General features: G+C 38.6%; 1 protein-coding gene and 2 long non-coding RNA genes across 3 annotated transcripts; 1 reads left to right on the forward strand and 2 right to left on the reverse strand.

Annotated features, from left to right (window-relative positions):
• Positions 1-37,279: 37,279 nt before the first annotated feature.
• On the reverse strand, positions 37,280-59,520 carry slc35b3 (solute carrier family 35 member B3). The gene is made up of 10 exons (XM_017452843.3): positions 59,012-59,520; positions 58,264-58,491; positions 48,700-48,821; positions 46,238-46,392; positions 45,519-45,626; positions 45,032-45,129; positions 43,830-43,922; positions 39,420-39,531; positions 39,256-39,325; positions 37,280-37,879 (listed from the first exon to the last, which is right to left on the reverse strand). Exons 2-10 carry the CDS (start codon positions 58,474-58,476, stop codon positions 37,729-37,731), a joined length of 1,122 nt encoding a protein of 373 aa, XP_017308332.1. The 5' UTR covers positions 58,477-58,491; positions 59,012-59,520; the 3' UTR covers positions 37,280-37,728.
• A 60-nt stretch (positions 59,521-59,580) lies between these two features.
• On the forward strand, positions 59,581-78,898 carry LOC108256220 (uncharacterized). The gene is made up of 3 exons (XR_001810244.3): positions 59,581-59,755; positions 77,842-78,142; positions 78,256-78,898. It is a non-coding gene; the product is annotated as an uncharacterized LOC108256220 (long non-coding RNA).
• A 10,608-nt stretch (positions 78,899-89,506) lies between these two features.
• Positions 89,507-90,125, reverse strand: LOC128629007 (uncharacterized). Its single transcript, XR_008393325.1, has 2 exons — positions 89,680-90,125; positions 89,507-89,638 (listed from the first exon to the last, which is right to left on the reverse strand). It is a non-coding gene; the product is annotated as an uncharacterized LOC128629007 (long non-coding RNA).
• Between the last annotated feature and the right edge of the window lie 42,375 nt (positions 90,126-132,500).

Below are 132,500 nucleotides of genomic sequence, written 5' to 3' on the forward strand. Positions count from 1 at the left end.
TTTTTTAACGAAAGTCACAGTTGTTTGAAAAACTGATGATTCACTTCCCTTTAATTGCTGCTTTTATGTTTAGGGGTAGGTTTAGTTTTAGAAATATCAGTAACATGATACAGTAATAATTAATCAATGGAAGGTCCTCACAAACGTGTGTGTGTCTTTGCTGTTGGTACAGGCCATAACACCCCTCTTGATTTCCTACAGTGTCTACCAGTATGCATCCAAACTAGTAAACAATTGAAGACTGCTCTAGTTTGCTGCACAATTTCCCTGCAAAGTGTATAAATACTATATAGACTATAAATGCATCGACTACAAACACAGCATAGACTACAAATAGAACATACACTTACAAATGCAACACACTATAATTACAACATGGACTCGTGTAACATGCTTCCCAAGTTCAGGCAGAAATGAGGAAGCTGGAGACAGGCTTGGACCAACTCAAAAGGCACTTTATTTTGCTTTTGCTTTTCAGCATTCTTAAAAACACTCGTGCACATGCATGCACGCGCGTACACACACACACACACACACACACACACACACACACACACACACACACACACACACACCTGGTTGTCCTGTCTCTCTCTAGGCATGTGTCTCTCGCCCTCTTATCCTCGCCTCATCTCACTGCAACACAGAACCTTCATTAAGAAAATTCTCTACAGGTGTAAACTCTTTAACACTGATCTTCCCCAGCCACGCCCTCCATTCACAAACTGGGCCGAGTGGCACTGGACCCACTCTGCCGTCACAACCAGAAGTAGAGTGGCGAACTGCTCCAGTACCAGGAGGTCGATCACATCCTTGGTGCTGCGTCCCTCCTCCAGGTGTCCTATAGCTTCTGGGTGAATGTAAACAGGCAGCCAAGCTTGTGGAAGGTCAGCAAGCAGAAGCGCTGATGGTGCAGTTCTGGGGTGTGGCTGACCTGTTGCAAAATTGCCCATTTCAGGTCCGGTTACTCCAGCATGTTTGTGACCAATAACTGCTGGGCCATGAGTTGGGCTTCACCAGTCAGAAGTGGCAATGCGCAGGCCGCCCATTGAGCCTCGGGCCAGCCCCACCCCACATGGAACACTCGTACAGCTCCAAGAAGGCTTCTGGGTCATCCTGGGGTCCTATCTTAGTGAGTGGGGCATGGTCACAACTGAAATACCGGGCTGGTGTGTGTGTGTGAGAATACAAAATAACAAATGCACCATAGACTGTAAATACAACATATGCTACAAACATATCATGCACAATAGTAGTTATAAATACAGCAGCAATTACAAATGCAACATATGCCATAAATGTAGCATACACTATAAATACATACAGTACAATATACTGTCAGCACAAAATGTGCAAATTCAATGTAGACTACAAATACAGCATACATTATAAATAAATCATGCACTATAAACACTACATAAAATTAAAATACAATATACAGTGGGGGAAAAGTATTGAATATTTGTTTTTTTTTTTTCTCTTTTCCTCCTCTCTGAAACCAATTGAGAGTTTCCTTTGCTGTATGCTTTGGATCGTTGTCCTGCTGGAAAGTTCACCCATGTCTCATCATTATTCTGGTGGCTGGCAACAGATTCTTCTCAAGAATCTTCTGGTAAAGGGCTCCATTCATTGTTCCTTCAATTATATGAAGTCTGCCAGTACCATGTGATGAAAAACAGCTCCACACCATGATGTTTCCACCCCCAAATTTCACTGTTAGTGCTTTTAGGGTGATGTGCAGTGCATTTCTTCTCCAAGCATGGTGTGTAGTATGACAGCCAAATTTAAATTTTGCTCTTGTCTTACCAGACTACACTCTCCCCATACGGCTTGTCCAAATGATTTGTAGCAAACCTTAACTGAGCTTCGACATGCCTTTTCTTTAGTAATGGGTGAGCATGAGCAGTGGCGTGCAGTGTCTATTGATTTCTTTGTGACGATTTACCTACTGCCTCTAAGTGTTTTCTGGAGCTCTTTCCGAGTGGTCTTTGGCTTTTGGGCAACTCCTTCTGACTCCCAGGTCATAAATCTTGTGAGGAGCTCCTGTTCATAGCCAGTTTATGATGGAGTGGTGTTGCTTCCACTTGCATAAATGCCCCAATGGTACATACTGGAGAATTCAGAAGTTTTGAATTATGCCGGTATCCGATTCCATCAGTATGTTTTGCAACATTAAGGCTGTGAAGGTCTTGGGAGTTTTTTGCTTTTACCCATCATGAGCTGTTTCTTGTGTGACACCTTGGTAATGAAAAGCCTTTTTATAGCCCATCAATTTACTAGCCCAGCTAACATAAATTTGCACAGATAGGCAGTATAATTACTTAAGGATTTCAGCTGGTTCCTTGCCTTGGAGAGCTGCTTTTTCTTAGCGTGTTTAATCCTTTTTTTTTTTTTTTTTTTTTTTTTTTTCTTTTTTTCTTTTCTTTTCTCTCCCCCCGTGTCATTCCACTTTACACTATACACACAACTTTATTTATGGGTTTTAATGTTATTTGTGGATTTCTTGAATTAATACTGATGTCTGGTGAAAATTGCATATGAATAGCCTCATTGGAAATATTTTTACTGAAAAAAAAATGTTGACTCATTCAATACTTATTTCCCCCACTGTAAGTTATAAATACACTATATGGCCAAAAGTACCTGACCACTGTCATTTAAGGCAAGTGCAGATGGATAGATATGCAATTAAAAGCTTGATTGAAGAAAAGTGCCTGCAAATCCAAATCAAAGGGCAATATCCAAATTCAAAACAGTTGTGAGTAAGGCGATCAACAAATGGGCAAATCCAGAAATGCGAAACACGAAGGCAAAAGCAGGATCAAAAACAGTCAGGAACAAAGATCAGAATGCTTGGTACTGCTATATACATATACAAACTAATCTGAAGGAGTAACATCAACAGCTGATGACAATGATGACACATAAGGGAAACAACCAATCGCAACACAAGGGTGGAGACCGAGCAAAAACCGAAACACACGTGTGAACATAGTCATTAACAACCCAGAAGTGCGCTGTCGCGCTCCATGCTGCTGAGTGCACTGCTTTCTCTGACTCTCCGCACAAAGGGGAATCTCTGACAATCACTGAACATACCATTTCAAATCATGGTTGTTAATATGGAGTTGGTGCTTTTAAAACAGCCTGCATTCCTTTGGGAAGGCTCCCCACTAGATCTTGGACTGTGGCTGTGGGAAACTGTGCCCACTCACCCACAAAAGGACTAGAGGTTGGACACTGATGTCCAGCAAGACCTGGAATGAAGTTGGTGATCCACTGGGGTTGAGGTCACGGGTTCTGTGCAGGCCACTCGAGTTCTTTCACATCAACCTTGGTAAACCATGTGTTTTTTTTTTTTTGTTTGTTTGTTTGTTTTTTTTTTGTTACATGAAACAAGACACAGAATAGACAAAATGCATGCACAAAAAGAGCAACAAATTATAAATCTAATTTAAGCAAATTGCAGTGCAGTGAAAAAGTATTTGCCCCATCCTGATTTCTTGTTTTTGTGTCGCATACTAAATTGTTTCAGAAATTAAAATAAAATGTAAGATAAAACAAAGGCAACCTGAGTAAACACAAAATACGGTTTTTAAATGATGTTATTCGTTGAAGCAAAAAAGTTATCCAATACCAACTAAGCCTGTGAAAATGTATTTGCCCCCGTTGTAACATTTGCGGGATCACCACAGAGCTTATACAACAAGGGGGTTCCTATCCTCTTTAAACGGGGTATATCTGAGCACTTTGTAAGAAAACTGACACAACAAATGTTTATGAATGTGTTTACTCAGGTTGCCTTTGTTTTATGTTGTATTTTGTTTGATTATCTAAAACTATTTAGTATGAGCTGCACAAAAACAGAAGAAATCAAATACTTCACAGCACTGTAAGTACAAAAAGAATATACCATATATAACCTAAGTCAAAAAACATGAGCAGTGTAAACAAAGCCAAGTATTGTGCTGTGCTAAAATAGTGACAATGAAAGTACAATGCACATGTAACCTGACTCAATGTGTAGGAATGTAAATGTGAAGTCAAGTTAAGACACAATATAATTTGGACAGTGATTTAACACATGCTTTCTGTTTTCCAATTGTGTTGTAATTTTGTCCTAATTCACATATAATATTATTGTGTATATAATATTAAACAAATTTTGGGCTGCACGGTGACTTAGTGGTTAGCACATTTGCCTCACACCTCCAGTGCTGGGGGTTTCAATTCCAGCCATGGCCCTGTGTGTGGAGTTTGCATGTTCTCCCCGTGCTGTGGGGGTACTTTAGCTCCACCCCACCCCCCTCAGTCCAAAGACATGTATAGTAGGTTGATTGGCATGCCCAAAGTGTCCATAGTGTATGAGTGGGTGTGTGAATGTGCATGTATAATGTATGTTTGCAGGGGGTGGGCATTTTGTCTTTACTGTGTACCTCACCTTGTTCCCTGTGACCCTGTACTATAAGTAGTATAGAAGATGGATAGATGGATAATGTGTCTAAATGGTGATTTTAAAAATGGTAAATGTAATATATTTGGGAATAAACTGATTTTGCATTTTGCTGTGGAATGGAAGCACACACAATACACTACACACAATCAGTAGGTGAAAATGAAAAATCACACATCCACACAGGGTGAGTACAACACGCCTACAAAGTTTCCAATTTGCCCTGAGCTTTATGGCCTGTGGGTAGGATAACAATGACGTGGAGAGACAGAGGGCTGAAATAATATTCAACATGCATGACACAAAGCCACACGGCACCAATCTAACCAAACACTCCTCAACTGCCATTAAGTATGCCAACAACCCTTTCCTTAACTGACGCATGGCTGCTCCCTGTTGAATATCATACATGCTGGCAATTCTGTAAAATGTCACCAGTAAAATACAGCAACTGTGTTTGCTATAAGCATTCAGAGCTGTTTACAGCCCTGAGTTCTATACACACATCAAAACACTCGCACTGATAAATTTCTTGTGGTGGTGTTTCAAGGACAGAGCTCTCTTTAGGCCAGTGCAAATAAAACTTTCTCCAAGTCAGTTTTCAATATTGAAAGCACATGTGAACATACCAGCCATGTCACACGAGGTTCACATGCTGCCTCTCATGCATTTTTACAAATGTTTAATTAGGTTATATATATATATATATATATATATATATATATATATATATATATATATATATATATATATTTTTTTTTTTTTAAAAGCACTCCCTTCTGTATCTGTTGTCTTCTTTAGCATCACTCTTCTTTTTTTTTTTTTTTTTTTTTTCCAATAGATCTGCAACATGACCTCTAGTTAATTGAAACCCAAGAGACTTCTTGCATAAAATCAGATTTATCTTTCCTTAAAAGGGTTTTGATAAATAGTGTGAGTGTCATGGCTGAGAAAGCGAAGGCCTGGAGCCACAAAGACGAGGCTTGCTGCCGCCCTTTGCCCTTCCTCTATCAGCGTTCTGAAACAAGTGCTACCATTAACTAGCTGGGGATGCATTAATTAATTGCAGGAAAACAGACAAAATGACTATAGGGAAGAATTTTTTTTTTTTTTTTTTTTTTTTTATAGATAGAGAAAGACGGAAGGAGAGAACGGATAAGAAATGAGCATCCACTGTGCAGTTTCCCCTAGACAATTAAGTGATGAGTGTCATGGATACCCTGTACTAAAACTCTAATTATATTTCTCATTCATGGTTGAGCACACATGACTCATCTGTATCTATTCCATCTACAAATCTGTACATAATGTAGAGTTAACATTTGATTTTTAAGATTTTGTTATGCCAGAGGAATTGTCGTTGCAGCACTTGTTTTGTCTGCCCCTGTGAAGCCACTGCCTATTACTCATGCCATTTGATTTCACGTGTGGGAAGAGACACAAAGACATCAGTAGTGTCTCAAATGGCATACACTACATGTGTATGTGTGTGTATGTGTATATATATATATATATATATATATATATATATATATATATATATATATATATATATATATATATATATATATATATATATATATATATATATATATATATATATATATATATATATATATATATATATATATATATATATATACATACATATACACACACACACACACTATATTCATGCAGGTTATAGGTTAACACTTTCACAATGTCAACAATTGTAAAATCTGAAATGATTTGTTTAACCTTTTTACTTCTAATTTGAGTTTGCTGACCTTTTAGCTTAATTTAAATATTTGGTGTTAACATGGTCAGTATCACATGTTTGCTTAAATTTAAATAGTGACCTAGATACAGTGCCCTCCACTGATATTGGCACCCTTGGTAAATATGAGCAAAGAAAAATTTATTTTTTTTAACCTTGTGATCTTTTGTTTAAAATATTCACAGAAATACTCTGCTTTCATGGATCTCAAACACAACACAGGTGTGTATGTGTAAAATATATATTTTATATATATATATATATATATATATATATATATATATATATATATATATATATATATATATATATATATATATCTCCTTTTGTTGACTATAGGTGTGCAACAATTATTGGCACCCCATGAATTTGAGAAATATATTTTAAGTATATTCACACTGATATTTTACTTTTTGTAGCTCACCTGACTAGGAGCAGGAAATTGTTCAACCATGACTTTGTTTCACAGGGGTATGAATGAGGTAACACACAGGCCTTTAATCATTCATAACAATGGGTAAGACCAAGAAATATAGCTGTAATGTGTGGCAAAAGGGTGTTGAGCTTCACAAAATGGGAATAAATTGCACAAGCACTGAAAATGCCCATTTCCACCATCAGGGCAATAATTAAGAAGTTCCAGTCAACTGGAAATGTTCTGAATCAACCTGGAAGAGGATGTTTTGTGTCTGTTGTCTCAATGCAGTGTGAAGAGGTTGGTTAGAGTGGCCAAAAAATCTCCAGGGATCACAGCTGGAGATCTGCAGAAGTTAGTTGCGTCTTAGACTCGTAGCTGTTTTCTTGGCAATGGGAGGTAGCACAAAAAGTATTGACTAAAATGGTGCCAATACTTGTTGTACACCTATATTTAACAGATTTTTTTCTAAATCTGTGTTGCTTGCAATTGTTTATCCATGAGAGCAGAGTTATTTATTTATTTATTTATTTATTTATTTATTTATTTATTTATTTTTTATTTTTTATTTTTTTAAAGCGAAAGATCAAAAGGTTATCCAATAAACACAAATGTTCACAGCCTTCTTTGCTCATATTTACATTTAATTAGAATACTGTGTGCACTTAATTATTCAAAACCTGTGTGTAACAATTCAAAATGTCTTAGGATTAATATAACATGGCATAAAAAATAAAGCCATGTACTCCAACAGCAGAGTGAAGGAAGTACTTTAATCAGAAATAATAAAATAATCTGGTCATCTTCAGCACACCCAACACAAGGCAATTTAATGCATCAGTGGTGGTTGCATGTTAATTTATGTGGGAATTGAGAGGGGAGCCTGGGAGTGTAGATTTGAGGGACATGATGCTTGTTTTATGTATCACCCCAACTGCAAGCAAACACACACCTAGTCTACTTTTAATTATAGGACTTTTGCTCAACACTGTAAATGGTAGCATCGAAGCAGTATATTATGGTGAGTTTAAAAAAAAAAAAAAAAAAAAAAAAAAAAAAAAGGCTGTGAGATAGGGGCCCATATCTGCATGTCCTTGGGGGTGTAGCATCAATAACAGGCACCCCCAGGCTGTTTATGTGTGGGGTCTGTGTCTGAATGTGAAATATGTGCTTGCAGTAATTTGGGACAAAGATTGTGACCGACCCTCTTTGCTAGAGGTTTTATCTGAGTGCTTGAGCTCAGTTTGTCTGAAAATGGAGACTTGGTCAGTGCATCAACACCGCTTTTGACCCTGGTAATTCTAGGTGTGTGTGTGTGTGTGTGTGTGTGTGTGTGTGTGTGTGTGTGTGTGTGTGTGTGTGTGTGTGTGTTTTTTTTTTTTTTTGTACTTTTAGAGAAAATGTGTTGGCAAAATTACTGAGCTGTAGTATACTATTCATACCTAGATAATGTACTAAAACTGCTGAGAAATGAAATGTTGACTGTTGGACATTACAAAATATTAGAATTTTATATAGTTATTCCCAAAAGTTTGCATACCCCTTGAAGAATCTGCTAAATCTTAATACTGTTCACAAAATTGTGAATAAGTCCCTCAGTTGTCCTCAGTGTGAAAAGCTTGGTTTCAACATCATACAGCCACTGTTGGAAAGGGGTCAAATATGCAGCATATTCTGGAAAAGCAAAGAATGTGCAGGACCTGGAGGATTTTTCTGAAGAACAGTGGGCAGTTTAACTGCTCATGACAAGCTAGGGACTCATGAACATCTGTCACAAAGCAAAAAAAACAGTTGTGGATCATCCAGGTAATGACACACACAGTAACTTTTGAACAGGGTTTATAAATTCAGCTATAATTTTGTCTTGTGGACACTACAGTGCATCCGGAAAGTATTCACAGCGCTTCACTTTTTCCTCATTTTGTTATGTTAGCCTTATTCTAATATGGATTAAATTCATTTTCCTCAAAATTCTACAAACAATACCCCATAATGACAACATGAAATAAGTTTGTTTGAAATCTTTGCAAATTTATTTAAAAAAAAAAAAAAAAAAGTGTACATAAGTATTCACAGCCTTTGCTCAATACTTTTGTTGAAGCACCTCTGGCATCAATTACAGCCTCAAGTGTCTTTTGAGTATGTGGCAGTTTCTCCCATTCTTCTTTGCAGGACCTCCCAAGCTCCATCAGGTTGGATGGAGTGTCGGTGCACAGCCATTTTCAGATTTCTCCAGAGATGTTCAATCAGGTTCAAGTCTGGGCTGTTTGAAATCTTTGCAAATTTATTAAAAATAAAAAACAAAAAAAAGCACATGTACATAAGTATTCACAGCCTTTGCCATGACACTCAAAATTGCGCTCAGGTGCATTCTGTTTTCACTGATCATCCTTGAGATGTTTCTACAACTCCATTGGAGTCCACCTGTGGTAAATTCAGTTGATTGGACATGATTTGGAAAGGCATATACCTGTCTATATAAGGTCCCACAGTTAAAAATGCATGTCAGAGCACAAACCAAGCCATGAAGTCCAAGGAACTGTCTGTAGACCTCCGAGACAGGATTGTATCGAGGCACAGATCTGGGGAAGGGCACAAACATTTCTGCAGCATTGAATGCCCCATGAGCACAGTGGCCTCCATCATCTGTAGATGGAAGAAGTTTGGAACCACCAGGACTCTTCCTAGAGCTGGCCGTCTGGCCAAACTGAGCGATGGGGGGAGAAGGGCCTTAGTCACCGAGGTGACCAAAAACCAAATGGTCACTCTGACAGAGCTCCAGCATGTCTCTGTGGAGAGAGGAGAACGTTCCAGAAGAACAATCATCTCTGCAGCACTTCACCAATTAGGCCTGCATGGTAGAGTGGCCAGAGGGAAGCCACTTCTCAGTAAAAGGCACATGACAACCCGCCTGGAGTTTGCTAAAGGCCACCTGAAGGACTCTCAGACCAAAGACTGAACTCTGGCCTGAATGGCAAGCGTCATGTCTGTAGGAAACCAGGCACCAGTCATCACCTGGCAAATACCATCCCTACAGTGAAGCATGGTGGTGGCAGCATCATGCTGTGCAGATGTTTTTAGCGGCAGGAACTGGGAGACTAGTCGGGATCGAGGGAAAGATGAATGCAGCAATGTACAGAGACTTCCTTGATGAAAACCTGCTCCAGAGCGCACTGGACCTCAGACTGGGGTGAAGGTTTATCTTCCAACAGGGCAACAACCCTAAGCACACAGCCAAGATAACAAAGGAGTGGCTCCAGGATAACTCTGTGAATGTCCTTGAGTGGCCCAGCCAGAGCCCAGACTTGAACCCGATTGAACATCTCTGGAGAGATCTGAAAATGGCTGTGCACCGACGCTCTACATCCAACCTGATGGAGCTTGGGAGGTCCTGCAAAGAAGAATGGGAGAAACTACCCAAAAATAGTTGTGCCAGGCTTGTAGCATCATACTCAGACACTTGAGGCTGTAATTGGTGCCAGAGGTACTTCAACAAAGTATTGAGCAAAGGCTATGAATACTTATGTACATGTGTGTGTGTGTGTGTGTGTGTGTGTGTGTGTGTGTGTGTGTGTGTGTGTGTGTGTTTTTTTTTTTTTTTTTTTTTTTAAATAAATAAATTTGTAAAGATTGCAAACAAACTTTTCATGTTGTCATTATGGGGTATTGTTTGTAGAATTTTGAGGAAAATAATGAATTTAATCCATTTTGGAATAAAGCTGTAACATAACAAAATGTGGAAAAAGTGAAGGTGTGTGTGTGTGTGTCGCTCCTCCTGCGACTGCCGCCGTGGTGCTGAAAAGACAGCTCCACTTCAGCACCACCAATGTTTTTAGACAGTTTGAGTGTGCTTGGCTGCGGGACGGGGCCGCCAACACACATGGCTGGCAGCTGATAAACAGCGTGGCAATTCTCCACTATCCATCAGCTGATGGGAGCATATAAAAGGGCAATCCTCTGCTCGCAAAGGGAGAGAGCCCCTGAAGGCATGCATGATAATCTGTCTTGTCTCTTGCAGAGAATTCGGAGGAAACCAAGGATTTCACCCCCTGGCTCCACCCGCGGTGCTGGCTGACTGCAGAACGGGATCTCAGCCGCTCAGAAAGCCCCCAGCACGGCCCTGGCAGCCCAGTGGACAACACCGGCGCCCGAGCACTTCACCCCACTGCACCTCCCTTGCACCTCACACCCTCACTGCACTTAAATAAACTCTGCATGTTTGCCTCAGAAACGGCCTCCTGTGTGTCTGTGCTCAGCCCACTGCTGTCTAGGATCGTGTGTTTTTTATATTTATATATATATATATATATATATATATATATATATATATATATTTTTTTTTTTATTATTATTTATTATTATAATATAAATTTTAGATTTATATGACTCTTGAGTGCTACCATCGAGTGTGCTCATAGGGGTGTTGCTGTTACTTGTTGCCTGTCAGCACGCTCTGAGTTCTTTCCTCCTCCTAACTTGTCCATGTGTTCTATGAAGTGCTTCCTTTTGAACATGTGTATGTACACATAGTCCCCTGGTTCCACCAGTCTCTCTGGTGTGGTGACATCTTCACTATGGCTCGCCTCGTGAAGCTGCGAATACAAATGCCTGTGGATTTGGGTTAGGTGGAGCGCATATTCATGCATTTCTCCCTCTAGCTGTTTAAGAGGTGGGCCTTTTGTAGGAACCCTGAGTAAATGCCATAGGCATAGGGCAGCCCATCAATATTTTGTGTGGGGTTAGATGAGTAGTACGGTTAGTCTGGGAATGCATTTTCATTAGGACTAGTGGCAATGCTTGTACCCAGTTAAGCCGCAAGCTTTCACAGATTTTTTTTTAACCTTGTTTATTATTCCCTTTGCCATTTCTACCATACCCTGTGACTGCAGATGATACACACACCCCAGTTTATGCCCCATACACAAGTCTTTAGCTACACAATCTATAACCGGATTTACAAAATGCAGAGCAGTGTCTGAGCTGATGAAATCCAGGATTCCAAACCATGGAATAACTTCCTTACACAGAATTTAGCTACTGTTAATGCCTCCTGACTGGCCATTGCAACAGCCTCTACCCAACGGCTGAAGCGGTCTTCTACCACCAATATGTATATTTTATCCTGCTTCCGATTGCCACTGCCCATATCCACAAAATCCATTATGTGTCTGAATGGTCCTCTCGGTTCTGGAAAGTGTCCTATAGGGGCTGTAAAGCTCTTGTGGACATTGTCATATGCATGTCTTGCATTGATTTAGTGACTGGTTAATCATTTTAGGTAAGTAGGGGGACCACCAAACTTCCTTGATTTTCTTCAAGGTTTCTCCTCTTTTAGCATGGTCTACACCATGTGCATCTTCTAAGAGCACCAGTAGGAGACTCAGTGGGGCCGCAGCCTTATACACTCCACCACCACCCCGATCCCCGTTCTTTCTTTTCCCCTCTAGCTACCCATTTAGCCATTTCTGCCTCACTAGCCTCACTTTGTATTTCCACAATTTGTTCCATATTATCCTCTTCCGGCTGCCGGACCTCTTCCTCTCCTGGGTTCAAGGCCATCATTGGAGCTGTTCCTAACACAGCTTTCTTTGCTGACTCGTCTGCTATTGTGTTACCTGTAGTAACAATAGTACCATCAGTCTTGTGAGCCTGATATTTCACAATTGCTAGTTTGGTTGCCAAGGTCATAGCAGACAACAAGAGCTGCTCCATGAGTAATTGTGGACCCATTTGCCCTCTGAAATCCTCTCTGTGCCCATGTATGCAAAAATACAGGACATACACCATATGTATATGCCGAAGTATAAATTGTACCTCTTTTACCAATTCAATGACTTTATTTGTATAGTGCTTTTAACAATGGACATGGTCTCAAACCAGCTTTATAGAAACATATAAACACAGGATACAGATTAAGTGTATGAATTTATCCCTATTGAGCAAGCCAGTGGTGATGGTGGCAAGGAAATAAAAGATATGAGGAAGAAACCTTGAGAGGAACCAGATTCAGAAGGGAACCCATCCTCATCTGGGTAACAACGGATAGTGTGAAAGTAAAAAAGTTCATTATGGTTTTAACATGTAATCTGTTTGTTGTTCTAGTCCACTGTTCACCAAAGGAGACCTGAGTGCAAAACTACATGTGGTAATTGCAGTCCCAAGGCCATAGTAGCAACCCTAGTCCCAGAAACCACAGCAAGAATGTCCATGTAGAATTGAGGTCAAAAACAATTTCCATGGTACTTCAAGCGGTACCATCCTAAGCAATTGCTAGACTATAGCTTCTAGTTGATGAGCACTCCATCCAGGGGTAGGGCATCAGGATGGATCCGGCAGGTCCAGAGAGCAGAAAGGGTCAGGAACACTGGCATCTCCATAAAATTGTGTGGCTCAACAGAAGGAGTGAGGGAGAGATTATTAGGTATGCTTACTATCCCATGATGGATAAGACTGTGTACTTTGCATAAGAAAGCCTATTCATGCTAAGCTTGAGTAAACTAATGTTTTCAGCCTAGACTTAAACACAGACTGTGTCTGAGTCCTGAACACTAATTTGAAGGCTGTTCCATAACTGTGGGGCTTTGTAAGAGAAAGCTCTTACCTTGAATAGTGAAGGCTACATCAGGGTTACCAACAAATAGTCTGCATCTTTTGATCTAAGTAGGCGTGGCAGATCATCGAAGACCAAAAGTTCACTTAGGTACTGTGGCATGAGACTGTTTAGTGCTTTTATAGGTCAATAATAGTATTTTATATTTTATAAATTTTACTGGAAGCCAGTGCAGTGTGGGTAAGATTGGGGTGATGTGGTCATACTTTCTGTTTCTAGTAAGGACTCTTGCAGCTGCATTCTGGACTAACTGGAGTTTGTTTATACTCCTACTGGAACATCCAGACAGTAAGGCATTACAGTAATCTAACCTAGAGGTGACAAAAGCATGAACTAATATTTTTGCATCATGTAGTGACATGACATATTTCTTATCTTGGCAATATTTCTGAGATGAAAGAAGGCTATCCTAGTAATTTTACCACTCCCTAGTTCACATGCAGCAGTCAGAGCCCTGATTTCCACCAATTGTGCTGAGCAGGGTTGGGGTAAAGAGACCTCCATTACTGTGTTAAACTAAAGCAGATCAAATGTAGCCTCTATGACAGCAAATCCAGCTTTATTCCCTGTATCAGCTCGAAACCACGACCCATCTACAAAGAAAACATGTGAATTTGATAAGGGTTGATTTTCTAAGTCAGCAAGTGCTTTTAAGTAACGTCTCTGATTCGGACACGCATTCATGGGGCAACCCATCTTGTGGAGTAATCATTTTGTCCGTGGGATTGACTGTGTTGCACCTTTCTATGGTTAGCTCCAGTGCTGACAGAATGAACTCGTACCTTGTGAGTTGCGAGTTGGTAATGACGAAAGTCTGACTGGTCAATAATGCATGCAATGTGTGTGTTGTGTATAGCATGACTGGATTCCCCATCGTAATTGAGGATGCCTTTTGGTATGCGAATGTGGCAACCGCCAAGGCCCAATAACACTGTGGCATTCCCTTCTCAGCGTTATGCAATGTGGTACTGTAGTAATCTATAGGTTGTTTGCCTACACCTTGTCAATGCAGCAGATGCAGAAAGGCTTTACAGTAATCAGGGTTTGCCAACGTAGGTGCCAATGTCAATGTGGCTTTGAGCGATTCAAATGTGGTTAACGACCCAGGGGTCCAGGTTAGAGGAACATTTTGGCTGAATTTGGTCTGCGGTTTTGATTAACTCACGGAGAGGTTGAACTATTAGCACAAAGTCACAGACCCATGGTCTGCTAAAACCTGCTATTCCTAAGAACGCTAACACTTGTCATATGGTTTGCAATTGGGGCACTTTCCCAATGGCTTCCACATGTTTAGGTGAAAATTTGCGGCTTGCCCCTTCTAGGATACGTCCAAAGTACTGTACTTTAGGTTTACAAAACTGAAGTTTTTCTCTACTCACTTTGTGTCCATTTTTGGCTAGCATAGTTAAGACGTTTATCGAGTCTTCCTGAGACTGTTCTTTAGTCAGGCTACAAAGCAGAAAGTCATCCACATACTGTAACAGGGTGCTATGACAATTCAGAGTAGCATGGTCACGAGCTAAAACCTGCTTAGATGTAGAGGGGCTTTCGCAATATCCCTGGGAAGTCGTGTGTATGTGAATTGTTGTCCAGCGTAAATGAATGCAAATAGATTGTGTGAATCTGGGTGGAGAGGTACACAAAAAACTACAGAGCACAGATCAATTACCATGCAACGCTTTGTTCCCTCAGGTATGTTTGATAACATATGCGGGTCTGGAACAATTAGCATTTCAGGTACCACTATCAGATTTATAGCACTCAAATCATGTACCAACCTCCATTTATCTTAATCGGGCTTCTTGACAGGAAAGATTGGGGTGTTGCAAGGACTCATGGTGGGCATCAGTACACCTACTTTGTTTAGCCCTTGTATGATTGGTCTTATACCTTCCCTGACTTCTGGGGATGATTCAACTAACCCTACTTCTGTTGGATGCTTTCACCATAACTTATCTGGCACCTTTCTCAGCAATTCGTCCTCATCTGCATTTTTTCCTGCCTCTACCATCATCTGCCTTTCCCCTGCAGCTACCTTTGTCCTATCATGAATCACATGTCGCTACCATTGGGTCTACTGCTGTTACAGAGATGCATATGAACTGCCCATGAGGTGACCTGTGTAAATATGGGTTCTCGGTTGGTTTCCATTCCCTCACATCCCTAGACTGCTTATCCATTGGTCCTAAATCTTTAGGTTCAAACTTATTTGTGACCATAAGAGAGACATGGGGGACCGCATCCTTCACATGGCTTAGCAGCCATGGTACAACTGCCAGAAAAACTGAAGAATTGGTACCAGGTGGAGGATGGGCTTGGGGCCTTTCCATATACATGTATTCAACAAGCGCCAGCTGTATAGCGGGTATCTGTACAGGAGTGTATATTGCTTGTGTCGGTGCCGCCACTGGGACGGGGGGGCCACCATTGACTGTTCCTGAGATGCAGTGGCTTGTGGCATCACGATCAGCGCAGCTTGTTTGGCATGCTTTTTCTTCTTTTCCTTCTCTTCCTATTTTCTTCTTACCATTTCTCCCAGCAGTGCCTTTATATAGTTGGGACATCAATTCCTCGGCTGCTTCTTTAGTCTCCTTTTTCTTTTTCCTGTACTAGTACATGTGTTACGTGTGCCATAAACATGTTCCATTACATTCCATTGTGTTCAGTCCCAATACACCGTTGTAATTTTTCTTGCACATCCTTGGGTAGGGCCTTCTTTAGCATAATCCTGCAGTGGCAGAGGACTCATCGCATTTGCCTCCTGTCTCATCTCTACATTTGTCCTGAAATTCTTGCACAAACTTTAATATTTTCTTCCTCTTTCAGCTTTACAGTTTCTGCCCTGGATCTAACTTCATGGGGGTACATTTTCCATATTGCTCCCCATACAACATTCCGGCTCAGGCCAAATGGCATTGGATAACACCTGCGATCATCCATCTCTTCAAGCTGGACAACTCTATTTCTTTGGTTTGACCTTTTGCCCACAGTCTGATACAATACATATGTGACTTTTAAGAATGTGTGTTTTTTCACGCGGTATCACACGACTCGTCACGGCATGTTGAAGACTACTCAAGTTACTAAAATCCTGAATTTCAGACTACATGGAGAACTCTGTGTGTGTGCGTGCAGATATGCTCGCTTCTCCCCACGCTCCAGGATGCTAAAAATGTGAGTGGTTGTCAGACCACTACAGCGTATCGTGAGGCTCGCAACATCATACATAATTTAAGCTAATTATTAAAACCTACATGTATTCATTAATATTTAACAGTAACAGAGGAAAACCACCGAATGTAGTGAAGAAAAAAAGTACATTTCCGTGATTAAAAGTGAACTTCAGTAAGAGTAGAAGTATGGCCAGTTAACTATTAAAAGTCCTTTTTTTTTTTTTTTTTTTTTTTTTTTTTTTTTTTATTTATTTATTTATTTATTTATTTATTTATTCCCAAAAAGTTACAGAAGTAAATGAAACAAAGAAGTAACATGTTACTACTCACCTCTGAGTATCTGTGATAGTCAGGATGTGTAAATCACCTTGTGAATATGTTCTTTCTGTAACACATTTGATAAATGTTGCCATATGTTTAAATTAATACATAATACATTTAATTGTGATTGATTCACACAGTACAGTGCAATAATAACTCAATTCAATCACGTGGAACCGATGTACGAATTTAAATTATGTGCTTTTTTTTTTCCCAGTGTGTTGACTTCTGCGTTCACTTTAAACCAGTTCTTAAATAACTTTTAATCTAAGAAAAGAACAAAGTTTCAATTGGCAATGAAGGAGAAGATGGAATTCGTTCAACATGAAGTTTCTACAGTGGGGGGAAAAAAAACAACTCATTTAAAAAAAAAAAAAAAAAAAAAAAAAAAAAAAAAAAAAAAACATTAAACTTTCCCAGTATGCTTGCACCTCTTCGTCTTCTGTGCTTGTGTTCATGTGGGGCACAAACCGCATCCTTTTATGTTTGTGTGATGTAGACACTGTCTCCTCATGTCCTCTTCATTCAGTGGTCTGCACATCCTGTCAAATGTTCCAAGCAATTTCATCCTAGCAGGTTCCCATCCTTCGGTGTTCTGTATGCCACGTTGTCACTAATGGGTAAATTCCCACTGTGCATGGAGATGATTTGGGGTCCCTGCTGCATCCCGCATGGTGACAATGTCCTTTTCTCCCTATCCTTTTCCAACTTCTCACTCTCCACCTCAATTTGCTTTGGTTTCTCTTTGTGCTCCTTAACTTTCTTCTCTTTAGCATCCTCTTTTTCTTTTTCCTGCTTGTTCCTTGCTTGTTCTTTCCTTTCCCTATCCATACTTCCTCTTTCTTCTCCAGCCTGGCCTTGGCTTTTTCTCCCTTTTTCTTCTCATTCCAGCAAGCTAACCTCTGCTTCATCATTTGGCACATCTGTTCATCAAATGTTCTCTCTGTTAGCCATTGCGACTTTCCAGCTGTCCTGTCATGTCATTTCTTGCAATAATGCCTTATGTACTTTTCATCTTTGTTTCCTTATTATCACTACTGGAGGCTCCATACTCTGTGAATCTTGTCTACTCCTAGGTTGCTTATGTGTTTTATCACCAAAATATCAGTTGGGTACTTTCCTGAGTCTGTACCTCGTGTGACCCAAGCCCTCGTGAGCAACCCCTTGCTAGCCACTCAACTCCTGGCAACACCAGTAATTATGCTACAGAGTTGTCTGGACTGACTTCATGGCAAATCTCCACTAAGCCATCTTCACTGCTTGTGTGACTAGGTATAATCGCAAAACGTGGTGTTTGTGATTTATAAATGTTTATTCCAATTCCTTTTCCCATCTGGGCATTCCTTGCCCTTGGGCAAGACACTGAACCCCAAGTTGCTCCCGATGGCAAGTTAGTGCTTTGCATGGCAGCTCTGCTACCACTGGTGTGTGAGTGAATGGGTGAATGAGACCGTGTAAAGTGCTTTGGATCAAAGTGCTATATAAGTGCACCATTTACTTCTCCCATCGACTGTTCTTCCAGAGGTTTCAATTACTTTACCCAATTATTTATCTTAGAGTTGCTTCTTGGCTCCTGCACAGGGGACGGGCTCCTCTCTCCCCTCCCTGGGGCCTTCCACTCCCAGACAGGAAGTTTAGTACAGCAGAACTTCGAATAAAACAGGTGTCTGTTTACCCATTTCCTATGCGGCCAGTTTCTGCTGTCCACGGAGTCCCATGGGATTGAATCAATTCCCAGTCACTCCCTCCTGGCTGGCTCACCAAAAATGTCAAAAACAACTAGAAGTGCTAATTACCTTTTTCCACAAGTGATCATACTCAAAAGCACAACTTGAAGTAAAAGTCTACAACACGTTGGATGAGAGAAGCAAAAATACAGTTTATTGTTCGAAAAGCAATGAGATCCAATCATTGATATGTCCCAAAGTGATCTGAATCTGTACAGACTCAATGCCCTATTTATGCAGTCTTATCTTTAGTCTATGCCAAGTTATTGTAGTCTACACCCAATTATCTCATTATTTTGAAATCCAAATATGTTTTAATTATGTATTTTTTGATTTCCCCTTAAAATCTACTTTTCCCCTTTTAAAATTCAATTAGAATCAACTTTCCTCACTTTGGAATTCACTTAAAACCCATTTTCAGCCATTGGATATCTTCATGTTTTTCTTTCTGGTATTTAAAATTTTTTCCAAGTCCCTCATTGGCATTCCACTTCCAGCAGCCAAGCAATGCACATCTCACCACACCATTGCTCTGGACATTTTTGGATATTTTACCATACCTTCGTTATTGTTGAGAGACTTTTTTTTTTTTTTTTTTTTTTTTTTTTTTAAATTGCTTACTGTTACACATTTTCTTTAGTCCTAAGCTTATGTTGTTGGTGGTTCTTAAACATTTTGTGAGTGTGTTTTCAACTTTGTGCTCTTTCCATGCAGTGTATTGATACCTGTTTCCTAGACTCTTTGCATATACTTGTATGTGTATGAGTAAGCATTGCCACTACTGTTGGTGTGTGTGTAATATATAATATAATATAATATAATATAATATAATATAATATAATATAATATAATATAATATTGTCCTCTCTTTGTTCTCTGTCCAGCTGGACAACACCCTCAATCAGCTGGGCCTTCTCTCTCAACTGTTCAATTTCTCAGGCCTGGATCAATATCTACATCATCAGCTGGCACATTTGCTGTGGATATTGCTGCTTTGCGGTGGCTCCGCATTTCACCTATACCCCAAGGGTTTACTCATCCTCCCGCTTATCATATCATTCCATCAGTGACCTATGCTCATGCATCTACTCAAACTGAGGCTCATCTGTCAGCCATATCCTGTGTGGAGGGCCTGTTTATTCTTTTCTCTGATGATGACAGTAGCTTTGCTATAAACACCATCATATTATCCACCACCTACTGATCATTCTCTGAGTCCTGTTCACTCCGCAGTGTATGAGGTGTATGATAGTGATTCTCAATAAACTACATACTCTGTGAGCCTCATGTTTTCCTGTGTCCTAAATTTTTTCCCACAGGAACTAAGCAAGAGTTATTCTGTGCATTGGCTGATGTGTAGTGTCATAGACAACTGATCTGATCCCATGTGATGACAGATCCCAAATGAGTCCTTGTGCATGTCGGAAATGTTTTGCTCAATTTCTAGTGAAAAGGAGCAGGCCAAAGCCACAGCATTGTGCGGGTGTGAGTGTGCGCTCGTGGATGTGCGATATCATTAGTATGACCATGCGCACGCTGAGGCGGTTCATGGCAGGATAGCAAGGATTGTGTTTCTTTATTTGGATCACAGCAAGAACAAGTAGGACTATGTCCAAAAAGACGACAGAACCAGAATCTAGGAATGTTCTTGGTTCAGGCTGACATGAAATCAAAAGTTGCCTGAGAATACACACACTACAGAATCCAATACTTACATGTATTAATTACCTTAAAAGACAGTCACCTTTTAAGGCCGCACAATGACAAAGGATCAAAATAACATGGAAATAAGACTCTCCATATGTATGTCTAATACAAAACAAGGCTATATGTGTATGTGTTCAATGAAATGAGAAGAGGCCTCCTAACAGCAGCTTGACTGTGAATGTTCCCCTTTCACATCTGTTGAGGTGAGATGTGATGAGGCCCCCTCAGGGCTACTTGATAGCAGAATTGTCTCTTGTCACTGGAAGCACTTGATGCGGCTGGTGTGAATCCACTGGGGTCACCACACATGTAGGATGACCCAAGGCCGCTGTGTCACCCGAGAGGAAAGAGTGAGTAGGCTGTTCTGTGGGCAGAGGGAGAGAAACAGAAACCTCACTATAAATACTGTTAAATTTTTCAATGAGGGCCTGATGGAAGTTGTCAACAATCATTTCCAGATCACCTGTTAAGCAAACAAATCGGTTACCATTAGTCCATGGAGTGGGAAATGGCCTGCCCATAATGATCTCAAAAGGACACAATTTAGTTTTCTGATTAGCAGTCATGTGAAGTTCGCATAGGGCAGCAGGTAATAGATCGACCCAATTACTTGAGGGGTTCTCCAAAAGCCCCTTATTAAGGCATTCATTAATGGTGCGACTTTTTTCTTTCCCCAATCCCTGAGCTCAGGGGATGATATGGAATATGAAAGTGCTAATCAATGTTTAGATACTTGCACAGTTTCTGTATTGCCGTGGAAACAAAAGGTGTCCCATTGTCACTATCAATAGGTAGGGGGATACCTTACCATGGGATTACTTCTGTTGCAAGAATTTTAATGACGTTATTAGCATTTTCTTTAGAGCATGGAAAGGCTTCTACTCAATTAGAGAATTTATCCACGATAACGAAGATATTTGAGACCTCTGATAGCTGACATGTGTGTGAAGTCAATTTGTAGTGCCTGAAAAGGACCATTAGGTGGTGGTAATACATCATGTTTGGCGGTTCTCCCTTGTACATTTACTATTGTGCATGTTAAACATGCATAGAGGAGTAATTTAAGTTTTGTGAGTGTCTCGAATACAAAACCCTGATGTTATCATAGAGGTCACCTCTCTTCAAGTGACATGAGAAACACCGCGCACAAGGAATGGAAGAGCAAGACGGCCATCAGGGCAGCGTATTAAACCATCATTGGGTAATGGGGAACAACCTTCTGAGGCCCAAAACGTGAGGTCATCTGGAGAGGCCTGTGTCTGTAAAAAAGCAACATCAATGTCACAAGGATGCAGAGAATGCTCCTTCCAGGTCTGTGACAGATCATAGCAGACTGATGAGGAGTCATGTATGTACATCCAACAGTCATATTCCGTCAAGTCTGTGGAGCAAGACTGCAGGGCTGTTAGCAGTGGTTACAGATTTAATGGTTAGGTTGTGAGTGGTGCAAAGGATGGCTTCATATCCTGAGCTACGCTGAGCAATCATGTGTTGTGTCTGAATGTTAATCAGGATAGATAGGACCTGATGAGATGTGTGCAATGTGATTGGGTCTGAAAGAACTACCTTTTCAGCATCGGTGACCATGAGAGCAGATGCAGCAACAGTCGTTAAACAGGCAGGCATACCTTGTACTACAGGTTCTGGAGATTTGGAAAGATATGCTACTGGGTGATAACTACCACCATGTGCCTGTGCCAGGACTCCCGCCACAGTGTTCCCATCCTCAGACACATACAGGTGGAACATTGCCAAGTATTCCAGGATTCCCAGGACCTGGGCTGAGCTTAATGCCTGTTTTATATAGCGTTCAGCGTACAGCGTTCAGCATCTCCTTAGTCCATTCAATGTTTTGCAGAGAGTTCTTGAGACAACAGTGTCTGGGAATTTTGCCATGGTGTGAGCAGTCAAGAATGAACTGACAACAATAGTTTACAAGTCCCAGAAATCCATACCTCTTTGTGTGGCTGGAGTTGTGACCTCGACAATAGTGCTCATTCGGTCTCAGGTTAGGCAGCGCTGTCCCTGAGAGATATTCAAACCTAAATATTGGACCAGTGTCTGACAGAGCAGAAGTTTAGTTAGTGAGGCCTTGAAATCGCACTGAGCCAGGTGGGTCAAGAGTTTTAGACAGCCCTCTGTGCAGAGCTCATGTCCTTCAGCTGATAAAAGAACTTAACAAGGCAGCAGCCCTCCAGTAAAACAAGTGATGAGAGAGCTTAATGCACCACGGACAAGAACACAGCGGGAGAGTCTAGGAAACCCCGTGGAAGACGTGTCCATGTGTATTATTGATTTTTGAAAGTAAAAGCAAATATAGGTTGTGTCTGCTCAGATACAAGGATGCTGAAAAAAGTGCTACATAAATCCACTACCATGAAATGTGTGTGTGTGAGGAATACTGGTGAGAATAGAAGCCACATCAGGTACAAGAGAGCTTTTGGAATTACAATATAATTAATTCGTCCTGAGTAAAACGCCAACCCTTCCCATTTGTTTTTATACAGGGTTAGCAGGTGTGTTGTAGGGAGATACTGTATGAACGACAATGCCCTGCGTGAGTAAAGAATCATTCACTGGCTGTATGCCTAACTCCTTTTGTGCTGATAGCAGATACTGTTAGCCATAAATGGGCCAACTAGTTTTAAGGGACACAGCATAAGAGGTTACCTGAATTAGGCCTAATTCATTAGTAAGCTTTCATTAGTATACCATAAAGTTTTAGGAACCACCTCTAATGCTCCGACATGGTAGACAGAAGAGAAATACAGATTAGATGGAGTTAACAGAGTGAATCTACCATCATGCATAGAAAGAGAATACTTCAATGTAAACATTAAAGCTGCAGTCCTCAAACCAGGGGGCACGTTGGGGCTGCTCTGTCAGGGGAACTCCATTCCAAAAAAAACAAAAAACGGTTTTAGACCTTGTATGTTGTTAGGATCACAATGTAAAACATGTAATTTCCTGTTGGCAGTAGGTGGCACTATGACTATAACTGAAAATTGGCATGTAGATTTCTTCCGGCCAGAATTAGTAAAAAACATATTAAGTTTGGTGCAGAGTGAACAATGTAAATCTGAGTTAGTGTAAAACATGTCAGTTCATGTTGCCAGCAGGTATCACTATGAAAATAACTGAACATTGGCATGTAGATGTCCTCAGGCCAAGATTGGTATCAAACGTGAAGTTTGGAGCAGATTGAACATTGTATGCTTGAGTTATAACAACTTCCTGTTTAATAGCAGAAATAGCACACTTTAGCACTTAGCTAAGTGTAGCTAGCATGTTCTAACATGTTTCTAGCGTGTTGCTAGCATATTTACCACTTGCTGGCATATTTTAATATGTTGATAGGAGTGCATCACAGTGTAAAACATGTCACTTCCTGTTGCTAGCAGGTGGTGGTACAATGGTAAATGAATATTGGTAAGTAGATGTCTTCAGGGCAGGATTCATATGAAATATGTCAAGTTTGGTGCAGATTGAACATTATGTCTGAGTTAGTGTAAAACATGCCAGTCTATGTTGGCAGCAGGTGGCATTATGACTATAACTGAATATTGGCATGCACATAGCCTCAGGCCAGGTTTTGTACAAAACATGTAAAGTTTGGTGCAGATTGAACATTATATGTCTGAGATAATGTAAAACATGTCAGTTCATGTTGCCAGTAGGTGGCGCTATGACTATAACTGAACATCGGCATGTAAATAGCCTCAGGGCCAGATTCATATCAAATATGTGAAGGTTGGTACAGATTGAACATTGTATGTTTGTGTTATTAAAACTTCCAGTTTCGTGGAATTAATAACATGCTTTAGCACTTAGCTAAGTGTTGCAAGCATATCATAACATGTTTCTAGCACTTTGTTAGCATATTAACCACCTGCTGGCATATTTTAATATGTTGGTAGGAGTATATCACAGTGTAAAACATGTCAATTAATTTTACCAGTAGGTGGCGCTATGATTATAACTGAATATTGGCATGTAGATGTCTTCAGGCCGGGACTTTTATCAAACATGTGAAGTTTGGAGCCGGTTGGACATTGTATGTTCGAGTTATAACAACTTCCTTTTTCATGGCAAAACATCAAAATTTGTGAGACCGCCATGCCCAAGCCATGCAGTGAAAACTCAGAAAGCTTCTCAATTTAGCATCGTCAATGCCTTTAGATGAGACTGACCAAATATGATGCCGATCTGATGAAATCTCTAGGAGGAGTTCGTTAAAGTACGAGGCGTGTAAATGGCAAAAAACAGAGCAAAAATTTCAGAGAAAAATCAAAATGGCTAACTTCTTGTTGAGTTTAGGGCATGGGTTCAAGAAACGTTTTTGGACTTACTGGCATGTTACATATGTTGACCAAATTTCATACATGTAGGTGAAATGTGAGGCGCACACCGGTGAAATTTTTTAGGTAGGCAGTTCAAGTTGCCAGCAAGTGGCGCTATGACTACAACTGATTATTGGCATGTAGATGTCTTCAGGCCGGGACTTTTATAAAACTTGTGAGGTTTGGAGCAGATTGGACATTGTACGTTTGAGTTAAGCCAGTTCATTTTGCCACACTCAATTCTGGAACCCCTATCAGATGTAAATTTTCACCGGTTCTGACGCGTCTGCAAAGTTTTGTGAGTTTTCAGATATGTTTAGGCCCTCTAAAGTGTGATTCATTTGAGAACATAATAATAATAATAATAATAATAATAATAATAATAATAATAATAAATGGAGTAGATTCAATAGGGCTTGGCACCAGCGGTGCTCGGGACCTAATAATAATAAACAGAGCAGATCCAATAGGGCTTTGAACCAGCTGTGCTTGGGCCCTAATAATAATAATAATAATAATAATAATAAACGGAGCAGATTCAATAGGGCCTCGCAGCAATGGTGCTTAGGCCCTGATAATAATAAATGGAGCAGATCCAATAGGGCCTCACACCATCGGTGCTCGGGCCCTAATACACGGAGCAGATCCAATAGGGCCACAAACCACCAGTGCTTGGGCCCTCATAAATGGAGCAGATCCAATAGGGCCTCTTACCCTCGGTCCTAATTAAGTCTCTACCTAGTAGGTTGAAAGGAGAAGATGGAATGATAAAGTTGTGATAGAACATGATATCAGCATTGGTTGAGCGCACTCGCAGCGCATATTGTTTAAACGTGTTTAAAATTGTGATTTATAAACTAAAAATAATACACACGAGATGCATATCTGAACTTTACCATCACGTTTTAACTATGAGAACTTCCTGACTACATTTCACAGCATCAACCCACTACTACAGAATCTCTATGTCCCCAAAAACTATAAGCACCATCAACGTGATACATTACAGAAAATAAAATGGAATGTTTCCCAGTTAAAGGCAAACATGAACTGTTTTCCCATTCACTCTGGAAGTAAATTAGAATGTGCTAAGGGATTCATGAGCCTGCAAGTAAAAGTTCCTCAGTGAAGTCTGGACTGAGCGTATCTAGTCTGCTGTTTAAGTGAATCAACAAAATTACCAGGTTCATCTGTCAAAGGCAATGCATCACATATTGCTTTTATTTCCATAATACTAGGAGGTTTCAGTGTAAAGCTTTTTCCTACTGGTATGAATAGCACCGCAATATTGGTACCGGTGCTAGAGCGTGCTTCGGCTCCTTCTGTCTCTGAGCCAGAGCTTGGCTTATCCACTATTTGCTGTTTGCTCAACAACCATGGTAGATTTTGTTTTTTTTGTTTTTTTTTATTTTTTTTACATCCACTGATTTTAGACTGACCATTTCCACCCATAGTTACAGCTTATAATTTAATAATCACAGCTTATAATTTAATAATTACGAGAGAATATCAGACAGTGTTGGTTATAATGTTCAATCAAATAACGGGTATCAGATGCTTTGTTGAATCACGTGGTAACCTGCGCCTGCAGAACCACCGTGGACTAAAACAGTGTAATATTTCAACCTATGTCATTTCTTTTGAAGTAGTAACAGAATTTGTCGAATCACGTATGCACAGTGTTTCTAAGACAGAGTTCGTGAATCAAAATGTGATATTTCAACATAAAGAATTTTGTCGACTCACATGTGCACAGGGTCTCTTAAGACACTGTGTTCCTGGAAACGCCATGAATCAAAATGTGATATTTCAACCAATACGTCAAGATTTATCCAGATATCTACATGGAGGTAGAAAGAATTAAAATCATTCACTTACCTCCGTCCAGATGTCCCACCACTTTTTTTTTTTTTTTCTTTCTTGTACATTTTAATTTATTTATTCATTTTCATATGACACATTTACATGTGATTCATTTTCATGTGATTCATTTACTGATTTGCTTCTCTTTAAATCCAGGTTTAGACTGTGATATTACAAAGGTCTTTCCAGATTATTACTTGTCACACTGTATGAGATAACCCCAGCAAAATTGCCTGAATTCTATAATATAATTTGTTCACCATGTTAGGTTTAAATCCTCTAAAAACAGATTTGTAATTGACTAACATTACTCTGTTCCAGTTCACATCCTTCAAAGCATTGGCATGTTTTGTTTATTCTCACAATCCCCCAAACACACACACACCCAAAGTCTCCATAAAAAAAATGAGACAGCAGTGTTTCCCACAATAACCAAAAATTGTCCACAATGTGAAAACTGGCAGTAACCAACAAAATTACCAGGACAAAAAGTTCCAGTAAGAGAAAAAGCCCCTACTGACTTCAAGTCTGATAAACAGTCTGTGCACAGTAACAAATATAATGTCCTTAACTTTTAAAGACTTGTAACAAATAATATAACAGTGTAGCACGTAAAACTGAGGAAAAAACACTAATAAAATTAAATAAACAGAAACTCTAACCCAGTCAGAGCCTCAAAACAGAGAACCACATTAATACAGAAGTAGATTTAAGAGGAGTGAGTCCACAAAATCTAGGTGAAGTAATGCAATGACGATATCTTCAATAAAAATCCAAATACTGTAGAGCTGGAAGGCCGAGTGTTAAAAATAAAAATAAAAGAAGAACGAAAAAGACGCCACTGAATAGGTGATTCAGTTCACCCTGATATCAAGAGTTTAATATAGTCTCCTGATTCCTCCACTGAAAAAAAGTCCTTCTGGACACCGTTATATGTAATGCGAAGCCGAGCTGGATGAAGTATTCCATAGCGAGCGCCCTCAATACCACAAAGTTGACGCCGAACCTCATTAAATACATCTTGGGCCCGGGCTATCTTGGCTGTGTAGTCAGGGAAAACGGAGATGATCAAATCCCTCACTTTAATCCGCTGGAGCTCTCTCGCACGGCGTAAAATGTCAACACAGTCACTGTGATAGTGAAATCTGCACACAATAGCTCAGGGTCGTTCACCAGGCTTAGGCTTCGGCTGAAGGGTCCGGTGGGACCGGTCCAAAACCGGCTCCTTCTCCAGACCAAATGCCTCTTTTAACAAGACCGCTACAGCAGCAGTTGTACATGTGTCAGCGCCCTCTGGAACTCTGACTATCCTAACGTTATTGCGCCGTGATCTCGACTCCAAATCCTCACATTTATTCTCTAATTGAGTCACGGGCGCAGTGAGAGACTCGATAGTAGTCTTCATGTGAGCTATGTCATCGGTGGAACCGGAGAGAGCGTGCTCTGTTTCCACAATAGTACCTTTCAGTGTTGACATGGTAGCCTCGATAGCAACTTTATCACTAGCCAGCTGTGTTTTCATGGCCTGCAGGTCAAGCTGAACAGCAAACAGCGCAACCCTGAAAGTCTCCTGGAGCTCCTTTTCAAAAATATCGGCGATGTCCTTCCTCATTAAAGCCAACAGCTCGAACCTGAGTGCGGCGAAGTCAAAGTCACCGCTCGGCGACGCGGATTCAGGGGAAGAAGGGGACTCGCTCGCAGCGTGCACACTTGGCCTCAGTCATGTCTGAATGCTACCACGGGTTTTCATGTTCTTTCCAGACATTTTCACGTACCACAAAGTTAAAGTGCATACAAGGAAACAGAGTAGAATAAGTCAAAATCTATTGTATGACCGAAAAGCGCTAATTAATTACAATCTTAATCGAAATCAGCAGGAGCCTCCAACTTCGCATCCTACTCCATGGAACTCCAAATTCGAATTTCAATTATGAATTTCGAATTTGTCGAATCACGTATGCATAGTGTTTCTAAGACAGAGTTCGTGAATAAAAATGTGATATTTCAACATAAAGAATTTTGTCGACTCATATGTGCACAGGGTCTCTAAGATACTGTGTTCATGGAAACACCATGAATCAAAATGTGATATTTCAACCAATACTTCAAGATTTATCCAGATATCTACATGGAGGTAGAAAGAATCAAAATCATTCACTTACCTCTGTCCAGATATCCCACTTCTGACACCAGGAAACTGTTAAGTTCTTTGTCCTGTGCCAGTTAGAACCAAAATTTGAACCCTGCTTTGGATGACTTCCTCTCGCCTGGGCCCAGGAAGAAGTCACACTAACACCATTGTTCAGTGAAAGCTTCTTAGTTTAATGATACAGAAAGCATAGTATATACAGTGAGGGAAAAAAGTATTTGATCCCCTGCTGATTTTGTACGTTTACTCACTGACAAAGAAATGATCAGTCTATAATTTTAATGGTAGATTTATTTGAACAGTGAGAGACAGAATAACAACAAAAAAATCCAGAAAAACGCACGTCAAAAATGTTATAAATTGATTTGCATTTTAATGAGGGAAATAAGTATTTGACCCCTCTGCAAAACATGACTTAGTACTTGGTTTAAAAACCCTTGTTGGCAATCACAGAGGTCAGACGTTTCTTGTAGTTGGCCACCAGGTTTGCACACATCTCAGGAGTGATTTTGTCCCACTCCTCTTTGCAGATCTTCTCCAAATCATTAAGGTTTCGAGACTGACGTTTGGCAACTCGAACCTTCAGCTCTCTCCACAGATTTTCTATGGGATTTAGGTCTGGAGACTGGCTAGGCCACTCCAGGACCTTAATGTGCTTCTTCTTGAGCCACTCCTTTGTTGCCTTGGCCGTGTGTTTTGGGTCATTGTCATGCTGGAATATCCATCCACGACCCATTTTCAATGCCCTGTCTGAGGGAAGGAGGTTTTCACCCAAGATTTGACGGTACATGGCCCCGTCCATCGTCCCTTTGATGCGGTGAAGTTGTCCTGTCCCCTTAGCAGAAAAAAAAACCCAAAGCATAATGTTTCCACCTCCATGTTTGACGGTGAGGATGGTGTTCCAGGGGTCATAGGCAGCATTCCTCCTCCTCCAAAGACGGCGAGTTGAGTTGATGCCAAAGAGCTCCATTTTGGTCTCATCTGACCTCAACACTTTCACCCAGTTGTCCTCTGAATCATTCAGATGTTCATTGGCAAACTTCAGACGGGCATGTATATGTGCTTTCTTGAGCAGCGGACCTTGCGCGCGCTGCAGGATTTCAGTCCTTCACGGCGTAGTGTGTTACCAATTGTTTTCTTGGTGACTATGGTCCCAGCTGCCTTGAGATCATTGACAAGATCCTCCCGTGTAGTTCTGGGCTGATTCCTCACTGTTCTCATGATCAATGCAACTCCACGAGGTGAGATCTTGCATGGAGCCCCAGGCCGAGGGAGATTGACAGTTCTTTTGTGCTTCTTCCATTTGCGAATAATCGCACCAACTGTTGTCCCCTTCTCACCAAGCTGCTTGGCAATGGTCTTGTAGCCCATTCCAGACTTGTGTAGGTCTACAATCTTGTCCGTGACATCCTTGGAGAGCTCTTTGGTCTTGGCCATGGTGGAGAGTTTGGAATCTGATTGATTGATTGCTTCTGTGGACAGGTGTCTTTTATACAGGTAACAAACTGATATTAGGAGCACTCCCTTTAACAGTGTGCTCCTAATCTCAGCTCGTTACCTGTATAAAAGACACCTGGGAGCCAGAAATCTTTCTGATTGAGAGGGGGTCAAATACTTTTTTCCCTCATTAAAATGCAAATTAATTTATAACATTTTTGACATGTGCTTTTCTGGATGTTTTTGTTGTTATTCTGTCTCTCACTCTTCAAATACAACTACCATTAAAATTATAGACTGATCATTTCTTTGTCAGTGGGCAAACGTACAAAATCAGCAGGGGATCAAATACTTTTTTCCCTCACTGTATACACACAATAAATATTGATACAGAATGATAAATGTCAATTGGAGCAGGTCACAGATAAAATCAAAACATCTATTACATAGGTTTGAGTGATATAAGGACTAAAGACATCTAGTCTACCAGATAATAATAAGAGGAAGAGGAACCGAGAGAGAGAGAGTGAGGGCGATTAGGAAGACTTTCCACGAACACAAAACAATTTGGTTCCAGTACATCGTGTTACAAACTAGAGACCTTCAGAATTTAGACACACAGACAATGCTATGAAATTTATCAGTTGCCTCAGACAATGCATAACTGTTTTATTATCCTCATTCTTTTTAGCATCACTAAGTAAATGAAATATAAAATGTTTTTTTTTTTTTTTTTTTTTTTTTTTTGTAAATCCATAAAATTGAATCCACATATGTTTTTGTTTGTTTGTTTATTATTAAGAAAATATCCATTTATATGTTCTGCAGTGCATTCCTGCCTCACTTCTTTCCATATGTGTGTCTCACTGGTCTTTGTGTGGGGATCAAGTGGAATGTAATTTGTACTGATTGCATGATAAAATCCCCTCCGGAAGACTGCTAGTGATGTCAGCTATCAAGTCATCATCATGTTACCTTGCATTCACTGAGCATGTGGTTGCACTGAGGAGGAGATTCAACATGCCACCCAAGCTTATGTGATCCTGTGAGTCTATTTTTTGCTGCTTTTCGATTTCTTTCAGTATATAGTTGCCTTGTACATACTACCTTTAGTTAGAGTGGCTTAACTATACCATCGTGGGATCACTGTGTGACCTCAAGGTACTACGCTGTAGCCCTTTTTATGTGAGAAGGTCCAAAGTAAAGATTCAGTGATGGTTCAGCTTCAAGGATGACACTCTATTAGTGTTTGACCTCTGAGATATGCTGTGCTTCTGTTTTCAGTTGATATTATAGTTCATTGGTGGGACACAGGCTACCTTAACTGGGCCTTACATATAGTATGATTTATTGTATAATTTGTGATTATAGAACTTTAGCCATAAGAAGGAATCCAGAGTAATCTTGTCTCTCTCTTACTTTCCAAAATATGCGTGTCTGTGAGGGAAACAAATGTAGTTTTCCCACAGAGGCAAAGGGTGCTTAACATTCTGGATTTGTCCGTCTGTCATAATATATTGACACTAGTCTGTAACAAGCGCCTGCCACCCAGATTTACGTGCTGATTTGAAAAATAAATAAGAGCTGTGGAGAGCAGTGATGACTTTAATCACAGACTGTAGGAACATGAAGGAGTGGGAATATGAAACATAGAAAGGAAATTAGATATTATGCCCTCAAGACAACTGCAGCCGCTGGCCCATTCATTATTAGTGTGATATTTATTATTGAGAATTTCTCTCCCTGACTGAGTGTGGAATATTCTCCGAGCTCCAGCCATCCAAATTCTTTCATGAAAAGTGGAGCTAATGTCCAGAGCTGCCATCTGATGCTGACCAGGCAAATCTGTAGCGGAAGATACATCACATACATTATTGTCACGTGTACACACACACACACACACACACACACACACACACACACACACACACACACAGAGAGACAGACAAACATGCATGCACACACACAAGAAAATGGCTAGTTTATATATAGAATAGATATAGTCTTTTAAAAGAGAAGGTTTTAGAGTTTGAAATTGAAATATATTTAAAACAAAGTAAATGTTCAATATAATATTCAAGATTCTGCACTAGGGGGCATGGTGTCTTAGTCGTTAAAACATTTGCCTCGCACCTCAAGTATTGGGGGTTTGATTCCTGCCTCCACCCTGTGTGCAAAGTTTGCAACTTCTCCTCTGTGCTTGTGTGCGCGATTGTGCCCTGCGATGGGCTGCCCCCCCTGTCCAGGGTATCCCCTGTCTCATGCCCCAAGTTCCCTGGTATAGGCTCCAGGCTCCCTGCAACCCTGTGTAGGATAAGCAGTACAGAAGTAAATCTATATATATATATGTGTTTCTTTTGTTTGTTTGTCTTTGTTTCAGTTCTTAGAACACTGCACTTAAAACAATTGACCTTTTCTAGGTCAATTTGACATATATGTATATCAGTGGACAAGCAGAGACATGGTTATGACCAATCCTCCTATTTTGAGGAAAATACAGTGTGGCCTAATATTCTCCATGAACACTTTATATATAGTAAAATGTCTTCCAAAATTTTTCATACTTAGTTTATATTATATATTTGTTTCAGATGTTTACGATGTTTATGTTTAAATGCCTTTGACAAAAGAAAAACATACTGAGAGCATTCTCATGGTTGGATCAGGAAGCTGTTGCAAGGTTACGATGGACTTTAACAGGAAGCATGGCAAACATATCCCACACCACACTGGTGCCAAACTCATTAACAAATTAAAAAAGACGAACATCCACTAATGAAGGCACAACTGATGTGGTGCTGGCAAACATAGCCCCCTTTCTATGGAGACTTTTGGGTCATCCTGTAGAATGCAAGTCATGCATCAAATACCTAAAGACATAATGAGTTTTAGTTACTTGAGAACCCATCATTACACTGACTGTCCTTCATTCCACAAGAAAATTATTTTATATTTGTGCATCACTGTAGAAGTTATGAGCTCAACTGTTGTTTGTTGTTAATGACAATTTGGTCTGTTTAGGTCTCTGGATGAGATAAAGAGCTCTAAATTAGATTACAAGAACAAACCAATCATTTGCATTAAATTTAAATATTTCATAACATAAATCTCACCAGTGAAGCCAATAACAGCTTTACAGTTATTCCTTAACTACTCAACTGCTAACAATATATCCAATTTCAATTGTAAGTCAACGGTTAAAAAAATGTCTGGTGACTACATGTAATTGCCTGGTGTACTGTATATGTAGATGTACTGTCAATGTATTACATACTACAGAAAAATATTTACTTGGGGTTAATAAAATAACAACTATTGATAATAACAAAGCCAACTGACTTATTCATGTCTGACTCATGTCCAGGGGTGTCAGTTATTCCACTCCCCAAAAAGACTGGACTTTTCTTTTTGCTCCTTTGATTTCAGATGGAGAATGTGTGCATCTCCCAAATTATTTGTTGTCCTGAATGCAGGTTTTGACCCACTTTAGACCATGTAATTTCTCTTTGAGCCCTTCTGCCTGACCACTTTGGCTGTATGACCAGCCTAGGCCGAGTGTTAATGGATGGGATGCCAGTGGGCCCTGCTGAGCTCATGAAGAGGTCACAGCATTTATATGGTATTCTACAGGAGCCTATTTATGCAGTGATGAGCTTCACATGCCCTCCATTATTTATGAAGGAAGGCCAGAAAAGCTGCCATGGGGGTCAATGAACTCAGGTAGACCTGACATTAATAAGAGCCTCACCGAGGCTTGAGGTGTTTGTCTATTCTCCCTCTCTCTCTGTGTGTATGTGTGTGTGTGAGAGAGAGACAGACACTTTTTGTTGCATTGCACCAAGGAGGAATGCATCTTCAAAGTAAATGTGTTGTTAACATTGGTTAAACCTTTAGAGCTAATATATTAAAAAATTGTTAAAAGAGGACGGTTTGAGCTATTCTGGTTGTTACTAAGCATTCTTGGTCCAAATCAGGAGGATTAACAAGCCTTGCGGATATAGCACTGGGAAAATGGATAATCTTACATGGCAACACGATTGCTGCACCCTCCTAAAGTCCTTGTAGCTGTGTAGCATGTGTTTGGCATATGCCGAGTGTCTGGGATGGAAAGTGCAAATGTATCGGTTGATAGATGAAACTTCCTGCACTTTGAATGGATTTAAACCTTCATTATTCATGTTGCTATCACTCTTCTCCAGACAATAAGACAAATGGTTGCATTGGGCAGCAGTCAGCTGGGGTTTACAGACCTTGCACCGTCCAAATGGACTTTTCAGATATGCGGATAATAACAAGGCCTTCATTTCCACACCTTGAGACAAACTGGTTGCATTTAAAAGGCTTATGATTCCAAATAAAGTGCTCAAAAAGATAGATAACACCACCTTCCCAACTGTGGACATTTCACTTTTGAGACAAAGGCCTGGCAGCACTGTTGCTTTTCAGGCAGCTTAAATGCAATAAGAGCTATGAAGGAAATCATATGTCTTTTGTGGTGTTGAACATATTTTTTGAATATGGCATGAAACAGTAAACTGGAGTGACTGTACTTTTGATTCACTGATTTCGCATGCAAGTGTTTGAAATAAAACAAATAAAGCCTACATGATAAACATATTTTCATTACAAAATCAGGTCTTGCTACTGATATGGATGACAGAGAAAGATGCTTGATCAGTGAGTTTTTAACCAGCGGCTGAGCTCTACATCCAAATTCAGCAATTAGACTTTATCCTTTATGGAAAACCTGCCAGCATTATGAAATCCTTAAATCCTAATTACCCAGTGTTTATCATCCACCTTGATTTCCTCAGTTTTCATTAGACCACTGACAGAGCTGTTAACACACACACACACACACACACACACACACAATCTGCCCCCTGCAGCATACTGTTTAACCCCTACCAGCCTCTGAGAACTGAGCCACTCATACATCCACTAGGTGAAGGACATAATGACTTTTTGATGGTGAATGATTTCCTCCTTCAAGATTAAGACTTTGATTACTGACAACAGCAGCTTTGAATTGAAGCGGACAGTCTCCACTGAATTGATATATATATATATATATATATCTATCTCACACACACAGTATCTCACAAAAGTGAGTATACCCCTAACATTTTTGTAAATATTTGATTATATCTTTTTATCTCACAACACTGAAGAAATGACACTTTGCTACAATGTAAAGCAGTGAGTGTACAGCTTGTATAACAGTGTAAATTTGCTGTCCCCTCAAAATAACTCAAACACACAGCCATTAATGTCTAAACCGCTGGCAACAAAAGTGAGTACACCCCTAAATGAAAATGTCCAAATTGGGCCCAAAGTGTCACTATTTTGTGTGGCCACCATTATTTTCCAGCACTGCATTAACGCTCTTGGGCATGAAGTTCACCAGAGCTTCACAGGTTGCCACTGGAGTCCTCTTCCACTCCTCCATGATGACATCACGGAGCTGGTGGATGTTAGAGACCTTGTGCTCCTCCACCTTCCGTTTGAGGATGCCCCACAGATGCTCAATAGGGTTTAGGTCTGGAGACACGCTTGGCCAGTCCATCACCTTCACCCTCAGCTTCTTTATCAAGGCAGTGGTCGTCTTGGAGGTGTGTTTGGGGTTATCATCATGCTGGAATACTGCCCTGCCACCCAGTCTCAGACGGGAGGGAATAATGCTCTGCCTCAGTATGTCACAGTACATGTTGGCATTCATGGTTCCCGCAATGAACTGTAGCTCCCCAGTGCCGCAGCACTGATGCAGCCCCAGACCATGACACTCTCACCACCATGCTTGACTGTAGGCAAGACACACTTGTCTTTGTACTCCTCACCTGGTTGCCACCACACACGCTTGACACCATCTGAACCAAATAAGTTTATCTTGGTCTCATCAGACCACAGGACATGGTTCCAGTAATCCATGTCCTTAGTCTGCTTGTCTTCAGCAAACTGTTTGTGGGCTTTCTTGTGCATCATCTTTAGATCGTGTCATCCTTCTGGGACGAAGCCATGCAGAACAATTTCATGCAGTGTGTGGCATATGGTCTGAGCACTGAGAGGCTGACCCCCTACCCCTTCAACCTCTGCAGCAATGCTGGCAGCACTCATACATTTATTTCCCAAAGACAACCTCTGGATATGAAGCTGCGCACGTGCACTCAACTTCTTTGGTCGACGATGGCGAGGCCTGTTCTGAGTGGAACCTGTCCTGTTAAACTGCTGTATGGTCTTGGGCACCGTGCTGCAGCTCAGTGTTAGGGTCTTGACAATCTTCTTATAGCCTAGGCCATCTTTATGTAGAGCAACAATTCTTTTTTTCAGAACCTCAGAGAGTTCTTTGCCATAAGGTGCCATGTTGAACTTCCAGTGACCAGTATGAGGGAGTGTGAGAGCGATGACACCAAATTTAACACACCTTCTCCCCATTCACACCTGAGACCTTGTAACACTAACAAGTCACATGACACCGGGGAGGGAAAATGGCTATTTGGGCCCAATTTGGACATTTTCACTTAGGTGTGTACTCAATTTTTTGCCAGCGGTTTAGACATTAATGGCTGTGTGTTGTGTTATTTTGAGGGGACAACAAATTTACACTGTTACACAAGCTGTACACTCATTTCTTGTCATTTCTTCAGTGTCATCACATGAAAAGATAAAATCAAATATTTACAAAAATGTGAGTGGTGTACTCACTTTTGTGAGATACTGTATGTTATCTTTCACCTAGAAATAGGACCACATTTACTATCTCTGTCCCTCTATACGTTGTCATTGTAGTATGGCAACATCTTGTGTAGAACTCTTTTTTTTCCCCTCTTTAAAAAAACAAAACAAAACATTTATTTATTATTATTATTATTATTATTATTATTATTATTATTTTTTTTTACAATTTTATTTGTAATGATTTTGAATAAGTTTTTAAAATGCAGTGATTTGGCACAATTCACTGATAAATGAGTTAAGTTGGTTATGCTGATGTGTATAATTTGCTGGCAGTGTTAAAACAAGAAGTGGTATTGCTTACAACAATCATTCCTCTTTCTCTCTCTCTCTCTCTCTCTCTCTCTCTCTCTCTCTCTCTCTCACACACATACACCTAAATTAGGTCTAAAACCAAACCCTATGAACAATGTTGGTTTTCTTTTAAGTGCTATCTTATTCCAGGACTCCTAATCAAACAAGCCCTGGGCTATTGGAGGGGTAAACATCTGAGAAGCTGCTTGGCAGCCTTTCAACTCTCTGAGCTGCAGCTGATGGATAAGAGATGCCTGGCAAGCTACACACATTTAGGAAAATGCATCAAACTGCTTGAATAAACTTCTCTGTTTGTTTTTAATGTAAAAAGAGCTACCCTTTCACCAAATAAATGGATAGCAAATATGGCAGTTGACATACACTGTCAAACATCAGCCTTTTAAAGAAAAAGTAATGATACTTGCAGTTATATTGTTCAATCCCAGATGAAAAAAAGAACAGAAAAAAAGAGAATAGAAAATGACAAACTTTTGTGAGAAAAGATGCCATCAGCTAGTGGCACACTCAGGTGAAAAACAAATGATAATGATTCCTTTTCATCAAACTCCAGTTCGCACATGATTAGTAACACTTCTGCTGCTACACAGTCCGAGTCCTCTCCAGTCAGCCAACTTCGCCAGACTTCATGTTATCAAGTCCTTGTTAAATGTGTGGAGGTCTGACTGTTCCCACAACACTGGTGTAACTGGGTGGAAAAGGCCATAAAGTTTGGTCAGAGGTCAGTAATTTACACAGTCTGAGAGAGCAATCGGCCTTTCCTGCTGCTGAGCACTCGTTTCCATAACTCTGCCAGTGGAGGAAGCTTCATTTTTTCCTTGTTTTTGCTGTAGACATTAAGGAAGATCCCAAAGACCACCAATAGGCCTCCCCACACATACCTGAACGAGAAACAGTAACATGATATACAGTACAATAATAATAAACACCACACTCCAAATAACACCAAATAATAAAACCCATCTCCCAATGTTGACCATTAACACAAACTTGGCATAAAGAAGAAAAAAGAACATGACAACAATAATTCCGATTTACTGCAAAGGACTACAATGGGAAACTATGTACACTAAAATTCTTTCAATTACAGCGTTTGGTAGATTCTTGTTTGTTAGAACCCCAAACAGACCTATAAAATGCATTCACACTTTACACAAATGAGTATGCATATGATATAGTCAACTGCAAATATCTGCATATTCTATGACTTCTGGTTTTATCCATAAAAGATACTGAATTACTCTTCGTTAAAAGTGCAATGTGGTTGAATCCTGCAGCAAGATGACAATTCAAAGCAAAATTAACAGTTGATATGATGTTTTGACATGACCCTCTCAGTCTCCAGACCTGATCTGATAAAGGCAGTGTATGCTATCCGGCAAAGTTAAATCAGATATTATGTAAGGAGAAGGTGATAAAGAGAAAATTATAACAGAACATTCATAAGAGTAGACAAAGCATACATTTATTAGCTTGTTGTCTAGTTCAATGCATTAATGCTGATTAATGAAAATAAGTGACTACTCAAATCCCTGGGGAGGGATTCCTCTGCTGATGACTCTGCAAATGTCTTTGATGACTGCATCTTTATATTTGCTTGAGCTGCTATTTATTAGTATAAGTTATGTAAGTTCTCTGAGTTTTGCACTGGACAGTTCTGTATTTTTCTCGGTTTTCCTCACGGTTTCAGCAGCTTTGTGTGTTTCTGATTCATAAAAAAGTCACTTTATTCAACTAGCAATAACAGTTAATAACCAGAATACACTGATGACCAGGATACATCCTTTAATGATGTATGTAGTGTAGCAGGTGGTGAGTAGTGCATGCTACTAGTATGCTCATTCACCATGAAACATATGATGCACTTGGAAGGCTTGTGTTAAACATTCATATGTGATTCTTCTTTCTCTGGTTGGTAGACAGCAAAGAAAGAGGCTGGTGGCTACTTTCTCACAAGTACTACTATCTAGTATTAGATCTACAACTTGTCCACCAGGAAAGTACAAATAAGAAAATGGATAACCTGGACCTGATATGTTTGTCCCAGGGTACTCATTTGTCCACCCCTGATTTACATATCACCAGAAGCACTTTCAAACTGATAATTTTGTTTTTATGATCAATTTCTTCTAACATACACATATTTGACCATCATTTGACCATATATAAACACACATATTCTACTGAATTGAAATGATAAATGTATGCTCATATGTCAGTTTTGCTGCAATGTTCATGCTCCAGAATGCTTACTTACTGAAAAGTGAAAGGTTTAGAGAAGAACAAAAAAGACAAGACAATCGTCATGGCCTTTCTTCCTGTGGTCACTAAACAAACAAACAAACAAAAAAAGATCACTTAATTAAAATAATCTTTTTGATTAAAACTAGTTTTAGAATAGAGTAGATTGGCACGTCTCACCTGTGACTGCAACTAGAGCACCAAAAAGCTTTATCAAAGCCAGAACAAAGGAGATGCCAAAGTAACCCGTCAAAGAAAAGAAGAACGCATAGCCATATGTGGTCACTGGATTCTAAAGAAACCAAAAAAAAATCCAAAAAACAAAATTACATGTATCTCAATCAAACCTTCATTACAGACAAGTCTGATTTGACTCCTGCCACAAGAGAGCATGTACATTTTTGTATATGAAAGGTAGTCTGGAAAATCCCACTGGTCAATGCTGTGGCTAAATACTGAAGAAAAATCTGGTTTCAACCATTTTTAAATTGGGGTTTTCTGCCTATAATGTATTACTTATCTTCTATTTTAAGAAAACAAATATAGTGGGTTCAGAAAGTATTCAGACCCCTTCAGTTTTTGCACACTTATGGTGTTATAAATTTAATTAATAAAAGATTCAATTTACTTTTTGGCATTCATCTACACAATAATCCATAATGGCTAAATGAATGAATTTTTTTTTTTTTAATTTTTGATACATTTATTATAAATCAAAACCTAAAATGTAGTATTTTGAGTCTTCATTCAGCACTTCATATAAGTAAGTAAGTATTTTAATAATAAATAAGAAGTATTTTAGACACTTTAGCAGCAATTACAGCTTCAAGTCTTCTTGGATAAATCTCTACAAGCTTTGAACACCTGGATTTGTCCAGTGTCTCATTCTTCCTGGCAGATCCTCTCAAGTTCAATCAGGGAAGCATCGTGATTTGGCTGAGTCACTCAAAGACATTCAAGGACTACTCTGTATTTGGCTGCATTCATCCATCCCTTAGTTATGACCATTCAATTTTGTAATTCTCCCTGTCCCTGCCACCGAGAAGCAGCATGATGCTGACCACCGTGCTTCACCATTGGAATGGAATTAGCCAGCTGTTGATCAGTACCTGGTTTGTGTCAGACGTACTGCTTGGAGTTTAGGGATGGGCCCTGTCTTTATTTTTTTGACATTCAATATTTCTAATTATTAGGCAATTATAATGTCCTATTAAACATTAATAGGAAATTTTTTAGATATTTCTAATTTTATTTATATATATATATATATATATATATATATATATATATATATATATATATATATATATATAGTGAGAGAGAGGGAGAGGGAGAAATCCATAAAATTTGTATGTGCAATTGAAATAAGCAGTTAAATTTACAGCATAATCTGTGCCTAAAAATGTCATCACCCAGTCTGAATACTTAATTAAATGAGACATTTCATTGTTTGATTTGTAATACATCTGCATAAAATTCTTAAACATGTTTTTGCACTGTCATTATGTATTATTGTGTAGAATGACATAAAAAACAAAAACATTTATTCCATTTTAAATTAAACCTATAATAAAATGAAGTGTGCAAAAAGTGAAGAGGTCTGAATACCTTCCAAAGTATTCCAAAGCCATTGTACAGTTCAACATAAATATGTAGAAATGTTTTTATTTATCTTATAAACTTGTGTATGTTATCTGACTGCAGAGATGATGCCAGGAAAATAAGGAACCAGTTTAACAAATGTGGCTGTAAGAATGGCCAGCCTGGCTATGTTTTTTTTTTTTTGCTAACTTGCTAGCTAAGTGTGCTTTCCTTATATTTCTGAAGTTGTTGGGCAGCTACATGCCATAGCAAAACAGACATGATCATAATAGATTCAGTTTGTGAATTGTCTAAATACTAGAAGTCATATTATCTGTGATGCACACTTACAGTGCATCCGGAAAGTATTCACAGCACTTTTTTTTTCCACATTTTGTTATGTTACAGCCTTATTCCAAAATGGATTAAATTCATGATTTTCCTCAAAATTCTACAAACAATGCCCCATAATGTCAACGTGAAAGAAGTTTATTTGAAATCTTTGCAAATTTATTAAAAATAAAAAACAAAAAAACACATGTATATAAGTATTCACAGCCTTTGCCATGACACTCAAAATTGAGCTCAGGTGCATCCTGTTTCCACTGATCATCCTTGAAATGTTTCTACAACTTAATTGGAGTCCACCTGTGGTAAATTCATTTGATTGGACATGATTTGGAAAGGCACACACCTGTCTATATAAGGTCCCACAGTTAATGCATGTCAGAGCAGAAACCAAGCCATGAAGTCCAAGGAATTGCCTGTAGACCTCCGAGACAGGATTGTATCGAGGCACAGATCTGGGAAAGGGTACAGAAACATTTCTGCAGCATTGAAGGTTCCAATGAGCACAGTGGCCTCCATCATCTGTAAATGGAAGAAGTTTGGAACCACCAGGACTCTTCCTAGAGCTGGCCGCCCGGCCAAACTGAGCGATCGGGGGAGAAGGTCCTTAGTCAGGGAGGTGACAAAAAACCCGATGGTCATTCTGACAGAGCTCCAGTGTGTCTCTGTGGAGAGAGGAGAACCTTCCATAAGAACAACCATCTCTGCAGCACTCCACCAATTAGGCCTGCATGGTAGAGTGGCCAGACGGAAGCCACTCCTCGGTAAAAGGCGCATGACAGCCCGCCTGGAGGACTCTCAGACCATGAGAAACAAAATTCTCTGGTCTGATGAAACAAAGATTGAACTCTTTGGCCTGAATAGCAAGCATTATGTCTGGAGGAAACCAGGCACCAGTCATCACCTGGCCAATACCGTCCCTACAGTGAAGCATGGTGGTGGCAGCATCATGCTGTGGGGATGTTTTTCAGCGGCAGGAACTGGGAGACTAGTCAGGATCGAGAGAAAGATGAATGCAGCAATGTACAGAGACATCCTTGATGAAAACCTGCTCCAGAGCGCTCTGGACCTCAGACTAGGGGAAAGGTTCATCTTCCAACAGGGCAACAACCCTAAGCTCACAGCCAAGATAACAAAGGAGTGGCTCCAGGACAACTCTGTGAATGTCCTTGAGTGGCCCGGCCAGAGCCCAGACTTGAACCCGATTGAACATCTCTGGAGAGATCTGAAAATGGCTGTGCACTGATGCTCCCCATCCAACCTGATGGAGCTTGAGAGGTCCTGCAAAGAACAATTGGAGAAACTGCCCAAAAATAGGTGTTCCAAGCTTGTAGCATCATATTCAAAAAGACTTGAGGCTGTAATTGGTGCCAAAGGTGCTTCAACAAAGTATTGAGCAAAGGCTGTGAATACTTATGTACATGTGCTTTTTTTGTTTTTTTATTTTTAATAAATTTGCAAAGACTTCAAACAAACTTCTTTCACATAGTCATTATGGCATATTGTTTGTAGAATTTTGAGGAAAATAATGAATTTAATCCATTTTGGAATAAGGCTGTAACATATCAAAATGTGGAAAAAGTGAAGCACTGTGAATACTTTCCAGATGCATTATACATTGTAGAGACAGAAGTGGACAAATTTGTAGTATTTGAATGTAAATCAAATAAGGTAAACAGAACAACACTAACTGAATTAGTTAGCATTTATTTCAGCATCGATATAAGAGTGAACACTGATCAGTCAAGTCAAGAGTGATGCTGCGGATGCCACAGATCCTGCAATTGCCGTGACTGACATTCACCTCAGGTGATGTGATGTGGATGATATTCATGGTCAGCGTGATCGCTTGTTTTCCATCACAAACTTATAATCTTTGACAGAGTTTTTTTTTTTTTTGCATAAATAGGTTACAAATGTAGGCAGGGTGTTTGTTTGGTATTCCCGTTTCCTCAGGATAATAATAAATCAGGTTACGATAATTCCAATTTAGATAATATACATAGAAAAGACAGCAGAGTAACTGAGGACTCCAAATATAGTTTAAAATGTAAATATAACAAATGTTAGTCATTTACAATGGTTGATTTCCCTTTTTAAAAAACTTAATTAAGGGCACTATGATTAAAGATGGAATGATTGCTGGATGGGTGGGACTCCTAAATAGCATGTCAGTCTGTAGGCTACAAATAAAGGTCTGCAGCCATATTTAGTATGTATATATAATTACTTATAACATATAACATTGTATGCAAATTAAATTAAATAAATAAAAGTTGCTTTTAGACAATCAGTGTAGTCGGAATAGAATCTTTAAATGCAATTTTCTCATAAAAATATGTTTCTCGTTTGCATGTGCCTCAACCAAAAGTAAAGTTATGGCATTTTAAAATCTGGTTACCTTTAAAAGTGAAAAACTTTTTCACAGATTTGAAAATGCTATAACTTTACTTTTGTTTGAGGCACATGCAAAAGAGAAACATATTTCAGATCAGCCTGTAGTTTTCAGAACTATATATAGTACAAAATAGTAGAAGGTTCCCATGGCCCTCACACAAATATGTATTAGTTATATTTTATTAACAACTTACAAAACTGGATTAAAGTATTTTAAACAGTGTGTTCTGTGGCTTGTATTAGTTCAATACGTCCAAAACTGACCTGAGCACAGAAGGCCACAGCAGGTCCCAGCCCTCCCATACACAGAAGGCCCAGCAGAATGTACACGAACCCAATAGAATAGGAATACAACACCTTCAACACACACACCCACACACATACAGAAAGAGAGACAGAAACAAAGATTAGAGTTAAAGGGGAACTATTATGCAAAAATCACTTTTAAATTGCATTTGAACATAAATCTTTTGCAGCGGAGTTTGTACACAATCACCCTACAATGGTAAAAATCCACTCACTCCTTTTTCTTCCCCAATAAATCATAAACAGTGTCTCAAAATGAGCCGTTTTCATTTTCGCCCTTACGTGACGTCACGTTAGAACAAGCCCTGCCCAGGGACTCTATTAGCATAGATCCTCCCCTGAGTGAGCTGCACACAGTCCGCCATGTTCTCCACGCTGCAGCAGCTACAGTGATGAGCTTCAGTGATAGGCTACAGTGATAAGAAGAATGTCTCAGCTTCGTAAACGTTGTACGTGTTCTGTTGTTGGCTGTAAGAATGAACATAAGAGTCTTCATGTACTCCCGGCATCATTCACTTGTGAATGAGGGTCAATACAAAGCAGGATTTGCTAAAAACTTGATTCCCAAGAATGGATCAGTACTAACTGTTCATGATCCAGCTTTATATCCAGAGGATGTAAGTATTGCACTTTATATTTTATGAATGTTTGCAATTCGCCTTTCCGAATGAGCTCCACGGGTAATGCGGCCTAAAGTTACCATTGTCTCTGTTCACGGAGACCAGAGCTATGTTGTCATTTTTATTTTTAACCCGAAAATGCTTACTGTATGTATACTTCATAACAGCACCTTTATTATGCACAATACAGTAAGGTGATTGTCTTTTTGAAAACTGTGTACGTTTTGGGCGAATCATTTTAGCATCTGAAGCACGAGCTGTAAAGGCACATCCGCTGTAGTATTTGAAGGATGAGCTGTAAAGGCAAAGCCCTCTTCCGGAAAGGACTTTTCTGTTTTTGCTTTCCTCCCAAAAAGGGGCATTTTCAGCATGGTATAATAAATGATCCGTGGGGGATTTTGAGCTGAAACATCACAGACACATTCTGGGGACACCTGTGACTTATATTATAACTTGTAAAAAAGGCTCAAAATAGGTCTCATTTAAATGACATGATTAATGTTCTGTGCTTTCGGGACAACCACTACTGGGTAACTTTACCATTTCTGAGTTTGATCCATTGTGCAGCTTCATGGCTTTTTCCTGCACATTTCCAATAGCAGCATCAGCACAAAGTGCCAGGGAGATAAGGATAACCCCTGTGAAAATCAGACACATCACAAACAAGTTTTATATACTTTTGCATGATGATAATAATAATCATGATTACTTTTAGCAAGGAATTATCACAATTACTTATCCAATTTAACAAGAAAATTATTTTCTTTCACACGTATTAAACGAAACCAATAAAAAGCTTTTTTAAAATATACATTAGTAGTACATTATACACCTGCAATCCTTCACATGGATAAATCTCTGAATCAAAAAAAAAAAAAATCAGGAACATAATTAAAATATGATTAATTGGGAAACCCTAGTTGTATGTATAATTGTCGTTCACAGGTCACTGTCCTTGTACAGTCCTCTAGTGAATAAAAATGTTACTTTATTGCAGTGTGTTGAACATGGATGATCAGCACACTACCTGTCACATTGAAGTTTGGGGCAACCTTGCTGTCGGCCAGAGTAAACCAGACGAGGCCAAGACTCATGCACAGAGCAGCTATCACGTCTGCAAAATTGTGCCGTTTCCCTGCAACACAAACCATCACTGTAAAAGAAAAATATATTCAAACAGGTCACCCAGAACCAGCACCTTTGGTGCTTTGGGGCCTAAACAGGAACAGAAAGTAATTAATGATCTTCTCGTCTTGCTGGGCAATGGTTTGGCATCCATTCATAAACATTGTTTGATTCACAAAGGCCTTTAAAAGCTCCTATTAGCCATGGACATCAGTGTCCATGCCGAATTCCCTAAATAAGCAGCTAGTGATGCTCTTGTAAATCTTTTGTGCTGTAGTTGGGTAGAAAGCATTGAATGGAAAGAGAAAAGTAATTCCTTCAGATCAGAAGCTGAAAGCAGCTACCATGACACTAGCTGCAGGTTGCATCTTTGAAGAACTTCAGCAATGGAGAAAACATTCCTTCATCAGTGCAACAACAGAGAGAGAGAGTGAGATTGAGAGAAAAAAAAAAAAAGAGTGAGAGGAAAAAAATGTCTTTCTTCCTTTCCTGGATGGCCTCCTCATTTGTATAAGAAGAATCTTTTTATCATCACAATTCAATATTTTGATAAAGATGAACAAAGGACACGGTGAGCAGCAGCTGACATTTTTTCACTCACAGACCTACGTTGTCATTTACCTTGTATGAAAACTCCTCCAATCATAACTGGAATGAGTTTGCAGCATTTGAAGATGACTTGCGTTGGGTAGTTCAAGTATCCCAGTGATGTATTGGAGAGGCCCATGGTCCCGACTGTTAGAAATGCTATGATCATGTATGTCTTTCCTGGGATCCTGAAAAAGTTGTTCAGAGGAAAACAAAACGGTTCTGTATGGCAGCTACATTGGTCCCCTTTTTTAATCAAAGTACATGAAGGCATTTTCCCAATGCACAATTTGTAAAATTACTCAATCTTACATGCTTGCACTGGGCCACAATCTGAATGTAGGCGCTTACCCCAAGGATTTGCACATCTCCAGGGTTATCAGATGCAGCTATAATGATTTTCTGATCTGTGTACTCTGTGTATTTTGATATCTAACCTGTGAGTTTTATTTGAAATACAAAAATACACTTACTCGACTATCGAGTTCACTAGCTAAAAATTTTCAAACAAATGCCTTATCTGTTCAGCATAAAAAAATTAATAATCTAAAACTCCATCAATCCTGAATACTTTTTAATCTTATATACAGTGTTCCACTACAGGAATTTTCCCCAGGCACTAGGGACTTTTGGAGGTACACCAGGGTCTAAATTAAGTTCTGGGTAAAATACTTCCCCCTCGCAAAGTCCCTACTCGGGAGATGGTACTCTTTTAAAGTACCTTTAGCAAAGGAACTTTGTTTTTTGGAACTTTGAAGTCTGTTGCAGTGCATACAGTAACAGTTGTTTACTGCGAATTGAATCACCACAATGGAATTTCTTAAAAATACGACAGATGGACCGACGACAAGGTTCAGGCCTTATTAAGTATTTATGCCGAGGACGAAATACAGCGGGAACTGGAAACGGCAACCCGCAATGAAAAAGTATTACTTAAAAATATCATGTCGGTTAAGTGAGCTGGGCATTGTTCACACAGGAAAACAGTGCAGAGAGAAGCTTGTGCGCACGTTCGTCTCAGTCATCTCAGCAATAGCTGATAAAATCCGCTTACTTTAAGTCTAGCATTAAGAGCATTTTAAATTCTCTTTACTACCACTGCTCGTCTCTTTTCTAGCGTTTTCTCAATTTCTCAAGCAATACATCACAATCAACAGCAGCCTGTATCTCCTCCGTGCTTCTTGTTGTTGCAGTGTCATCAGATTTCAGAAAATATACTGTCCGTTTTTAAAACATGAACCTATATCCAAAGATTTTTCAAAAATCACTCTCTGACCGGGAATCGAACCTGGGCCGCAGCAGTGAGAGCGCAGAATCCTAACCACACCACCAGTTTGATTGAGGTATACTCTAAAATCTATATTTTTTGTTACTGTTCAAAGGTTTGTGTTCCAATCAAAGCCTGCTACGTGTTTTTATGAGCCGAGCAAACATTTTACATCATTAAAATCAGCTTAATTTGTGTCAATAATCAGTTTGATTGTAGCATACTTTGAGGCTTCATATCCTCACCAAGGGCTTGTCGTGCATAGTCATACGTCACCGGACTAATTTCCTTAATCTTCATAGAACTTTAGACTGCGATGGAAACGCAGACAACAAGGTCTGGAGGAACCAAATGGTCCCTTGAAAAAAGTTCCTCCAGTCTCTTATTACTGCTTGCTGTTTGCTTTGTTTACATGCCTGTCCCTCTCTCTCCTCATTGGCTGTGACTGTAGCCGGACTATATTTAACATAACTGTCTAGTTATATGGTAAAAATGCACAAGCTCTTATAGGTTTCCTTTCCTTACTGCTAATTCTGGAGATGTGCTAAATAGCTGGTGTGTGGTGGGTGTTCTGGCGCACTATGGCTGCAGCCGCATCATCCAGGTGGAAGCTACACACTAGGGTGGTTGATGAGATTCCCTTCCCATACTATGTAAAAAGCTTTGAGTTCCTAGAAAAAAAGGCTATAAAAATGTAAGGAATTATTAATTATTATTAATGTATTGATGAGCTTCCTATAGATGTAATCTTAATATTAACAATTTGCCAAAGTAAGCTGGACTGTCTGTAACAATCAATAAAATCTATAGACCATTACTGCATGTTAATTTGCAATGTGCCCTTACATCATCAACAAGCCTAACAGACCAGAGCCATAAAAGCAGGAATATTGCCTCTTTCTATATTTCTCTTCTGACTGGCTGCAGTCCTGCTTTTTTCATGTCTGAAGTTGGGGTGTGATAATAGCTGAGGTTTCTGAGCTGGTGTATGCATACATTTGCAAATCCAACCTGCCACCCCTACGCAGCATTGACATCAAATTACAAGATTGTCAGTGAGACCCACGGCAGCCCAGGCACACCTCATTTTAAAATATTTTTAAAATATTTAAAATCTCTCCCCGACTCAATAGTATCTATAGAATGTTTGTGTTTGTTCATTTGCATTATAATTTTTGCATATGATTAGCATTTCTTCTTTCAGTCAGGTTGCATTTGCATTTCCTACCTTCTCCTCTTGTCCTGAGTAAGCTGCAGCTCTATCAGGCCAAACATGGAATAGAACCCAAACTGAACCAGAGTAAGGTACCAGCCAAAGGGTTTAAAACCCTCTACTGAGAAAATAAGCTCCTGTATAGAGAAGAGACAGAAATTTGAACAATGAAAACTTTATTTGAAAACTATCAACATATGGATCTCGCACATCAAACTTTAGGGCTTTGGTGCTCTACATCACTGCAGATATAATCATATTCATGGGAATCACCGTCACCAAGCTCTTCATGAGTTTATACAGGTGAGCTAGTGGAAACACTACACTAAATCATGATGCCATTCCGTGGTCTTACAGAAGCAGACCTGCAAAGACTTGTAATATACATTCACTAGCCTCTTTATTAGGAACACCTGTACATTCATCTAATAATCCAATTATGTGGCAGCAGCACAATGGATAAAATCATGCAGGTCATGCAGGTCAAAATCATACAGGTCAAGCACTTCAGTTAATGTTAACATCAAACATGGGAATTAAATTTCGGTGACTTTGACTATTCCATGGTTGTAGTTGCCAGACAGGCTAGTTTGAGTATTTCAGAAACTGCTGATCTCCTGGGATATTCATGCACGGCAGTTTCTAAAGTTTACACAGAATGGTGAAAAAAACAAAAAAAACATCACGTGAGTGGCAGCTCTGAAGGCAGAAATGCCTTGTTAATGAGAGAGGTCAGAGGGGAATTTTGGGACTTGTTTGCTACGGTATCTCAGACAATCACACTTCACAGCTGTGGTGAGCAGGAAAGCATCTAAAACCAAGTTCACACTACACGACTTTCAACGTCGGCAGATCGCTGTGCTGTGTACACCACACGCCTTGCTGTCTTGTAATCGGGAGTCTTTAAGTTGGGTTGGTGTTCATATTATGTGATTGATAGACGACAGGGGGTCACACACTACACGATCTACAATGACTCGGTCACCCGACAACTCTATCTGGTGTCCAAACTACGTTGTGCCATGAAAATACACACGAGAAGTGACTTGGTTATATGATGTGAAAACCACGTGCAAAACAGGTGTTGTTTATTTGGAGATGAATGTAGGACAGAAACAAGCATTGCAAGCTGTTTGCGTGATGATTTGTGCTGAAGAAACCCCAAAAAGGAAAAGACAAAGAAAGTGGGTGAAAGAATGTCTTCTTTGAATGTTAAAAAGTTGCAAAGCTTCTCCCATTTATGCTACTGCCATAGGTTTCGCAGGTTTCCCCTCCTCACGGTGACCTCACACCTGCATGAAGTTGGCCCCCTACCCAACGCAAAACGTCGGCAAAATAGTCTCAATCGTTTGTGCTCTGTTTGTGCCGTAAACATGTTTGTTTGTGCTGCTTCGATTCTGGAGATATCAAAAGAATATTTATAGGTCATTCTGGGGTGACTCAGCCCCCCATGTTCCAAATTCACTCCAAATAGTCTCAATCGGTTGTGCTGGTTTGTGCCACTAAAAGTTTTGTTTGTGCTGCTTTGGTTTTTAAAATATTAGGCATTGAATTATGGTGCGGTGATGTCACCAGCCCCCCACATGCTCCAAGTTCATTCCAAATAGGCTTGTTTGTTTGTTTGTGCTCCATTTGTGCTGGTTTGTGCCGTAAACATTTTCATTTGTGCTGCTTCGGTTCTGGAGATATTAAAAGAATATTTATAGGTCATTCTGGGGTCACTCAGCCCCCCACATGCTCCAAATTCACCCCAAATAGTCTCAATCGTTCGTGCTTCGTTTGTACCGATACAAGTTTCGTTTGTGCTGCTTCTGTTTTTAAAACATTAGACATTAAGTTCTATGAGATTACGTCACCAACCCCCCACATGCTCCAAATTCAAACTAAATGTGCCGAATGTCTTTTTTTTTTTAAACAACAGTTGAAGTAACAAAGTAAAATCCAAACGACAAAACAAATCACATTAAATAGTCGCATTCACTTTATATTTATATATATGTATATATATGTGTGTGTGTGTATATATATATATATATATATATATATATATATATATATATATATATACACACACACACACACACACATATGCACACACACACACACACACATACAGTATCTCACAAAGGTGAGTACACCCCTCACATTTTTGTAAATATTTGATCATATCTTTTCATGTGACAACACTGAAGAAATGACTACAATGTAAAGAAATTTGCTACAATGTAAAGTAGTGAGTGTACAGCTTGTATAACAGTGCAAATTTGCTGTCCCCTCAAAATAACTCAACAAACAGCCATTAATGTCTAAACTTTCTTGTGCATCATCTTTGAAAAGGCTTCCTTCTGGGATGACAGCCATGCAGACCAATTTGATGCAGTGTGCAGCGTATCGTCTAAGCACTGACAGGCTGACCCCCCACCCCTTCAACCCCTGCAGCAATGCTGGCAGTACTCATACGTCTATTTCCCAAAGACAACCTCTGGATATGACGCTGAGCAAGTGCACTCAACTTCTTTGGTCGACGATGGCGAGGCCTGTTCTGAGTGGAACTTCTCCTGTTAAACCGCTCTATGGTCTTGCCCACCGTGCTGCAGCTCAGTGTCAGGGTCTTGGCAATCTACTTATAGCCTAGTCCATCTTTATGTAGAGCAACAATTCTTTTTTTAGATCTTCAGAGAGTTCTTTGCCATGAGGTGCCATGTTGAACTTCCAGTGACCAGTATGAGGGCGTGCGAGAGCGATGACACCAAATTTAACACACCTGCTCCCCATTCACACCTGAGACCATGTAACACTAACAAGTCACATAACACTGGGGAGGGAAAATGGCTAATTGGGCCCAATTTGGACATTTTCACTTAGGGGTATATTCACTTTTGTTGCCAGCAGTTTAGACATTAATGTGTTGAGTTATTTTGAGGGGACAGCAAATTTACACTGTTATACAAGCTGTACACTCACTACTTTACATTATAGCAAAGTGTCATTTCTTCAATGTTGTCACATGAAAAGATATAATCAAATATTTAAAAAAATGTGAGGGGTGTACTCACTTTTGTGAGATACTGTATGTGTGTGTGTATGTATGTATGTATGTATGTGTCATAAATATATAAGTATATTTTATATATATATATATATATATATATATATATATATATATATATATATATATATATATATATATATGTGTATATATATATATATATATATATATATATATATATATATATATATATATATATATATATATATATATATATGTGTGTGTGTGTGTGTGTGTGTGTGTGTGTGTGTGTGTGTGTCTGTATGTGGAAACTTAATGACTTAAATGACTCAATGAATTAAAAATTATGCCAAAATGATTTTACTTGTGAAATTGAATTACTGTGTACTATCAAACATCCTTTGACACAAATAATGGACCTTTAAAAACTTAAACACTTAATACTGACAAGCCACTATCTGTCTTCAAACCAAGACTTGAGTCAAGCCCGACTTCCAGAAAAGCAGAGACGACTTCTTCAAGCAGGAGTAGGAAAACAAGGGTGTGTGGCCTAGAACAAAAATATTTGAATTTGTGAAAGTAAATTTAAACAATGCAATCAGTCTTTTGTGTATAACACATCGTGTGGGCATATTTTGTTTTTTTCTGATATTCCTGTCACTCCACTTCTCAGGTCGTCGTACATCTCCCAGATACATGGAGACCTCCTGCAGTAGGCCACATAATGTCCAAGAGCATCCTGGGTTAAGCCTCCTCTGAAAGCAATGACTGCCCTTAAAGTAAATCTCTCTCCTTGGAGCATCAGATTGGAGGGAAATTCACACAAAGAAAATTCTGTGGAGGTGCTTCCCAGGTTAGTGTCAATCTACTCAGCAGCCCTCTGCATGTAGACCTGTGCATTCAGACACTTGTGATTGTTTTCACTAGCTGGAGGAGGTTGTTGGAGTCCTCACCACAAACAATATTTCCAAAAGTTACACTATCGCAGAAAGCACAACATAAGTATTGACAAAAAGCATCAAATGCACGTGTGTTCAGCACAGAGATTCTTGATTCCTGAGTTTAACAGGCTGTTGATTATTTCCATTTTTCAATAGTTCCACTTTGTTCCCCGTCACGGATGGATCTGCATGGAGCCATTCAGGACAAGGAGCTCTTTTTGGGTGGAACCACTAGGCCTCTCTAGTTTTCAACAGCGTCTTCATCTGTTGGATGGATGTTTGTGACAGTGTCAGACTTCCCAGAACAGGAAGCATCCATTTCTGCTTTTTCATCTACACTGTAAGTTGTGGTGGGTAGTGGATTGGCTCCTGTGATGATCACTGTTGCAACAGCTGCATCTTCTTCACTTTTTTTGTTTTGCAGAAAAAATTAGCATATTGCCCTCAATGAAGGACAGATGTCGAGCAATGAATCGATCCACCCGAATAGGCAAGTTTTCATGCTTAAAGAGCCCACATTTGATGTTTTTTAACTCTGCTTCAACATTGGCTGAACTTGCGCTGATGTTGGTGCTTCGGAAGTGAGGGATCATTACCCCTGTCCACAGTGGTAAGTAACTTGCAAGCCAGATTATATTGGGAATAATCTCAGGGAGGAAGTGCATATTATCATGATCACCATTAGCAATGGCAAGTGACCTGCTCTCCTCACATATGTCTGTCACCGCCTGCCGTTGGTCTGTCTGTGTTTGGTCAAATGGATCCACTTCTTCCAGGTCCTCACTGTCTACATCTGGAATGATTACACACTCTTCTGCAATTCGGGCGTTCAGGTATTTCTTGCATCTTTCTGATATAAGGGGGGCTCCACAACAGTAATACTGCATAGTAGCTCTTTTGCATTGTCCATGGATTGTGACTTGAGAAGCTGTGCCATTGACCTCACAAAGAAATCTTTAATGTGATGTGTTTTCTTCTTCAAGCAGTCCCACTGGCAGATCATCTTGATGCAGTGTGCAACAAAACAAGGTGGCAGTTTTGCTGACACTTCACCAAGTAAGACACCACAACACTCATTGATGTAGGTCTTCAGATCAGGATGAGGAGTAAAAGCCTTGACCAGAGCTCTGAGCAAAGCCAGAGAAAAGTCACTCACAACAACTTTTGGAATTGGTCCACCTGCACGTATCCATTCTGTCAGCCAATGTGTTATTGCATTAACATTGTGTCTCTCTGACAGCATTTGCACCACTGGGACACTTAAACTCTCATCCCCTGCCAGAACACCCTGATATAAGAAGGTGTGGCCAGACATGCCATTTGGTCTCAGTAGTTTCCTCACCATTGAGCCAGCTGCATGAAAACTCATAGTGGGGTTAGTAGACTTCTTTGATAATGACTTGTACATAAACATTTGTGTTTTGACTACAGTAGTGACAGAAGAACTTGTCCAGTCCAATGTCTTTAATGCTACCACTGTGAGGTTCACTATATTTTAACATCTGCAGTGACAAAATAGGATCCTTGTCACCTAATTCTAAGTCATTTCTCTCTTGCTTTGCTTTGCACAGGGTGGCCAAATTAGGAAGATGGCTTGGCTCAGGATCTCCAAAATCCATCAGCTTTGTTGCCTCTGATGATCTCCATACATGGGGTTCCATTCTACCCTCACAGTTCTTTGGCTATCTGCACATGCAAGTTACCAGACATCGCACGCTTGGAACAGCCAGTGTGCAGGGAGTCATCAGTGTTTTTAGTTAAACAATTGAGCACCATTGGGCTGTTAATTTCAGGGTCTCTGTCACATTTTACGTGAATGTGGCAATGATATTCCTTACAGTTGCCTCTGATTTCTATGAATTTCTCTGAGGCTGATGGATAGACCTTGGCTCTTTTAAAGACAAATGTGCAGGGGCTTTTCGCTGCTTCCCAAATGTGATGATTTATCACATGTCCAGATGCCAGGCTTCAAAATTGTGTATTCCCTTTTTTGTGTTTTAGAGAACTTGTTTTTGTATTCAACTGTTTTGGGCATGAATTCAATCCATTTCTGAAATGGAACTTGAAGATCAAAAGTCCAGCAATCTTTTGGTCTATGGGACAGGCACCCTGGCTCAAAATCAGTGTCATCACTACTGCCACTTATGTCATGATCACTTTCATAAATAAACCCTAATGCAGTCCAGATGTTGTGTCTGTTCAATTTAACAAAAGTATATAGAGCCTTTGCAGTGATCTTGTTTTCTAGCTGCTCAGTAAGCTCTGTCCAGATGCTATGACTAGAAGTAGCTATGTTGCCATTTTGGAATATGGCCTCTTTTGATGAACAGAGGACTGTGAAAATTGAATCCCTGTCGACTGCTGATTTATTGGGCATCTGGCATAAGCAAAACATAATTACCCACTGAAATAATCCTGATGCAAAAAAAATGTCATATACAGTATAAACTTGTTTTCATGTATTACTGTATTTGCCAGAATACAAGGAAAATATAATATAGTAATAATATCTTATAAAATAAAATCTTATATTAGGACCAATATGGTAATGTTGACCCCTAGATGCACAACGTATTCAAAAAACTAACATGGGTACCATGTGCAGCTGTAATTAGCATTTCATAACTCCATTAGCCATATTAGTACTAGCAATGAGTTTTCTGTTCAATAAACACTGACAATCTTAGCTCTCTTGAATGTTGTACCATTATGATTGAAGTTAACTAATAATATTGTAACTGACAGTGTTAAAAAATACACTGGCCAGAATTTTGATTTAGTAACTATGTCGACTTTTCCTATACTAACAACACTAACTTCCACAAGAGCATCTTGAACAGAAGTGTCACTTACACCTAGTGGTGGCAGTGAAGTGTGACAGATGATTCTCCTTGTAAATAAATGAAAAGTTCAATCATGAGAGACCAGTGAATGAAGTAAAGAGAATTGTTTATTGAACAAATGATGATATGATTTGTCTTGAAAAAGTCTTCGGCAATTTGACTCTAAAAGGGTGCTCACAGCAAGGAGATTTTCGACTATAATTCAATGTCTAATATTTTAAAAACGGAAGCAGCACAAACTAAACTTTTATCGGCACTAACCGGCACAAACAATTGAGACTATTTAGGGTGAATTTTGAGCATGTGGGTGGCTGGTGACATTATCTCATAGAACTTAATGTCTAATATTTTAAAAACGGAGGCAGCACAAACAAAACTTTTATCTGCACAAACCAGCACAAACGAAGCACGAACGATGGAGACTATTTCGGGTGAATTTGGAGCATGGGGGGGCTGAGTGACCTCAGAATGACCTGTAAATATTCTTTTAATATCTCCAGAACCGAAGCAGCACAAAGAACATTTTTTACAGCACAAACCAGCACAAACGATTGAGACTATTTTGCCGACGTTTTGCGTTGGGTGGGGGACCAACTTCACGCAGGTTAACCTCACCCCATGATTTGCTCTCTCATTGGCTGTAGCTCATTGCCACAATCACTGCCAGTGACGACACTTTTCACACCACAGGATGTGGAGTTGCCCGACAGCTCCAGATATTTAGCATGCCAGGTATCTCTCTGGCCTCAGCAATGTGTTGGCGAGCCTCTGCGATGAGTCGTTGAGTAGTTCACACATAATGATCGACTGCCGATTGGCGAGCACTGATTGATTGCTGATTTGCCAACGATCAAAGGGTTTTTGTTGCCGAGCTCGGAGACTTGAAAATCGGGCTTAAAGTTGTGTAGTGTGAACCAGGCTTAAGAGTACACAACACTTCAAATCTTGAAGCAGATGGGCTTCAACAGCAGAAAACCACATCAGGTTCCACTCCTGTTAGCCAAGAACAGGAATCCAAGGCTACAGTGGGCACAGGCTCACAGTTGAAAATCGGAAAAAGACCAGGCAACATTATGCATTGCTTTGAATTTATGCACCAAAACTGGACAGTTAAAGATTAAAGACCAAAAAAAATCACATCATATTTTTCCAGTCTTCAACAGGTCAGGTTTTGATGAGGCTAAGCCCATAATAGCCCAAGATTCCTGTTCTTGGCTCACAGGAGTAGAACCTAATGTGGCCTTTTGCTGTTGTAGCCCACCCACCTCATGGTTCAATATTCTGTGCATGCTGAGATGCCTTTCTGCTCATCACAGTTGTAAAGAGTGATTATATGAGTTACTGTATCCTTCCTGCTATCTGGCCATTTTCCTCTGACCTCTCTTATCAACGAGGTGTTTCTACTCACAGAACTGTCAGTGTCACTCAGTGTCACTCAGTGTAAACTCTAATGATTGTTGTGTGTGAAATTCCCAGGTGATCAGCAGCTTCTGAAATGCTCAAACCAGCACATCTGGTACCAACATCCATGTCACAATCAAAGTCACAAAGATCATACTTTTTCTTCATTCTGATGTGTTACCTGAAGCTCTTGACCTGTATCTGCATGATTTTATGCATTGTGCTGCTGCCACGATTGTCTGATTAGATAACTGCATGTAATGTGCAGGTGTACCTGTGTTCCTTATAAAACGGACAGTGAGTGTATTGAGAACTACTCTTCACCATGCATATTCAGTAACTGCTAGTGCTAGAAAAGTTAAAGGGCAGGTAAAGTTAACATAATCGCCTGCTGACTATGGTGCTCACAACTAAATGCACACAGGTGAATGAAATGTAAAGCAAAATCATAATGTAAAATCAACACAGATCTAAAGATGGACTGGAATAAAGCAGTCAATTGCTGATGTTGCCTTGCTTGAAGATTTGGCACAGCTTTGTGCAGTGTTTTAGGACATGCAGGAACTTCTTTGCTGAGAGTGATGAGCACTTTCAATTGCCGAGTGCAATTTTAGCTCACCTCTGCCAGCAACACACCTCACTTTTGGGGAGGCCACACAATGCAGCAGTAGCATCGCCATGCACACTCAAGGATTTTTGCCACAGGCACATTTCTATGAAAAATTGGAGACAGGTCTGGCATTTCCAAACCAACTATAAGCTGAATAACAACACGTCTTTCACACGTCCATTCATATTGCTCACACTGCAACACATTATATTTCCAAAGAGGGTAGCATAAAGGACAATAATAATAAGGGATTTTCACATTGTTAAAGGTTTTCTAAATGTAATTGGAGCAATAGATTGTACACACATAGCCATAAAGTTATTTACCATATACGTAATTTGGTGGTGTATCTTTAGGTAATTGTGCATGGCAGTGTGCAAAATGATTTAGAATGTATAGGATTCATTGACATGCATTGTATATGTGATGAATGACAATTTTCCAATGTGTACTGGCAATTCTTACACACGGAATAAGAACTCGTTATATATGTACGCTATAATAAATTAGACTCCAGGTTACTGCAAGCTTCTGCTGGAAAGTAATGCAAAACATCAGAGAAATAAAAGTGGCTTGGTTTGAGGTCATGTCTATCCTGTGTTCACATGAAAACTCTATGTTGAGTCAATCAACATATGTTTATGTGCATCCATAATTACATAAAAATAAATTGTGTTAAAACCTTACAGGCGAGAGACATGCTACATTTATTATAAATGCATATGGGAGAACAGGGATTCATTTCAGTGCTGGGGGGAGAACAGAAAATCGTACCTGAAGGTACCCATACATGAGGTAAAAGAGAAACACTCCTGTCACGCAGATGAAGAACTGTGTGGGAATGTTGAAACTGCTCAGGTTCACCCCTAGCACTCTGAGCTCCTCTACGGATTTGATATGCGGGGACATCGCCTCAGTGGAGGAGGGTATAGAGATGGAGATGTGCTTTCGGGAGTTATAGTTGATTAAGCTGAATTTGGAACTCATTGTGTCTGTAGCCACCTGTGGATTTACAAATATCATCATCAACATCATGACATGTCCTTACTATACAAAGGACTACATTACTGTTTTGGGGTCATTTGGGATGTGGGCAAAATGTAATAACCTGAAATGAGAGACTTGTTCACATTGAATGAGTATTGTGTTATTATAATGTGCTGTGGATACAAGGTGATTTCAGGAAACACTGTCCATGTGCAATACTTTAATGTAAATCTCTTATTTCTCAGATCAGTCAGGTTCAACTAAAGTAGAGTACCTCACAACAATTAAAATAAATAAGGAATCAGTTAGGATTTCCATGTGAAGATTCACTATTACTCATATAATGTAATTGTATTTACTCAAAATCTGTGCCATATGGTGTCAAATGTCCCAGTTAACCTAAATCAAATAGCTCTATTTTATCTATTCATACCACTAGATTTCGGATTGGATTGGACTTGAGTAAAGGCTGGCATTAACTCTGTGATGGTACTCAAACATCGCTCTCTCTGGCTGGCTGGAAAGGGCAGCTTACCTGAACTAAAGACAGTAGGCAAATTGGTGTCGATTCGTGGAAAGCATCAGAGGACTGAAACGCGCCTCTGCTCTCAGGCTATTAAGTGGCCTGTAAAGAAGCTGGACAGCCAGCCATGACCACTAGCTACAATGTCCAAACATCATTATGTTATTCATTTACCAAAATACGGAAGAGACAGCTGGCTGGGTGACGGTACGCAAAACTGACACGCGTGCCACCTCATCATAAGGAAAGAGAAACGTTTAGTAGAACCAGTGAAGCAAGTTCAAAGCTAACTGGCTACAAGGCTACACAAAACTTCCGGGGTTGAAAGCAGCTGGTTAGCTCCATCGCTACCGTTTTCCCCAAATTTAAGACGAAGACCAGTTTAGTCGCCAACGCCAATTCTCTCCATCCATGCAGTAATGCTGTGATATTTCACGCTGTCGAAGCTGTTATCTACATAACACTCGAATACGGATTTTGCGTTAAACGCATTTCTCTTCCTGGTACAGCCGTGTCCCGGCGGTGATGTGCGCATGCGCAGGCGAAAGACATCACCTTCCTGTGGAGGCGGAACTCAGAACTCGGATCTCAGACGTGCCACGCTCGTGCTGTATTGCCACGGGGCGTATTGAAATGACTACAAGGTTACGTACTATATTTGATATTCTAATTTTATTTAACGAACTTAATCTTTGTTACTGTCATCACATTGCCAAAGCCAACATCATACCCGAAACCCGGGCTAAACACGGAAAAGTAAGATAATTTCATACGATCATAATCAACTTTATCGTTACATCTTTCCTGAGTCGTATAAGACTAGCCTGAAACTGTAGTCATGCTTATTTTCATACCTTGTTTATTTCCTCAGATGATTCCATTGAGTTGTTTCTTCTATGTAATGATGTCCCTAGACGTTTTGACTCTTTAGGATATTTGTTCAGAAATTAAATGAGTTCTGTGAAACCTGTTTGTCCAGTCCACCTTGATTAATATGAATGTTCAAAGCTCTTTTGGTCCCTTTTCAAAAGCCATGTAAAGAAATGTATAGAGCTTAGTGTCTACTATTGCATATTTTACTTACTGAATGATGCCATCATTAAGGCCAGATCCACGTAACAGTGGCCGGTCTCCAGTATAAGGCATAAGGTCTCTCTCTCTCTCTCTCTCTCTCTCTCTCTCTCTCTCTCTGGCCATTCATTTCCCCTTACATCCATGGTAGATGACAGAAGTATGCTCCATCCTTGGTGAGAGGTTAATTCACTCACGGATGGCATTATTCCCTCCCAGCCCCTTTCCCAATATAAAAATTCAGAGTGGACAGCCCCATCCCTCATCCATCTCAGATTTGATTGGAGTGGTATTGCCTCCTGTCCCGCTGAGCCCGTCTGCCACTGCAGCCCAGCTTTATGACACTAAATAGCCGGGCTACAATTTTTCCATCTATCCAAAAGATACTCTTAATAACTCATTCCACTGAATGAGAGCTGACACTCTTTGTGCCCTGCAATGGACAACCTTGTCCGCTGGATGTTTACAGGGTCACTGAGATGCAGGCTTCGAAATGCTCAGAAAACAGGGGGTTAATTAATATGGGTGAATTTACTGTTCTTTCTTTGCCAGCCTGCTCAATGAATCATAGTCCCAGAGAGACACCTGTACCATATTTATGGCCTACTAATAGTATTCAGCAATGCACAGAGCTGTTTACATGCACACAGCACTTTTCCCACCTAACTTTGAAAGCGAACTGATTTATCAACAGCGATGGATTTGTGGAAAATTTTACCTTTTTTCTGCCCCCATCATATGAGATACTAAATAATGACATGAATATTTATTGATTATTCAGAAAGGTACATATTCTTGTAATGGCAATGCAGCAGAACACATGGCCCTGATAAATAAAACATCGAATGAGGAGGGAAATACAATGGCTTCTGAAGCAGGTCAGTCTGGATCCAATAAGGCCTGTTGCATGGTGAATAAGGCAAAACTCTAAATCTTCTGGGATGCATGAACGGTCCACTGATTATGTGCAGGGATCTGATTAGAATTCATATCCCCATATCTGTCCAGTGACAAGGGATGAGTCACTGTTGAAAGAAAATGAGGTCATAATTACAAAGCAACAACAAAAAGAGCCACGTTTCTCGTTATCAACCAGATAACCAGCTTTATTCCAGCTGTTTAAATGAGAAATTTATAAATAAAAAAAAGAATACAAAACAGTTATTCAGAATTACAGTGGCTTACAAAAGTATTCAATCCCCCTGGAATTGATAAGATTTGTCTGAATAACAAATTAAAAATAAACATATTATTCCTTTTTATTGCAAACTCATGTTCTCTTACAGTGATTTTTTTGGTAAGCAAATATTTAAAAAAAAAATAAATAAAAATAAAAAACTGAAAAATGCTAGCTGCATAAGTATTCAAGCCCCAGGGTCTGGAAACTCCACATGAAAGATATTTTCTTAATGAGGACATAATTGACTTATAATTGGCCTTGATGCAAACTTAATGCAGGCCATAGTTCAATTAACACCATCCATACAGTGAAATGTGGTGCTGGTAGCATCATGCTCTAGGGATGCTTTTCATCCTTAGTAACTGGACTTTTTGTCAAAATTGAAGGGAGAATGAATAGAGCAAAATACAAGGAGATAATACAAAAGAACTTGCTTGTGTCCAAAAAAAAATAAAAAATCCTGCAAAAACTAAAACCAAACACAAGGCCCAAGCAGCACCGAAGTGTTTAAAAAAATAAATAAACATGTGAATGTTCTACAGTGGGCAAGTGAAAGTCCAGATCTGAATCCCATTGAAAATCTGTGGCACTGTTTGAAAATTGTAGTCAACAAACAAACTCCAACCTACCTGGCAAATCTGCCAGGAAAGAATGGGTGAAACTCGCACCGGAAGAGTATGCAATACCGGTAGGAATTTACCCCCCAACAGACTTAAAGCTGTTATTGCAGCAAAATGTGATTCAAGCAAGGAGACTGAAGGGGTTGAATACTTATGCTAGCAGTATTTTTCGATCTTTTTTTTTTTTTTTAAGAGCCATGACAAATAATACATTTTATTTTTAAAATTTGCTTTAAGAGCATATTGGTTTGCAATATAAATAGAGGCTTGGTATTTGTCAACAATCAGATGTAAGCGTCATTTGTAATACAGATGACTTTTTAGGGAGTTGAATACTGTTACAAATTAGTGTATGAATCAAACAGCATATTGTTTATCATAAATAGCTAAACAGAATCCAATATCCCACAAAATAGAGTGTTATACTCTTGGTCACAATAAGGACTTCTTCTCTTTTCCTGAAGCCACATTTACTTCACGTTAGCAGAAATAGGCCTATATCTTTGCTCTCTCTCTCTCTCTCTCTCTCTCTCTCTCTCTCTCTCTCTCTCTCTCTCTCTCTCTCTCTCTCTCTCAAAATCACAGTGCTACCTTCAAAATTGAAAATACCAGAGGAAAAATTACACTGACGGCCCTTTCAAGAAATAATCTTCAAATTTATTTGTCATATAAAGGTTATGTCTCCTAATATAGAGGGGAGGGATCTTCTCCAGAGGCTCCCTTTAATGTTGGCCAATCTCATATTAAATTGGGGCTTCCTTAATAAGGCATTTGTGGGTGCTGTTATCCCAGGCTAAAAGGCCGTTTCTGTTGTCCTTTTCCTGCTGCATGAAAACAGATGGTATCTCTGCTATATTACTCCTCTAAGAGCTCATATCCTCCCTCATGTTATTTTCTTTTGATCTGTGAGACTGCTCCCACTTTTTCTTCTCTCTCTCTCTCTCTCTCTCTCTCTCTCTCTCTCTCTCTGTTTCTGTCTGTCTCACTTTCTCGCTCTGCTACTTGAGGTCTGAACTCACTTGAACAGGAAAGCTTGGCCTTGTTTATATACCAGCTTTCTCTGAGATGGATTCTCTTGACATAATGTATATTTTATATCTTTTTGATTAAAAGAAAAGATGACAGCACATCCCACACAACACTCCGTCAAGGTCTCAGACATTTCTTAAACAATATAGGTTCATATCGGTTGCTTTGAGATAGTTATTATTATAGTTATAGTTTATTATTGAAAGAAACATGAAAAATTTATTTTTCAAAAGTTTACATTAACAAATTTATATTTAGATATTATGTTAAATACTTTATTACTGACTGGTCTCAGAAATTAAACAAATAAGTGATTTCATTATCTATCATTTTACATCTCTCACTTATCTCCACACACACACACACACACACACACACACACACACACACACACACACACACACACACACACACACACACACACACACCTCTACCTATCATCAAGCATGCAAAGTAATCTTGTTTGTATATTTTCATTAAGTTGTTAAGGGACATGAAGTGACATGAAACAGATATATCATCCAGTGATAAGCAGTAAAGCGGACATGAGCACTAACTTGTTTGACAAAACTTGGTTAATGTAACTGCTAATTTCTCTGTGTTGTATATTGTTCTATTGTACCTATTTTAAAGCTTGTCTTTTCACTTTTTAATGCACATCACACTGGCACTGTTACCTTCATTTTTTTCTTTTCATGCTTCTTGTTGCTTTTTTCTCTGCTCAGCTCATTTCAGCATGTTTAATACTATACTAAAATAATTTGTACTAAATCCTATATGAAATCAGTTCTTTTACAGAAGAAATGCGGTGTGTAAGCCTAAGCTTTAGCAGCTTTTCAGAACTTTTTTGATTTATTTATTTTTCCAGAGCAGCCAGGAGAGGGAAGCATACCCCTATTTGAGTGTGCTCAGTGGGGTAGGAAACTGGCCAAGCAGTTGAACGTGTGGACTGTTATTAATTATCTTCAGTTTTATTAGGTCATTTACTAGTGATTACAGCAAAGAGCTGGATGTGAAAAAATGTTTCACATTGTAAATATACAGTAAATATTAAAACACACCTGCAAGGAAATAACTGATCAGATGCTTTAATTTAAGGGGGCTACTGCAGGAAAAGACAGGAAAATGATTCAGTGTCTGCTACAGTTTTGAAATTTTTTAAATAACATATCAGCTATACAACTGTTGTGAATTGTCATTAATATTTTATATATTTATGCATTTTCTTTATACAGTGAGGGAAAGAAGTATTTTATCCCCTGCTGATTTTGTATGTTTTCCCACTGACAAAGAAATGATCATTCTATAATTTTAATGGTAGATTTATTTGAACAGTGAGAGACAGAATAACAACAAAAAAAATCAGAAAAACGCATGTCAAAAATGTTATAAATTGATTTGCATTTTAATGAGGGAAATATTTATTTGACCCCTCTGCAAAACATGGCTTAGTACTTGGTGGCAAAACCATTGTTGGCAATCACAGAGGTCAGACGTTTCTTGTAGTTGGCCACCAGGTTTGCACACATCTCTGGAGGGATTTTGTCCCACTCCTCTTTGCAGATCTTCTCCAAGTCATTAAGGTTTCGAGGCTGATGTTTGGCAACTCGAACCTTCAGCTCCCTCCACAGATTTTCTATGGGATTAAGGTCTGGAGACTGGCTAGGCCACTCCAGGACCTTAATGTGCTTGTTCTTGAGCCACTCCTTTGTTGCCTTGGCCGTGTATTTTGGGTCATTGTCATGCTGGAATACCCATCCACGACCCATTTTCAATGCCCTGGCTGAGGGAACGAGGTTCTCACACAAGATTTGATGGTACATGGCCCCGTCCATCGTCCCTTTGATGCGGTGAAGTTGTCCTGTCCCTTTAGCAGAAAAACACCCCCAAAGCATAATGTTTCCACCTCTATGTTTGACGGTGGGGATGGTGTTCTTGGGGTCATAGGCAGCATTCTTCCTCCTCCAAACACGGCGAGTTGAGTTGATGCCAAAGAGCTCCATTTTGGTCTCATCTGACCACAACACTTTCACCCAGTTGTCCTCTGAATCATTCAGATGTTCATTGGCAAACTTCCAGATATTAGCTGAGATTAGGAGCACTCCCTTTAAGAGTGTGCTCCTAATCTCAGCTCGTTACCTGTATAAAAGACACCTGGGAGCCAGAAATCTTTCTGATTGAGAGGGGGTCAAATACTTTTTTCCCTCATTAAAATGCAAATTAAAATGCAAATCAACTTATAACATTTTTGACATGTGTTTTTCTGGATTTTCTTGTTGTTATTCTGTCTCTCACTGTTCAAATAAATCTACCATTAAAATTATAGACTGATCATTTCTTTGTCAGTGGGCAGACATACAAAATCAGCAGGGGATCAAATACTTTTTTCCCTCACTGTAAATGAATTTGATGTGCAATGCACAGTTTCTTAACTTTTCTGTGTTAAAACAAAGAAAGAACTAATTATAGTAAACCACATTTCAATAAATCATTTCATTCTCTCATTTGAACCCCTACATCTCTGTGAGAAGTAGGCTCCAGGGATCACCCAACAAAAAGACACATTCTGAAACATCCCACAGGAAGTTTATTTTTTCTGCCCTGGGTTGAGAGGAAGAAAGCTCGGCTACGTGATGTCATAAATCTTTAATGTGGATTTGAATGATAGGCACTGGATTGGCATTGGGTATGGGGGCATGTTGGGGGATTGTGAGGTGGTGGTAGTGGGTGCATTGGGGTAGCAGTCATCTCCACCATTTGCTCGATAGGGTGGGGATTAGCTCTGGGGGGACAGTGACACACCTCAAATCCTCTCTGAGGGCCTCTCATCTCATAAAAGGACTGAAACAGATCATGTGGTCAGGGAGGCAAAATGAAAGAAAGAAAACGAAATTACAGAGCTCGGTGGCTGCACAAATCATGCATATAATGTTTTATGGCATGCCAAAAAGAATTCAACACCTGTGCTTCACCAGAGCTGTTATTGCATATGAATCACCAGATTTAGGAGAGGCGTTTTTCTTGGCACAGGCAGGTAGGGGCAAGAAGTGCAGAAGAAGAAAAGAGAACAAGAGATGACTTGGGTGGGATTCATGAATGTCTGGCCCATAATCAGTGTGCATTATAATTTAGCATAGCAGGTGGCCGCACAGCAGCTTTATTTGGGCTGGTTATTACTCTGTTTGTTTACCATGCTGAGGTTTCGTGAAATGTTTCAAAGACTGTTAAATGAAGAGAGTCATTGCTTCTTTCTCATATTCTTGACACTAATGAGTTTTAATTAAATGTTGCTGTCAGAGCTTCACAGCTCAACACATGCATGAAAACCATATTCAAGTTCCTAACTTGACTTTGTTTCTGAGATTTCATTGCTGGAACAAATTCCAGACTGCATGTCTCTGTAATAACAGTCACTCCAGAAAACTAAGACCTCTGCAGTTGATCAAATAATTTGTTTAACTGTGTGTTCAGCTAAGTTGCTTGGGAAAACACTTTTGATTGAATTGATCTGGGTTGGTTAAGTAACAGAGATGGCTGCCAAAAAGGAAATTGGTCAAATCTGGAAAACCTTAACCTTTGAAAGTTTTGCCATGCATACCAGAGATGAACCAAATTCCAAAGAGCTCCCCATAAATCAGATGATTCTATTATTGAAACTGTCTCAGAGTAATTTCCAATTTTCACTGATTAGTTATTTGAAGGAAGTTCTGGTAATATAATAGCAGGTAATGATTTATTTTACCACCAGCATTAAAAAAAGTCTACATCTAGTATGTGCATTTATATTCTCTGTCTCTCATTTCTCTCTATCACTCTGTCTCTCCACGTTGGCATGGAGTGTACAATTACATATAGTTTAATATATCTGCCAAGCAACCTTAAACAAGCATCCTCAGTCCGTGAGGTGATTTGTCTTCCCTAGCCATTACTCCATTGTACATCTTGATAGCCACGGATTGCTCGCAGCCATGTTTAAGCATTAAATAGTGTATTATTATTTCACATAAATCAAGCAGGGTGTAGGGGGAAATTCATAAATTTTACATTTTACACAGACAATATTTTAAAGTCTTCTGCATGGTGGGACATCAGTGTAGAGAGCTAATCTACTGACTCACATACACTTGAACTGGACAAATATGCAACATATTACAGCCTGTAAATACATGTCCTAACCACTTTTGTGTAAATTAAATCTAATAAAGTGCTCTTCTACCTTACAATTGCACTCTGCAGCCATATCTCAGCTCTTAATATTTTGTAGATTTAAATAACAGGGAAAAAAACCTATTATCTCTGAAACTTAAAACACCCAGTAGTTCTCTAGCTCTCACTGAGCTGGTAAGGGTTTCAGAGACATTTGATTTCAGATATTCATGATGCATTATGATTTTAAAGTCCACTTGTGTTCCAGCTCATTTTGCCAGAACAATTCCACTCTTACGAAGGAAATGACTTCATACTGAAAACCAGATGCCAGTCTGAGATACAGCTGAGTGCACTCACAAATTTTGGAAAAGAAAAAAAGAAAGATTTTAACTGTTTTATAGTAAATATGTTCATTAATAATACAATAGGGAAAAAAAAAAAACTCAACAAAAATGTTATCGTTAACTATTGTTATTGTCATGGCCCACCCCCTAAATATGTTTTATCATGTGATCTAAGCGGTTCAGTGACATTTATTTTTACCGTTACATAATTCACATACATAACATATTTTGTGTGGTAATGAATTTTATATACAATCAGTTGAAACAGTTTTTGCAGCAAAACTAGAATGGTAAGAATTATGTAGTTAAATAACCTGGACAATAAGAATATGAAGCTTCCGCAATTTAATTAAAATCCATACAGTTGAAAAGTGCTGCTAGGTTTTTCTGCCTACTGCTGAAAAATGATACACTTCACTATCCTAAATTCAGAATTTAATTTACTTTAATTATCCCAACAGCTGCTTCACTGCAAGAAATTATATTATCAAATGAACATATCTATATGTTCATATAAGTTTACATAATATTCCATATTATTATAATGACCTGATTTCTAGACGCTTTTCAAGTTTGAAATTGTCCTACTGGCACATAATTTCATTATTAATATCCTAAAATATGTAGGTATTTTCACTTGCTAAGATATTATTTTTATCAGTGTTCATAAAATTATTGTTTGCTTACACACAGTACACAATTTATTGTTCAGACAAATCTGAACAATAATTTGTGTAGTGTTGTGTGTGTGTGTGTGTGTGTGTGTGAGAGAGAGAGAGAGAGAAAGAGAGAAAGAAAAGAAAAGAGGTGTATTTTGGGTAAATGATTCTGACAGTTGTTTTGTTTGTGATTAATGCAAACTTTCCCCTTGTCTGTGATCCTTGTTTTAAACATCATTTGTTTTTATTTTAATCCCTGGCTACATGACCCGCAACTCTTGTTTTTACTTAAACCTGCTGTTCGGGAGATTGCCAAGCAGGATTGGCTTTTGCATATTCTTTTTTTAAACGCTGTTTTTATTATCAATATTTAAGAACAAGGTACACTGACTGTTTACAAAATAACGGTTAAGATTTCATTCCAATAAAAAGTTGGTCATTCATTCTCACACCTAATATCTTCTCTATGCTAATACATGTTTCAGATTCTCTAAATAATATCTTTTCAGACTCCAAACCAATGCAAATAATCCCTAAACCCAAGGCCTTAATCTCTTTTTCATTTTCTAATGATGCAGAATTTTACTTAAGATGACCTAGTTTTTCTTTCTAATAGGGCTGAACGCCTTTATCTCAACTGAACATCTTGTGGTAGGAATGTGTAATCAGAGTGTGTCAGTAAGAGGAGTGGTTGCTCTGACAGGCTCAGGTGAGGCAGCTCTTTGAAGCCTAAGTTCAGGTTGTTGAGCTGCTTCATTGGAATCCAATACCCTGAGACTGCCATGATTAATAGTTTGTGGTGTACCACTTCTAACGCCTGTATGATAGATGAGCTATTGAATATCGGTAATGGTCCTTTATACACACCCATGTGCACATACTCTCTCACTCACTCTCTTTCTCTCTCTCTCTCTCTCTCTCTCTCTCTCTCTCTCTCTCTCTCTCTCTCTCTCACACACACACACACACACACACACACACACACACAGTAAAAGGGGCAAGCTGTTAAATAGATGTCACAAGCATTTTTTAAAAGTCTGAATAAACTCTTATGTGTAAACAGTAACTATTAAATCACACATTGAATGAAATTAAAATGTTAACTGTTAATTTAGTCCTTTTATATAGCTGCTGCAAGTCTGATGGAAAAGAAAACACATTTAAGATGATATACTCCATATTGTACATTAATAGTGAATCATGCACACTGTTTGTCATGGCAGGAAAACATCTTGAACTAAACTGATTGTTTTCACATTGTCATTTTTTTTTGTAACCATCAAAACACTGAAAATCATGAAAACACACACACACTTTGCAGATTCGTGTAAGGCAGCATTAAGTGGTTTCTCCTTGCTCTTATCTGCCTCTTCCTTTTTGCCCCATGGTGAAACTCTCCTTGGCATGCATGATCTCATTTGTAACTGATTTACTTTACTCCAAGCCGGCTTATGAGATGTTTCCAATTTCCAGCCCTTTCTCTAGCCTTATGAGAGATGCTATGCGTGCATGGTACATGGTTAAGCACACTAACATATCAGTGAGTTCTGGTTTGCAGTCATGTTTAGGCTAAGAGGCATGAGCTTTGTGGGAAATAATTGTCTTCTGTAAAGAGCAGGAAACAGTTACATCCGTTCCGTTGTGTGTATCATATAGCAGTTAGGACATGTCTCCAAACATCAGTGCTTAGGGGAGATCTGTGAGACTTTTTAATGCATGATGACATATAATATCATTAATGCTGGTATCATGTTAATTAGGAATATTTAAGACAAATATTAGATTTAATGTTAAGTTTACATTAATTAGAGAAAATCTGTCTTTCAATGTATTATAGCATGTGTGATGTAACAGCAATGTTTGAACTAAACCATGTAGTATTCATAATAAATTCCATGAAATTCCCTTTTTGAAGTGTGGTGGTACAGTATATATTTGCATATTTTCATATTTGTTTCTCCGAATATGAATATGAATCATTTCACATTTGATTGGAGAAAAAAAACAAATATGTTTTTTTCTGTACAAAATGTTGTTATTTTCTAATTATTATTCATTTTTGGTTATTATTTATCCATAACACACCATCCAGTCTGTCCCTCAGTGAAATCACCTTAAGTTGTTTTAAATTAAACAAAGAGTTTTCTAATACAGACTGCACAAATTCTAAAGCAGTACATTTAGTATTAGTACATGTTACACCAAGGCCATTAGAAAGTTAAAGGTAAAAAATCAGGTTTGGGCTATTTGAAGAAATCCATCTGTTTGTCTTACAGTAATTTGAGGACATTTCAGAAAGCCCAAAGTGCTTCCAGCATAAGGCATGATGCTTAAATGTGGTTGGAAATAAGCAATTGGGAATAATAAGGTCACATCCTGATTGGCTTTTTGTTTATGGTCTTGCATTTGAAAAAGGATTTGCTCTTGATTAAAGGTTTAACTAAGGAGAATCAATAAGCAACCTCTGTAGTTGTGTAAAGGGAAACTATGTCACTATAAAATGTAGTAAACAGGACACTAATAATCTTGTTTGCATGTTATTGCATTTTGTTTAAATCTAATATGCTCCAAAGTAAAAAAAAACAAACAAAAAAAACAAACAACTGTTGGTTTTATTTTATTTATTTGAAGCTTTTTCAATATCATAATATCCATTCAACTGGCATTCTGACTAATTTATTACAGTCCCTTCTGAAAGTACAGGAAGGACAATTCTTTTTTTTTCTTTTCTTTTCTATACACTGAAGACATTTGGGTTTGAGATCAAAAGATGAATATGAGACAATAGATAAGAATTTCAAATTTAATTTCCTGATATTTACAACTAGATGTGTTAAACACAATTTTTTTCTCTGATCAATTTTCCCACTTTTTTCAAAATTGCTTGCTTTTCTTACACAGACAGCTTTATTGTCTTCATATTAGTTTATCCTTTTTAACAACAAATGCACAAGTCTTCACAGTCTTCAGTCTTCTTGTCTTCACAGGTGAAACCCAGAACTCAAACTTGACATTCAGAACTATTAATTGTTCAAACAATCAATCTTACAGGGACAGCTAGGCAACAAGAAACCTGTTCCAAGCATGTTCCAATATTTTTGATGGCTTGAAAAATGTATTAAAACAAAAGGTTCCATGTTTAAACTGTTTAACCCATCGGGTGGCTGTGGCTCAGGTGGTAGAGCGGGTTGTCCACTAATCGTAGGGTTGGCGGTTTGATTCCCGGCCCACATGACTCCACACATCGAAGTGTCCTTGGGCAAGACACTGAACCCCAAGTTGCTCCTGATGGCAAGCTAGCACCTTGCATGGCAGCTCTGTTACCATTGGTGTGTGTGTGAATGGGTGAATGAGACACAGTGTAAACCGCTTTGGATAAAAGCACTATATAAGTGCAGACCATTTACCATAGATGTAAATATCAGGAAATGAAAGTTGAAATTCTGACCTATTGTCTCATATTCATCTTTTGCTCTCAAACCCAAATGTTTTCAGTGCATAACAAAGGCAAATGTATTGGTCTTGCCATTCCAATAGTTTCATTCCAAAATATTATTTTTCATTTCACTAAAATCAAATACTGCCTATCTTTCTTTTAATTAAAGACTGAACATGAATGTATTTCATTGATACGCTAACATGTCACTCCAGAATGTCAGTCAGGCAGCTGAGAGTCAGACAGAGATTTTTTTTTTAAATTGTTATTGTTGTTAATAGTATGTTGACATGACTTGCATTGTAGCATAAAGATAATCATAACCTGGTGGAGCAAGAATCTATTTGTACACACACACACACACACACGTGTGCGCTCTCTCTCTAATCATTCAGATGATCTCATTGCTATGTTGCTTTTGGGAAAGTGGCTGCTGACTGTGAGTGAGTTTATGCAGGTGATAAATGTGTGTCTGCTGGCTCAGGGGCCTTGTTTGTCCCCTTGTAATTGAAGACTAGCTTTTGTTGTCTGGGGATTTGTTCTACATACATCAGCTTCAAAAAGGAAAAAGCTATGGCAGGAATAGACTCCAAATAAAATTAATCTTAGGACTATTATTACTGTGGGAGGAAGAATTCTAATCAGTTGCAGATTCCTTCCTATATGGTTAGCGTGACCGTAACCAATTACAACTGAACTCTACGTTACAGTTTCACTTCCTCTTTTACTAGGAGAAAGGAGAGAGAGAGAGAGAGAGAGAGAGAGAGAGAGAGAGAGAGAGAGAGAGAGAGAGAGAGAGAGAGAGAGAGAGAGAGAGAGATAGATAGATAAGGTTTTTCAGGACAAACACAACTTGCATGTGCTCTAAATAGAAGATTCTAGACAAAACAGAATATGAATGGTGGTAAAGAACTTTAATAGATCAAAAAATGGTATAACAAGTAAATGAATAACTAGAGTTGGGGTGCTCGATCTAAGTCCGATTATGAACGAACTCGAACTTGTCACGCACTCGTAAATTTGTACTCAAATTCGAAATTTGGACTCTGACATTTTGGACAAATATTTTCAAGTACAGTTGAGTCCGAGTCAACATGAAAAGAGAGATTAAAACATATATAACAACAAAAATTAAGATAACAGCAAATTAATGAATGTCTCTCTGCCTGACCAGGCGGCTTTCTGTGCGCACACACTTGAAACATGCACACAGAAAGCCACCTCATCATGCAAGTAACGAATTGAGTTCTCTTTAGCGGCTTATTAAGCTTGGATGGTCAAATAAATACACAAACATCATGTCAAAATGCAGGTCTGGCCGAGTATTCATGCAAACTCAGTCGATTATGTCTTAAGTGAATGTAAACAGTTGAGAAAAAAATCAGCGGTGTGACAATACAGTATATATTGGATCTGTACATTAGGTCTTAATTTATTGTAAATTGACAGCAGTCTAATAAACCTGCTACTGTTTGTGTCATTAATATTAATCAAATAACAAAAACAAAGACAAAATCACTCACTCAATCATTTGACTGCATAACTTCAGTAAATTTAATAAGAATCACTGTATATGTCATACAGTGAAGTCTATTTTATTTTACATTTAATTGCTTTATTCAATTTCTGTTGTATTACTTACTTGAATAATACTGATAGACGTACCTGAGAAAACGTATTGTTATTGTGAAATAAGATTGTAGTCATATTGCCACCCCTAAACATTAGAATTTGGTGATTCCAGTCTTGAATTTCATGTAAAATGTGAAATGTACTTCTTAATACAGTAAATACTGTATCATAAAATAATTTTTTATTTTTATTTTAGAAATTAAAATGAAAAATGTTACAAGAACAGAGCTGTGTTCAGAAATGAGTTTGTTGTCATTCATAGACAGATTAAAAGCAGTAATAAAACATGAAGCTTATTGTTATGTCATGTTGCTAAATGTAAATCTACTCTGTACTCTCTCTCTCTCAGCCTATATAACTATATAGAGGCATCAAATAATTGAAACCCTGGAGGACACAATATTGTGTGATACAATAACAAAACAAGTTAATTTGTATTTTCATACACTTGTAATTTAATAGAAGTTCTACAAATACCTCTCTATCCGTTTTTTTCTTTGAAACCATTTTTTGATAGGAATAGTTGAGGTGCTGATGCCATGAAATAAAAATATTAAATGTCAATTGCAAGATGTAATAATGGTATTTTTTTGTTACTTATATATTGCCATTGGTTTGTGAAGGTTAAAATATTCATTTAACAGCTCAGTGTTGAGTTTACAATTGCAATTTCAAATCTTTTTTCAATTTAATTACTTTCTGGACTCGAATCAGACTCGGCCATTAAGGACTTGGACTTCAGTAAAACTCAGCCCTTTTTGGACTCGGACTCGTTGGTTAAGGACTTGGTCTTGACTTGAACGCGACAAAGGTGGACTCTGACCCAACACTGGGAATAACTTTCACGGGATCACAGTTACACACATGAGAATGTGACTTTATATCAGAAGATTATCAAGATCAAGTTATATCACTGTATTATTTCAGTTATTGTAACAAGAAAAGGAAAATAAGAAATCACTGATTTGCAGAAACAAAAAAGATTTCTTTGAATGATATAAAAGAATTCAATTAAAATGAGATGTACGGGTCTGATACAGACATGGCCATGTTGGTGTTCATTACTGTATCTAACTGGAACAAATTAAAGATTAAAATAAGTAAACAAACAGATAAATAAATACAGCAATTATTATTATTATTATTATTATTATTATTATTATTATTAATAATAATAATAATAATAATAATAATAATAATAATAATATATTAGCATCAGCAGAGATTTCAGAATTCCATTGTGGGTTCTCCAAAATTATCTTCAACAACACACTATGCATTTTTGGGCATATTATTGATAATATATTGTTATTATTGATTCATTAGATTTCATAGGGGGAAATATAAACAGAATGCTTAACATAGAAGTCTTGAAAAATAGAAGTATGGAACTTGACTATTCCGTCAGCACTACAGACACCAGCTAATATATACTCTGTCTACATTCAATGTGTATATCATATATGTGACATTAATTTATTGCTAATAATTATATTTCTGAGCAGTAAATAGAACAGTTATTTGTCAATATTAGTAGATTATTATTGCTTGATTTTTACTGTTATTGTTGCCATACTTTAAACTGTAGGTATTACTTAATTCTGAAGGCTAATTCATTGTTAGTAAAATGAGTCCATCCATCCATCCATCCTTCCATCCATCCATCTTCTATACCATCCATCCATCCATCCATCTTCTACCGCTTACTCCTTTTCAGGGTCATGGGGCACCTGGAGCCTATCTCAGGGAGCATCGGGCAAAAGGCGGGGTACACCCTGGACAGGGTGCCAATAGTGAAATGAGTAATCACTCTAATTGTACTCTCAATCTACTTTCTTGACACAAATTACCCCCCCCCCCCCCCCCCCCCCCAACACACACACACACACACACACACAGAAAGAGAGAGAGAGATTGAGACAGATTTTACCCAATATTATATACAGATTATGGCGTACTTCTCAAACTGTTAAAATGACTGGTTTTATTCACATTTCTAGTAATAGCACTTAAAAGGTAAGAATGTGAAAACATTAAATAAAGCATGACTGAAGTGTAAGCACATTTTACTTGCACAGTTCCTGTGATCTCCCCATGGGTACATACCGTATGTGATTCAACTCATGAAAGTCTGGAGAATCAGTGATGTTGAATCTGATGTGCTGGAGGAGAGATACAATATTTTAGTAATAGAAAACTGTGTAAATTCTGGGTTTATTTTTTAAGCTTTTTGGTATCCTAAATGAGCAAGGTCCATGAAATCAATGTGACATGTTTCTTAATAGTCTAAACCAAGGGGCTAAATGGATTTACAAAAGTGTTCCTAAGGGTTTCTTGACCAGATGTATGGAGTATGATATAAATGTTGTTATGCGATGATAAGGATATTCATATACCATCATGTACTTAGTCCCTGCTGTTGCTACTCCTTGGAAGCAAGTGGAAGTTGCTCTCAAACAGTGACAGGACTAACAAATATGACTATTTATTCCGGTTAAGTAATGCCTCATATGTTGTATTCCACAGAGAGGTTGCTGTATAAAACACTCATAAGGTGAAAAATAGAGTCACCAGCTGCGAACATGAAGACCCAACTCACTAAACTAATACAAGCAGAGCAGAATCATCCTCTGTCCTGCTTTGGATCATTTTCCAAACAAACAGTATTCCTGGAAGAATTGATTCAGTTAGATGGTACATTGATCACCTACACTGCCTGCAGAAAGGAGATGGCTTTACAAGCAATAAAATGAGGGACAATTATATTATTCTACTGAAATAAGACAGAGTACAGGCACAGAGTGCCAATAGCAAGACAGGGCTACACCATGGGCAGTCTCTCAACTGTATGAATGTGTGTGTGTGTGTGTGTGTGTGTGTGTGTGTGTGTGTGTGTGTGTGTGTGTGTGTGTGAGAGAGAGCATGTGCATTGCGTTCTCAAGTGGCATGATAATCCAGTGAAGTTTCTCAGCTCTGTTTCCTCCTGCAATCAGAGAGTGGCGGCACACTGCAGATTGTGTTCATTTGTAAAAGCATCCAGCCAAAATTGCAGCCCAGGGCTGATATGCTATAAAGATGCTGATCAGAAGTGGAGCTAAACAGACTATACTGGAGGGCAAGATGTGTCACCAGCAGATCCACAAGACCAATGACTGTGTACACCTGATCCCACCCAGTGCTTGTGCCTAGAATATACAAAACCATAAAGGAATGAGAAAACACGGATGAAAAATCAGCTGCTGTGCTCTCATTTGTACTGTATTTTTTGTTTTCTTTCCCTCACCACATTGGTAAATTACTGTGGATTTGCAGCTAAACACATTTTGGATTTGAATATATTGTGGGTGAAATGCATTATAATAAGTTTATTCACTCCATGGGCATGTTTCATGAGGCATACATTTATTGATCCTTTGGGGTGAAATGTGAATTTGAAGCAGTGAAATATTTGATATATGTTTTTTTATATATTAAAAATCTGTACTATACATCACTCTTGCATTTAAACATGTGCTACTTCATGATATTTATATTAGTTGTTGCCTTAATGTTGCTTACAGTATACGTTGTTAACAGAGTTTGGTGTAACGGGTTACAAAGTAACATGTTACTGTAATCTAATTACTGTTAGCATTACATTCTAAATTTATGTAATTTGATTACAGTTACTGATGTCAATAAAATTATGTTACTTGTGTTACAAATTTATTGTTAAGAAAACAATATTAATTAAAACGCATTTTAAAATAAATCACGTTTTTGTCCAGAAGATTTTTTCTTTAGCCCTGAATAATTTTCCACTTGGAGTGGTAACTGAACGTTAGTAAAAGAAGACCGACTGTAATTTTAAATCTTCAGTGAACGGAGGCGAGACCAATCAGACAGGGTTTGCAGAAAAATATGTGGAAACACTCGTGTCTTATTGGCTGACAGCTCCCAATTCTGCCAAACGCTAACTCACAGTCAGTGTGAGGAAAAATGGATGTGCTGATTTAAAAAAAAAAAAATTACCAGTAAAGGCAAAACTGAAACAGTAACATCCTCTGATGCTGAGCAGGAAAACAAGCTGTGTAAATGTCTATATAAGTTCCAGTTTACATGAACATGATATTAGCAGAGCATAAGGAAAGATAATGTACTTTGCATGGCACTGTAGCATCTAAACCCATACAATGATAGCTTAGCTGTGCCTCCCCTTGGCTAGGGACACCAAACTAGCCTAGTTAAAACAGTTTTACATTTTATTAGTCTGGTAGTCCTACAAACAGTGAAAACATCCGAGGCATGTTTTATGATAAATCCAACTTTTTCTGATCATGTCATACATTGACGCGTGCTAAAAGTACTGAAAGTTTCACTTTGCAGTGTAGGTTGATAGGTATTGAAAGTAACATGAAAGTAAAGTAATCAGTAATCTGATTTCTTTTTACATCAGTAATCAGTAATGTAATCAGATTGCAATTTTAAATTAGTAATTAGTCATTTGTAGTGGATTATGTTTTTTGAGTAACTTACCAAACAGTGTTTCTTAATGAGCAATATTTTAAAAAATCAACTTTATTTAATAATAGTGTGGTCACATAATAATCACAGTGTGAATTCTTCATGAAACTGCCTCTATGATACTAAAAATGAATAAGATAATAACTAGTAAGATAAATTATATAAATTATATAGACAAAGATAATCTTTAAAGTATTCAAATGTCCACTTCTTTTCCAGTCGGAGTGACAGCTCTATTGTATGATGTCATGCTCGTCAGAGGGAGGAGTACAATGGCAGCGAGATGTAAACTGGAGTAATGCAGCCTGCTCCATGATGATTGACAGCTTCACCTCTCTTTCATTGCCCTGAGGCTGATTGACAACATGGTTCATTTCATATTTAGCGAGCAAGCTAATGCAGCAAATTCCTACCAGACAACTCTGGGCCCTGCCGAGACACTGCTCCCCAGTGGACTCTCAGATCCCAAAATAAATGTTTTTCTATCTGTGAGTCTAAAACAATCCAAATATAATTAAGTGTAAGTATATAATTAAGCCTGTTTAGAAAGCAATCATTTACAATAAATTAATACATAGACTAATTACATGTATGAATAATGTGTCTGCTGTGTTATGGTTCATATTTGTGTAGGTGTCTGAATGTGGTGCCGGGCAGAAACTGAATCACCTCAGTGGAACTGTTGAACATTTACCAAGTTGAATATATGTGTATAGTTATTTTAAATGTGAGATGTCTTTCTCTTTTGTCTCGCTTTATAAAATCATGAACCTGAGACAGAGAGAGAGAGTCATATTGAGTCATATTGAGTTGTCATATTGTAACTTTCACACTGAATAATGAATTATAAAAGAGAAAGTTTGCTCACTGACATGCTAATGTCACTGCATGACTTATAAAAGAAAATATCCACAGTAAAGTTCTGATTATTTTACACTGATGATAGTTAATTTCCAATTATTTCATCCAAAGACTTTCTTTTACCAGAACTGATGTTTCTTATAAGCCTAAGCCACATTATGCTGTGTATTGGTCCTGGTAAATTAAAACCACTGAGTTAATGAATGCCTCAGGATGCTTTGTAATGTTTAAAGCCATCTTCTACAGACATCACAGTCACATCCAACTGAGGTAAAGAAGGAAAAGACATATAGTTTTGGTCTGGAACATGTGAACTCAGTAAAAGCATAAATAAAGTATTACCAGTTTGCTGTCTTCACACCAATGAAAGATGGAAAAGAGACATGGTTTATTAATGTGTGTGTGTATGTGTGTGTGTGTGTGTGTGTGTGTGTGTGTGTGTGTGTGTGTGTGTGTGTTGGGTATGTGTATTAGGTGTGTGTGTGGGGAGGAGGTTGGGTGCAGGTTCATAGGATACGTATGTGTGCCTATTGCCTTGAGTTTAACAGAGATTGACAGTGACTTTTCTTTCTCTTTTTTTTCTAATTTCTTTTGAAAAACAAACAAGCCAAAAAAAATAAATAAATAAATTGGAAATGAAAAGCCCCAGCATGCCTCCACTTTGACCTGGTCTGCCAAACACACATTCACACATGATAGAGTTAAGCAGGTCAGTAGTGCCATGACTTTTCATGAAATGTTAATGGAGTCAAATGTCCGGTTTCTGTATCTAAAACAACTGTCAGTCATCACAGTTCTACATAGCTCTAAATAGACTGTGCACATTTAACTTCATGCCTGAAATAAAGTTGGTGCAAATATAAAATCATAAACACCAAGAGGGTGACTTTTCTCTATTTAAGAAAACAGAGAAGTGCTGTGCAGAAGTTTTGGTGTGCACTGAACATTGGCCCATAGCTGTTCAGGTGAAAGACAGGAGTCGATATATCACTGACTTGCAGCTCCTGTCAGGCTGCCACTTACACACAATAAATGACTTTACACAAAACTAAGCTCAGCCAGCCTATGCAGATAACAGAGTCGTTCATTTCCACATGTGCATGCTAAACCTGCATGATAAACGCCATGCCTTCCAGCACTTCAGCCTACTCTTCATCACATCGCCAGGGTATCTCTCTCTCTCTCGCTTTTTTATGGAAATGCAAACTCAGTCACCCATCTCTCTTTACCATCTCAGGTTGGCAAGCATGGTCAGCCATGAACAGAAACTGTTATTTCACTTATTTTCCCCAGGAGTGCTACTCGGTGCTTCTTTGTGCTACTGTAGCTTTATCTGCCTTTTTTGTATAAAGAATAATCTGGTCCTTCATTAACCAAAGGTGTTATCCATAAACTAAAATCTGCCAAGGGGTGGCATAGTGTAGCATAGGTAGAGTTGCTGCCTCACATTTCCAGGTGCAGTCATGAACTTAGGTTGCTGTGTGTGTATTTATCGCATGTTCACCTCCCCAGAATGTACTGGTGGGTGGGTTAGTGCCCTGCAATGGACTGACTTCTCATCCAAAGTGTATTCTTGTCTCATGTTCCTGGGATTGCCTCTAGATCCACCGGATCACGAGATTACTGAAGATTAATGAATGAATAAAATCCTCTTTATTTTACAGTATGCTTTATTTTTTCTTAATCCTAAAGACAGATATTTTGTCCTAGACCCCATATAATAGTGTATATACTGTAGTAGGATTATATAGTAAGGAATATGTGTGTATCTGTTGCAAAGCAGACAATTAGCTGGTTCCCTGGCCTCTGTCCTATAATTCAGAGCATTATAATCATTCATATAATCATTCAGGTGAGTCATTAATAGCTCCTTGTGCAACCTTATCTCATGAGAAACCTGTGCAAGTTTAAACAAATGACAGTGGCGTGGTTGGAATTTGTTTGATTGTATTCATATTATGTTGTAAGAAAAAGTAAATACAAAATCCCCACCTCTAACTCTAATCTTTGTATCAGATTTTTATGAACACAGATTCTTATGAGTTTCTGATTTCGGAACCATGTTGGCTTGTGTATAACAAACATGTAACTCCAGGCAGTGGTGAAATAAGTGTTCTTTTGTCAGATTTATATATTCTGCATGTGAAGTATGAAAACACTGCAATAAGGTAGCAATGATAGAGCTGACTCCAGAAACTTGCAGACTTCCTTAAACCTAAAGTACAAAAGCCACAAAGGTAGAATGCAAAGAGCAGGCTTCTTTTTTGCCATCTTGCCTCTCTCAGTGGGGGAAAAAAAGTCTGTCACACTGCTCTTTAGGAGCCAACACCTAAGGCTGCTCCCTACATTGCGTATTGGGTTCAGGAACATCCCTGCCAGTGTGAGGTCTCCTAAGCACAAAGTATACCAGGATGAACAGGATATCTAAGGAAGCATAAGACATATGGGAATGCTTACAGATGCTGTTTTGACATCAGGATTGTTGCTGAGAGAAATTTTTATTTTCTGAAAGCTCAATCTGCATAACAAGGGATTAATGAAATAAATCACCAATGATTTAAATCCCTACAATCTGCAATATGTATGTTGTCCCTGATCATACTCGTGCTTAGTACTGGAGTGTCTTTGATATTATTTCTGCAGTTCCTATATTTTTTCGAAATAATTAATGATATGTGATAATTTTTCCTAACAGAGAATCTTATCGCTCATCTATTTGGGTGGATTCGAAGCCTATCCTGGGAACACTGGGCATGAGGGGGGAATACACCCTGGATGGGACACCAGTCCATCGCAGAACACCCTGCACACACACACATTCATAAATTCATTCACACCTAGGGGCAATCCACTGGGGAAGTGGGAAGTGTGAGGAAACTTGAGAACCTGGAGGAGACCCACACATACACAGGGAAGACATGTGAAACTTGGACAGTAACCTGAGCTCAGATCAAATTGTGGACCTTGAAGCTGTGGTGAGGCAACACTATCCACTGCAGTTGCCATCCAGTCATATCCAAGTTGAATGTCTACATAGAATGAGTCTACTGAGAACCCTCCATCTAAAGCCTATCACAGGAAGACTTGGCACGAGAAAGGAATACACCCTGGATGTGATACCAGATCATCAAAGGACACCAGGCACACACATTCACACACTCATTCACATCTAGGGGCAATTTAGAGTAGCCAATGCACCTACTGGTATGTTTTTGGGAGGTGGACGGAAAACGGTGAACCTGGCAGAAACCCACACAGACATGAGGAGTATGTCTACTACTTTGAACCCTTGAAGAACCTCTGCATTACCTTTCTCCAGGCACTGCATCTGTCATTCCACACTTCTTTATGAGTTTATGCTTTAAAAAACAAGCATTTGTCTAAAGACAGTAGAAAAATGGAAAGAAAGTGAAGGAGAACAAGAAAGGCTAAGAGGGGAAGAAGTAGGAAGCAACAGAAAGAGAGAGAGAGAGAGAGGAAGAGAGAGAGAGGTCCTCAGGTCCTGCCTCCCTTCGTCATTCTTAAATCATGTGTACAAGCTGTTTCCAATAAACTGTTAAATTTGATAAAGCAGTCAGTATTATATTACAAAGCCCAGAAGGCACTCAGGCTTCTGCTATTGTGAATACATTTTGCTCTGATAATAATGTTGCGACTTCGAGCGGCTGCATAAGGAGAACCTGTGCTTGCTGGAAATCATGTCCGTGGTTGACACCTGTATAAATGGACAGGCGATGAGATTATAATATATTTATACTTGGTGTATTAGAGTTGAAAGACTCATAGAAGTGAGTACAAGAGGAAGGCACAAGAGGTGTTGGCCCTGCACCACGGGGAGCATGAATATGAAAATTCCTATATGAAGAGCTGTCCTACTGTTTTATTCAGCTTTCTAAGCTCCCTGGGAAGCAGCAGCTCACTGAATGTCACTCAAACATGATGGATCCCGATTAGATAAGTTAGAAACAAGGAACAGACGGAAATGTTTAGTGGTGTTCTCATTTGTTTTCTCTGTGTGCGTGTGTGTGTGTGTGAGTGTGTGTGTGTGTGTGTGTGTGTGTGCGTGTGTCTGTGAGTGTGTGTGTGTGTGTGTGTGTGTGTGTGTGAGAGAGAGAGAGAGAGAGAGAGAGAGAGAGAGAGAGAGAGAGAGAGAGAGAGAGAGAGTTTATTATATTATGTTTATTTGGGTTAATGGAAATTTTATAAATAATCTTGTAAAAGAGGGAACTTATATGTTAAAATATACACAGACAAAAAATATTTAATATAAATCATCAAACATTTCCATATACAATATTTCATGTGGTCATCCATATTGTGATATACTTATTAAACCAAGTATTTAGATTTTAATAAGAGCACAATATTTCAATAGAATGCTAAAAGGTGTTGTGTTTTGACCAGTGGGTGCTCCAGAGAGGAAGTAGTGCTTTCCTTATGTGTTGCATTTCCAGTGATTTAAAGGCTTCAGTGGTATAAGGACTTAAATGTGAGACAGAGAGAAATGACTGAGCCTCAGGAGAAATCTCTGCAGCAATCCTGTCCAAATAACAGATCACACCTCAATCTAACGTGGTCACTTATCAGACACACACACAGGAGCATGTAGTCACATTGACACACACACACACACACACACACACACACACACACACATATGAATACATGTATAGTTTGAGGCATATGCATCTACTTGCACATGCAAACCCACACAAGTGCCTATACATACAGTATCAAGCACACTCTGTTCTCTGAATATATTATCAGATATGAGCTAATTAGTACAGGTCAAAAGATACACTGTAAAAGAAAATGTGCTAAGAAACTAATACAGTTTTCCACATTTTTCCTTATGTGCTTAGATTTTTTAGGGACATGTTACATAGCACATTAACCTGGTTTGCATTACCATTAATATACCAGTTTATTTAAAACTTGATGCCTGCATTTATGAGCAACAGCTACATCTGTTGCATGATTTGTAAATGCATCCACATCAGACACATACTGCTTGTAATCTTCCTCTGTTAGCAATAGTATACAATAATCATATCATATGCATGATTTTTTAGTTCATAAATTTTTAGTTCATCAGCTTCTCTGGATGTTTTCAGACAATGATGACAATTACATGAGAAAGTTGGCCAAAGAGGATGAAATTTAATGACATAAAACTGCTTAAACCCCCTATTTTTCAATTCTGTTTGCACTTGAGTGAAGATAAGATTGGCCACACATACAGCAATATTACTGAATATTTGTAACAAAATGAGCACATCCTTTTTTAGCTAACCACACTATGTGAAATTGCTCCCTCCCTCACTTGCTGAATATTCACTAACATTGTTCTATATAGAGCACTGTATAGGTGGCAGCAATTTTTTATTTACATTTATATGAATTTGATCACGTTAGTCTCCATTCTGACTTTGGATTTAGGGTGCATTATGGGTAATGATATTGTGAAATATACAGGGAATAAAATTTGTCCATGGAGAATTTGGACGACACTAAAATATGGCTGTGCCCCAGTCAGTGATTTTGTAGTGCTGCCATTAGGGATCAGATTCAAACCTGGCAACAGCACTGCGATAATGTTGCAGTTAAGTATTAGTTTAGGTTATGTTCCCATCAGTTGCCAGTGATTTGGTTAGCTAAGTTCACTAACAAGCTAGCTAATGTTAGGTTAAGTATTTTGTCATATAGCATGACATTTAACACCCAAGCACTAGCAAGCATTAGGCTATTATAGTACCAAGTTAGCTGAAATTAGGCAAACTATTATTCTCTGAATGATTTATTATTCTCGCCTTCTTCTGTTCTTATGCAGATTATGGTGAAATTTTTTTTGTCTGTTATACACTATATGGCCAAACGTATGTGGACACCTGACCTTCATACCCATATGTGCTTGTATAATGTCCCATTCCGATATTGTACATTTTCCTTTTCATTTAATTTCATTGTACCCCCCTTTGCTGCTATAACAACCTCCACTAGATCTAGTGGCTTTCCACTAGATTTTGGAGCTTGGCTGTGGGAATTTCTGCACAGTCAGACACACAGCTTTAGTGAGGTTGGGCACTGATGTCGAACGAGAAGGCTTGGTTCATAGTGGTATTCCAATTCAACCCAAAGTGGGGTTGAGGTCAAGGCTTTGTGCAGGCCGCTGGAGTGCTTCCACATCAACCATGGCAATCATGTCTTCATAGATCTCACTTTGTAAGCAGGGGCATTGTCATGCTGGAACAGGTTTGGGCCTCATAGTTGAACTGACGGGCAACCTTAAAGCTACAGCATACAAAGACATTCTAGACCATTGTGTGCTTTCAACTTTGTGGTAACAGTTTGGGGAAGACCCACCTATGGTTTTGATGGACTGGTGTCCTTATAGTATAATTATTCTTTAAATGTAACCCTACAAACACTATGCGCTGCACCCATTTTTTGGACATCATACTGATAGCTCTCTCCTCACAATAGCTTCATTTTAATGGTCCTGATAACAGACTATTTTAAAGGCTCAGATGTTGTGTGGAAGGAGAAACATGCTGTAGCGGGCAATGAATGCAACATCAAATTATTTTTAGACATTGAGTGAAGTTCAAGAATCCTGTCAAGCCATTTCGTTTCTCTTTCTGAAAGCCGTCTTGACCAGCCATTCTGCTACAGGCACAGAGATTTTCTGTGAAAGCCTTGTAATTACTACATAATTTAACTTTTTCAAGAAACCAGCATATACCCTCCTCCATAACAAATGATAATAATTTAAGGAGTCCAACAAGCAAGACCATACAAAATACCGATATATGTCGTCTCTAAATATCTGTTTCTGAATGTCTTATTTGTCCCATCCCTGAAAGATTATAACATTCCATGTATACCACCGGACATAAGGGATGTTGGTAATGGAACTGTTTGTACAAAAGTTCCTCTCCAATGGACCTTTGAGAATCATAAATTGCCTCTTCATGAGTTAACATTGACACACACAAGGAGCATCCATGTAACATAAATAATAATAATAATAAAAAGTCATTCTTAACATAAATTATCTAAAAATTAGAGCGGCAACTGGGAAATATACAGTACGTACCTTTAGTGTACTGAATGAGAAATTATTATAGAGGATATGAGGTGGTGACATGATTATTTACTGACAGCAGCAATACTGCAGATGTATTTAACATGGTATTTAACAAAAGTTGGGCATCTGAACATCCCCAATTCATATAGGAAATAATAAAAGTGCCTAACATCATATTCAACCAATCTGAACAATAAAATACAAGGTTAAACATAACAGAAGGAACATAAAAATAAGGAGCCTGTGTGGCTCATTTTCATGCAACCCTACAAAAACAGGTCTACTTTGTGTTAGCTAAGAGACACAGACCCGATGTCTCCAATTAGTTATAAGAGCTCTGTGTATTATTAATGCTATGACTTGCTATTACAAGAGCTGCTGTGTGTGCTGTGCTGTGCTGTGTGTGTGTGTGTGTGTGTGCGTGTGCGTGTGTGTGTGGGGGGGTCTTCCTGTACTGACAATTGCAGGCCTTCACATTTCTGCACTCTCCCATCCTGAGTCTCATCCCCCAAGGTGGAGGGAATTACCATGTCTGTTCCTATATTTAGCCCTTTTAAGGTTGCGGTCTGAAAGCTAAAGTCAAAAGATGCCATTCTTTATTAATGTCTAAGTCTATGAAATGGGTCACATTTCCTGCTGCCGGCCCTAAGGGACTCACCTTTTCAAACATAACGAATGCCTCAATTAAAATCCTTTTCAAAAACCATACTTATTTTTTTGACGACTCCATCTCCCTCAATTTCTCTCTTTTTCTCTCTTCACTGTGCAGTTCAGAGAGATGACACAGGACAATGTAGAGAGAGTGAGATGATAGCATCTGAGAGAAAAATGAAAAATGAGAGAGGCTGAAAAACGAGGATAAAGGATGAAGGGACAAAGGAAGGAGGGTAATAAAGAGAGACCTGTAGAACCAGCAGATGGCGGGGTAAGAACACTAATCAGTGCTATCAGACAGTAGCTCAGGGTCCATCAGTCTGCATGCTTTTCATCTCTACTGTGTCACAAACTCTGAACTGTCATTCAAGTAAGTTCAATATTTACTTGAAGTTTACAATTTAAAGACATAAAATTCAGATTTTGAGATATGGCAACCTTGCTTTTTGGATTAAGACACATACAATTATCTTGCATGCAAAGCATACTGACAGCAGCTGTACTAATCTGATTTAGGTTAATGTGATTCAAAACAGTCACATTACACTTGATAAATGTGTCATTTATGCTAGTGATTATATTCTGTGAATAGATGGTGCTAACATAAACTGTGTTAAGGATTTCTTTTAGCAGCCCTTCTAGCCACACAAAGTTTACTTGCTCTGAGGCATCCTTAAATCTTTTTTTTTAAATGATGAATCTGCCTCAGAGAAATAAAGCAAATTGAATGACTAGTTCTTTTGACTGTTTCAATTTGAGTGGGAACACAAATTAGGCATTCCCTTTGCATAGTTAAAATGAAAACGGAACCGAACAAAACACCATTTAAGAAAGTCAACCGATGGAAAGCAGCTAAACACAGAAGACATACTGACTGTCTAGCTTACTGAGGGGCATGAAAATGATCAGCATCTAAACCCCCTTTTCCCCATAGCCTGCGTCTGCTCAACTCCGCTTGTTCTGACTGTTTTCAATTAGCCTTAAGGGAGGAAAGAAAATTTGAAACAAAACACAAGCTTTTTTCCATCCTTTTTAGTGGTTTACAAATGCATAAATACATCGAGCAGTTGCATAGCCAGGGACATGTATGACTCAGAGTATATGTTATGCTTTTGTGAACATAATCTACACTTTCAAATTCACTCATGGATCTGTCCCAAATAAACTGAATTTTTTTGGTATGTAAAACTTTATGCTTTTGTCACATTGAACATATGATCATGTGAGCAAATATTCAACACTTTTGCAAATTCAGAATATCACTTTGAGCTACAGTTTCTTATTATTATATATATACTGTATATTCTTCAGATTCACACAATAATTACCAGACTATGTAATGACTGTATGCAACTATATGTTACATTGTCCTACTTCATGACTGATGTTTGTTGCAATATATAAACATTGCATGTTGCAATCATTTACATTCATGTAACTTAAGAAAAGAAATATGCAATTAAAATGCATTAAGCTAAGTATTATATATTAAGATTAAGCTTTATATTCCAGCTACATGTTTGATCACATTTGTGTGCGATATGGATTTGGTAAAATGTAGACTGATATAACTTTGTTAAGCTGTTGTTAGGTCTTTGTGTTCTGTGTTTTATTTCAGTTGGGACTGATATCTGGTGAAACTAAATTTTTAACCAATGCCCATTTTAAAAGATTATTATGTGCAACAGCTCCATAGATCCCTTTGTAAAGAATTAGGATTATCTCACATGTGGTGAAAGGTTAAACCTGATTTTTGTGTTGAATTTAAGGTTAATGAAATTTTGAGGGAAAAGGTTAAAAATTTGACTATGACAATGGGCTTAATAATTATATTATTAATTGTTACAATATATAATTCTATTATAATTAACAGCCCCACAAAACACTAAACTATGCTTTTGATTCAGACTTTACTCACTACCTTAAAAAAGATACAAAAGTTACAGCATAGAAACTGTAAAACCTGGTGACCACCCAGGCTTTCAGCTTCCTGTCTAACTGTTAATCAGTCTCAAAATGGTCATATCACACATTTCACATGACTATTGACTGCGATTTTGGGCTCTTCTTCATCTTGACAGCAAAATAAATGGCCTGCCTGCACTCTGTGGAAATTGGAAGCCATTTGTGCCTGTTTGGACCTCAAACTTGTGACAAATTGGCAAGCCTGGAGGTGTATAATGTATGATATGACCCACAGGGAATCTGAACTATATAAATAAATGTGTACCTTTGTTTGTAATATTACTGCAAATTATTATTCCATATGCATATTCATATTTATATTCACTGTTTTTTTTTTATATGGGTACAATATTATTACACAACATAGTGTTACAGTGTCACCACATATCAATTAGATATTTTTACTCCTAAAGTTACTCATAGTAAAATTAAAATACAAGATTCAACACTAAACTTTGTCACTAAAACAAATGAGTCCTAAATATATGGAAACAGGAGAAAATTCTTTATAAAATTAATAGTTGCCTAGCAGACCTGGTGCATAGTCCATGCTAATTAATTTTTGACAGAAAATGACATATCTGGATAAAGCATAAAGAGACCTAAAAACCTACGTTAAGTGATCAATATATCTTTTTACATTTCTTTTTCACTGCAGTTTTTAGCAGATTGTTTGAAGCCGCATTACAAAGATTTTCTTATTCTTCTTTTCTCATCTGTCTTTGGAAGATTCCAGTCTATCATGCAGAATAAGTACCCCCCCCCAAAAAAAAAAACAAAAAAAAAAATGCCTTTACAGTTAAAGATCAAGATAAGAAATTAAATGTAGTATATGATTAAACACTGATCATGATACATATTATAATCATGTTACTTATGTCCATTTTATTAAGGTTTAATGTATGAATATCTCTAGGATTGCTTGTGATGTAAAGAAAAATAATGAGCTTGTTATTTATCTTAAAGAAAAGGTATCCAAAAATATAATTGTGTTTAATAACAATAAAGCTGATAGTCTAATTAACAGGGCTGAAGTGTAATGGGCCATAATCAAAGTTGAGTTAAGCACACATAGTGAGGATTTAATACTGACATTGTGCACATCAGTATTCAGACCTCATAACTGCATGGGAATAGTGTACATGGGGAGGAGTTTGCAGAAAACAGAAGCATTATGATATAGAAGTCATTGCTGAATTGCTTATGAACAACACTTACATGACGATCCTTCAAACCATGGGCATGTTTTCAGTAGAACACAAAATAACTGTCACACATCGTAGCAGAGATACGAAGCAGAGATAAGGCGGATACAAGTGCAGGATAACAGTTGTTTATTTAAAGAGACAGGCAGGCAGACAAATCCAAAACGTGATCCAAAACGTAATTCATAAACAGGCAAGAGGTCAGGCGATTGGCAAACAGGTATACACAGGGCTAGGCAGGAATCTAGGTCGATAACCAAAACAAGAAACAAACTGACGATGAACTGGAAGCGGATATCCAGCGCAAACTGACTATGACGCGAACTAAACTAACGCTAAACATTTACTTATGACTTATTAATCTTCCACGTTGTGTGCTGGGAAGCGCGCGGTATATATGCGGACATGATTAGCGTGTAAACTGCTATCAGCTGGGAGCAATACAGACCCACGTGAATTCTCAGCCAATGACGGAACAGGGAGGAGACATGACAAACAAACAAAACACACGTGTCCCAATGTCACTACGGTCGACAGCGGAAAAGCAGGTGCTCGCGCATTTGCGCTTAGAGCACACTGCTTCAAGGGGGAATCGTGACAGAACCCCCCCCCCCAAGGGCACTCCTCCCGGAGTGCCATGAGTCATCCCACTTCATTGGCGGCCCCGGCCCCCTGGGCTGAATGTCCCAAGCAGAGACATGAAACTGCACGGTGTTCTTGGCGGCGTAGGGAAGCAGAGCGAAGACCTCAGCTGGACAGGGGGGCTGAGCGACGACCTCAGCTGGACAGGGGGGCTGAGCGACGACCTCAGCTGGACAGGGGGGCTGAGCGACGACCTCAGCTGGACAGGGGGGCTGAGCGACGACCTCAGCTGGGCATGAGGGCAGAGCGACGTCCTTGGCGGAGCAGGGAAACAGAGCACTGTACTCGGCGGAGCAGCGAAACAGAGCATTGTACTTGGCGGAGCAGGGAAGCAGGGCAACGTCCTCGTCGGAACATGAGGGCAGAGCGACGTCCTCGGCGGAGCAGGAAGGCAGAGCGACGTCCTCGGCGGAGCAGGGAAACAGAGCACTGTACTCAGCAGAGCAGAGAAGCAGGGTGATGTCCTCGTCGGAGCATGAAAGTGGAGTGACGTCCCCAGCTGAACTGGGAGGCAGAGCGAAGTCCCCTGTAAGGCCAGGGAGAGGAGCGTGGGTCTCCTCGAAGCAGAAGGGGGGAACGCTATTTGCCATGGAGCAGGGGGGCTGAGCGACGACCTCAGCTGAACAGGCGGGCTGAGCGACGACCTCAGCTGAACAGGCGGGCTGAGCGACGACCTCAGCTGAACAGGCGGGCTGAGCGACGACCTCAGCTGAACAGGCGGGCTGAGCGACGACCTCAGCTGAACAGGGAGACTGAGGCTCTGAGGTCACTAGGTGAACCTTGGGCATGGGCGGAGCTTGGCTGGCCGTGTCGGCGGACTGGGGCGTGAGCGGAGCTTGGCTGTGCGCGTCAGCAGACTGGTGTGAGCAGAGCTTGGCGGGCGGTGCGCGTCAGCAGACGGGGGCGTGAGCAGAGCTTGGCGGTGTGCGTCAGCAGACGGGGGCGTGAGCGGAGCTTGGCTGGGCGCGTCAGCAGACGGGGGCGTGAGCGGAGCTTGGCTGGGCGCGTCAGCAGACGGGGGCGTGAGCGGAGCTTGGCTGGGCGTGTCAGCAGACTGTGGCGTGAGCGGAACTTGGCTGGGCCTGGAGGCTTGGCTTGGGCGTCAGAGCCTGGAGGCTTGGCTTGGGCGTCAGAGCCTGGAGGCTTGGCTTGGGCGTCAGAGCCTGGAGGCTTGGCTTGGGCGTCAGAGCCTGGAGGCTTGGCTTGGGCGTCAGAGCCTGGAGGCTTGGCTTGGGCGTCAGAGCCTGGAGGCTTGGCTTGGACCTCAGGGAGGTGAGGCTTGACTTGGATCTCAGGGACTGGAGGCTTGACTTGGACCTCAGGGACTGGAGGCTTGACTTGGACCTCAGGGACTGGAGGCTTGACTTGGACCTCAGGGACTGGAGGCTTGACTTGGACCTCAGGGACTGGAGGCTTGACTTGGACCTCAGGGACTGGAGGCTTGACTTGGACCTCAGGGACTGGAGGCTGGACCTGGAGCTCAGGGGCTGGAGGCTGGACCTGGAGCTCAGGGGCTGGAGGCTGGACCTGGAGCTCAGGGGCTGGAGGCTGGACCTGGAGCTCAGGGGCTGGAGGCTGGACCTGGAGCTCAGGGATGTGAGACTTGACTTGGATCTCAGGGACGTGAGACTTGACTTGGATCTCAGGGACGTGAGACTTGACTTGGATCTCAGGGACGTGAGACTTGACTTGGACCTTTTGTTAGAGCTCGGCGGGTGAGCCCACCTCGTGGGGCTCAGGTTCGAGCTCTGAGGTCACCCTGTCGGTCCCGGGCTGGGTCTCTGCACGGGCTCTCCGGTGGAGTTTCTTATGCTCCTGCCAGCTGCTCTTGAAGCATTCCTGAGAGCAGAAGAAAGCTTTCTGGAGGCCCAGCTTCCTGCAAGTGGGACATTGAAGCCGAGTCTCTCTCCCGCAGCCCTCGGTCATACATCTCGGAGATTTCGCCCCCGTGTTGGCCGGAAACTGAAGTGGATCGCTGGTTGCTGCCCTGTCCATCTCCTCATAATAGAGGTTGAATGGTGGGTCCACCTGGGGCTGTCCATTGACTCTCCACCCCAGTAAATCAAGACCACGAAGTTGTCCAGGCTGTGAAAACTCCTCCATAAACAGCTCTGTAAACTGAGTGACATCATGGAGGGCTGGCGACCCAGCACTCACCAGCTGCTCCGCACAGTCACGGGCCAGGCCGCAAAACCTGGACACCAGGAACCCGATCCACTCTCTTAGTAGGCTTGGGAACCGCCAAGCTGCAGAAATACTCCTGGCAGCTGAAGAGAAACTCCAGCAGGTAGCTCCCCAATCCCGCTGTCTCTGGCGGCAATTCAATGGCCTACCTTTGGGAAAATTGCACGGATGAAAAATGCGGCCAGTAATCCGAGCGTTCCCCGATGCGGTATTGTCCTACGATTTTCCTAGTTGCTGTGGGGTGCCTTCTCTCTAGTCCTCCTGCTGCATCCATGTTAAGGCGGAAGATTCTGTCACACATCGTAGCAGAGATAAGGCGGATGCAAGTGCAGGATAACAGTTGTTTATTTAAAGAGACAGGCAGGCAGACAAATCCAAAACGTGATCCAAAACGTAGTTCATAAACAGGCAAGAGGTCAGGCGATTGGCAAACAGGTATACACGGGGCTAGGCAGGAATCTAGGTTGATAACCAAAACAAGAAACAAACTATGACAATGAACTGGAAGCGGATATCCAGCGCGAACTGACTATGACACTGCCGCGAACTAAACTGCCGCGAACTAAACTGCCGCGAACTAAACTGCCGCGAACTAAACTGCCGCGAACTAAACTGCCGCGAACTAAACTGCCGCGAACTAAACTGCCGCGAACTAAACTGCCGCGAACTAAACTGCCGCGAACTAAACTGCCGCGAACTAAACTGCCGCGAACTAAACTGCCGCGAACTAAACTGCCGCGAACTAAACTGCCGCGAACTAAACTGCCGCGAACTAAACTGCCGCGAACTAAACTGCCGCGAACTAAACTGCCGCGAACTAAACTGCCGCGAAACATTTACTTACAACTTCTTAATCTTCCGCGTTGTGTGCTGGGGAGCGCACGGTATATATGCGGACATGATTAGCATGTAAACTGCTATCAGCTGGGAGCAATACAGACCCACGTGAATTCCCAGCCAATGACGGAACAGGGAGGAGACATGACAAACATAAACAAAACACACGTGTCCCAATGTCACTACGGTCGACAGCGGAAAAGCAGGTGCTCGCGCATTTGCGCTTAGAGCACAGTGCTTCAAGGGGGAATCGTGACAGTAACCGAAAAGTTTGCCATTTTATTAACTAGGTAAATCAAAATAGTTTCTATTGGATGCTTAATGGCAGTAGTCTAGGCATTATTGAAAGACACTGTCTCAAACACTTCTACTCAAGAAATATCTGGCAACTTCAGATCATTTTAATAATCTGAATTGGCGTTCCAGTAAATCAACTTAATAACTCACATAGCAAGAGTCTAAATACTGAGAATATTCCTTGGATAGATATTAATGTATCTTTGAATGAAAGTCACCAACTATGAACACAGCCTTTAGATAGCAATGTTTAACCTCTCAAACTCACAGGACCTGTCCAGACCTTCATTCTTCACTCTAATATCTACATATATTTTCTGTTTGTTTCACTGCAGTTACAGAATTCATATTTGTTTCTGAATAACATGCTTTAAGATAAATAACTAAATAATAAATGAGTGGCTAAATATGGAATTTTGTAAATAATACAGTTTTTATTTTATATCATTTACCCATCCTATACTGTTTTTCACTGAGCTTTATTTAATGACTGTACAGATTTGATGATTTTTAAAACCAGAGCAAATTCAGTTCATCACTTGACCTGACTCATCAGTTAAATGAGAAAACAGAAAAATTGCAAAACTGTGAATATACTAATAGAGGGTTATTCATTTTGTTTTTATTGGAATTTAATGTAAATTTTAAAATACTAAATAGTTTAATCTTTATTTGGACCAATTCTACAGCTAAACTATGCTGAGTATGAGTGAGCTGTAACCTAAGGAATAGTTTTTCATACTGTAAACTGCTTCATTGAACTCCATTCATCTCCCCATGGTCCTCTCCTAAATACAGATATCAATTAGGCTAAAGCATGCAGCAACAGCTCCCATGCTAACCATCAGCATAAGAACAAATGGATCTACTGGGATATTGACTGCAGCACTGATGGCTTCGTAAGTGGGCTGACCAAGGGTAATTAAACCAGCATTATCCTGTTAGCGAGTTTACAGGCATTTGGTGTGGGGACTGGAGCATCGCAGAGCAGCTGTGTAACAGAGAGACAGTATGAAAAGGCCAATACTGTGCTCTGGCTAATCATGCTGGACTACTCTTTATGTGCGAGTGTCCCTGATGAATGTGGAATTACACTAAAATTGCAGAGATAATTACTATATGGCTAAGATTAATAACTTTATTATACAGAATGTTTCACTTTAAAAAGGCAAGAAAATGCATATGTCATTCTGGCAAATTTTAATTTACCAAGAGTCAATTAACCAGCTTATTTTCAAACTCATTATTCACTAATACCACCTTCAAAAGGCACCTTGAAAAGTGAATTTAATATGTAAAAAGAGTCAAAAAGTCTCAAGTACAATTATGTGGAAATTTGTTTTAGAGCGTATAAAGACATTAGCGGCTCTCCTCATTAAAGATTATACTGAAAAGTTTATTTAGTAGTGCTTGTGCAGGCACATTATCCTTATTTAATTAGAATAGTCAATAATTAATGTGGATCTATTAAAATATTTTTTTGGTTTCAACCTATTCATTCGAACATTTGTAAACCATATGAATATACACACACACACACACACACACACACACACACACACACACACACACACACTCACACACACTTAAACACGAAACTTAAACACAAAACTAGAAACGTATATATTTTCATTTAGAATATTTTTTTTTTCTGGCCTCATGGTCTGAGATCCTTTTTGGCCTCAATTCTTATATAACTTTGAAACTTGTTGAAATGTCTTTTGAAATGTTGTATTTTATCACTGTGATGTAATTGTACAGCTCAGTTTAGACAAGTGCGAGCCTGCTGGTTTCACAGTGAGAGTTCTGGAATTGGTGTCATTCCAGGTGTATCACAGTCATTAGAGTTTCAGCTATATAAATAGATCTTTATCTTTTGCCATTACGATTAGGATCAATTAGTCATTAGAGGAAATGTACTGTAAAGGAGACTGACTTCTCACTAGTCATATCAGTACAGACAGCCTGTGAATAATAACACTGTCATTGGATATGATGTAAATGTCAACAGTTTAAGAGTAGTTCTCCTCAGTCCAAATTACAGGAGTATGTGTGTGGGTGGGTGTTCTTTGCAAAAGAGGAGATGCTGAGAAGACTTGCAGGAAGTGGAGATTTGCACTTTTTTAGTTTTAAGATGGCTCAGGTACAGTTTCTGCAAGTAGACCACATTTAAATGGCTTGATGCTGAAGCTAAAGAGTACAAATCAGGTAAGAAATGCACAATACAAGGTAAAGAATTTATTTTATGGAGCCTTTTATCTGCCTAATGCTGCAAATGTATATGATGAATATACAATTAAATTAAACTTTTTTTGTGCAGCTTTTTTAGCAATAGACAATAGCCACAAAAAAGCTTTCCTCAAAATACAGAGGTAGATTTAGATTTTGATCCCTAATGATTAAGCCAGCAACAGTGGCCAGAAGAAACTCCCTGAGATGACACCTTAAGAGACAACTGGGAAGCTGTCCTCTTCTGGGTGACACTGGATAGTGGGGATATACATTGTGACTCTTCTACAATTGTATTGTCCAACAAAACTAATGTGTTTAACATATGTTCAGTGTGAGCATATTGTGATTGGGAGTAATGGGATGAGCACACCTTAGTCTTTATTATTACCACTGAAACTATATGAAAAAGTACAGCTTAGTTTCTACTATGTAGCCTTGCTGTTTCCTACATCTATAGATATGTATGTTTAATTATAAACATGCTCATATTATTCTGTATAGGCATTGAGATGTGATGTGTACTGCAGAAATGATTCTTATGTTTTGTGCAGGCACTAAAATAATTTGCTATAAATATGGCTGTGTATTTCTAATTTAGTTTGATATAAGCACATTTTTCGTGGTTTTGATTTGTTACTATTTCCATGGCCTGACAATTGGTGACATTGGTGAACACGGTATTGTAGATATTCATGAAAGGTTTCTTCACCCAACTGCTAACTAAATACACTGACTGAATTGTTTAAGTGTAACCTACAAGTCATGTGCATAAAAATGTGATCCATCCTGTTCTATTTTGTTATGCAACCTTTTACCATTTCACTCCATAAACATGCATTCAACTCAAGTTCCACTTTCTATACACTGATTTATATTTTAAATAATCACATATATAATAAGGTTATGATTGTATGGCCTGTAAATGCAGAGCAAAGTGTTTTCACAAATAATAATGCTATTATTCTCTATCTATTATAATCCATTTTCTTGTTAAAGCCTTTGGATCTCTGCATTAATCCTGATATGTGTGTATTTCATCCCTTTCCTCTTTTGACTATTATTAATGCTATTACTATTGCTACTATGGCTACTACTACTACTACTACTATTACTAATGCAGATATTATTGTTACTATTGCTACCACTACTAATATTAGTAATGACATTACTACAACTTTTCAATTCAATTCAATTCAGTTTAATTTGTATAGTGCTTTTAACAATGTGCATTGTCCCAAATCAGCTTTACAGAAATATATAAATTCAGGATATAGATTTGAAATGTATGAATTGATCCCTAATGAGAAAACCAGAGGTGATGGTGGCAAGGAAAAACTACCTGAGATAAAATGAGGAAGAAACCTTGAGAGGAACCAGACTCAAAAGGGAACCCATCCTCATCTGGGTGACACCAGATAGTGCATAAATGCCTTCTATAAATGTACTACTATTACTAATACTAATACTAATGGACAAATAGTGCAATTGTGTAACCAGGAGATTCATTACAGTTTTTACAGGAAGCCTGTTTTGTTGAACTTATCCACTGTTCAATGTTGGAGACCTGAGTGCAAGACTGTTTGTGGAAATTGCAGTCCTAAAGCTATCAAAGCATAACTTCACATGAATTGAGGTCCAAAGACATCTTCATAGTTTTTAAGTGGTGCCATCCTCAGTAATCTCAATGATCTTTAGGCTGAACCATGTGTGGCCATCCTCCGAAGCAGAAAGTGACTTCCAATTGATGCTGAAGAAGAAAAAGCATTTATTTGTCACATATACATTACAGCACAGTGAAATTCTTTTCTTTGCATATCCCAGCTTGTTTTGAAGTTGGGGTCAGAGAACAGGGTCAGCCATGATATGGCACCGCTGGAGCAGAGAGGGCTTGAGCCCCCGACTTTCTGATAACTAACCCAGAGCCTTAAACATTGAGCCACCACTGCCCTGAGAACTTCTACCCAACATAGGGCATCAGGATGAATCAGGCAGGTCTGGAGCGCAGAAGGGGTCAGGATCACTGGTATCTCAGGAGTAACATGTGTAGCTTGACAGAGAGGGAGAGATTATTAGTAATACTCATTGTCCCACAATGGACAATGTACTTTGTGTGAGTGCAAGCAGCGACTCCGGCAAGACTAGCTATGGCAGCAGAGCCAGAAGGTAACACAGACATGAGGGCACCCCCGAGACATAAGGTGTACAGCCACTCCACCATCAACAAAGCTGAGTGAACGTGTGAGAGCGAGGGAGTGACAGCATCCAAACATCCCAGTTCACCCCAACACTCTATGCCCAGAAGCCCTCTAGAGCTACTCCTTTACCTATGAAAAAAACTATTTACAAAAGACTTGACTAAACAAATATGTTTTCAGCTTAGACGTGAACACTGAGCATGAGTCCTGAGCACTAATTGGAAGGCTGTTCCATAACTGTGGGCCTTTGTAAAAGAAAGCTCTACCCCTTGCTGCAGCCTTCACTATTTGATGTACCAACGAATAGCCTGCTCCTTTTCAAAGTAGGTGTAGCGGATTATAAAAGACAAAGGCCACATTTACACTAGTGCGTTTTCGTTTGAAAATGGTGTTTTCAAAACAAAAACGATCCTCATCCACACTGGTGTTTCCGCTGCGTTTCAGAAACTATCCCCGTCCACTCTACACTACCGAAAACACACGTCACATGAGAATTCATGCACACTGGACATGCGCATACAAGTGTAAACAGGAAGTTGGTTGCTAGTCACCGGCAGGCACAACAATGAGCATGATGGTGAGGAAAAGCAAGGACATCTTTTTAAAACATTGGGTTTATTACTTTCTAATCATTCTATTTTTCTTGTCATGTTTTTTCTTCATAAATATGGATAATCGAGGCTAGCATGTACTCTAGTGTGTACTTAATCAAACTCAATACTAATTCAAATAATTCACTTTATTTGTAACATTAGTACACTGGCACATTGCAGTGAAAACATACACGATTCACCATGGTAAAAACAGACGCATAGGTCACGTAAGTAGCCATACACTTGTTATGAAACAAAACAATAAGGAATATTGTTTCTTTTTAATGTAGGCTGTTTATTGCTGCTCTTAATATGGGCTGCTCAAATGGCTTATGGCTCAAGAAACTTCGCCATGTGCGTCTCACTCATTTCCCCTTGGTTTCATTGTTCGCTGTCCGCTCTCTTTTGTTCTAACGCAAAACCGGCGTTCCATATAGGGCTTATGCCACTTGAAATGAGATTTGTTGCCAATTGCTCTAATCATAGCTTGCTTCTTTCACATGTAGGCAGCTGCAGTGTTATAAAATACAGAATTTAACTGCACAATGGCTACTAAGAATGACAACAAAGCCAGCCAAGCTTGCGGTTCAGTCTCTGTGTTGTTGTGTATATGATCAAGGTAGGAACTGACTGGAGCTCTGCTGTGGGGGCCACTCTATTTGCCTCCATATAATAGGTGGTGAACAGCAGGGCAGGTTTATCTGCCAGGCTGATGCATCCCAAAAGATGTTCCAGGTCTGCCTTTGATTCTGGCCACTAAACAAGCTGCGCCCACTGGCAGGCTGGGCCGAATAACTGGGACAACATGAACTTTGTCCACTGCTTCTCATCGTGCTTGGGGTCTGCTAGGCTCGCAAAATAGAACTGGCAGTCAACAAGAAAATATTCAGGATAGCAAAAAAACCCATCATACGGATCCGGGAGATCTATGCCAGTCCACAGGGGAAACTAGATCGAATCCAAAGCTGGGACAGTTTGCTTGGTTTCCCTAGAGTGACATCTGCTCTGTCTTCCTGCTGCATCCATGATGAGGTGAAGTATTCTGTCACATAATTGAACGTAATTTAGGTTAGGACGGAAGCAAGTGCAGATAAGAGCTTTTATTAAAGAAAGGCAGGCAGACAAATCCAAATTATGAGACAATAGCGTGGTCAAAAAAGAGGCAATGGGTCAGGCGATTGGCAAACAGGCACAAACTAGGCAAACCAGGAATTGAGAACGAGGGCGAGAACAAGATCAAAACAATAACACATGAACCGAGAAACAAACGCTTGGCATATGGAAACTCATGTAATACTTCACGACGTACAAGCTACATGAGGGGTTTAAATAAAAAACATAATCAGGGGTGAAACACAAGACAGCTGAGAACAATGATGATGCATATGGGAACCAACCGATGAAAATACAGGGCCAGAGACAGGACAGAAATCATCAATCGCAGATTTTAAATGTTTTTATTAAATAAACCAACAAAACACAAAAGATACTATGACTACTGCAAAACACTGTGGCAAGGACTAAACATAAACTAACAGGACCAAAACACGGTAACATGGGCAATGGTAGTCTAAGACAAACGTAAGACAGGGAAGCAGTGCAAACAATGGCTATATATAGGCATGCTCATTAACAGAAATGTGATTCGGGTGCAGGTGGTCATGTGACATATTGTAGTACAGTGCAGTGGCTGATGGGAACTGAAGCCCAGAGTTACCTCCTTGATATATGACAGAACCCCCCCCAAGGGCGCTTCTCCCGGAGCGCCTAAAAATGCACTCCCTCCATCTGGTGGTCCTGGCCTCTTGGGCAAAATGTCCCCAGCAGAACTAGGAGACTGAGCAGCGTCCTCAGCGGAGCAAGAAAGCAACGCAACATCCTCAGTGTAACAGGTAAGCAGAGCGACGTCCTCAGCGGAACAGGTAAGCACAGCGACATCCTCAGCGGAACAGGTAAGCAGAGCGACATCCTCAGTGGGCCTGGAGCTCAGAGCGACGTCCTCAGCAGGGCTGGAGCTCAGAGCGACGTCCTCAGCAGGGTTGGAGCTCAGAGCGATGTCTGTGTGGCAGGACAGTGGGACAACTTCCTCCGCAGGACAGGAGAGGGGAGCGATGTTCTCCACTAGGCCAAAGGGAGGAACGATGCTCCCCGTGGAGCATGAGAGGGGAACAATGCCCTCCGTGGAGCAGGAAGAGGGCGTGACATACGGCACGCAGCAAAGAAGAGGAACGACGTCTTCAGCAGAACATGGAGGCAGAGCGACGTCCTCAGCGAAGCAGGATGGCAGGGCAACGACCTCAGCTGAGCAGGAAGGCAGAGCAACGTCCTCAGCCTAGCAGGAAGGCAGAGCGACGTCCTCAGCTGAGCAGGAAAGTGGAGCGAAGTCCTCAGCTGAGCAGGTAGGCAGAGCGACTTCCTCAGCCAATCAGGAAGGCGGAGCGATGTCCTCAGCTGAGCAGGAAGGCAGAGCGACGTCCTCAGCGAAGCAGGATGGCAGGGCGACGACCTCAGCCGAGCAGGAAGGCAGAGCGGCGTCCTCAGTTGAGCAGGAAGGCAGAGCGGCGTCCTCAGCCAAGCAGGAAGGCAGAGCGATGTCCTCAGCTGAACTGAAAGGCTGAGTGGCATCCTCAGCTGACCCGAAAAGCTGAGAGGCATCCTCAGACGAGCAGGGAGGCTGACTTTCGTTCCCTGCTGACTCCGTTTGCTGAATTAGATCCATTATGGGGAGGGAGGGTGGGAGATGGTACATGCCCCAACCTCAGACTCCCACTTGTACCCTTGACTCCTCCTCCTGTTGGCGTGGCGTGGCATAGTCCTCCGCGAACACAGGTGGTACAGTGAAGCCCAGGTACTTCGTGGTGATCTGCTGCTTATGCGGCGCAACTTGGCACTCCTCCTCCTGTTGTCGTGGTGCGGCATAGTTCTCCGTGAACATCGGTGGCAGAGTGAAGCCCAGGTACTTCATGGCGATCTACTGCTTACGCGGCGCAGCTTGGCACTCCTTCTCCTGTTGTCGTGGCTCGGGATAGTTCTCCGTGAACATAGGTGGCGGATCGAAGCCCAGGTACTTCATGGCGATCTGCTGCTTCTGTTGTAGGTTTTACGTTCCGTCACGTTTCAAAGGTAGATGCGGAAGCAATCGCAGATTTTAAATGTTTTTATTAAATAAACCAACAAAACACAAAAGATACTATGACTAATGCAAAACATTGTGGCAAGGACTAAACATAAACTAACAGGACCAACACACGGTAACATGGACAACGGTAGTCTAAGACAAACATAAGACAGGGAAGCAATGCAAACAATGGCTATATATAGGCGTGCCCATTAACAGAAACGTGATTCAGGTGCAGTTGGTCATGTGACATATTATTGTACAGTGCAGTGGCTGATGGGAACTGAAGTCCAGAGTTACCTCCTTGATATATGACAGCTGTAATATAATGATTGTGTGCATGTTTCTATTGTGGTCTTATTCCTAGTTAATTTTGGACCAGTATTAAATAAGAGTCTAGGATTATTTTTGTTGTCTTATTAGGGTGGAGAGATAGATTGATGTAGCAATACTAAGAGATTTTCTATAGTTCAGGAGGCTCTCCTTCCATGCTGTTGTCATGATTCTAAGGTGGAGACGGATACAAGTGCAGAATATCAAAGTTTTAATAAAGAAACAAACAACATACAAAATACACTATCTCTAGAGGCAAAACACTGTGGCAAAGATAAACATAAACTAAAGGACAAAAACATGGATACAGAGACAAAGGCAAAGAAAGACTAACGTGAGACAAAAGGCGCAGTGCAAACTGTGGCTATATACATGGGTGCTCAATTAAAAGGAATGTGATTCAGGTGCAGGTGGTCATGTGACTGTGATGCAGTGGCTACTGGGAACTGTAGCTCTGAGTTCCTTTTCTGATTTCATGACTGCTGTTTGAAATATTACCAATTTGGTTTTACGTCGTTTATGGTCTAATTTTCAAGTGATCTGTTTTAAGGTGAATGTCTGATCGTTATACCAGGGTGTTACCAGGGTGTCTCTCACATTATGTTTTCTTTTAAGTGGTCCTACCTTATCTAGTGTGTATTAAAATGTTGATTCTAAGCATTCAGTCACCTGACCAAGTTCTTTGGGGTCAGACGGTGAGCCAATCATAGTTACTCTGGTTATCGATAAAACTCTGTGCAGCAGCTGACGTGAATGTACGTTTGACATGGTAGCGTGGCAAGGTGCATATTCTATGGTTAAGACACATTTTAAATGAGTAGCCATAGTAGCAATAGTAACTGCAATAGTAAAAGTAGTAGTAGCCATAGTAGCAACAGTAATTGTAATTTCATTAGTAGTTGTGGTAGTAGTAGTAATAGTAGTATGGCTACTACTACTACTATTACTAATGCTATTACTACTACTCCAGCTGGTACTACTACTACTACTGCTGCTGCTACTAGTACTACTATTATGGATGCAGTTACTATTACTATTGCTACTACTAGTACTATTACTAATACTATTACTACTACTCCAGCTGGTACTACTACTACTGCTACTAGTACTACTATTACTAATGCAGGTACTATTACTATTGCTACTACTGCTACTATTACTAATGCAGTTACTATTTTTATTTCTACTACTACTACTACCACTACTACTACTACTACTACTTGTACTAATGCAGTTACTATTACTGTGGCTACTATGGCTACTACTACTAAAACTATTACTAACGTTATTATGCTATTACTACAACTTAAGCTGGTACTACTACTACTACTACTACTACTACTACTACCACCACTACTACTACTACTATTACTAATGTTATTATTGCAACTTAAGCTGGTACTACTACTAGTACTATTGCTACTACTATTACTACTACTTCCACTATTACTAATGGAATTACTATTAATTGCTACTATGGCTATTACTATTACTACTACTATTATGACTACTACTACTTTCACTAATGCAGTTGAATTTACTATTGTTTCTAGGGCTACTACTACTACTATGACTACTACCACTACAACTATTTAAATTACTATTACTATTGCTACTGTGGCTACTACTACTACTAGCCTACAACTTTTACTAATGCAGTTACTATTACTATTGCTACTACAGCTACTACTACTGCTACTACTACTACTGCTACTATTACTAATGCTATTACTACAACTTAAGCTGGAACTACTATTTCTACTATTACTACTAATACTACTACTACCTTTACTGAAGCAACTACTATTACTATTGCTGCTGCTGCTGCTGCTACTACTACTACTACAACTACTACTACCATTACTAATGCTATTAGTACTACTTAAGCTGGTACTAATACTTCTGCTGCTACTATGGCTACTACTACTATTTCTAATGCTATTACTACTACTACTACCACCACTACTACTACTACTACTACTAGTACTGCTACTAGTACTACTATTATGGATGCAGTTACTATTACTAGTGCTACTATGGCTACTACTACTACTATTACTAATTTTGCTGAAGAATCTACTATTAATATTGCTACTACTACTACTACCGTTACTAATGCTATTACTATAACTAAAGCTGGTACTACTACTATGGAGCACCAAACCTGCAGAAATAATTTATATTGGTTATTTTAACTGATACGCATTATGCTGAATTATTTTGTAGCGACCACGATTTTCCAGAAATAGTGTACCGGAGAGTACCGGAGTATCTGCTTCCCCTTCAGCGTGCAGGCTGATGCTTATACGTGAGCTCTCAACCAATGATGCACCAATGAGCTACGCATGGACCGCCTCCTCATTTGCATGTTGCCCACAGAAAACTAAAAAGATTAATATTTTAATCTTGTATAAATAAATAAATATGGAAATAAATACATGCAGGAATAAATAAATATAAAAAATAAATACAGAAAATAATAAATGAAGGAAAAAAGTAATATAAAAAATAAATTAGGATTAAATTGAATTAAAAATTAATTAGATTTGTTTTATCAAGTCATTTATCAAGTCATTTATTTATCGTTATTTATTCCTTTATTTATTTTCCTATTATTATTATTATATCTATTTATCTATCTATCTATCTATCTATCTATCATTTATTTATTTATTTATTTATTTATTTCTTATTTCTGCAAGTTTGGTCCTCCATATTACTACTACTACTACTACAAAGCTGGTACTACTACTACCACTGCTACTATGGCTACTACGTTATTACCATTACTACTGCCATTATTACCATTACTACTACTGCTGCTGCTGCTGTTGCTTCTGCTGCTATTATTACTAATACTACTACTGTTACTACTATTACTACTACTAATAGCAACAACAACAACAACAACAACAACAACAGCAACAACAACAACAATAATAATAATAATAATAATAATAAGAAGAAGAAGAAGAAGAAGAAGAAGAAGAAGAGGAAGAGGAAGAAGAAGAAGAAAAAGAAGAGGAAGAATGAGGATGGATGGTTGGTTTGATGTGGCAGAAAGCTGTAGACTCATTAACATTTTTAATCTTCAGCATGAAATATTATAACACATTTCATGGGCGCAGAAATTCCATTTAGCAGGAAAGTGTGCAGATAGGCCAGCACCCATCTAGTGTTTATATATATATATATATATATATATATATATATATATATATATATATATATATATATATATATATATATATATATGTGTGTGTGTGTGTGTGTGTGTGTGTGTGTGTGTAGTATGTGTATGTGTCTTTTCTGGGAATTCCACAATAAAATGACTGTTATTTATCATTACAAAGCTCTTTATCATTTAGTCAATAAAAGGCTCTGGTGCTGTCTCTCCTCTGGCTCCACAGTGGGCTGAGAGTCAGATATCTGTATTAGTCTGCCATAGCCCAGGGGCCAGCTGTGTCAAAAGCTAAATCATGATCTGCACTGGCTTTCTGGCTAAATTGTGTATGAAGGCCTGGGGCAGAAAAGGTGCACTCACTCATTACTTGAAACAAAAAAAATAAGAAAAAAATAAGTTTTTTTTCTCTTTTCTCTCTTTCACTCACTCTATCCCTCTGAATAAAGACTGATTTTTGCACTTATATGCAAATTGCACTAATAGGAAAAATTAGGGTCACATGTTACCTGCACATCTAGTATTTCCACCACAGCTGAACTTTTAATGCAGATTTTATCCATGAGTTATTTAATTCTGCAGACTGGATGTGTGTATATGTACATACCTGGAGGCATTTAGAATGAGACAATGGTGCGGTTGGCCAGGTAAACAGGTAAGGTCAGTTTGACCCTCTATTCTATTCATCCATATATTGTCTATTAATATTAAACTCTGCTTGAATGACTGTTATTCTGATGCACCACATGCTGTGTCCTGCTTGAGGGTGAAGTTAAGGACAGGGAGCTCTATTTTGCACATGCAGCTGCTGAAGGACTGTCTCTAGCAATGTACAGAAAAAGTGTGTGTATTGCATAAGGGTTTGCTGAGGCCAGCCTCACTCATTCTTCCACCTTCAGGACATTATCACCTTGGCAGCACACACCGGGGCTGCACCCGCTTCCCCATGGGCTGCACTTCCTGCTAGGGCTAATTAATTAAAAGGGCAACATGGCCACAATGGAAACTGGGCCCTGAGCCTTTTCTCTTTTAGGCTCACACAGTGGATACCTGCACATTTATCACATCTCTTTCTGTCTCTCTCAAGTGATGGTTGGCAGCTCCATATTCCTCATATGTCAACAGAAGAGAGGACAACATGCAGATATTAATGTATAAGTCTAATTGGGTTAAAGATGTGACTTTCCTATGGTTGTTAAAAATAAACCAAGCTGATTCAACCTCTTAACCAAGCTGATCCATTGTATTTGCAGCACAGTACAAATAAATTGGGCTTGTATAATTATTAAAAGTGCATTATTATTATTATTATTATTATTATTATTATTATTATTATTATTATTGTTATTATTATTATGCCACAAAAATCCAGGTCTATCTTATTTTAGACATGAAATATATGTGCTTCTGTCCATATAATGGATTTCTTAAATGCCATTCCATTTATAATAGTAAAGTTTACTTGATATATTTGAGCAATCATGTGTAGCTATGGGAGACTGTATAGGCATGCTGCTGAACAAGAAAAGAGAAGTTCAACCAACTATATCATTAACCTAATCACAAGACCTTCTTGGAGACATTAACATACATATTCACCGTTAAATTGAGAAAAGGAGTGGACTGAAACAGAATAGCAAACGAGTGCAAGAGACATCATAGCACCGCATTTAATGAAAGGTTACATTTTCATTTACTCTCTATTGACTGAACTAAAAGAGCCATTTTTTATTTTATTGGCATGATGTGGCCCATTAGTGTTCTATTGGAATTGGTGTTTTCTTATCCCCGCCCGTTCTTGCTCTGTTACTATAGTGATAGCTCCAAGTGAGAGAGACAACTTTCCTCATACACACTCTCCCTACTGGAAGTTCACACCACTTTTAAGACACATACACACACACACACAGACACCACAACACAACATAGTGGGTAATTTCCCATCGATCTGTTGTTGCTACTCACCCTGGCACATCAATGACAATCTAATTCCATTCAGCAGATTGCATTGGCCTTGTCTCAGCAAAGTGACAAGACACATTGCTGCTGCTCCTAACCCAATAAATGCAGGTTAGTTCAGCTGAGATTAGGTCATCACTGCTTGCCAGCCTCCCCATTCACATCCATTTAACTCTGAGCCTTAAGTAGAGCAAGGGGTGATGATGTGTGTTTATTTTAATTCCCTATCTGATCCTCAAATTACAGTGCAGATATTAAATATATTACAAGGTGGACTGACTGCATGCACATAACAGCTTCAATTTCATTATTCAGGTGGCAATGTATTACTATTATATTAAATATACACACCATGCAGCACTTATGTGTAAATTTAAAGTCCTTTGTAATATATTTATCACAAATATGCTGTAGGTGTGTATTGCCCTGCCAATTTGCAGCTTACATATATAGTTAGGCAGCCTAATATCAGTAGCTAGTATAACATGCAAAGTGCTAAACTGATCTCTCTTTCTCTCTCTCTTGCTCTCTCTCTCTCTCTCTCTCTCACACACACACACACACACACACACACACACACACACACACAATCGCAAGCACACATAAACACACCTACACAAACAAGTGAAAGAAATGAAGAGATGTGCATTGCTTACTCAACTCTATTTACATTAACCTATGTCTATTTGGTGCATAACTCCAGAGAAATTGTGTTTCTGTGGCTGTATTTGTGTAATCAGGCAAATGCAAGTAGGGCACCAGATGGCTCTTCCTCCAGTCTGCTGCAACATAGAGGACTCTCTCTCCAGGATCAAACAGGTCACAGGACAGTTCAACCCTCCGACATGGCCATCTGGCCTGCAAGGTCAGGGCTCCAGAAAGACTTATTTGACGCACCGCATGACACAGTATTAGCTTCCATTTTTCCCCCTTTCCTTACTGCACCAGGCTTACTATGTTGATCTTTTTTTGGCATTTGCACACCAGTATCTGTGCTAAGCTGCCACATAGTTTAGCATCCCACTGATTCACAGCAGTGGCCTGTCTATCAGAACGCCTTCTCTGCCATCCGGTTTTGTTTAGGTTTTTTTTCCCTCATGCCCTCTCTGTACAGTCTGGAGACGATCATCCACTGGCTTGTGTTTCCCTATGTTTTTTTTTTTATTCTTTAAACTGTAAACTTTATGGCCTCATTTTCTGTCTGTGGCTGGCCTCGACTGGCTTCCCTGCCACTTTCACAAGCCGTAAACGTGTCTCAGAAGCCTTTCATCTGGTTTGCTGTGGCGAGTACCTGGGGCCTGCGACCCTTCAGCTGATTACTGGCCTGATAAAAAGTGCCCACTTATGGGGCTTTAAAGATGCTTGTGTCTCCGTGGTTACAGATCATAAACTTGTTATTGCCTGCCGCACTAATTAATTGTTTCCTTACCCATTATTTTAGCTTTACCACAGATGACTTAGAGACACAGTTTAGTGCAGATCATTGTAATTCTCAACGACACTTTGGCCTGGCAAACGTTGCTATGAGAATGTTTATTGTTCCTCGTTCTTCCTGCAAAGTATGTCTGATAACACTTTGATGCTGGCATGGCTGTTCTTACAAACCTCAGTACAACTTGATAAGGAAGATGTAGATAGCTGTAAATACGGGTGGACAGCAACACAAATCACAACAGTTAAAAAGATGTGCCTTAACATTTCTTAATAATAAATCAAACTATGATGATTTTTAACACCTCCATTGTTTAACACCATTAACATATTGTCCTAGTATGATCCTTTCTAGCTGAGTTGCACCCTACCTTGCTATTTCTAAATGATGAACACAGCTCCAACTGTTCTTTTAAATAATCAGTAAGTAAACATAATTATGTAGTGCTTATAGGGTGTTGTACTGGTAAAAACTGAAAAGTGTTTACTTGCTCTGACTGCACTAGAAATAGAAAAACAATGTGCAAATAGCAAAGCACTTATAGAAACATCTCTCCTTTCTGAGAATGCTGAGGTCATTTTGCTGTATGTGTGAACCTAACAAACTCATTTAGCTCATTCCGAAAGCTGCCTTAGTCTTAAGACCCAATCTGGACTCAGTGATGAAGATGATGATGATAATGATGATGATGATCTTGGAGAGGGAGACACTGGCCAAGCTCTCAGACATTATAAAGAATCATTTCCATACACTCCATAAGACAGTCAACGCATAGCAAAACACACAGAGCTGCAGGTTACTTCTTTCTACCTGCAAACATCAGATAGTAACCTGCCATCTTCACAAAATACGCTTAATTTTTATCTGAATTATCTGTATGCTATATATCTATCTGAAATGGAGAGGCCACAAAAATAATATATATAATTTTATTTTGTGTGGAGAATTCATGCTCTCAATTTGCTATTTTGGGTTCTCAAACTAATAAAATTGTGTCCATATTTTGGCTAATTTGTGCTGTCCTGTAAAGATAATCGCCCACGGAGCACTGGTCCTAACAGTGAAATCAAACTCCTTGGATAAGCTATGGTTAAAGGGGCTACTGAAGATGTTTATGCTAGTCAGGTTTGTGGTGGATCTGAGCATGAGGTTAGAATGGCACCATCCATGAATGATATTATTTATATATAATCGTGTAATTTTTGTTAGGACACTGCTGTTAATAACCTGTCAGGGCACTCTGTGGGCATGTATAACAGAGCACAAATTAACCAAATTTTGGGCACAATTTTATTAGAGATTGCAACATAGCAAATTGAGAGCATGCATAAAGTAAATAGTGTGCACACATCGTCATTTCTTGATAATAAAAAAAAGTTTTTGTGGCTTCATGGCTCTGTAGTCATTACACCACATATTTTGCACAGTTCTTATTTAATGGTTACCAGTTTTTGCAATCCTCATATACATCTACATAGCTGCACCTTTTATATTTGCACTAACACTGTAGCTCCTCTGGTTCTGCTGTACATACATACATAGGTTTTGCATAGATTTGCATTTATCGGTAAATATCTACACAGCTCTGTGATAATATTGTATTTATGTGCTTTATAAATCTGATTCTAATGGCAACCTCACCCCCTAATCTTATCAGTAATTTCTTTCAATATGACTTGTATTATGCAAATTGTTATGAATTTGCAACTGTGAGATGATGTTAGCTATCCTACTCACTAGCTCAGTCTACGCTCCTGCACCAAAGCAACCAAACTGTTCAAATATCATGAATCTGGGGATGGCAAGGGTTTCATGTCTTTTCAAATTGATGCTTATGGAAAGTCATTAGGCAGCTAAACATTTTTGGATGAGAGCTTTGAATTTGTTTTCAATTTTCAATCTCCTGAAACACTTTATCACTGCATTACTCGGTAGCCCAGGAACAGCACAGACAACATCTGAGTCAAATGGTTGGATACGTCCAACACAGTCATGAATGTGAAAGTTTTCCATCAGTATTTTTTTCATCCTATCTGCATGTGATGTTTTTCTTTTCCCATGTTCTGTTCACTATGTAGCAAAGGATGTCTAAGTCTATTTCATTTCATAGCAATTTGACTTATTTTAAAATACATAAAGTAAGAGATGCACTGCAAAAAAGACACTTATCAAGTGAAAATATTACGAATCTAATCAAATGCAACTAGTATTTCTTGTTATAGGATTAGAATAGACCAAATATATATGATTATTAAACCTTTTTCTTGACTTTGCTTTACTAATTTCAACCTTGAAATAATATTTTTCTAATGGAAGATAATGTTGCTAATTTTAAGCATTTATTTGAAGAAAGAAACAAAAGTATCTGTCAATAGAATAAGAAAATGTAAAACTTGAAATTAGTAAAAAAAAAAAAAGTCTAGCAATATGTAGTTTTAATAATTTTAGATTTGTGTTGTTGTAATTTTATAATAGGCACTACTTGATAAAATTGGACTATTTTCAAGATATTTTCAATTGCTAATATAACCTTTTTTACAGTGTGTATATCATATGGCAGAAACTATTTCTTAAATAATATTTACAAATTATTGTCAAAATGGATTGACACCTTTAATTTAAATGACTTTTAATACAAACAACTTCAAAACACGATTGTTCATGTATTTTAGAAAAATCAGCAAAACATAAAATTTCATGTTCTACTTTTTTTTCTTTTCTTTTTTTCAAATAATACAAAAAATGACTCCTCACACTCTCATCCTGATGGAGGGGCTCCAACACAGACACATTTACCCTTCCTCAATCCCAGCATGGTCTAAATCATCCACAGTTCTGAAGTGTTTAGAAGTTGTAGAACATTGTATTCTCATCAGAGGCTTGTGCTGCCATAAAGATGGAGCTCTTGGATGTGAAACATGGCCTTGCTTATTCACAGTGTGCTTCTCAGCACCACAGAACAGCTATAGATCACTTCCGCACCAACATCGCTCTCTTTATCGAAAGGGAAAACAAAGGCTTGAGCTGCTGAAGTTATTACTGCAGTGGCAATCTTTCAAACACCACCAACAGAAAAGGCACCAAAAGCTTTGCATGCCAGGTCTTTTACATCTGCAAGAGAATAGCAATAAGGGGAATAAATAACAGCTGATCCAATCTCACTTCAGAGTCATTAAAAAATATAACATGCTCTCGAATAACTTGGTTAATTGGGTATGAGTTATTCACCAGTCTATAAATGATTTGCTTAAACATGCATTTGCTTTTGCCTGTTGCATCTCATTTCCTCATTACACAGCAAAGTGGCTGAAATATCAGATTAAGGTCATAGAGATGCAATAAAAAGGTGATCATCCATTTTCTGTTTTTTTGTCTGTTTGTTTTTATTTTTCTCCTGTAAGTCAATAACCTCAAACCTAACACTGACTTTAATAATATCCTATTATACAATATGTTTAGTGAATAGATTTGTGGGGAAATGTTCATCAGGAGTCTTAATGAGGTTCCATCCATCTTAATCCTGCCTTACCCGACTGTTTTTGTTAAACCATAGACAATCTCTCTCTCTCTCTCTCTCTCTCTCTCTCTCTCTCTCTCTCTCTCTCTCTCTCTCTCTCTCTCTCTCTCACACACACACACACACACACACACACACACACACACACACACACACACAACCAGCACTATGAATGGATATCACTCATCCCCTCAATCTCAGCCGCTCACTCAGGGAAAGGACACAGGTGACTGAACCTATGACTGTCTTAGAGTAGGGATGATGCATTGGCAGTCAGTGTTGGATGATTTGGCCAAGACTTGTCTGAAAAGAGACATATTGATTTCTCAATGATTAATAAGTGGAAAATAATTGTGTTTCATTAAGATGGATGCAGTTTCATTTAGTCTGTCTTCTCTCTTTCAGCTCAGCCCAAGTCTCCAACAGTGTCACGTTAGTCTACCATGGCAACAAGGTCAGTCAGGCAGAGGGAACTGTCTCAAAGCCAAGGAAAGTAAAATTGTCCTTTTTTTTTCTCTTTCTCTCCACACACCAGCACACACTGAGGCCACAGATCACATGAAACCCATGGTGAATGCACACAAGCTATGGATCCAGTGTTCATAATATGTGTGCATAATACATAACACCTCATAAGTGGTTATTGTTTATTATAATGTAATTTTATTGATAATGTCATTTCATGAAGAAAGTTAGTGGGTATATTCCTCTTCAACAACTGAATTCCAATATTTATGCAGGAAAATGTACGCATATTCATAAATGGGTTATGTACCTGCTTATTCTATTACTTGAGTGCCCCATTCAGATTATACATGCAGAGACACATGCATGTAATTCTTGCCTCTGAGTTTGCCAGTAGAACTGTTGAAGACAGGGTTTTTCAGTAGCATCTAGACCATCGTCTTTCAACACAAGCACTTGCTTTTATGGCCCCCCAAAAAACCAGGGATAGAAAATGAAGACTGTAGAAGAAAACAGCCTTTTTCTTTGCTGTCAAATGTAATATGATGTCAAATTAAATATGAAAACTAAAGATTATATATATATATATATATATATATATATATATATATATATATATATATATATATATATATATATATATATATATATGAATGAGAATATCGCAAGCATTGAAATGAAGATCTAACAGGACTCTGGTATATTGCCAATATAATACTGTATCAATACTCCTAGTTGTAATAATTATATTATTCACTGCACATTTGGTTTAAGTTAACAATATGGATTGTACCCTAATTATCTGGCAACGTATTTGATCTGATGCTTGGTCTATCACACCTTATTAGTTTGCATTTTATATTTTATACTGTCCATCAACAATTAATTGTGCACACAATTTAATGTAGCCACAAGAGGTGAAATCATAATGTGTGCATGGAATGTAGGTTATTTTATTTTATGCTTTTAATTTTCTATTTTGAGTTTTGAATTATTAAAATAATCTCAATGTTTTTGTTAATTTGATGTGCTCTCCTGTTAAGACATGTGCAGATTGCTTGAAAGATGAAACCTTTTCATGGACTATTTAACAATAAATTAAATGTGTCATATGTATGTATTTATATATTGTCCTCAAATGGCATTCCATATTTTTTTTGGTGTATTTACAACCCAAAACATAAATTACAGTGTGACATATTGTGGGTGCCTCAAACTGCCAGACAAAGGTGCTGGACTTAATATTGTTCTTTAGTCTAACCAATTTTGTGCAAGATGAATATGAATAGCTCCAAGGTTATAGTGCAAGGTTGTAATGTTATATTGCATTATAATGTTCTTCTAAACATGCACTATAATACATTAAGTAACCTGCCATTATGAAGTGCTATGCAAAGTGTAACTGTAACTATTTATGACTATGTATACAGAATTTTTGAAGGACATTATAAATTATTACGCATGCTGTATAACACATTATAAATGTGTTTGTGTATCAGATTAATAAGAAGTGTTTCCAAAAAAAAACTTTAACTGATACAGTATAAATAATACAATATCCATATCACACACAGAAATAGCGTTTTGATAATGTATGTATTTTTGGTGCTGTAGGTTCAGGCCCCATAGAGCACAGCCGGTGCAAAGCTTAGGGGAAGGCAGTGAGCGAAGGAACAGGCCCCACAGATCCACTGCTCTGTGTTTCATTTTAATGTTCATCTAATGACATTCTCTCATGGGCCATGTCATGGGCCATCAACAATCATAATTGTAAATTGATTCATTGTCTACTGAGGGTGACAACACTCCAGTGACAAAAGAGAAATTGATAAGAGAGTAGGTTCCTTTAATGAATATATCAATAACAGCTGACAGCTGAAAAAGTACCTCCACACATTTCCAAATAAGCACAAACTTTTCACAAGATGGCTTCATTTGTTTTAGGTATTTTCTGCCATAGTGAGTTTTGCTTGCACTGCCAAAAGCAAGTCAAGATTCATTCATGTTTTTAAATATACAATACAGAATAATATGACTCTTTTTTAAGAAATATGTTTTATTGTAATTTACACAAACCAGTTGAGCCAATTTATAGCCTAATACTGATTCTGACTGACTGTATATTTTAACATTGCATATATACTGTGTGTTAATATAATAGATTAGAAATTATTTTATATAATATTATATAATATTAATATACTTGAAGAGAACATCTGATTTTTAGTTTCTGTATATAATCTAGAAGCTCTATAATGTTCAATGTATCATATTTTGCTGTTGTTGGGACTGTCACTGTTGTTGGGAAATTTGTAATATACTATATCGCCTCCTGATGGTCAGAAATGATGGTCGTACATCACCTAAATTGGTCTAAGTTGAAGTGGCAAATATCAGTCTAATGGTGTCTTAATAGCTGGTAATGATTACGGTCACCTACAGTAATGGTTGGCTGGCTTACACACCTGTGCACACTGAGATGCAGTGGTGATTCAATTAAAATGGCTTCTTGACCTGGCACGTTAGCTGAATTAATGAATCAAAAAGAGAAAAAGGTAGTGTTTTGCTCCTTTCACCTTTCAGCAGAGAGAAAGAGAGAGAGAGAGAGAGAGAGAGAGAGAGAGAGAGAGAGAGAGAGAGAGAGAGAGAGAGATGCTAGAATAAAAATCCACCTCACACAATTAGAGGGCCACCATCCATGGTTATCACATCAGACACCTTCACCTTGCTGACAGTTTAGGTATTAATAGCATTCCAGTCTACGGGCTGCTCTTAATGGCTGATTTATTTCATTTTAATACTTCTGTCAGGAGGCAGAGCTGTGAGAGAGCGCAGTATAATGGAGACCCTCTGTGTTCTCGTCCAGTGGGAATGCTTCACACCAAAGTGCAGTGCTTGATATGTGGCCTATCGACTCAAGACGTCAGCTGCCTGCTATTCATTTCAGCAGTGGGACATCAACGAGCACCATTCAACTATATCCCTCTTTTTTATTCCACTGCTTGTTGATGCATCCTTTATCTTTTTATGTATGTATATTACACACACACACACACGCACACACACACACACACACACACACACACACACACACACACACACACACACACACACACACATATATATATATATATATATATATATATATATATATATATATAGATAGATAGATAGATAGATAGATAGATAGGTATAGATCGGTAGATAGAGAGATAGATTGAGATGCATTTAATCAACTGGATAGAAATTCAGTTCAAGACACTGCTTAACCCTTATTTCTAACATTTAATGGACTATTGGACATCAGATTACATAAACTATTATCACCTTGTTTGGTTCATATTTACTAAGTTCAATTGAAATTTAAGATTTTTTTCACCTTGTTACTCAGGTCAAAATTTCCTCATAGAAATCTCTATGATAATTGATTAATTATAATAAATTGTCCTAAAATAATTTTCCACATACTTTAGAAACATTGAGCCAAATGTTATATACAAAATCAATTTTAATATAGTCCCATGCTGACTTGATTCCTTCATACAGAATGTATTAGTTAGGTACATATAGGATAACCTTGGTTATAAATCATATTTTATTATGATCAGACATGAAATTGATCACAACACAACCACAATATATATATATATATATATATATATATATATATATATATATATATATATATATATATATATACTGTAGTATGCATATATATGAGTATAATCATATATACATACATACATACATACTCCTAATTAGCTGTTTCTAATAAATAGGGCATATGAGCAGATCTGTGAAATATGAAATATTTAACAAACCAAAAAATAGCAACTATCACCATGTCCACAATTTTCTTTGTCTCCTTAAGCTTTATCATGACCCCATGCCTTCTCCATATGTGGAATATTGTGAAGAGAACACAAGAATCCCCAGAGTAAATCAGTAGACTGGAACTGGTGTCATTTAAAAGATTATTAATTGACTAATGTGCACCATGTCGCTATAATGCATAGGTAGGACCATGGGAAGTAGTGGGCAAGTTTTAAAAAGATTAGTTGAAACAACAGACAGGGAAATAATATTTTCTCTCATTAAAAAAAAAAAAAAAAAAACAGTTTACAGGATGCAGTAAGTGAGATTGTTACAACAGATTATTATTCTTAGCACCAAATTTGCTATGATTAGTCAGTGTTGTCCCCCAAACATGCGAACACTACACGATACGGTGGCATCTTTAAATCTCCTCTGCAATGCAGCTGATGGATGAAAAAGAATATGGCTTAAAACAGTAATAACAGCGTTAATCAGTTACTCATGCTTAGAAAAATCAGCTTCCTGCTTTTGATCTAACATGGATGAGGTTAATTCTGAGTTATATAACCTAGCGAACATCAGAGGAAAATCAGCAGATTTAGTTTAATATGGCACGAGGTTCACTCAGTGTCCACAAAACTGACCCTTTTTTGTGATTACTAATGTGTAATATTTTTTCAGTGCAAACTTTTTATACAGAGAATTACTCTGTGCTTTGCATTTATTTTTTATTTTTCGGGATTTGTGTATTATTATGAGCTTCACATTATTCACATGAGAAATTTGATATTTATATACTTCATATTTTATTTTTCACACATTTTTCATATGCAGTGCATGTGTTTCTTTTATTTCCCACATATCATTTCTCATACGGTTAATTTATTTCTATGATTTTTCACACATAGTGCGTGCTTTTATTTTTTTGCCTGTGATTTTTACACATTGAATTTATTTTCAAATGTTAATTTTTCACATGATAATGCTTTTTCACATGGCATCACATATTTTTCACAAAATGTTGCATATGATTTATCACTGTGCAATTCAAAGATATGAAATGGATGAAATTCATATGATTACATATTATTTATATAATCACATGTGAAAGGTATACATTTTTTCCCAAATGGGAGCAAGGCCAAATATGTAGCCAAATACAGTACAGCAAAATTCCCCAGCTTGGAAGAAAGCTGGGATCAGAGTATAGGACCAGCAATGGCATGGCACCACTGAAGCAGCTGAAGGTTAAGGGCCTTGCTAATGGGCTAAACAGTGGCAAGTCTCATATTTGAACTCAAAACCCTCTGTTCATTAGCCCAGAGCATTAACCACTGAGTTACAGTAACAATTGCTTGTTACATGTTGGATTGTGGATTTGTCTTAACCATATCCAGTTATGTTTTACATTCAAATTTGCTACAGGTTTCTAAATGGTTTAAAAAAAAAAACTCCTTTGCACACCATGATCAGTATTTGAGAAAATAGATAGAAAATGTATCAACATCATGAGATCATTCAATATGAGTTATTTTCATCAGTGTTGTTGAGAAGATCTTATAACAGTGTTGCTCTGGCTACAGTTAATCATTTCTATGGGATCAACAAACACAGGGGCTTGCATAGCTCCACATAAGGCTAAACAAATAGACTAGTAGACAAACAATTAATAAAGGATAATAATAAACAAACAAAAAAAATAACAATGAGAAACATATAATTATTCATGTAGTGAAAGGAGGTGTTTATTTAACATTTATAGAAAGAGTTTCACTGGATAACATTAAAGAAAGGCTTTTTATAGCTGTTTATAGCTACTATAATGTAAGTGACAACAGGAGCTAACTGTCTTGCTGACATTCAACAACATTAAATGTAACAATAAATTGATAAAAAAAAGTATGGTCATTCATTAAAATAACAATAAAAAATCATTGGCAAATTGCTTGGATATAAGAGGAATTAAACACTTCTAGTTCACATTGGCCCACATCACATCGCCATCACTGTTTTATTATTTTCCAGTAACAGCACCTATAAACAGTATTCTTTACTTATAGATCTCTGTGATATGCCTATAGATCTGACCCTCACAGTCTCCTTCAACCAAATTTAAACATTAATTTAAACAGTCAAAGCCCAGTAAAATCATTACTGAATGACAAATGTCAGACCTAAGTGAGCATTATGATTCCCTCAGCGGGACTCATTTCTTTTGTTCAGTCAGTTTCCTCACAGTACTCATTAGCTTTCCTTTGAAGACCATAATACTTCAGCTGTCAATGTCTAGATTTCCTGTTGTCACTTTGAGAATATGGAGGTGTCTAAAAGTGCACATTGGGGAATAAGAGAATGGAATGGACAGCAGTCTATTAAAGGTTAAATAAATTAGAGGTAACTACTAGCTTTTGACTTGAGGAAAAAAGTCAATATTAAATTGTGCCGTATTATTGGTTCCTTGATAAACAAGCATGGGCTATAGGATTGTAGGACTGGTTCAGTGCATTAGTTGCTTATTTGTTGAAGATCATAATCATAGTAAACCAAATTTACAAATATTTTGTAATGTAATGACATTATATTTTAAAATGGCCTCCCATTTTAGGCCTCCCAGCCAGCTCCATCAAACCCCTTGAGATGATTCAGAATGCTGCAGCGCACCTTGTCTTCAACCAGCCCAAGAGAACCCATGTCACACCCCTCTTCATCTCCCTCCACTGGCTTCCTGTAGCTGTCTGCATCAAGTTCAAGGCCTTGATGCTCACCTACAAGACCTTGTCAGGAACAGCACCCTCCTACCTCAACTCTCTCCTGAAGGCCTACGTTCCCTCTCGCAATCTGCGATCGATTAGCGACCGACGTTTAGCAGTTCCAACTCAGCGTGGCGCGAGGTCCCTTTCCAGAACCTTCACACTAACTGTTCCTCAGTGGTGGAATGCACTTCCAATCTCAATCCGGACCGCAGAATCTCTCACCATCTTCAAAAAACAGCTAAAAACCCACCTCTTCCATGAACACCTAACCAACTCATAATAAAAAAAAAAAATAAAAAATAAAAAAATAAAATAAAAAAATTGCACTTATACCTCTACTCTGCACTTTGCTTCTTCTGGAATTCGATTAATGGATCTTGTATGGTAGCACTACTTGTATTGTTCTCTGCTTGATATATCGCTTTGCTTGTATCTTTCTCATTTGTAAGTCGCTTTGGATAAAAGCGTCTGCTAAGTGAATAAATGTAAATGTAATGTAAAATGTGAAATTAAAATATTTTGTTTATCTCATTTCGGTGTTTAATGCCATGGATTGCAACTCCAAACTCATAATATGCATGAAGACAAAATCATGGCATTGGAACAGAGAACATTCAGTAATTCTCCAATAGATTTACCAGTTCCCTTTTCCATCCTGTTTCAGTGCTGCATTGCCACAAGTCACCCCAAATTAATGATTTAAAGTAAATAGACTGCCCACTCAGTTGGACAATCAACAGATATACTTTTCGTATTCATTATAGACCAAAATAAATGATTACCCCTGAAAAATAGTGGTACTTATTTGCTCCATATATACCATAGCTTATATGATGGTGAGAGAAATGCGCTTTTTAAAAAAAAAAAAATTACAATTACAATTACAAATGACATTTAATACAAATTAAATATGACAAATGTCTTTTTAGGTCACAATACCACTGCTGCTATTTGAGTGCTTTATGTCTGACTTTTTTCATTTCCAAAGAGATTGTTAATAGCAAGCAGTGCTATGTATTTGTTATTGTTTAGCAAACAATAACAAATAAAGTGTATGCATGATCAGGCATTAGATTATTTAGGTCTTTACAAAAAAGACACAAGAAATGAAATAACAAAAGGAGCATATATATATATATATATATATATATATATATATATATATATATATATATATATATATATATATATATATATATATATATATATATATATATATATATATATATATATATATATAATTTATATTTATATAAATAAATGCAATAAATGTAACCTACAGTATTGTCTATTTGAATGGGTGTCGACTGTATATTTATACAGTCAGTATTTGCTCATACAGGATTAGCCTGCAAACAGAAAGAATAAACTGGGACATTGTAATTACCAAACATCTTTTACAGGTGGAAAGAAAGTCACCTGGCACCTTAATATGTGGCTTGTGTGTTTGTTGGATACATAATTAGACTAGATTTTAGCTTTATTAATACCCTACAATGAAAATAAATTATCATCAGTTATATGAAACAATAATACAAGGCTGATGTTTATTTGATAAAGGATGGACAATCAGAATCCAGAATTTGTTCCAGGAAGATAGCTTGAAAAAACCTAAACCCAAACTCAAATACTAAGTAGAATCAGCCAATCCTGGACCTGAAGTTCCAAAAAAGAAATATTAAATTAATTAACTCAACCCCAGAGAGGCCGTGTTAGGATTGTGCATGTTCATACCAAACTTTAAAAGCCCTCTATAGTAAATCCATAAAAATGTGATTAATTATAGCTTTTATTATACTTTTTTAGAGCATAAACCATAAAACTGATAAAATAGACCACACATGATAGAGTACACTTTCATTGTCTAGTCAACCAGAAAAAAAAAGATCCCCAAACCTATAACGGTTCCCTGCCAACACCTTTTACCACTAAAGAACAGATCAAACTTTGTTACAGGAATGGGCTCATCAGAGATACCCCAGGACAGACATGCCTTTATGAGCAGTATTTCATATTGCATATGAAAATTTTTGCAACACTTACTTTTCCAGCCTTTTGTTGCCTCCATCCCAACTTTTTTGAGACATGTTGCAGCCAACAAATTCAAAGTTACCTTTTTTTTTTTTTTTAAAACGGTACATTTACTCAGTTTAAACATTTGATCTATTTTCTATGTTCTATTGTGAATAACATATGGGTGTATGAGATTTGTAAATTTGTTTACAGATTTGTTTGTAGATTTGTTAGATCAATCTTGTATTTTTGAAATTTGTAAATTTGTATTTACATTTATTTAAATTTTACACATTTACAACTTTTTTGGAATTTGGGTTGTACTTTAGAGAGTTTAAGAACACTGTATTAGTATTTAATGTTGTATTTAACTACTACATTCAGTTGAACATCTGTAAGACATTTTGTAAAATGACAGGACATTTATACACTGATAAGAAAAAAAACTCAATTTTCATACTTTAAATGTGACAGGTACAGTCAGGATTAACTCTGCTAAATCTGCTGTTTTTCATCTTAGTTTTCCATTTTTTTTCATCTTAGTTTCTTGACTTCATGACTTCTGACTTAATTCACTTTGAGAGAAAACCTCAATACAATTTTTTTTTTTTTTTTATAAACCTAATCAAACATTTCAGAAGTACTTAAATATTCAAATCAGTTGTATTATATTATGTTTGGAAGCCTAAACTTTGTAGCCTAGGTTGAGCAGCCTTGGCCTCCAGTCAGGAGTGTCATATTTCCAGTGTGGGAGGACCACAGCACTACAAATTAACATACCATGATTTAACACACCTGATTCAACTCATTAGCTAATTAATAAGCTCATCATTAGTTGATTTGGGTAGTGCGCTTCCTCCCAGTTGTGAGTTGTGGAGTTTTGGCAGTTTTAGTTCAACAGTTCAAGTCAATTCAAGTAAGCTCAAATTGGTTTGTATAGCTTTGCACAGAATAGACATTACAGAGCAACATTTGAGAGATCCAAGACCAGACCTCTAATAAGCCAGCCGTGAAGCTACAGGGTAACAGCATGATGAGTGTAGGAGCAATGTAATGATGTGGTTCATTTAACACACCAATAGGATTTTGTGGTCTGTTGGTAGTTGTCCATTTTTCCCCACTTAACCCACAAGTATTTAAATACATGCATGCTTGCTGTATACACTTTATGGCCAGCATGACAGTATGTGGACACCTGACCATCAAACTGTTGCCACAAAGTTGAAAGCACACAATTGTATAGAATTGTATGCTGTAACTTTAAGATTCCCCTTCACTGGAACTAAAACGCCCAAACCTGTTCCATCATGACAGTGCCCCTGTGCACAAAAGTGAGATCCATGGTTTGCTAAGGTTGGAGTGGAAGAACATGAGTGGCCTGCACAGACCACTGACCTCAACCACACTGAATATTTCCTTTGATGAACTTGAATGCTGACTGTACCCCAGGCCTCCTCACTGAATGAGCACAAATCCCAGACAAACTCCAAAATCGACTTGAAAGCCTTCCCAAAAGAGTGGAAGTTATTATAACCGCAAAAGGGGGCCTAAATCTGGAATGGTACATTCAACAAACATATAGGAGTTTGAGTGGTCAAGTGTCCACATACTTTTGGACATAGATTGTACATTAGTGCTATATTATACATGTTTTGACATGCAGTCACATTACTTAACACATTTTTGTATTCTAAACTCTTTAAATGTATTTGATGACTCAAAGGTTTGTGTCAATATCAGCCATATAATTGCCTGCAGAGGGCATCTTAAAGAAATTGTAAGTAATTGATGTAAAAGATTTGCGAAACACCACAAAAAAAAAAAAACTTTTATGTGAGCTTTTATGTTTAACATACAAAAAAGCGGTGTCTTGCTTGTTTGTATCTTTTCTATGTTATTAGTGATTTCCTAAAATGATTAGTTGTAATTATTTACTGTACAGACTTACAGTAATCAACATCTGTCAAGCTATGCAGGACTATCTGGCAACAATTAGCCCCCCTTGCACATGTTAACAGCAAAGAGGGTTCTTCAGGAGGAACTCATCAATTACACACCACCATTTTGCATTTCATCTTCTTATTGGGGCCCCCTGCTAATGCTGACCATTTCCTCTCCCTCCCGTTTATTTTGCTTCGGTGAATGTGGCCTTACTGCTCACACACTCCTTAATTGCCTTACAGACAGATCGAGCTGCCAAGTCCAACCCCTGTTTCTGTCGGCCTGACCTTAGTTAGAGATATGATCTAAAATGGAGACGTGTTGAAACATACATTACACAAGTAATTGAGGCCCAATCACTGATTACAGGTACGGATGTTGAGGTAGAATCTGCACCAGACTCACAGGCCGTGAGAATGTAATGCAGTTTCCTTCAGTTTGATCTAAGCATTCATCTCCACCTTGCCCTCCTCTTAAACAACATAGCTGTGTCTCTGACATGCTCGGCCAAATTATATAATCAATGGCCTTTTAAATGAACAAGCAAATCCCCACCCTGGTAAACCATTGACCCTCTAACACAACCATGGAGGAAAAAAGAAAAAAAAAAGATTTACACCAATCATGCTGAGCTGACAGTTGACTTGGAATTAAGGACATAGTGGAAAACCCTTAATTAGAAGTCTAACCTTTTCTGGCAGCCAGATTTTTTTTGCAGTGCCCATGTTTGGCTAAGTTCTACAGGGAACAGCAGAAGGAGAGGGAGTGATGGATAAAGGTCTAGTTCAGCTTGCCCCATGTTCATTTGGAAACTTGTTCAAACAAAGCCCAATCAAAGACCAAACTGCCTCTTTCACAATCATAACAACAGATTTTTAACTCTGTGAGAGTCAGCAACGTGTCTAAACTATACATATTACACTGACATGACAGATTTATTATACTGGTTCTGCTTAGCATAACCAAATGTGTGGCTATATGTGGATATATGATCTCCAAGTTGTATGTCCTTGAAGCTATGCACAAAATATATTTAGAATATGGTATGTGGCTTGACTGTCAGTGTATAGTACATGGTCTATTCAAGCTGAATGATAAGAGGCACATAGAAAAAGAAAACGAGTGAGACTGGCAGAGAGAGAATGCAAAAAGTCAAAGTTCTCTGAAAAGGGGAAAGTGAGTCATCTGGTCTCTTAATCGACATTTGAGGCATGTTTTTAGACAGCTGAACACGATTGGACATGGTTAAGAAATAAAACACAGTGCTGGCCTCAAATGGCACTAGGCTGCATACAATGTAGAGAAAACCAAGCAAGACAGGAAGAAGCTCCGCCACCCTTCCCTCCCCCTTGCACCCCCACTTCCTGTGAATGCGCTGAAGAGACGGGAGAAATACAAGTAGCAGGAAGGCATGTCTGTATTATATCAGCCTCTAGCCCTCTGTCCTCCATCCTCACATGCTACACATCAGACAGATGCTACACTTGGTCACACAGGTGCAATGAGAAACACATTGGATGAAAAAAGATATTTAGACCACTGAATACAGTCTGACAGGACACTTTCCAATGACATAAAGCTTCTCCTAAATATTGTTACATGGACTAATTTAATTTTCACTTGCTTGGTGAAATGATTTTCTTCGTTTATTAGTTTTATGTAGTAGCTGCCATGTTGAGAAAGATTTGCTATGGTTAGAAATTGTGTTTAAAAATTATTCAGTGCAGTAATTTATCTATTAGTGAGAATAATAGATAAAAATAGCATATTGTGATTATATTGCTACACATTGTGAAGGCAATAAGCTGTGCAATATATTAAAACAAGCTTGTGAACAACTGATGCCAATATTAAAGTTAATCTGCATTAAAATGTTCAAAATTACTGATTGGTTCATTAATTATTATGTCACTGCTATGATTTATCAAAAAAACCTACAGAAGATGTACCTGGAACCTTTATTGAGCAGAATTCTCACAGAACACATTCATTCATTCATTCATTCATTCATCTTCTGTAAATGCTTTATCCAGGGAACCTGGAGCCTATCTTGGGAACACTGGGTGTGAGGCAGGAACACACCCCTGATGGCATGGCAGTCCACCATGGCACACCATGTACACACTATCACACACTCATTCATGCCTTGGGGTAATTTATAGTAGCCAATCTACTTGTCCATGGGATGAAACAGGAGAACGCAGAGGAAACCCACTCAGATGCATGGAGAATATGTGAAACTCAACAACAATTCCCACTGCTACATCTCAATCATCTAAGTATTTTAGATGGCTCATTTGAATATTGCAGACTTCTATGATATTGGTATTGCCACTAGTACAATGCAGATTAACAAACTATATATTGCACTAAAAATCCAAAATTATATAGAGGTATATTATGTATAATCTACTACGTGTATAAGAAAATAAGATCTTACATTTTATCAACCAACTCAAACTACGGCTGATGTTTTAGACTAATTCAGATGAATGATTCTTTGTGGTGGCATTTAGTTGTTATTTCTAGATGCAGATTTCAAAATCTGTGACGAGCTCTGCAAATAGCTCTGGAAATAGAGGGAGAGGAACAGCAATACAATAATATATCCACCGGCTTGTGTAGTCAATTTAAAAAAACACAGTTTACCAGGGACAGTTGGCAGGAACATCACTGGTCTCCAGAAGTTGCTAATCTATGTTCAGCTGTGGCACATGGGGGGGGGGGGGGGGGGGGTCTGGATGCCTAATACACCTCTTTCTTGTGTCCCCCAACCGGATACTCTCAGCTTGTGAGGAACATTTAGCAAATAATGAGTTTGTTATTGGTCTTAAGTACTGGCTAATTAAAATTGTGACCCCTGTGAGTAACCTTCTTCCAAAGAATACGGAACATAAACAGGAACAATTTGTTTGATTGCAAAAGACCCTTTTTTTTGGAGGGAAGTGCAATTTGCCCCCTGTGAAATGAATAAATCTACTGGGGATTGGCCACATTAAGGTTTAAATACAAACAGTAGTCCGACAACACTCTGCAACACACAAATTATTGAACACTGGTCAGCTAAATAATTTTCTGTAATATATAGTCTCAACTATTTCTCTCTGTGAAGGAATATTGTGTATTTTATATATTGCTGTATTTTAGCACAATACAGTTTAGTGGACTGAGTAAGAAAAAAAAATGCAATGTGTTTAGTTTAAATGTATTCATTATTCATCATGGCAAATAGTTATAGCTTAGAATGCTAATGTTTTGCTCATACTGCCCCATTGTGTGTGTGTGTGTGTGTGTGTGTGTGTGTGTGTGTGTGTGTGTGTGTGTGTGTTTGTTTGGGTAATAAATAAAGCCCCAATAGATGGCAGTATTTCACAGTGAATGACAGTATGAGCAGGAAATAGCAGCAGGAGGCTTTAACATACATCAAAAGGGCTTAGTCGTCTGTTTATTTTAATCAAAGTGGAATAAAATCCCTCTAAACAATAGTAGAAGTGGTTAGTTCTGCTACAAAGGGCCGGATACCACATTTGTAATTGTATATTTCATGTGATTTTAATTAGAGTTCAGGCAGTTAGAGTGTTTTTCTGTACGTATTTCAATATTTCATAAACTTGTCTAATCTTGTCATTTTGTATATTTGTTGTACATGTGTTTTTCACTCTCTCTATGTTCGTGTATTTATATGTATTAATTTTGAAAGGGGAAGTTTTTGTTAAAGAGCACACACAATCCATGTCAGAGGAAGCATAACAAACCTGTGTGATCTCATATGGGCATGTGTGTGTTATTATTACACTTCATTATACTAGGGTTGTTCATATTATTTTTGTACATTTCCTTATAGTCAGATAAATTCATCAATATGTTTATTCATAATAAAGAATTTAATTTACACTACCAGTCATAGTTTGGACACACCTCCTCATAGAAGGGTTTTTTGTTTTAGAATTGTTTTATACTATTTTAGAACAATATGAACACTAGGAATTAACACTTAAAGAATTGTGCACCATTTTGTGTCAAAGAGTTCAAAAACACAAATGTTTTTTGTACTTTACATTCTTAACAGTAAAACAGTAGCTTATGAAAATATTCAGAAATAAATGTATGCATGGGCATTAACTTCACTATTTGCCATACAAACATATTTAAAACATAAACCTTATTAAAAATGTCTTTAAGATGATGAAAACATAAATTCATGCAAGTGTGTACACACTGTTGACTGGTAGTGTATATAGTATATAGCAGGTCAAGGTAGTTGGAAGTGTTGAGACAGAACGGGATGTTGAGAAGAACGGGATGCTTAGTTGTTAGTTCAGATATATAAAAATATCAATAAAAATTATATATATATATATATATATATATATATATATATATATATATATATATATATATATATATATATATATATATATATATCACATTTTTAATATTTGGCACAGCCATGATCATAACTGCTCATAACTTTATTTTACATATATGTAATTGTGAGAAATGGAATTTCACATCATGAAAGTATAATACATAAATAAACAAATTATTATTATTGTTGTTTACAAAAACAACAAAAACAACAATAACAATGACAACAACAACAACAACAACAACAACAATAATAATAATAATAATAATAATAATAATAATAATAATAATAATTCTTATTATTATTAGTCAAATGACCACTACTTATACCTTTAAACCTTAGATGGGTGTTGAATAGTATACACTGGACAGATACTGATCAAAATGCTCGTTTTATTGCATACACTGTGTTAGAATTTTGCAGCCCAGTACCAATGCAATCATAATCAAAACTGCAAAATGAGCCAACTGACTGCACACTATGCAGATTGAATGTATTGCCACAACAGGTCCAGGGTTTATCTCTCTCTCTCTCTCTCTCTCTCTCTCTCTCTGTATATACTATATATACAAGAATAATTATAGCATTACTATAGCATACATAAAACAATCCAGTAATGAGTCTGAAAAATATAGCAGTAGTCTTAAACCAGCATAAATGACAGGTGACATACTGACTGCAGGCTTGGAAAAGTGCTTCTAGCTGCAGGCATCTTTTAAATGTAATCTCAATAAGTGGATTTTTCTTTTTCCATCTTCACTGTGTGGTGACCATTCAGCAGTATATAAAACACGTAAAACACACTATAGAAGTTGTGTGTGTGTGTGTGTGTGTGTGTGTGTGTGTGTGTGTGTGTGTGTGTGCGTGTGTATATGTGTTTAAGGGGGATAAGTCAGCAGTGTGTTCTGTAATGCTCAGTTCACTCTCATTCTGGTTCAGCTGTTCTACTCTGCAATTTCATGCTGAGCTTCCTTTAGGCTCCACTGGCCTGGCTAAGTATCCTCATGCTGCACACGTGAGGACCAGAGACAGAGAGAGAAAGGGGGTGGGGGGTGGGGTTGGGGGCGGGGGGGGGGGGGGGGGGGGGTTGGAATGAATGTCTAGATGGTTGCATGCATGATTGGTTACTGCTCTGCTCCATACCATTCATTCCACTCTCTCTCTTTTCTATCAAGGACCTCAGCCTGGACTGGAGCTTTACAGTGCAGCTTTAACAAGATGAGCACCCCTAACATCACACACACACACACACACACACACACACACACACACACACACGCACACACACACACACACACACACACACACACACACTTCCTCCCCTCTCACACACCGCCTTTGCTCTTGTCACTTTTGTACCCTCTCTGTCTATCTCTTCTTAGATAGAAGCCACTATTTCAGAACTCATTGCCAGAGTTTTCTTTTTTCTCAACTGTCTTTCTATCATTTTTTTTTCTGTTTGTATGTAAAGAGTGCTCTCTATATGCATGTTTTTCAGTTGTTGTAGACCGACCCAGCATGTGATCTTTGGCATCGGCCTCTATGGGCCCTCTGTAGAAATTTTATTTATTTATTTATTTTATAAAAAAGGTACCCTCTTTTTAAACATTAGCCCAGTCAGGCTTACAGACCAAAGTCTGGAACATACTACGTGGAAAACATACACTGACATACTGACAGATTAAGAAAGAGGGGAAATTGTACATTATTTACAATAAAAACAATAAAAAGCAATGCTGACTTCATCATTATTCTTTCTACTAACAAATACTTTTATATCTACAGTGCATTGCTTTTAAAGTAAATTTTATATTATACAGTATATCAGACTCTATTGTCTATATTGTATACCAGACAATGAATATGTACACACATATTTGTGGCACTGCTATAGATAGTCAGAGTTTAGTCAGGAACATAGCCATGCTGTTACTGCTAATCAATTCAGAATCCCTTTTGAATGGCATTTATACTCAGATGATGTTCAGATCATTCTAACCTGATAATAACATTGCAGGGAAAAATTGGGAAGATGGAACAAAACAGTGATTTTCCTATGTATCACGTGATCTTTGTATCTTTGTATCAGTTTTCCTATTTCGTAAATATTGTTTTAAATAACATGTAAATTTTAAATCTGTTGACTGTTTTAAAATAAATTCTGCTATGCATTTTCTGCTGTGACATTAAAAGACATGGATGTCAAAAGGATGTCAAATTCTGAACATCTAATTTTCCAAGTATTGTTGCTTTGTAGGGATTAAAATAAATAAATGCATGAAGTAAAATAACTGCATTAAACTTTTTTTCTGACCTCCACCTCTCTAATGATCAAGTGTGCTCACAGTCTATGGAAATATCTTATCTGTCTTGCACAAAAAATGACTATGGAGTAAAAATTAGTAGTGTGAACCAATTTTCACACAGGGGGATAACAAAGCAGGTGATAAATGATATCACATTTCCCACCACCCTCAGAAGTGCTAGCTGCAAATCTAGCTGTGGTAACTGTATTAGGTTGTGAAATCAGTTATCCCACAATGGTTATGCAGCTGTAAAGGCAAATGAATAAATTTAATGCTTGTCTCTTTTCTTCTGTATGTTTTTTCTTCCCTCAATCTCATCTTTATCTAAAGCAGACTATAGTTACTATGCACGTCTCACTATTATGACAGTATATGAGAGGAGAAGTGCTGGTTTTAATTAAGATCTCTCTGTGTGTGTGTGTGTGTGTGTGTGTGTGTGTGTGTGTGTGTGTGTGTGTGTGTGTGTGTGTGTGTGTGTGTGTGTGTGCCTTTGTGTGTGTTTGTGTGTGTGTGCGTGTGTGTGTGTACAAGACGATGAGGTTGCTTAATTAACTCCCTTCTGCTGTGGACAATTTCACAATGTCAGTTTGAGTATGGGTTCAGAGTGACTCATGTTTGTACATATTTATTGGAGCAAGTCTGGTTTTGCCAGTGCAAGTTGGTTAGTGTGTGGTTAGTTTTGGACAGGCCTCAGTTATGTGAGATCCATAGCCAAGGCCATTGAAGGCCATTAGAGGTACTTGTAATGGTTTCCTCCTGCTGTGACAGTCCACTAAACTTCACTTCCTGTCAGAACTGCATGCAGTGGTGCTCACCCTCATGTACCCTGTCCTAATTTTCTGTCATGGCCATTGTCTGCCACATCTACAGCACACACACATTGCTGCACAACACTAGTAAAAGCTAGTAGCATGATGTAAATCTTCTTGGCTGCTACAGGGAAAGGCCAGGAGAGAAAGAGAGGGCCTGATTGGCAAGGACTTGGAAGTTACTAAAATGACTCCACTTATGTCATTATATGCTTTCTTGATGCAATGGTTATGAGAAATGCAATATATAATTTTATTATTGCATTTTGATTGACACCTTGGTAGCTTCTTTAAATAAATTTTGTAATCTGCACTGCAAAATGACATCTTAGAAAGTGAAAATATCTTAAATATAGTTACATTTATGTAGTATTTCCTATTATATAATTACTCTAATTACAAATAAACCAAATATAATATTATTAAAACTATTTCTATATAATTTTACAAATTTCAAGCTTGAAATAGTCTTGTTTGTTTGACAGAAAATGTTTCTAATTTTAAACATTTATTTCTAGAAATAAGCAAAATAATCTGCCAATAGAATAATTTAAAGCTTAAACATTTAAAGCTTGAAATGTGTCAAATCATCTAGAAACAGGGTGAATAATCTTGTATTTAACTTATAATGATCTCATAATAAGACATATTAGATATAGTTTCCCATATTCAGGATATTTTCAATATCCTGAATATGGGAAACTATATATTAGATATAGTTTCCCATATTCAGGATATTTTCACCTACTAAAATGTCTTTTTATTGCATTGTGTTGTGTGCTAGAAGGAGCATGTGGCTCAGAAAACCACATGGCATCCGAGAAAGGAGAAAGCAGCCTCTGCAGATTGTAAGTGTGCAATAATGGCATTATTGAATTTGACTGTGGTTTTTATGGTCGACATTCTTCAGTGATTGACTTCTCATTTAATGTTTCCCTTCTTTGGACACATTCATCTTTAGAGGCACAAGCTAAAACGATGGTTTCTTTAGAGGCCCAGACAGTGACTTTTACACAGTTTAGTGCATATAAAACTTAATATAAAATGTACTTTCATCTAACTGAGAGTTTTTCTTTTTGTGCAATTTATTTTTATGCCAACATTAGGTACAACAATCTCTCAAATACCTGACACTTTTTATTCAGCATGTATTATATGTCATGCCAAAACATTAAAAGTGGCAAAAGCACTTACATTACATTATTTATACCATTCTCTTGACAAGTTATAATTTTTAGCAGCTTTATAAAGCCACAGGCCCACATGCACACACACACACACACACACACACACACACACACACACACACACACACACACACACACACACACACACACACACACACAGAAAGAGAGAGAGAGAGAGAGAGAGAGAGAGAGAGAGAGAGAGAGAGAGAGAGACTAATGCATGCCTTACGCATTGTATTCCAAAGTTATGTTTCCATGACATTCAGCTGGGTGATATAATTAGGTGGCAGATGAACACATGGCACTAAGTGTTCTCTGGAGGGAGAGAGAGTAATGATGTGCAGAATGCAGGCATTTGAAGAACAGGTTAGAAGTCGGCCGAGGGGCAGCGTGGCTGCCTGCACCATGGGGATGACCTTGGGAACTTTCTGGAACACTCAAGACCATGTTGCTTCAAAGACAAGCATGTCCTTGGGGGAGATTCTGGAAATTGGTTATTGTATTGCAAAGGCTATTTACCTTTTTGGAGGATTAACATATTTAATTCCCGCCACTAATCCCATTGGAGTTAATACCCCTCCATTTCCAATTATCCCACTAACTGTGACGAGGAGGAAACGGGGAAATCTTGCCACAGACTGCTTTTACAGACCTCGTTTTGTTTGAGTAATGCAAGTGCATGTGATTTTATTCTTTCCCCTCATGCATTTTAGTTGTTGTTATTCTAGTGCTATCACTTCTGATCAATATGCACATTTTATTTAAAACATTACAACACATAAATATGCTTAAACTACTGCAATAAGCATGAAACCTACACCAAATTCAGCTGATAAACAAACCCAAAATCCTCACTTAGCATTTTAAAGCAGGCATATATGCAAATCTTATAGTGTTTATAGTGGGTACATAATGGTACTGAAAAGA

Source organism: Ictalurus punctatus, chromosome 23 (genome assembly GCF_001660625.3).
Source record: "Ictalurus punctatus breed USDA103 chromosome 23, Coco_2.0, whole genome shotgun sequence".
In the NCBI taxonomy this organism is placed as follows: domain Eukaryota; kingdom Metazoa; phylum Chordata; class Actinopteri; order Siluriformes; family Ictaluridae; genus Ictalurus; species Ictalurus punctatus.

Coding starts and splice junctions, on each gene's coding strand:
- slc35b3 (XM_017452843.3), bottom strand. CDS start 58,476: ATGAGTTCCAAATTCAGCTTAATCAACTATAACTCCCGAAAGCACATC. Junction 46,393..48,699: donor ACTCAGGACAAGAGGAGAAG/GTAGGAAATGCA, acceptor CAACTTTTTCAG/GATCCCAGGAAAGACATACA. Junction 45,627..46,237: donor TGGAGGAGTTTTCATACAAG/GTAAATGACAAC, acceptor TTTGTGTTGCAG/GGAAACGGCACAATTTTGCA.